Here is a 144,179-nt window from a genome sequence, read left to right on the forward strand (position 1 = left end):
TGGCGATGTGACATTGAGCATTTATTGGAACATGGATGTGATTATAATCCAACATGAAACATATCTCTAAAGCAGGGGTCACCAACACGGTGCCCGCGGGCACCAGGTCGCCCCCAAGGACCACATGAGTCGCCAGCAGGCCTGTTCTAAAAATAGCACAACTCACGAGTGAGCTGCATCTAAAATTTAATTTTATTCTGTTGCTATTTTTTTTTAATCACACTTGCATTTATATAGATTTAAAAATGACAATATCTTAAAAATATGTTTACTATCCATGAAGTTGAAAAGTTTAGGTGAACTCTGACCTACTCTAGTTCAAAGGTCAGTATTGTGCACGTGACAAAACAAACTGGTAGCGCTTAGTATGACTCAGTACCCATGAAGTACCTCTCAGTTTCAAAAAGGTTGGTGACCCCTGCTCTAAAGCGTCAGCAAAATCAGACGATGTGAAATGAAATGAAGCCACACTTCCTGTTCCCAGGAGGTGGTGCTATGCCATTGAGCCTTTATTGGGATATGGATGAGATTACATTCCAAAAATGAACATGAGTGAAGTTTCAGCCACATGAGACAATGTAGAATGAAACAAAAATAACTTCTAGCTTGAACATTGTGATAACATGCTACAGTCCTGTATGGAGAGCAGAGATTAATTAATTTCCATAGTTTTTACACGGGGAGGCACAATTTATGCTTGAAAAGTCATTAGGCTATAGATATGCACTCAAAATAAAACCATTACCTTCAAGAAACTGTTCAATTTTATTGTGGCTGCACCGGGGATGGAATCGCTGAATTTGCGTGCCTTAATCCACCGCCCGAACCATTACGCTGCACTGCACGCTGATACACGGGTGCCATCTATTGGCCAAAAGTTGTATGTTTCCTTTTATCTTGGTTAAATAATTTCTCTCCGAAGTGTCGGATAATATTGCATGAAACGTCTAGTTAGCCAGCATCATTCTTTTCCATTTCACCGGTAATTATGCTGCCTGAAACGCATTTGTTCAGCCAAATCTAAAAGAGATGCCAACTCTCTGCCCTCAATACAGTATTTTCATATTAAGTTACCATTCCTAGCGAAATTGTATCTTCTCTTAATTCGTGTTTAATGACAATCTAATAAACTAACATAGCTGGCGATTTAACTGAAAGTTTTATATTCATGTAAACCAACGTAGTTGACCTGTTTTTTGACTCACACAAACAGTGGACAGGTTGGCTGCTGTAACCCCGTGCGTGTCATCTGGCAACGACCTGCATGCGATACCTTTGTTGAACATAACGGTCTCATGTTAACACAGCGTTCGAGCAGAGACACCTCAAAGGCTGACGTTTCTTTTTGACTTCATGTGTTCATGTTTTAAATATATGATACTTTCGTGCCAGTTAAAGCCTGTCTTTAAGTCTTTAAATGTGTTTAATATTTATTTTAGTTATTCAATTCATATAATTAAAATAGATGCAAAGAAACGTCGGGCTGGGTGTTGTCATTACATTTTGTCACGTAGGCTGCAGCTGTAAATCATACATCGTTATGCATACTGGCACACTATAAAAATAAAAAAACCTATCGTTGAAAAATCACTTGAAGGAAGAAAAAAATGAAAGTACCATTTTTTGCCAATGAATGGAATCCCCGTATCAGAAATGGGGGAAGTTACAGCGACGCAGTTAGTCTGTGATTAGAGTAGACCGTGTAGACAACTTCACTGTTTCCAGAAGGGAGCTTAAAATATGCTTTTTAACGGTACTTGGTCAGTGTAATGATATAAATGCTAGCATTCGATTATGGTCAACATTACCGAAAATGCCCGTTGCACCAGCCATCATAACAAAAGTCCCAATATAGGATCGATTTAAACCTCTATATATTTTTATTTCACGTTGACAGTGTAGGCTATTATGTGTATTCCGACGCGAATTACTAATTGGGTTATGGCATTCACTTCAATCGAATGAAGTCAAATAGAAACGGCTCGAATTCCTTAATAAGGCTTCTTGGTTTTCAAACTAACTTTCCGAACAGCCGTTTTGTATTGAGTCCTTAAAATGCTACAATACGATTTTTTAACACCATTTAACGTCAATGCAATATATGCATTATATGTGTTAATCTTTTACATATATGATACTTTCCTGCCAGTAAAAGCCTGTTTTATATTTTAGTTATTCAATCGAGTTAATTAAGGTAGATGAGAAAAAACGTTGCTGTGGGCTGGGTGTTGTCAGTACATTTAGTCACGTAGGCTGCCGCTGTTACTCATACATCGTTATGGTTACTGGCTCGCAAAAATTAATAAAACCTGTCGTTGAGAAATCACTTCATCCCAGAATACGAGAAACAATACCTTTTTTTTGCCAATAGATGGCAGTCGCGTATTAGAAATGGAAGAGTCAGTTGCGACTTGCGTTGAAGTTTTAAGACTGGATATAATGAGTCTCCAGCGAAAATCGTGAACTATTATTGCTTAATGGATGTGATGACACTCCAACAATGAACATATGTGAAAAGCTGTAGCCTCAAAATCAGGCAATGTAGAATTTAATACCTTTTTGAAATGATTTAATACATAATTTTCCTGTTTGGGCAGCATTACAAGTTAATTTTAAGGCTGACCATATGCCCGTTGCACCAGCCATCATAACAAAAGTCCCAATATAGGATCGATTTAAACCTCTATATATTTTTATTTCACGTTGATAGTGTAGGCTATTATGTGTATTCCGACGCGAATTACTAATTGGGTTACGGCATTCACTTCAATCGAATGAAGTCAAATAGAAACGGCTCGAATTCCTTAATAAGGCTTCTTGGTTTTCAAACTAACTTTCCGAACAGCCGTTTTGTATTGAGTCCTTAAAATGCTACAATACGATTCTTTAACACCATTTAACGTCAATGCAATATATGCATTATATGTGTTAATCTTTTACATATATGATACTTTCCTGCCAGAAAAAGCCTGTTTTTTATTTTAGTTATTCAATCGAGTTAATTAAGGTAGATGAGAAAAAACGTTGCTGTGGGCTGGGTGTTGTCAGTACATGTAGTCACGTAGGCTGCCGCTGTTACTCATACATCGTTATGGTTACTGGCTCGCAAAAATTAATAAAACCTGTCGTTGAGAAATCACTTTATCCCAGAATACGAGAAACAATACCTTTTCTTTGCCAATAGATGGCAGTCGCGTATTAGAAATGGGAGAGTCAGTTGCGACTTGCGTTGAAGTTTTAAGACTGGATATAATGAGTCTCCAGCGAAAATCGTGAACTATTATTGCTTAATGGATGTGATGACACTCCAACAATGAACATATGTGAAAAATTGTAGCCTCAAAATCAGGCAATGTAGAATGTAATACCTTTTTGAAATGATTTAATACATAATTTTCCTGTTTGGGCAGCATTACAAGTTAATTTTAAGGCTGACCATAGCCATACCATTCCAAGATATTAAAAATCAGTTCATAGTTGTATGTCAGGGCTATAACATCTTGCTGACCACATTTTGTGTGAATGTGATGAACCCCCTAGGAAGAGTATTTCAAAGTTTGGTACGTGAAAAAACACTTAAAAACACACAAAATCCAAAATAGCTCACTTCCTGTTGGGAAAAGTTAAGGGATGCAAATGAGAAATGTGTGTGTCTTGAGGAGACCCTTATGCCTACCAGACGTGGTGCATTTACGTGAAAGTATATGTCCACAATATTAGAAAAAAGCCATAGGGGGCGCTTTGTAGCCACGCCCAGATGAATGTGGATATGGATGTGATTGCACTCCAAAAGTGAATATATTTGTAAAATATCAGCCCGATCAGATGATGTAGAACGGAATTAAGCCCACTTCCTGTTTTTGGGCGTAACGTGTGTATTATACGCCTCGCCATTGCCAAACCGTTTGAGATATCAAAAATCCTTTCGTCATTTAGGGTCAGGACTATTCTAAGATCATGATGACTACATTTGGTGTGAATGTGATGAATACCTTAGCAGGAACGCATACAAACATGATAAAAACCTCACGTCCGTTGCCAGATGGTGGCGCTATAACATTGATTTCTTCTTGGTATTAGGATGTGATTACACTCTAACAGTGAACATATTTGTAAAATATCAGCCAGATCAGACAATGTAGACCATGAATTTATGGCAACTTCCTGTTGGCGCGGCGTGACATGAAAATTGTACGCCTCGCCATGACCATACCGTTTGAGATATCAAAAATATCCTTTGGAATTAGTATCATGACTATCCTGAGACCACTTTGACCACATTTCGTGTGAATGCAATGAACCCCCTAGGAGGAGTACTTAAAAGTGTAGTACGTGTAAAATGCACAAAATTCCAAATGGCTGACTTCCTGTTTACATTTTTGATTCAATGCGAATGAGAAATGTGTTTGTCCAGAGGAGCCCCACATGCATACCAAATTAGGTGAAGGTAGCTCAAAGTGCCTGTCCACAATAGAAGACAAAGCATTAGGGGGCGCTGTGGAGTCCCTCGGCCACGCCCAGGTCTGAGCATCTGATACATCCTGACAGCCAACACTTCTCATGTGTGTGCAAAATTCTGTGAGTTTTCATCCATGGCAAGCACCTCAAAAATGTAAAATACATTGAAAAAAAAAAGAATAATAATTATAGGGGGCGCTGTCTAGCCACGCCCCGATTGATATGTATATATTTAATATTGTACTCCAACAGTGAACATATTTGTAAAATATCAGCCAGATCGGACGATGTCGGAAAAAAAGTCATTTTTTTGCACGCAATATGTGTACTGTACGACTCGCCATTTCCATACCTTTTGAGATATCAAAAATCCCTTCACAGCTTATGGTCATGACTATCCTAAGATCATGCTGACCACATTTCGTGTGAATGTGATGAATGCCATAGCAGGAAGGCATACAAATATGATAAAGACCTCACTTCCTGTTGCCAGATGGTGGCGCTATAACATTGACCCGTTCTTGGAATATGGATGTGATTATACTCCAACAATAAACGTATTTCTGAAATATCAGCCAGATCAGACGATGTAGACCCTGAAATTACGGCCACTTCCTGTTGGCGTGGCGTGACATAAAAATTGTACTCCTCCCCATGACTGTCCTGTTTGAGCTATCAAAAATATCCTGGCAATTTAGTATCATAACTATCCTGAGACCATTCTGACCACAGTTGGTGTGAATGCGATGAACCCCCTAGGAGGAGTACTTAAAAGTGTAGTACGTGTAAAACGCACAAAATCCAAAATGGCTGACTTCCTGTTTGCATATTTGATTAGATGTGAATTAGAAATGTGTTTGTCCTGAGGAGTGCTATATGCATGCTAAATGAGGTGCAGGTAGCTCAAAGTGCCTGCCCACAATAGAAAACAATGCGATAGGGGGCGCTGTGGAGTCCCTCAGCGACGCCCAGATCTGAGCATCTGAGAGGTCCTGACAGCCATCACTTCTGATGTGTGTGCAAAATTCTGTGAGTTTTCATTCATGGCAAGCACCTCAAAAATGCACAAAACATTGAAAAAAAAAGAATAATAATAATAATAATAATAATAATAATAATAATAATCCTTCCAATAACAATAGGGTCCTTCGCACCCTACGGTGCTTGGGCCCTAAATATAGCTGCAAGCAGCAATGAATGGGCCCAAGCCCCATGGGGGCAACCGCCTTGGTGGCATAGTTCTGCCAATGACATGTTTCACAACATGTACACACTTTGGAAATAATCACCTTCCTGGACAACGTATAGTGTGCACAGGAATTTCCCTTTGATCAATGAAGATGTTGGCGCTGCTATTGGAATGCATCAATGATATAAGCCTCACTTCCTGTTGCCAGATGGTGGCGCTATATTATTGATCCGTGTATGTTTTTTGAATTTGATTACACTCCAGAAATAAACATATTTGTACATTTTCAGCCACATCGGAAGATGTTCAGCGAAATTAAGGTAAATTCCTGTTTCCAGATGATGCTGCTATAACATTGAGTCGTTTTTGGAATATGGATTTGATTACACTCCAACACTGAGCATCTGTGTAAAGTTGCAGTCACATCAGACATTGGAGAATTTAAGTATGACCACTTCCTGTTTGTCTGGCATGATGTGTTTTTTATGTGCCTGACCATAGCTATATCATCCCAGTAAATCAAAAATCTGTTTTGTCAGGACCATCCTAGCATCATGCTGACCACATTTACCGTGAATGTCATGAACCCATTGAAAAATAATGCTTAAGAATGCAATATAAGGCTCACTTCCTGTTGCCAGCAGGTGGCGCTTTGCCATTTAGCCTTTATTGGAAAATGGATGAGATTACACTCCAAAAATGAACGTGTGAAGTTTCAGCCACATCAGACAATGTAGAATGAAATAAAAATAACGTCTTGCTTGCACATTGTGATAACATGCTACAGTCCTGTATGGAGAGCAGAGATTAATTAATTTCCATAGTTTTTACACGGGGAGGCACAATTTATGCTTGAAAAGTCATTAGGCCATAAACATGCACTCAAAATGAAAACAATTGGCTTCAAGAAACTATTCAAATTCATTGTGGCTGCAGCGGGGATCGAACGGCTGAATTTGCGTGCCTTAATCCACCGCCCTAACCATTACGCTATACTGCCCGCTTATACACGGGTGCCATCTATTGGCCAAATGTCTCCTTTTATCTTGGTTTAATAATTTCTCTACGAAGTGTCGGATAATTTTGCACGAAACGTCTAGTTAACCAGCATCATTCTTTTCCATTTCACTGGTAATTATGCTGCCTGAAACGCATTTGTTCAGCCAAATCTAAAAGAGATGCCAACTCTCTGCCCTCAATACAGTATTTTCATATTAATTTACCATTCCTAGCGAAATTGTATGTTCTCTTAATTCGTGTTTAATGACAAGCCTAATAAACTAACATAGCTGGCGATTTAACTGAAAGTTTTCTATTCATGTAAACCAACGTAGCTGACCTGTTTTTTGACTCACACAGACAGTGGACTGGCTGGCTGCTGTTAGCCCGTGCGTGTCATCTCGCAACGACCTGCATGCCATACCTTTGTTGAACAAAACGGTCTCATGTTAACACAGCGTTCGAGCAGAGCCACCTCAGACGCTAAAGTTTCTTTTTGACTTCATGTGTTAATCTTTTAAAAATATGATACTCTCCTGCCAGTTAAAGCCTGTCTTTAAGTCTTTAAATGTCTTTAATATTTATTTTAGTTATTCAATTCATGTAATGAAAATAGATGCAAAGAAACGTCGGGCTGGGTGTTGTCAATACATTTTGTCACGTAGGCTGCAGCTGTAAATCATACATCGTTATGCCTACTGGCTCGCTAGAAAAAAACAAAAACCTATCGTTGAAAAATCACTTGAAGGAAGAAAAAAATGAAAGTACCACTTTCTGCCAATAAATTGAATCGCCGTATCAGAAATGGGGGGAAGTTACAGCGACGCAGTTAGTCTGTGAGTAGAACAGATTGTGTAGACAACTTCACTGTTTCCACAAAGGAACCAAAAATGTGCTTTTTAACAGGACTTGGTCAGTGTAATGATATAAATGCTAGCATTCGATTATGGTCAACGGTACCGAAAATGCCCGTTGCACCAGCCATCATAACAAATGTCCCAATACAGGATCGATTTAAACCTCTATATATTTTTATTTCACGTTGACAGTGTAGGCTATTACGTGTATTCCGACGCGAATTACATTTAATTGGGTTACGGCATTCACTTCAATCGAATGAAGTCAAATAGAAACGGCTCGAATTCCTTAATAAGGTTTCTTGGTTTTCAAGCCAACTTTCCGAACAGCTGTTTTGTATTGAGTCCTTAAAATGCTACAATACGGTTTTTTTTAAATCCAAATAACATTGAACGTCAAAGCAATATATGCATTATATGTGTTAATCTTTTAAATATATGATACTTTCCTGCCAGTAAAAGCCTGTTTTTTATTTTAGTTATTCAATCGAGTTAATTAAGATAGATGAGAAAAAACGTTGCTGTGGGCTGGGTGTTTTCAGTACATTTTGTCATGTAGGCTGCCGCTGTTACTCATACATCGTTATGGTTACTGGCTCGGAAAAAGAAACAAAACTTGTCGTTGAGAAATCACTTTATCCAAGAAAAAGAGAAACAATACCGACAATTAGAAAGAATACTAACCTTTGCCACTAGATGGCAGTCGCGTATTAGAAATGGGAGAGTCAGTTGCGACTTGAGTTGAAGTTTTAAGACTGGAGATATTGAGTCTCCAGCGAAAATAGTAAACTATTATTGCTTAATGGATGTGATGACACTCCAACAATGAACATATGTGAAAAGATGTAGCCTCAAAATCAGGCAATGTAGAATTTAATACCTTTTTGAAATTATTTAATATATAATTTTCCTATTTGGGCAGCATTACAAGTTAATTTTAAGGCTGACCATAGCCATACCATTCCAAGATATTAAAAATTAGTTCATAGTTGTGTGTCAGGGCTATAATATCATGCTGACCACATTTTGTGTGAATGTGATGAACCCCCTAGGAAGAGTATTTCAAAGTTTGGTACGTGAAAAAACACTTAAAAACACACAAAATCCAAAATAGCTCACTTCCTGTTGGGAAAAGTTAAGGGATGCAAATGAGAAATGTGTGTGTCTTGAGGAGACCCTTATGCCTACCAGACGTGGTGCATTTACGTGAAAGTATATGTCCACAATATTAGAAAAAAGCCATAGGGGGCGCTGTGTAGCCACGCCCAGATGAATGCGGATATGGATGTGATTGCACTCCAAAAGTGAATATATTTGTAAAATATCAGCCCGATCAGATGATGTAGAACGGAATTAAGCCCACTTCCTGTTTTTGGGCGTAACGTGTGTATTATACGCCTCGCCATTGCCAAACCGTTTGAGATATCAAAAATCCTTTCGTCATTTAGGGTCAGGACTATTCTAAGATCATGATGACTACATTTGGTGTGAATGTGATGAATACCCTAGCAGTAACGCATACAAACATGATAAAAACCTCACTTCCGTTGCCAGATGGTGGCGCTATAACATTGATTTCTTCTTGGTATTTGGATGTGATTAGACTCTAACAGTGAACATATTTGTAAAATATCAGCCAGATCAGACAATGTAGACCATGAATTTATGGCTACTTCCTGTTGGCGCGGCGTGACATGAAAATTTTACGCCTCGCCATGACCATACCGTTTGATATATCAAAAATATCCTTTGGAATTAGTATCATCACTATCCTGAGACCACTTTGACCATATTTCGTGTTAATGCAATGAACCCCCTAGGAGGAGTACTTAAAAGTGTAGTACGTGTAAAATGCACAAAATTCAAAATGGCTGACTTCCTGTTCACATATTTCATTCGATGCGAATGAAAAATGTGTTTGTCCAGAGGAGTCCCACATGCCTACCAAATTAGGTGAAGGTAGCTCAAAGTGCCTGTCCACAAAAGAAGACAAAGCATTAGGGGGCGCTGTGGAGTCCCTCGGCCACGCCCAGGTCTGAGCATCTGATACATCCTGACAGCCAACACTTCTCATGTGTGTGCAAAGTTCTGTGAGTTTTCATGCATGGCAAGCACCTCAAAAATGCAAAATACATTGAAAAAAAAGAGAATAATAATTATAGGGGGCGCTGTCTAGCCACGCCCCGATTGATATGTATATATTTCATATTGTACTCCAACAGTGAACATATTTCTAAAATATCAGCCAGATCGGACGATGTCAAAAAAAAAGTCATTTTTTTGCACGCAATATGTGTACTGTACGACTCGCCATTTCCATACCGTTTGAGATATCAAAAATCCCTTCACAGCTTATGGTCATGACTATCCTAAGATCATGCGGACCACATTTCGTGTGAATGTGATGAATGCCCTAGCAGGAAGGCATACAAATATGATAAAGACCACACTTCCTGTTGCCAGATGGTGGCGCTATAACATTGACCCATTCTTGCGATATGTATGTGATTATACTCCAACAATAAACGTATTTCTAAAATATCAGCCAGATCAGACAATGTAGACCATGAAATTACGGCCACTTCCTGTTGGCATGGCGTGACATAAAAATTCTACGCCTCCCCAGGACCGTCCCGTTTGAGCTATCAAAAATATCCTGGCAATTTAGCATCATGACTATCCTGAGACCATTCTGACCACAGGTGGTGTGAATGTGATGAACCCCCTAGGAGGAGTACTTAAAAGTGCAGTACGTGTAAAACGCACAAAATCCAAAATGGCTGACTTCCTGTTTGTATATTTGATTAGATGCGAATGAGAAATGTGTTTGGACCGAGGAGTGCTATATGCGTACTAAATTTTGTAAAAGTAGCTCAAAGTGCCTGCCCACAATAGATGACAATGCGATAGGGGGCGCTGTGGAGTCCCTCAGCCACGCCCAGGTCTGAGCATCTGAGACAACCTGACAGCCACCACTTCTGATGTGTGTGCAAAATTCTGTGAGTTTTCATCCATGGCAAGCACCTCAAAAATGCACAAAACATTGAAAAAAAAAGAATAATAATAATAAATATAGCTGCAAGCAGCAATGAACGGGCCCAAGCCCCATGGGGGCAACCGCCTTGGTGGCATAGTTCTGCCAATGACATGTTTCACAACATGTACACACTTTGGAAATAATCACCTTCCTGGACAACGTATAGTGTGCACAGGAATTTCCCTTTGATCAATGAAGATGTTGGCGCTGCTATTGGAATGCATCAATGATATAAGCCTCACTTCCTGTTGCCAGATGGTGGCGCTATATTATTGATCCGTGTATGTTTTTTGAATTTGATTACACTCCAGAAATAAACATATTTGTACATTTTCAGCCACATCGGAAGATGTTCAGCGAAATTAAGGTAAATTCCTGTTTCCAGATGATGCTGCTATAACATTGAGTCGTTTTTGGAATATGGATTTGATTACACTCCAACACTGAGCATCTGTGTAAAGTTGCAGTCACATCAGACATTGGAGAATTTAAGTATGACCACTTCCTGTTTGTCTGGCATGATGTGTTTTTTATGTGCCTGACCATAGCTATATCATCCCAGTAAATCAAAAATCTGTTTTGTCAGGACCATCCTAGCATCATGCTGACCACATTTACCGTGAATGTCATGAACCCATTGAAAAATAATGCTTAAGAATGCAATATAAGGCTCACTTCCTGTTGCCAGCAGGTGGCGCTTTGCCATTTAGCCTTTATTGGAAAATGGATGAGATTACACTCCAAAAATGAACGTGTGAAGTTTCAGCCACATCAGACAATGTAGAATGAAATAAAAATAACGTCTTGCTTGCACATTGTGATAACATGCTACAGTCCTGTATGGAGAGCAGAGATTAATTAATTTCCATAGTTTTTACACGGGGAGGCACAATTTATGCTTGAAAAGTCATTAGGCCATAAACATGCACTCAAAATGAAAACAATTGGCTTCAAGAAACTATTCAAATTCATTGTGGCTGCAGCGGGGATCGAACGGCTGAATTTGCGTGCCTTAATCCACCGCCCTAACCATTACGCTATACTGCCCGCTTATACACGGGTGCCATCTATTGGCCAAATGTCTCCTTTTATCTTGGTTTAATAATTTCTCTACGAAGTGTCGGATAATATTGCACGAAACGTCTAGTTAACCAGCATCATTCTTTTCCATTTCACTGGTAATTATGCTGCCTGAAACGCATTTGTTCAGCCAAATCTAAAAGAGATGCCAACTCTCTGCCCTCAATACAGTATTTTCATATTAATTTACCATTCCTAGCGAAATTGTATGTTCTCTTAATTCGTGTTTAATGACAAGCCTAATAAACTAACATAGCTGGCGATTTAACTGAAAGTTTTCTATTCATGTAAACCAACGTAGCTGACCTGTTTTTTGACTCACACAGACAGTGGACTGGCTGGCTGCTGTTAGCCCGTGCGTGTCATCTCGCAACGACCTGCATGTGATACCTTTGTTGAACAAAACGGTCTCATGTTAACACAGCGTTCGAGCAGAGCCACCTCAGACGCTAAAGTTTCTTTTTGACTTCATGTGTTAATCTTTTAAAAATATGATACTCTCCTGCCAGTTAAAGCCTGTCTTTAAGTCTTTAAATGTCTTTAATATTTATTTCAGATATTCTATTCAAAAATGAAAATAGATGCAAAGAAACGTCGGGCTGGGTGTTGTCAATACATTTTGTCACGTAGGCTGCAGCTGTAAATCATACATCGTTATGCCTACTGGCTCGCTAGAAAAAAAACAAAAAAAAACCTATCGTTGAAAAATCACTTGAAGGAAGAAAAATATAAAAGTTCCACTTTCTGCCAATAAATGGAATCCCCGTATCAGAAATGGGGGGAAGTTACAGCGACGCAGTTAGTCTGTGAGTAGAATAGATTGTGTAGACAACTTCACTGTTTCCACAAAGGAACCAAAAATGTGCTTTTTAACAGGACTTGGTCAGTCTAATGATATAAATGCTAGCATTCGATTATGGTCAACGGTACCGAAAATGCCCGTTGCACCAGCCATCATAACAAATGTCCCAATATAGGATCGATTTAAACCTCTATATATTTTTATTTCACGTTGACAGTGTAGGCTATTATGTGTATTCCGACGCGAATTACATTTAATTGGGTTACGGCATTCACTTCAATCCAATGAAGTCAAATAGAAACGGCTCGAATTCCTTAATAAGGCTTCTTGGTTTTCAAGCTAACTTTCCGAACAGCTGTTTTGTATTGAGTCCTTAAAATGCTACAACACGATTTTTTTAAAACCAAATAACATTGAACGTCATTGCAAGATATGCATTATATGTGTTAATCTTTGAAATATATGCTACTTTCCTGCCAGTAAAAGCCTGTCTTTTATTTTAGTTATTCAATCGAGTTAATTAAGATAGATGAGAAAAAACGTTGCTGTGGGCTGGGTGTTGTCAGTACATTTTGTTACGTAGGCTGCCGCTGTTACTCATACATCGTTATGGTTACTGGCTCGCAAAAAGAAACAAAACTTGTCATTGACGAATTACTTGAGAAACAATACCAACTTTTGCCAGTAGATGGCAGTCGCGTATTAGAAATGGGAGAGCCATTTGCGACTTGCGTTGAAGTTTTAAGACTGGATATAATGAGTCTCCAGCGAAAATAGTGAACTATTATTGCTTAATGGATGTGATGACACTCCAACAATGAACATATGTGAAAAGTGTTAGCCTCAAAATCAGGCAATGTAGAATTGAATACCTTTTTAAAATTATTTAATACATAATTGTATTAAAACATGAACTGTTTTGGCAGCATTACAAGTTAATTTTAAGGCTGACCATAGCCATACCATTCCAAGATTTTAAAAATCAGTTCATAGTTGTGTGTCAGGGCTATAATACCATGCTGACCACATTTTGTGTGAATGTGATGAACCCCCTAGGAAGAGTATTTCAAAGTTTGGTACGTGAAAAAACACTTAAAAACACACAAAATCCAAAATAGCTCACTTCCTGTTGGGAAAAGTTAAGGGATGCAAATGAGAAATGTGTGTGTCTTGAGGAGACCCTTATGCCTACCAGACGTGGTGCATTTACGTGAAAGTATGTGTCCACAATATTAGAAAAAAGCCATAGGGGGCGCTGTGTAGCCACGCCCAGATGAATGTGGATATGGATGTGATTGCACTCCAAAAGTGAATATATTTGCAAAATATCAGCCCGATCAGATGATGTAGAACGGAATTAAGCCCACTTCCTGTTTTCGCTCGTAACGTGTGTATTGTACGCCTCGCCATTGCCAAACCGTTTGAGATATCAAATATGCCTTTGGCTTTTAGCGTCAGGACTATCCTAAGATCATGCTGACTACATTTGGTGTGAATGTGATGAATACCCTAGCAGGAAGGCATACAAATATGATAAAAACCTCACTTCCTGTTGCCAGATGGTGGCGCTATAACATTGACTTCTTCTTGGGACATGGATGTGAGTATACTCACACAATGAACATATTTGTAAAATATCAGCCAGATCAGACGATGTAAACCATGAAATTATGGCCACTTCCTTTTGGCGCGGCGTGACATAAAAATTGTACGCCTCGCCATGACCATATCGTTTGAGATATCAAAAATATCCTGGCAATTTAGAATCATGACTATCTTGAGACCATTCTTACCACATTTGGTGTGAATGCGATGAACCGCCTAGGAGGAGTACTTAAAAGTGTAGTACATGTGAAACGCATAAAATTCAAAATGGCTGACTTCCTGTTTGCATATTTGCATCAATGCGAATGAGAAATGTGTTTCAATTGAGGAGCCACACATGCATACCAAATTAGGTTCATGTAGCTCAAAGTGCCTGCCCACAATAGACAACAATGCAGGGGGGGGGGGGGGGGTCAGCGCAATAGGGGGCGCTGTGGAGTCCCTCGGCCACACCCAGGTCTGAGCATCTGATAGATCCTGACGGCCACCACTTCTGATGTGTCTGCAAAATTTCAAGACTTTTTAGCCATGGCAAGGCCCTCAAAAATGCCCATTTGACGGAAGAGAAAGAATAATAATAATAATAATAATAATAATAATAATAATAATAATAATAATCTTTACAATAACAATAGGGTCCATCGCACCCTACGGTGCTTGGGCCCTAATAATAATCTTTACAGTAACAATAGGGTCCTTCGCACCCTACGGTGCTTGGGCCCTAATAATAATCCTTCCAATAACAATAGGGTCCTTCGCACCCTACGGTGCTTGGGCCCTAATAATAATAATAATAATAATAATAATAATAATAATAATAATAATAATAATCCTTCCAATAACAATAGGGTCCTTCGCACCCTACGGTGCTTGGGCCCTAATAATAATAATAATAATAATAATAATAATAATCTTTACAATAACAATAGGGTCCTTCGCACCCTACCGTGCTTGGGCCCTAATAATAATAATAATAATAATAATAATAATAATAATCCTTCCAATAACAATAGGGTCCTTCGCACCCTACGGTGCTTGGGCCCTAATAATAATAAATATAGCTGCAAGCAGCAATGAACGGGCCCAAGCACCATGGGCGCAACCGCCTTGGTGGCATAGTTGTGCCAATGACATGCTTAACAATATGTACACACTTTGGAAATAATCACCTTCCTTGGCAATGTATAGTGTGCACAGGAATTCCCCTTTTATCAATGAAGATGTTGGTGTTGCTATTGGAATGCATCAATGACATAAGACTCACTTCCTGTTGCCAGATGGTGGCGCTATAATATTGAGCCGTGTATGGTTTTTTAATTTAATTACACTCCAATAATAAATCTATTTCAAAATTTTCAGCCACATCGGAAGATGTTGAGTGAAATTAAGGTCAATTCAATGTTCTAGTTTCCAGATGGTGGCGCTATAACATTGAGTCATTTTTGGAAAATGGATTTAATTACACTCCAACAATATACATATTTCTAAATTTTCGGCCACATCGGAAGATGTCGAGTGAAATTAAAGCCACTTCCTGTTGCCAGATGGTGGCGCTATAACATTGAGTCATTTTTGGGATATGGATTAGATTATACTCCCACAACGAACATATCTGTGTAATATCAACCAGATCAGACCATCTAGAATGAAATTACGAACACTTCCTGTTGCCGCGGCGAGACCTCAAATTGTACGCCTCGCCATAGCCGTACCGTTTGACATATCAGAAATATCCTTTCAATTTAGCATCAGGATTATCCTGAGACCATTCTTACCACATTTGGTGTGAATGTGATGAACTCCCTAGAAGGAGTATTTCAGAGTTTGGTACGTGTAAAAACACTTAAAAACACACAAAATCCAGAATAGCTCACTTCCTGTTTGGAAAAGTTAAGGGATGCAAATGAGAAATGTGTGTGTCTTGAGGAGACCCATATGCATACCATATTCGGTGAATTTACGTGAAAGTATATGTCCACAATATTAGAAAAGAACCATAGGGGGCGCTGCGTAGCCACGCCCAGATGTATGTGGACATGGATGTGATTGCACTCCAACAGTGAATATATCTGTAAAATTTCAGCCCAATCAGACAATGTAGAACGGAATTAAGCCCACTTCCTGTTTTCGCTAGTAACGTGTGTATTGTACGCCTCGCCAATGCCAAACCATTTGAGATATCAAAAATCCGTTTGGCTTTTAGGGTCAGGACTATCCTAAGATCATGCTGACTTCATTTGGTGTGAATGTGATGAATACCCTAGCAGGAACACATACAAATATGATAAAAACCTCACTTCCTGTTGCCAGATGGTGGCGCTATAACATTGACTTCTTCTTGGGACATGGATGTGAGTATACTCACACCATGAACATATTTGTAAAATATCAGCCAGATCAGACAATGTAAACCACAAAATTATGGCCACTTCCTTTTGGCGCGGCGTGACATAAAAATTGTACGCCTCGCCATGACCATACCGTTTGAGATATCAAAAATATCTTGGCAATTTAGAATCATGACTATCTTGAGACCATTCGTACCCCATTTGGTGTGAATGCGATGAACCGCCTAGGAGGAGTACTTAAAAGTGTAGTACATGTGAAAACGCACAAAATTCAAAATGGCTGACTTCCTGTTCGCATATTTGCATCAATGCGAACTAGAAATGTGTTTGGTCCGAGGAGTGCTATATCCGTACTAAATTTGGTGAAGGTAGCTCAAAGTGCCTGCCCACAATAGACAACAATGCAGGGGGGGGGGGGGGGGTCAGCGCAATAGGGGGCGCTGTGGAGTCCCTCGGCCACACCCAGGTCTGAGCATCTGATACATCCTGACGGCCACCACTTCTGATGTGTGTGCAAAATTTCAAGACTTTTTAGCCATGGCAAGGCCCTCAAAAATGCCCATATGACGGAAGAGAAAGAATAATAATAATAATAATAATAATAATAATAATCCTTCCAATAACAATAGGGTCCTTCGCACCGTACGGTGCTTGGGCCCTAATAATCCTTCCAATAACAATAGGGTCCTTCGCACCCTACGGTGCTTGGGCCCTAAATATAGCTGCAAGCAGCAATGAACGGGCCCAAGCACCATGGGCGCAACCGCCTTGGTGGCACAGTTGTGCCAATGACATGTTTCACAATATGTACACACTTTGGAAATAATCACCTTCCTGGACAACGAATAGTGTGCACAGGAATTCCCCTTTGATCAATGAAGATGTTGCTGCTGCTATTGGAATGCATCAATGATATAAGCCTCACTTCCTATTGCCAGATGGTGGCGCTATAATATTGAGCTGTGTATGGTTTATGGATTTGATTTCACTCCAAAAATGAACATATTTGTACATTTTCAGCCAAATTGGAAGATGTCGAGTAAAATTAAAGCCTCTTCCTGTTGCCAGATGGTGGCGCTATAATATTGAGCCGTGTATGGTTTATGGATTTGATTACACTCCAATAATTAACATATTTGTACATTTTCAGCCAAATTGGAAGATGTCAAGTAAAATTAAAGCCACTTCCTGTTGCCAGATGGTGGCGCTATGCCATTGAGCCTTTATTGGTATATGGATGAGATTACACTCCAAAAATGAACATGTGTGACGTTTCTGCCACATCAGACAATGTAGAATGAAACAAAAATTAATTCTTGCTTGCACATTGTAATAATATGCTCCAGTCCTGTATGGAGAGCAGAGATGAATAAATTTCAATAGATTTTACAGCGGGAGGCACAATTTACGCTTGAGAAGTCATTCGGTTATAAATATGCACTCAAAATAAAACCATTGGCGTAAAGAAACTATTCAACTTTATTGTGGCCGCACCGGGGATGGAACCGCGGACCTTGCATGTCTTAATCCACTGTCTGAACCATTACGCTATACTGCCCTCTTATACATGTACGCCATCTATTGGCCAAAAGTTGTATGTTTCCTTTTATCCTGGTTAAATAATTTCTCTCCGAAGTGTCGGATAATATTGCATTAAACGTCGAGTTAGCCAGCATCATTCTTTTCCATTTCACCGGTAATTATGCTGCCTGAAACGCATTTGTTCAGCCAAATCTAAAGGAGATGCCAAGTCTCTGCCCTCAATCCGGTATTTTCATATTAAGTCAAAAATTCCTAGCGAAATTGTATGTTCTCTTAATTCGTGTTTAATGACAAGCAAAATAAACTAACATATCTGGCGATTTAACTGAAAGTTTTCTATTCATGTAAACAAATGTAGCTGACCTGTTTTTTGACTCACACAGACAGTGGACAGGCTGGCTGCTGTTAGCCAATGCGCGTCATCTCGCAACGACCTGCATGCCATACCTTTGTTGAACATAACGGTCTCATGTTAACACAGAGTTCGACCAGAGCCATCTCAAACGTTAACGTTTCTTTTTGACTTTTGACTCTTTTAAATATATGCTACTCTCCTGCCAGTTAAAGACAGTCATTAAATGTCTTTAATATTTATTTTAGATATTCTATTCATATAATGAAAATAGATGCAAAGAAACGTCGGGCTGGGTGTTGTCAATACATTTTGTCACGTAGGCTGCAGCTGTAAATCATACATCGTTATGCCTACTGGCTCGCTAGAAAAAAAACAAAAACCTATCGTTGAAAAATCACTTGAAGGAAGAAAAATATAAAAGTTCCACTTTCTGCCAATGAATGGAATCCCCGAATCAGAAATGGGGGGAAGTTACAGCGACGCAGTTAGTCTGTGAGTAGAATAGATTGTGTAGACAACTTCACTGTTTCCACAAAGGAACCAAAAATGTGCTTTTTAACAGGACTTGGTCAGTGTAATGATATAAATGCTAGCATTCGATTATGGTCAACGGTACTGAAAATGCCCGTTGCACCAGCCATCATAACAAATGTCCCAATATAGGATCGATTTAAACCTCTATATATTTTTATTTCACGTTGACAGTGTAGGCTATTATGTGTATTCTGACGCGAATTACATTTAATTGGGTTACGGCATTCACTTCAATCGAATGAAGTCAAATAGAAACGGCTCGAAATCCTTAATAAGGCTTCTTGGTTTTCAAGCTAACTTTCCGAACAGCTGTTTTGTATTGAGTCCTTAAAATGCTACAACACGGTTTTTTATAAACCAAATAACATTGAACGTCATTGCAAGATATGCATTATATGTGTTAATCTTTGAAATATATGATACTTTCCTGCCAGTAAAAGCCTGTCTTTTATTTTAGTTATTCAATCCATATAATTAAGGTGGATGAGAAAAAACGTTGCTGTGGGCTGGGTGTTGTCAGTACATTTTGTCACGTAGGCTGCCGCTGTTACTCATACATCGTTATGGTTACTGGCTCGCAAAAAGAAACAAAACTTGTCATTGAGAAATCACTTGAGAAACAATACCAACTTTTGCCAGTAGATGGCAGTCGCGTATTAGAAATGGGAGAGTCATTTGCTACTTGCGTTGAAGTTTTAAGACTGGATATAATGAGTCTCCAGCGAAAATAGTGAACTATTATTGCTTAATGGATGTGATGACACTCCAACAATGAGCATATGTGAAAAGTTGTAGCCTCAAAATCAGGCAATGTAGAATTTAATACCTTTTTGAAATTATTTAATACATAATTGTATTAAAACATGAACTGTTTGGGCAGCATTACAAGTTAATTTTAAGGCTGACCATAGCCATACCATTCCAAGATATTAAAAATCAGTTCATAGTTGTGTGTCAGGGCTATAACATCATGCTGACCACATTTTGTGTGAATGTGATGAACCCCCTAGGAAGAGTATTTCAAAGTTTGGTACGTGAAAAAACACTAAAAAACACACAAAATCCAAAATAGCTTACTTCCTGTTGGGAAAAGTTAAGGGATGCAAATGAGAAATGTGTGTGTCTTGAGGAGACCCTTATGCCTACCAGACGTGGTGCATTTACGTGAAAGTATATGTCCACAATATTAGAAAAAAGCCATAGGGGGCGCTTTGTAGCCACGCCCAGATGAATGTGGATATGGATGTGATTGCACTCCAAAAGTGAATATATTGGTAAAATATCAGCCCGATCAGATGATGTAGAACGGAATTAAGCCCACTTCCTGTTTTTGGGCGTAACGTGTGTATTATACACCTCGCCATTGCCAAACCGTTTGAGATATCAAAAATCCTTTCGTCATTTAGGGTCAGGACTATTCTCAGATCATGATGACTACATTTGGTGTGAATGTGATGAATACCCTAGCAGGAACGCATACAAACATGATAAAAACCTCACTTCCGTTGCCAGATGGTGGCGCTATAACATTGATTTCTTCTTGGTATATGGATGTGATTACACTCTAACAGTGAACATATTTGTAAAATATCAGCCAGATCAGACAATGTAGACCATGAATTTATGGCTACTTCCTGTTGGCGCGGCGTGACATGAAAATTGTACGCCTCGCCATGACCATACCGTTTGAGATATCAAAAATATCCTTTGGAATTTGTATCAGGACTATCCTGAGACCAATTTGACCACATTTCGTGTGAATGCAATGAACCCCCTAGGAGGAGTACTTAAAAGTGTAGTACGTGTAAAATGCACAAAATTCAAAATGGATGATTTCCTGTTCACATATTTGATTCGATGCGAATGAGAAATGTGTTTGTCCAGAGGAGCCCCACGTGCTTACCAAATTAGGTGAAGGTAGCTCCAAGTGCCTGTCCACAATAGAAGACAAAGCATTAGGGGGCGCTGTGGAGTCCCTCGGCCACGCCCAGGTCTGAGCATCTGTTATATCCTGACAGCCAACACTTCTCATGTGTGTGCAAAATTCTGTGAGTTTTCATCCATGGCAAGCACCTCAAAAATGCAAAATACATTGAAAAAAAAGAGAATAATAATTATAGGGGGCGCTGTCTAGCCACGCCCCGATTGATATGTATATATCTGATATTGTACTGCAACAGTGAACATATTTGTAAAATATCAGCCAGATCGGACGATGTCGAAAAAAAAGTCATTTTTTTGCACGCAATATGTGTACTGTACGACTCGCCATTTCCATACCGTTTGAGATATCAAAAATCCCTTCACAACTTAGCGTAAGGACTATCTTAAGATCATGCTGACCACATTTGGTGTGAATGTGCTGAATGCCCTAGCAGGAATGCATACAAATATGTTAAAGACCTCACTTCCTATTGCCAGATGGTGGCGCTATAACATTGACCTGTTCTTGGGATATGGCTGTGATTACACTCCAACAATAAACAAATTGCTAAAATATCAGCCAGATCAGACAACGTAGACCATGAAATTATGGCCACTTCCTGTTGGCGCGGCGTGACATAAAAATTGTACTCCTCCCCATGACCGTCCCGTTTGAGCTATCAAAAATATCCTGGCAATTTAGCGTCATGACTATCCTGAGACCATTCTGACCACAGTTGGTGTGAATGCAATGAACCACCTAGGAGGAGTACTTAAAAGTGTAGTACGTGTAAAACGCACAAAATCCAAAATGGCTGACTTCCTGTTTGGATTTTTGATTAGATCCAAATTAGAAATGTGTTTGGACCGAGGAGCGCTATATGGCCACCAAATTAGGTGCAGGTAGCTCAAAGTGCCTGCCCACAATAGAAGACAATGCGATAGGGGGCGCTGTGGAGTCCCTCGGCTACGCCCAGGTCTGAGCATCTGAGAGCTCCTGACTCAACCACTTCTGATGTGTGTGCAAAATGTCAAGACTTTTTACGGATGGCAAGGCCCTCAAAAAAGCCCATTTGCCTGAAGAAAAATAATAATAATAATAATAATAATAATAATAAATATAGCTGCAAGCAGCAATGAACGGGCCCAAGCACGATGGGCGCAACCGCCTTGGTGGCATAGTTGTGCCAATGACATGTTTAACAATATGTACACACTTTGGAAATAATCACCTTCCTTGGCAACGTATACTGTGCACAGGAATTCCCCTTTGATCAATGAAGATGTTGGTGTTGCTATTGGAATGCATCAATGATATAAGACTCACTTCCTGTTGCCAGATGGTGGCGCTATGATATTGAGCCGTGTATGGTTTTTGAGTTTGATTACACTCCAATAAAAAAACCTATTTCAAAATTTTCAGGCACATCGGAAGATGTTGAGTGAAATTAAGGTGAATTCAATGTTCTAGTTTCCAGATGGTGGCGCTATAACATTGAGTCGTTTTTGGAATATGGATTTAATTACACTCCAACAATATACATATTTCTAAATTTTCGGCCACATCGGAAGATGTCGAGTAAAATTAAAGCCACTTCCTGTTTCCAGATGGTGGCGCTATAACATTGAGTCATTTTTGGGATATGGATGTGATTACACTCCCACAACGAACATATCTGTGTAATATCAACCAGATCAGACCTTCTAGAATGAAATTACGACCACTTCCTGTTGCCGCGGCGAGACCTCAAATTGTACGCCTCGCCATAGCCGTACCGTTTCACATATCAGAAATATCCTTTCAATTTAGCATCAGGATTATCCTGAGACCATTCTCACCACATTTGGTGTGAATGTGATGAACTCCCTAGGAGGAGTATTTCAGAGTTTGGTACGTGTAAAAACACTTAAAAACACACAAAATCCAGAATAGCTCACTTCCTGTTTGGAAAAGTTAAGGGATGCAAATGAGAAATGTGTGTGTCTTGAGGAGACCCATATGCATACCATATTCGGTGAATTTACGTGAAAGTATATGTCCACAATATTAGAAAAGAACCATAGGGGGCGCTGCGTAGCCACGCCCAGATGTATGTGGATATGGATGTGATTGCACTCCAACAGTGAATATATCTGTAAAATTTCAGCCCAATCAGACGATGTAGAACGGAATTAAGCCCACTTCCTGTTTTCGCTCGTAACGTGTGTATTGTACGCCTCGCCATTGCCAAACCATTTGAGATATTAAAAATCCGTTTGGCTTTTAGGGTCAGGACTATCCTAAGATCATGCTGACTTAATTTGGTGTGAATGTGATGAATACCCTAGCAGGAACACATACAAATATGATACAAACCTCACTTCCTGTTGCCAGATGGTGGCGCTATAACATTGACTTCTTCTTGGGACATGGATGTGAGTATACTCACACAATGAACATATTTGTAAAATATCAGCCAGATCAGAAGATGTAAACCACAAAATTATGGCCACTTCCTTTTGGCGCGGCGTGACATAAAATTTGTACGCCTCGCCATGACCATATCGTTTCAGATATCAAAAATATCCTGGCAACTTAGAATCATGACTATCTTGAGACCATTCTTACCACATTTGGTGTGAATGCGATGAACTGCCTAGGAGGAGTACTTAAAAGTGTAGTACATGTGAAAACGCATAAAATTCAAAATGGCTGACTTCCTGTTCGCATATTTGCATCAATGCGAATGAGAAATGTGTTTCAACTGAGGAGCCACAGAGGCATACCAAATTAGGTTCATGTAGCTCAAAGTGCCTGTCCACAATAGACAACAATGCGGGGGGGGGGGGGGGGCAGCGCAATAGGGGGCGCTGTGGAGTCCCTCGGCCACACCCAGGTCTGAGCATCTGATAGATCCTGACGGCCACCACTTCTGATGTGTCTGCAAAATTTCAAGACTTTTTAGCCATGGCAAGGCCCTCAAAAATGCCCATTTGACGGAAGAGAAAGAATAATAATAATAATAATAATAATAATAATAATAATAATAATAATCTTTACAATAACAATAGGGTCCTTCGCACCCTACGGTGCTTGGGCCCTAATAATCTTTACAATAACAATAGGGTCCTTCGCACCCTACGGTGCTTGGGCCCTAATAATAATAATCCTTCCAATAACAATAGGGTCCTTCGCACCCTACGGTGCTTGGGCCCTAAATATAGCTGCAAGCAGCAATGAACGGGCCCAAGCACCATGGGCGCAACCGCCTTGGTGGCACAGTTGTGCCAATGACATGTTTAACAATATGTACACACTTTGGAAATAATCACCTTCCTTGGCAACGTATAGTGTGCACAGGAATTCCCCTTTGATCAATGAAGATGTTGGTGTTGCTATTGGAATGCATCAATGATATGAGACTCACTTCCTGTTGCCAGATGGTGGCGCTATATTATTGAGCCGTGTATGGTTTTTGAATTTGATTACACTCCAATAATAAACCTATTTCTAAATTTTCAGCCACATCGGAAGATGTTGAGTGAAATTAAGGTCAATTCAATGTTCTAGTTTCCAGATGGTGGCGCTATAACATTGAGTCGTTTTTGGAATATGGATTTAATTACACTCCAACAATATACATATTTCTAAATTTTCGGCCACATCGGAAGATGTCGAGTAAAATTAAGGCCACTTCCTGTTGCCAGATGGTGGCGCTATAACATTGAGTCATTTTTGGGATATGGATTAGATTATACTCCCACAACGAACATATCTGTGTAATATCAACCAGATCAGACCATCTAGAATGAAATTACGAACACTTCCTGTTGCCGCGGCGAGACCTCAAATTGTACGCCTCGCCATAGCCGTACCGTTTGACATATCAGAAATATCCTTTCAATTTAGCATCAGGATTATCCTGAGACCATTCTCACCACATTTGGTGTGAATGTGATGAACTCCCTAGGAGGAGTATTTCAGAGTTTGGTACGTGTAAAAACACTTAAAAACACACAAAATCCAGAATAGCTCACTTCCTGTTTGGAAAAGTTAAGGGATGAAAATGAGAAATGTGTGTGTCTTGAGGAGACCCATATGCATACCATATTCGGTGAATTTACGTGAAAGTATATGTCCACAATATTAGAAAAGAACCATAGGGGGCGCTGCGTAGCCACGCCCAGATGTATGTGGATATGGATGTGATTGCACTCCAACAGTGAATATATCTGTAAAATTTCAGCCCAATCAGACAATGTAGAACGGAATTAAGCCCACTTCCTGTTTTCGCTCGTAACGTGTGTATTGTACGCCTCGCCATTGCCAAACCATTTGAGATATCAAAAATCCGTTTGGCTTTTAGGGTCAGGACTATCCTAAGATCATGCTGACTTCATTTGGTGTGAATGTGATGAATACCCTAGCAGGAACGCATACAAATATGATAAAAACCTCACTTCCTGTTGCCAGATGGTGGCGCTATAACATTGACTTCTTCTTGGGACATGGATGTGAGTATACTCACACAATGAACATATTTGTAAAATATCAGCCAGATCAGACGATGTAAACCACAAAATTATGGCCACTTCCTTTTGGCGCGGCGTGACATAAAAATTGTACGCCTCGCCATGACCATACCGTTTGAGATATCAAAAATATCCTGGCAATTTAGAATCATGACTATCTTGAGACCATTCTTACCCCATTTGGTGTGAATGCGATGAACCGCCTAGGAGGAGTACTTAAAAGTGTAGTACATGTGAAAACGCACAAAATTCTAAATGGCTGACTTCCTGTTCGCATATTTGCATCAATGCGAATTAGAAATGTGTTTGGTCCGAGGAGTGCTATATGCCTACTAAATTTGGTGAAGGTAGCTTAAAGTGCCTGCCCACAATAGACAACAATGCAGGGGGGGGGGGGGGGGGGGTCAGCGCAATAGGGGGCGCTGTGGAGTCCCTCGGCCAAACCCAGGTCTGAGCATCTGATACATCCTGACGGCCACCACTTCTGATGTGTCTGCAAAATATCAAGACTTTTTAGTTAGGGCAAGGCCCTCAAAAATGCCCATTTGACGGAAGAGAAAGAATAATAATAATAAATATAGCTGCAAGCAGCAATGAACGGGCCCAAGCACCATTGGCGCAACCGCCTTGGTGGCATAGTTGTGCCAATGACATGTTTAACAATATGTACACACTTTGGAAATAATCACCTTCCTTGGCAACCTATAGTGTGCACAGGAATTCCCCTTTTATCAATGAAGATGTTGGTGTTGCTATTGGAATGCATCAATGATATAAGACTCACTTCCTGTTGCCAGATGGTGGCGCTATAATATTGAGCCGTGTATGGTTCTTGAATTTGATTACACTCCAATAATAAACCTATTTAAAAATTTTCAGCCACATCGGAAGATGTTTAGTGAAATGAAGGTCAATTCAATGTTCTAGTTTCCAGATGGTGGTGCTATAACATTGAGTCGTTTTTGGAATATGGATTTAATTACACTCCAACAATATACATATTTCTAAATTTTCGGCCACATCGGAAGCTGTCGAGTAAAATTAAGGCCACTTCCTGTTGCCAGATGGTGGCGCTATAACATTGAGTCATTTTTGGGATATGGATGTGATTACACTCCCATAACGAACATATCTGTGTAATATCAACCAGATCAGACCATCTAGAATGAAATTACGACCACTTCCTGTTGCCGCGGCGAGACCTCAAATTGTACGCCTCGCCATAGCCGTACCGTTTGACATATCAGAAATATCCTTTCAATTTAGCATCAGGATTATCCTGAGACCATTCTCACCACATTTGGTGTGAATGTGATGAACCCCCTAGGAGGAGTATTTCAGAGTTTGGTACGTGTAAAAACACTTAAAAACACACAAAATCCAGAATAGCTCACTTCCTGTTTGGAAAAGTTAAGGGATGCAAATGAGAAATGTGTGTGTCTTGAAGAGACCCATATGCATACCATATTCGGTGAATTTACGTGAAAGTATATGTCCACAATATTAGAAAAGAACCATAGGGGGCGCTGCGTAGCCACGCCCAGATGTAGGTGGATATGGATGTGATTGCACTCCAACAGTGAATATATCTGTAAAATATCAGCCCAATCAGACGATGTAGAACGGAATTAAGCCCACTTCCTGTTTTCGCTCGTAACGTGTGTATTGTACGCCTCGCTATTGCCAAACCGTTTGAGATATCGAAAATCCATTTGGCTTTTAGGGTCAGGATTATCCTAAGATCATGCTCACTACATTTGGTGTGAATGTGATGAATACCCTAGCAGGAACGCATACAAATATGATAAAAACCTCACTTCCTGTTGCCAGATGGTGGCGCTATAACATTGACATCTTCTTGGGACATGGATGTGAGTATACTCACACAATGAACATATTTGTAAAATATCAGCCAGATCAGACGATGTAAACCACAAAATTATGGCCACTTCCTTTTGGCGCGGCGTGACATAAAAATTGTACGCCTCGCCATAACCATACCATTTGAGATATCAAAAATATCCTGGCAATTTGGCATCATGACTATCTTGACACCATTCTTACCACATTTGGTGTGAATGCGATGAACCGCCTAGGAGGAGTACTTAAAAGTGTAGTACATGTGAAAACGCACAAAATTCAAAATGGCTGACTTCCTGTTCGCATATTTGCATCAATGCGAATGAGAAATGTGTTTCAATTGAGGAGCCACACATGCATACCAAATTAAGTTCATGTAGCTCAAAGTGCCTGCCCACAATAGACAACAATGCAATGGGGGGGGGGGTGGCAGCGCAACAGGGGGCGCTGTGGAGTCCCTCGGCCACACCCAGGTCTGACCATCTGATAGATCCTGACGGCCACCACTTGTGATGTGTGTGCAAAATTTTAAGACTTTTTAGCCATGGCAAGGCCCTCAAAAATGCTCATATGACGGAAGAGAAAGAATAAATATAGCTGCAAGCAGCAATGAACGGGCCCAAGCACCATGGGCGCAACCGCCTTGGTGGCATAGTTGTGCCAATGACATGTTTCACAATATGTACACACTTTGGAAATAATCACCTTCCTGGACAACGTATAGTGTGCACAGGAATTCCCCTTTGATCAATGAAGATGTTGGTGTTTCTATTGGAATGCATCAATGATATAAGCCTCACTTCCTATTGCCAGATGGTGGCGGTATAATATTGAGCCGTGTATGGTTCATGGATTTGATTACACTCCAATAATTAACATATTTGTACATTTTCAGCAATATTGGAAGATGTCAAGTAAAATTTAAGCCACTTCCTGTTGCCAGATGGTGGCGCTATAATATTGAGCCGTGTATGCTTTATGGATTTGATTACACTCCAATAATTAACATATTTGTACATTTTCAGCCAAATTGGAAGATGTCAAGTAAAATTAAAGCCACTTCCTGTTGCCAGATGGTGGCGCTATGCCATTGAGCCTTTCTTGGTATATGGATGAGATTACACTCCAAAAATGAATGTGTGAAGTTTCTGCCACATCAGACAATGTAGAATGAAACAAAAATTACTTCTTGCTTGCACATTGTAATAATATGCTCCAGTCCTGTATGGAGAGCAGAGATGAATTAATTTCAATAGATTTTACAGCGGGAGGCACAATTTACGCTTTAGAAGTCATTCGGTTATAAATATGCACTCAAAATAAAACCATTGGCGTCAAGAGACTATTCAACTTTATTGTGGCCGCACCGGGGATGGAACCGCGGACCTTGAATGTCTTAATCCACTGTCTGAACCATTAAGCTATACTGCCCTCTTATACACGGGCGCCATCAATTGGCCAAAAGTTGTACGCTTCCTTTTATCTTGGTTAAATAATTTCTCTCCGAAGTGTCGGATATTATTGCATTAAACGTCTCGTTAGCCAGCATCATTCTTTTCCATTTCACCGGTAATTATGCTGCCTGAAACGCATTTGTTCAGCCAAATCTAAAGGAGATGCCAAGTCTCTGCCCTCAATCCGGTATTTTCATATTAAGTCAAAAATTCCTAGCGAAATTGTATGTTCTCTTAATTCGTGTTTAATGACAAGCAAAATAAACTAACATATCTGGCGATTTAACTGAAAGTTTTCTATTCATGTAAACAAACGTAGCTGACCTGTTTTTTGACTCACACAGACAGTGGACAGGCTGGCTGCTGTTAGCCAATGCGCGTCATCTCGCAACGACCTGCATGCCATACGTTTGTTGAACATAACGGTCTCATGTTAACACAGAGTTCGACCAGAGCCATCTCAAACGTTAACGTTTCTTTTTGACTTTTGACTCTTTTAAATATATGCTACTCTCCTGCCAGTTAAAGACAGTCATTAAATGTCTTTAATATTTATTTCAGATATTCTATTCATATAATGAAAATAGATGCAAAGAAACGTCGGGCTGGGTGTTGTCAATACATTTTGTCACATAGGCTGCAGCTGTAAATCATACATCGTTATGCCTACTGGCTCGCTAGAAAAAAAACAAAAACCTATCATTGAAAAATCACTTGAAGGAAGAAAAATATAAAAGTTCCACTTTCTGCCAATAAATGGAATCCCCGTATCAGAAATGGGGGGAAGTTACAGCGACGCAGTTAGTCTGTGAGTAGAATAGATTGTGTAGACAACTTCACTGTTTCCACAAAGGAACCAAAAATGTGCTTTTTAAACAGGACTTGGTCAGTCTAATGATATAAATGGTAGCATTCGATTATGGTCAACGGTACCGAAAATGCCCGTTGCACCAGCCATCATAACAAATGTCCCAATATAGGATCGATTTAAACCTCTATATATTTTTATTTCACGTTGACAGTGTAGGCTATTATGTGTATTCCGACGCGAATTACATTTAATTGGGTTACGGCATTCACTTCAATCGAATGAAGTCAAATAGAAACGGCTCGAATTCCTTAATAAGGCTTCTTGGTTTTCAAGCTAACTTTCCGAACAGCTGTTTTGTATTGAGTCCTTAAAATGCTACAACACGGTTTTTTTTAAACCAAATAACAACGTCATTGCAAGATATATGCAATACCAACTTTTGCCAGTAGATGGCAGTCGCGTATTAGAAATGGGAGAGTCATTTGCGACTTGCGTTGAAGTTTTAAGACCGGATATAATGAGTCTCCAGCGAAAATAGTGAACTATTATTGCTTAATGGATGTGATGACACTCCAACAATGAACATATGTGAAAAGTTGTAGCCTCAAAATCAGGCAATGTAGAATTTAATGCCTTTTTGAAATTATTTAATACATAATTGTATTAAAACATGAACTGTTTGGGCAGCATTACAAGTTAATTTTAAGGCTGACCATAGCCATACCATTCCAAGATATTAAAAATCAGTTCATAGTTGTGTGTCAGGGCTATAATATCATGCTGACCACATTTTGTGTGAATGTGATGAACCCCCTAGGAAGAATATTTCAAAGTTTGGTACGTGAAAAAACACTTAAAAACACACAAAATCCAAAATAGCTCACTTCCTGTTGGGAAAAGTTAAGGGATGCAAATGAGAAATGTTTGTGTCTTGAGGAGACCCTTATGCCTACCAGACGTGGTGCATTTACGAGAAAGTATATGTCCACAATATTAGAAAAAAGCCATAGGGGGCGCTGTGTAGCCACGCCCAGATGAATGTGGATATGGATGTGATTGCACTCCAAAAGTGAATATATTTGTAAAATATCAGCCCGATCAGATGATGTAGAACGGAATTAAGCCCACTTCCTGTTTTTGGGCGTAACGTGTGTATTATACGCCTCGCCATTGCCAAACCGTTTGAGATATCAAAAATCCTTTCGTCATTTAGGGTCAGGACTATTCTAAGAAAATGATGACTACATTTGGTGTGAATGTGATGAATACCCTAGCAGGAACGCATACAAACATGATAAAAACCTCACTTCCGTTGCCAGATGGTGGCGCTATAACATTGATTTCTTCTTGGTATATGGATGTGATTACACTCTAACAGTGAACATATTTGTAAAATATCAGCCAGATCAGACAATGTAGAGCATGAATTTATGGCTACTTCCTGTTGGCGCGGCGTGACATGAAAATTGTACGCCTCGCCATGACCATACCGTTTGAGATATCAAAAATATCCTTTGGAATTCGTATCATGACTATCCTGAGACCGCTTTCACCACATTTCGTGTGAATGTAATGAACCCCCTAGGAGGAGTACTTAAAAGTGTAGTACATGTAAAATGCACAAAATTCAAAATGGCTGACTTCCTGTTCACATATTTGATTCGATGCGAATGACAAATGTGTTTTTCCAGAGGAGGCCCACATGCATACCAAATTAGGTGAAGGTAGCTCAAAGTGCCTGTCCACAATAGAAGACAAAGCATTAGGGGGCGCTGTGGAGTCCCTCGGCCACGCCCAGGTCTGTGCATCTGATACATCCTGAGAGCCAAAACTTCTCATGTGTGTGCAAAATTCCGTGAGTTTTCATCCATGGCAAGCACCTCAAAAATGCAAAATACATTGAAAAAAAAGAGAATAATAATTATAGGGGGCGCTGTCTAGCCACGCCCCGATTGATATGTATATATTTCATATTGTACTCCAACAGTGAACATATTTATAAAATATCAGCCAGATCGGACGATGTCGAAAAAAAGTCATTTTTTTGCACGCAATATGTGTACTGTACGACTCGCCATTTCCATACCGTTTGAGATATCAAAAATCCCTTCACAGCTTATGGTCATAACTATCCTAAGATCATGCTGACCACATTTCGTGTGAATGTGATGAATGCCCTAGCAGGAAGGCATACAAATATGATAAAGACCTCACTTCCTGTTGCCAGATGGTGGCGCTATAACATTGACTCGTTCTTGGGATATGGATGTAATTATACTCCAACAATAAACGTATTTCTTAAATATTAGCCAGATCAGACAATGTAGACCATGAAATTACGGCCACTTCCTGTTGGCGCGGCGTGACATAAAAATTGTACTCCTCCCCATGGCTGTCCCGTTTGATCTATCAAAAATATCCTGGCAATTTAGCATCATGAATATCCGGAGACCATTCTGACCACAGGTGGTGTGAATGTGATGAACCCCCTAGGAGGAGTACTTAAAAGTGCAGTACGTGTAAAACGCACAAAATCCAAAATGGCTGACTTCCTGTTTGTATATTTGATTAGATGCAAATTAGAAATGTGTTTGGTCCGAGGAGTGCTATATGCGTACTAAATTTGGTGAAGGTAGCTCAAAGTGCCTGCCCACAATAGATGACAATGCGATAGGGGGCGCTGTGGAGTCCCTCGGCCACGCCCAGGTCTGAGCATCTAATCGATTCTGAAGGTCCTCATTTCTGATGTGTTTGCAAAATTCCCAGACTTTTTATGCATGGCAAGCACCTCAAAAAGGCCCATTTGCATATAGAAAAAAGAATAATAATAAATATAGCTGCAAGCAGCAATGAACGGGCCCAAGCACCATGGGCGCAACCGCCTTGGTGGCATAGTTGTGCCAATGACATGTTTCACAATATGTACACACTTTGGAAATAATCACCTTCCTGGACAACGTATAGTGTGCACAGGAATTCCCCTTTGATCAATGAAGATGTTTCTGCTGCTATTGGAATGCATCAATGATATAAGCCTCACTTCCTATTGCCAGATGGTGGCGCTATAATATTGAGCCGTGTATGGTTCATGGATTTGATTTCACTCCAATAATTAACATATTTGTACATTTTCAGCCAAATTGGAAGATGTCACGTAAAATTTAAGCCACTTCCTGTTGCCAGATGGTGACGGTATAATATTGAGCCGTGTATGGTTCATGGATTTGATTACACTCCAATAATTAACATATTTGTCCATTTTCAGCCAAATTGGAAGTTGTCAAGTAAAATTAAAGCCACTTCCTGTAGTCAGATGGTGGCGCTATGCCATTGAGCCTTTCATATGGATGAGATTACACTCCAAAAATGAACATGTGTGAAGTTTCTGCCACATCAGACAATGTAGAATGAAACAAAAATTACTTCTTGCTTGCACAGTGTAATAATATGCTCCAGTCCTGTATGGAGAGCAGAGATGAATTAATTTCAATAGATTTTACAGCGGGAGGCACAATTTACGCTTGAGAAGTCATTCGGTTATAAATATGCACTCAAAATAAAACCATTGGCGTAAAGAAACTATTCAACTTTATTGTGGCCGCACCGGGGATGGAACCGCGGACCTTGCATGTCTTAATCCACTGTCTGAACCATTAAGCTATACTGCCCTCTTATACACGTACGTTATCTATTGGCCAAAAGTTGTATGTTTCCTTTCATCCTGGTTAAATAATTTCTCTCCGAAGTGTCGGATAATATTGCATTAAACGTCGAGTTAGCCAGCATCATTCTTTTCCATTTCACCGGTAATTATGCTGCCTGAAACGCATTTGTTCAGCCAAATCTAAAGGAGATGCCAAGTCTCTGCCCTCAATCCGGTATTTTCATATTAAGTCAAAAATTCCTAGCGAAATTGTATGTTCTCTTAATTCGTGTTTAATGACAAGCAAAATAAACTAACATATCTGGCGATTTAACTGAAAGTTTTCTATTCATGTAAACAAACGTAGCTGACCTGTTTTTTTGACTCACACAGACAGTGGACAGGCTGGCTGCTGTTAGCCAATGCGCGTCATCTCGCAACGACCTGCATGCCATACCTTTGTTGAACATAACGGTCTCATGTTAACACAGAGTTCGACCAGAGCCATCTCAAACGTTAACGTTTCTTTTTGACTTTTGACTCTTTTAAATATATGCTACTCTCCTGCCAGTTAAAGACAGTCATTAAATGTCTTTAATATTTATTTCAGATATTCTATTCAAAAATGAAAATAGATGCAAAGAAACGTCGGGCTGGGTGTTGTCAATACATTTTGTCACGTAGGCTGCAGCTGTAAATCATACATCGTTATGCCTACTGGCTCGCTAGAAAAAAAACAAAAACCTATCGTTGAAAAATCACTTGAAGGAAGAAAAATATAAAAGTTCCACTTTCTGCCAATAAATGGAATCCCCGTATCAGAAATGGGGGGAAGTTACAGCGACGCAGTTAGTCTGTGAGTAGAATAGATTGTGTAGACAACTTCACTGTTTCCACAAAGGTGATGTGCTTTTTAACAGGACTTGGTCAGTGTAATGATATAAATGCTAGCATTCGATTATGGTCAACGGTACCGAAAATGCCCGTTGCACCAGCCATCATAACAAATGTCCCAATATAGGATCGATTTAAACCTCTATATATTTTTATTTCACGTTGACAGTGTAGGCTATTATGTGTATTCCGACGCGAATTACATTTAATTAGGTTACGGCATTCACTTCAACCGAATGAAGTCAAATAGAAACGGCTCGAATTCCTTAATAAGGCTTCTTGATTTTCCGAACAGCTGTTTTGTATTGAGTCCTTAAAATGCTACAACACGGGTTTTTTTAAACCAAATAACATTGAACGTCATTGCAAGATATATGCAATACCAACTTTTGCCAGAAGACGGCAGTCGCGTATTAGAAATGGGAGAGTCATTTGCGACTTGCGTTGAAGTTTTAAGACTGGATATAATGAGTCTCCAGCGAAAATAGTGAACTATTATTGCTTAATGGATGTGATGACACTCCAACAATGAACATATGTGAAAAGTTGTAGCCTCAAAATCAGGCAATGTAGAATTTAAAACCTTTTTGAAATTATTTAATACATAATTGTATTAAAACATGAACTGTTTGGGCAGCATTACAAGTTAATTTTAAGGCTGACCATAGCCATACCATTCCAAGATATTAAAAATCAGTTCATAGTTGTGTGTCAGGGCTATAACATCATGCTGACCACATTTTGTGTGAATGTGATGAACCCCCTAGGAAGAGTATTTCAAAGTTTGGTACGTGAAAAAACACTTAAAAACACACAAAATCCAAAATAGCTCACTTCCTGTTGGGAAAAGTTAAGGGATGCAAATGAGAAATGTGTGTGTCTTGAGGAGACCCTTATGCCTACCAGACGTGGTGCATTTACGTGAAAGTATATGTCCACAATATTTAAAAAAAGCCATAGGGGGCGCTGTGTAGCCACGCCCAGATGAATGTGGATATGGATGTGATTGCACTCCAAAAGTGAATATATTTGTAAAATATCAGCTCGATCAGATGATGTAGAACAGAATTAAGCCCACTTCCTGTTTTTGGGCGTAACGTGTGTATTATACGCCTCGCCATTGCCAAACCGTTTGAGATATCAAAAATCCTTTCGTCATTTAGGGTCAGGACTATTCTAAGATCATGATGACTACATTTGGTGTGAATTTGATGAATACCCTAGCAGGAACGCATACAAACATGATAAAAACCTCACTTCCGTTGCCAGATGGTGGCGCTATAACATTGATTTCTTCTTGGTATATGGATGTGATTACACTCTAACTGTGAACATATTTGTAAAATATCAGCCAGATCAGACAATGTAGAGCATGAATTTATGGCTACTTCCTGTTGGCGCGGCGTGACATGAAAATTGTACGCCTCGCCATGACCATACCGTTTGAGATATCAAAAATATCCTTTGGAATTAGTATCATGACTATCCTGAGACCGCTTTGACCACATTTCGTGTGAATACAATGAACCCCCGAGGAGGAGTACTTAAAAGTGTAGTACGTGTAAAACGCACAAAATTCAAAATGGCTGACTTCCTGTTCACATATTTGATTTGATGCAAAAGAGAAATGTGTTTCTCCAGAGGAGCCCCACATGCATACCAAATTAGGTGAAGGTAGCTCAAAGTGCCTGTCCACAATAGAAGACAAAGCATTAGGGGGCGCTGTGGAGTCCCTTGGCCACGCCCAGGTCTGCGGATCTAATAGTTCCTGAAAGCCGCAACTCCTCATGTGTGTGCAAAATTCTGTGAGTTTTCATCCATGGCAAGCACCTCAAAAATGCAAAATACATTGAAAAAAAAGAGAATAATAATTATAGGGGGCGCTGTCTAGCCACGCCCTGATTGATATGTATATATCTGATATTGTACTGCTACAATGAACATATTTGTAAAATATCAGCCAGATCGGACGATGTCAAAAAAAAAGTCATTTTTTTGCACGCAATATGTGTACTTTACGACTCGCCATTTCCATACCGTTTGAGATATCAAAAATCCCTTCACAATTTAGCGTAAGGACTATCTTAAGATCATGCTGACCACATTTGGTGTGAATGTGCTGAATGCCCTAGCAGGAAGGCATACAAATATGATAAAGACCTCACTTCCTGTTGCCAGATGGTGGCGCTATAACATTGACCCGTTCTTGGGATATGGATGTGATTATACTCCAACAATAAACGTATTTCTAAAATATCAGCCAGATCAGACAATGTCGACCATGAAATTACGGCCACTTCCTGTTGGCGCGGCGTGACATAAAAATTCTACGCCTCCCCAGGACCGTCCCGTTTGAGCTATCAAAAATATCCTGGCAATTTAGCATCATGAATATCCTGAGACCATTCTGACCACAGGTGGTGTGAATGTGATGAACCCCCTAGGAGGAGTACTTAAAAGTGCAGTACATGTAAAACGCACAAAATCCAAAATTGCTGACTTCCTGTTTGTATATTTGATTAGATGCAAATTATAAATGTTTTTGGTCCGAGGAGTGCTATATGCGTACTAAATTTTGTGAAGGTAGCTCAAAGTGCCTGCCCACAATAGATGACAATGCGATAGGGGGCGCTGTGGAGTCTCTCGGCCACGCCCAGGTCTGAGCATCTAATCAATCCTGAAGGTCCTCATTTCTGATGTGTGTGCAAAATTCCCAGACTTTTTATGCATGGCAAGCACCTCAAAAAGGCCCATTTGCATATAGAAAAAAGAATAATAATAATAAATATAGCTGCAAGCAGCAATGAACGGGCCCAAGCACCATGGGCGCAACCGCCTTGGTGGCATAGTTGTGCCAATGACATGTTTCAGAATATGTACACACTTTGGAAATAATCACCTTCCTGGACAACGTATAGTGTGCACAGGAATTTCCCTTTGATCAATGAAGATGTTGCTGCTGCTATTGGAATGCATCAATGATATAAGCCTCACTTCCTATTGCCAGATGGTGGCGCTATAATATTGAGCTGTGTATGGTTTATGGATTTGATTTCACTCCAAAAATTAACATATTTGTACATTTTCAGCCAAATTGGAAGATGTCACGTAAAATTTAAGCCACTTCCTGTTGCCAGATGCTGGCGCTATAATATTGAGCCGTGTATGGTTCATGGATTTGATTACACTCCAATAATTAACATATTTGTACATTTTCAGCCAAATTGGAAGATGTCAAGTAAAATTAAAGCCACTTCCTGTTGCCAGATGGTGGCGCTATGCCATTGAGCCTTTCTTGGTATATGGATGAGATTACACTCCAAAAATTAACATGTGTGAAGTTTCTGCCACATCAGACAATGTAGAATGAAACAAAAATTACTTCTTGCTTGCACAGTGTAATAATATGCTCCAGTCCTGTATGGAGAGCAGAGATTAATTAATTTCAATAGATTTTACAGCGGGAGGCACAATTTACGCTTGAGAAGTCATTCGGTTATAAATATGCACTCAAAATAGAACCATTGGCGTAAAGAAACTATTCATCTTTATTGTGGCCGCACCGGGGATGGAACCGCGGACCTTGCATGTCTTAATCCACTGTCTGAACCATTAAGCTATACTGCCCTCTTATACACGTACGTTATCTATTGGCCAAAAGTTGTATGTTTCCTTTAATCCTGGTTAAATAATTTCTCTCCGAAGTGTCGGATAATATTGCATTAAACGTCGAGTTAGCCAGCATCATTCTTTTCCATTTCACCGGTAATTATGCTGCCTGAAACGCATTTGTTCAGCCAAATCTAAAGGAGATGCCAAGTCTCTGCCCTCAATCCGGTATTTTCATATTAAGTCAAAAATTCCTAGCGAAATTGTATGTTCTCTTAATTCGTGTTTAATGACAAGCAAAATAAACTAACATATCTGGCGATTTAACTGAAAGTTTTCTATTCATGTAAACAAACGTAGCTGACCTGTTTTTTTGACTCACACAGACAGTGGACAGGCTGGCTGCTGTTAGCCAATGCGCGTCATCTCGCAACGACCTGCATGCCATACCTTTGTTGAACATAACGGTCTCATGTTAACACAGAGTTCGACCAGAGCCATCTCAAACGTTAACGTTTCTTTTTGACTTTTGACTCTTTTAAATATATGGTACTCTCCTGCCAGTTAAAGACAGTCATTAAATGTCTTTAATATTTATTTCAGATATTCTATTCAAAAATGAAAATAGATGCAAAGAAACGTCGGGCTGGGTGTTGTCAATACATTTTGTCACGTAGGCTGCAGCTGTAAATCATACATCGTTATGCCTACTGGCTCGCTAAAAAAAAAAAAAAAACCTATCGTTGAAAAATCACTTGAAGGAAGAAAAATATAAAAGTTCCACTTTCTGCCAATAAATGGAATCCCCGTATCAGAAATGGGGGGAAGTTACAGCGACGCAGTTAGTCTGTGAGTAGAATAGATTGTGTAGACAACTTCACTGTTTCCACAAAGGTGATGTGCTTTTTAACAGGACTTGGTCAGTGTAATCATATAAATGCTAGCATTCGATTATGGTCAACGGTACCGAAAATGCCCGTTGCACCAGCCATCATAACAAATGTCCCAATATAGGATCGATTTAAACCTCTATATATTTTTATTTCACGTTGACAGTGTAGGCTATTATGTGTATTCCGACGCGAATTACATTTAATTGGGTTACGGCATTCACTTCAACCGAATGAAGTCAAATAGAAACGGCTCGAATTCCTTAATAAGGCTTCTTGATTTTCAAGCTAACTTTCCGAACAGCTGTTTTGTATTGAGTCCTTAAAATGCTACAACACGGTGTTTTTTAAACCAAATAACATTGAACGTCATTGCAAGATATATGCAATACCAACTTTTGCCAGTAGATGGCAGTCGCGTATTAGAAATGGGAGAGTCATTTGCGACTTGCGTTGAAGTTTTAAGACTGGATATAATGAGTCTCCAGCGAAAATAGTGAACTATTATTGCTTAATGGATGTGATGACACTCCAACAATGAACATATGTGAAAAGATGTAGCCTCAAAATCAGGCAATGTAGAATTTAATACCTTTTTGAAATTATTTAATATATAATTTTCCTATTTGGGCAGCATTACAAGTTAATTTTAAGGCTGACCATAGCCATACCATTCCAAGATATTAAAAATCAGTTCATAGTTGTGTGTCAGGGCTATGATATCATGCTGACCACATTTTGTGTGAATGTGATGAACCCCCTAGGAAGAGTATTTCAAAGTTTGGTACGTGAAAAAACACTTAAAAACACACAAAATCCAAAATAGCTCACTTCCTGTTGGGAAAAGTGAAGGGATGCAAATGAGAAATGTGTGTGTCTTGAGGAGACCCTCATGCCTACCAGACGTGGTGCATTTACGTGAAAGTATATGTCCACAATATTAGAAAAAAGCCATAGGGGGCGCTGTGTAGCCACGCCCAGATGAATGTGGATATGGATGTGATTGCACTCCAAAAGTGAATATATTTGTAAAATATCAGCCCGATCAGATGATGTAGAACGGAATTAAGCCCACTTCCTGTTTTTGGGGCGTAACGTGTGTATTATACGCCTCGTCATTGCCAAACCGTTTGAGATATCAAAAATCCTTTCGTCATTTAAGGTCAGGACTATTCTAAGATCATGATGACTACATTTGGTGTGAATGTGATGAATACCTTAGCAGGAACGCATACAAACATGATAAAAACCTCACGTCCGTTGCCAGATGGTGGCGCTATAACATTGATTTCTTCTTGGTATTTGGATGTGATTACACTCTAACAGTGAACATATTTGTAAAATATCAGCCAGATCAGACAATGTAGACCATGAATTTATGGCAACTTCCTATTGGCGCGGCGTGACATGAAAATTGTACGCCTCGCCATGACCATACCGTTTGAGATATCAAAAATATCCTTTGGAATTAGTATCATGACTATCCTGAGACCACTTTGACCACATTTCGTGTGAATGCAATAAACCCCCTAGGAGGAGTGCTTAAAAGTGTAGTACATGTAAAACGCACAAAATTCAAAATGGCTGACTTCCTGTTCACATATTTGATTCAATGCAAATGAGAAATGTGTTTGTGCAGAGGAGCCCCACAAGCCTACCAAATTAGGTGAAGGTAGCTCAAAGTGCCTGTCCACAATAGAAGACAATGCAATAGGGGGCGCTGTGGAGTCCCTTGGCCACGCCCAGGTCTGAGCATCTGATACTTCCTAAGAGACACCACTTCTCATGTGTGTGCAAAATTCTGTGAGTTTTCATCCATGGCAAGCACCTCAAAAATGCAAAATACATTGAAAAAAAAGAGAATAATAATTATAGGGGGCGCTGTCTAGCCACGCCCCAATTGATATGTATATATTTCATATTGTACTCCAACAGTGAACATATTTGTAAAATATCAGCCAGATCGGACCATGTCAAAAAAAAAGTCATTTTTTTGCACGCAATATGTGTACTGTACGACTCGCCATTTCCATACCGTTTGAGATATCAAAAATCCCTTCACAGCTTATGGTCATGACTATCCTACGATCATGCGGACCACATTTCGTGTGAATGTGATGAATGCCCTAGCAGGAAGGCATACAAATATGATAAAGACCTCACTTCCTGTTGCCAGATGGTGGCGCTATAACATTGACCAGTTCTTGGGATATGGATGTGATTATACTCCAACAGTAAACGTATTTCTAAAATATCAGTCAGATCAGACGATGTAGACCATGAAATTACGGCCACTTCCTGTTGGCGTGGCGTGACATAAAAATTCTACGCCTCCCCAGGACCGTCCCGTTTGAGCTATCAAAAATATCCTGGCAATTTAGCATCATGAATATCCTGAGACCATTCTGACCACAGGTGGTGTGAATGTGATGAACCCCCTAGGAGGAGTACTTAAAAGTGTAGTACGTGTAAAACTCAGAAAATCCAAAATGGCTGACTTCCTGTTTGGATATTTGATTAGATCCGAATGAGAAATGTGTTTGGACCGAGGAGCGCTATATGGCCACCAAATTAGGTGCAGGTAGCTCAAAGTGCCTGCCCACAATAGAAGACAATGCGATAGGGGGCGCTGTGGAGTCCCTCGGCCACGCCCAGGTCTGAGCATCTGAGAGCTCCTGACAGCAACCACTTCTGATGTGTGGGCAAAATGTCAAGACTTTTTACACATGGCAAGGCCCTCAAAAAAGCCCATTTGCCTGAAGAAAAAGAATAATAATAATAATAATAATAATAATAATAATAATAATCCTTCCAATAACAATAGGGTCCTTCGCACCCTACGGTGCTTGGGCCCTAAATATAGCTGCAAGCAGCAATGAACGGGCCCAAGCACCATGGGCGCAACCGCCTTGGTGGCACAGTTGTGCCAATGACATGTTTCACAATATGTACACACTTTGGAAATAATCACCTTCCTGGACAACGTATAGTGTGCACAGGAATTCCCCTTTGATCAATGAAGATGTTGCTGCTTCTATTGGAATGCATCAATGATATAAGCCTCACTTCCTATTGCCAGATGGTGGCGCTATAATATTGAGCCGTGTATGGTTCATGGATTTGATTTCACTCCAAAAATGAACATATTTGTACATTTTCAGCCAAATTGGAAGATGTCGAGTAAAATTAAAGCCACTTCCTGTTGCCAGATGCTGGCGCTATAATATTGAGCCGTGTATGGTTCATGGATTTGATTACACTCCAATAATTAACATATTTGTCCATTTTCAGCCAAATTGGAAGATGTCAAGTAAAATTAAAGCCACTTCCTGTTGCCAGATGGTGGCGCTATGCCATTGAGCCTTTCTTGGTATATGGATGAGATTACACTCCAAAAATGAACATGTGTGAAGTTTCTGCCACATCAGACAATGTAGAATGAAACAAAAATTACTTCTTGCTTGCACAGTGTAATAATATGCTCCAGTCCTGTATGGAGAGCAGAGATGAATTAATTTCAATAGATTTTACAGCGGGAGGCACAATTTACGCTTGAGAAGTCATTCGGTTATAAATATGCACTCAAAATAGAACCATTGGCGTAAAGAAACTATTCATCTTTATTGTGGCCGCACCGGGGATGGAACCGCGGACCTTGCATGTCTTAATCCACTGTCTGAACCATTAAGCTATACTGCCCTCTTATACACGTACGTTATCTATTGGCCAAAAGTTGTATGTTTCCTTTTATCCTGGTTAAATAATTTCTCTCCGAAGTGTCGGATAATATTGCATTAAACGTCGAGTTAGCCAGCATCATTTTTTTCCATTTCACCGGTAATTATGCTGCCTGAAACGCATTTGTTCAGCCAAATCTAAAGGAGATGCCAAGTCTCTGCCCTCAATCCGGTATTTTCATATTAAGTCAAAAATTCCTAGCGAAATTGTATGTTCTCTTAATTCGTGTTTAATGACAAGCAAAATAAACTAACATATCTGGCGATTTAACTGAAAGTTTTCTATTCATGTAAACAAACGTAGCTGACCTGTTTTTTTGACTCACACAGACAGTGGACAGGCTGGCTGCTGTTAGCCAATGCGCGTCATCTCGCAACGACCTGCATGCCATACCTTTGTTGAACATAACGGTCTCATGTTAACACAGAGTTGGACCAGAGCCATCTCAAACGTTAACGTTTCTTTTTGACTTTTGACTCTTTTAAATATATGCTACTCTCCTGCCAGTTAAAGACAGTCATTAAATGTCTTTAATATTTATTTCAGATATTCTATTCAAAAATGAAAATAGATGCAAAGAAACGTCGGGCTGGGTGTTGTCAATACATTTTGTCACGTAGGCTGCAGCTGTAAATCATACATCGTTATGCCTACTGGCTCGCTAGAAAAAAAACAAAAACCTATCGTTGAAAAATCACTTGAAGGAAGAAAAATATAAAAGTTCCACTTTCTGCCAATAAATGGAATCCCCGTATCAGAAATGGGGGGAAGTTACAGCGACGCAGTTAGTCTCTGAGTAGAATAGATTGTGTAGACAACTTCACTGTTTCCACAAAGGTGATGTGCTTTTTAACAGGACTTGGTCAGTATAATGATATAAATGCTAGCATTCGATTATGGTCAACGGTACCGAAAATGCCCGTTGCACCAGCCATCATAACAAATGTCCCAATATAGGATCGATTTAAACCTCTATATATTTTTATTTCACGTTGACAGTGTAGGCTATTATGTGTATTCCGACGCGAATTACATTTAATTGGGTTACGGCATTCACTTCAACCGAATGAAGTCAAATAGAAACGGCTCGAATTCCTTAATAAGGCTTCTTGATTTTCAAGCTAACTTTCCGAACAGCTGTTTTGTATTGAGTCCTTAAAATGCTACAACACGGTTTTTTTTAAACCAAATAACATTGAACGTCATTGCAAGATATATGCAATACCAACTTTTGCCAGTAGATGGCAGTCGCGTATTAGAAATGGGAGAGTCATTTGCGACTTGCGTTGAAGTTTTAAGACTGGATATAATGAGTCTCCAGCGAAAATAGTGAACTATTATTGCTTAATGGACGTGATGACACTCCAACAATGAACATATGTGAAAAGTTGTAGCCTCAAAATCAGGCAATGTAGAATTTAATACCTTTATGAAATTATTTAATACATAATTGTATTAAAACATGAACTGTTTGGGCAGCATTTCAAGTTAATTTTAAGGCTGACCATAGCCATACCATTCCAAGATATTAAAAATCAGTTCATAGTTGTGTGTCAGGGCTATAATATCATGCTGACCACATTTTGTGTGAATGTGATGAACCCCCTAGGAAGAGTATTTCAAAGTTTGGTACGTGAAAAAACACTTAAAAACACACAAAATCCAAAATAGCTCACTTCCTGTTGGGAAAAGTTAAGGGATGCAAATGAGAAATGTGTGTGTCTTGAGGAGACCCTTATGCCTACCAGACGTGGTGCATTTACGTGAAAGTATATGTCCACAATATTAGAAAAAAGCCATAGGGGGCGCTGTGTAGCCACGCCCAGATGAATGTGGATATGGATGTGATTGCACTCCAAAAGTGAATATATTTGTAAAATATCAGCCCGATCAGATGATGTAGAACGGAATTAAGCCCACTTCCTGTTTTTGGGCGTAACGTGTATATTATACGCCTCGCCATTGCCAAACCGTTTGAGATATCAAAAATCCTTTCGTCATTTAGGGTCGGAACTATTCTAAGATCTTGATGACTACATTTGGTGTGAATGTGATGAATACCTTAGCAGGAACGCATACAAACATGATAAAAACCTCACGTCCGTTGCCAGATGGTGGCGCTATAACATTGATTTCTTCTTGGTATTTGGATGTGATTACACTCTAACAGTGAACATATTTGTAAAATATCAGCCAGATCAGACAATGTAGACCATGAATTTATGGCAACTTCCTGTTGGCGCGGCGTGACATGAAAATTGTACGCCTCGCCATGACCATACCGTTTGAGATATCAAAAATATCCTGTGGAATTAGTATCATGACTATCCTGAGACCACTTTGAGCACATTTCGTGTGAATGCAATGAACCCCCTAGGAGGAGTACTTAAAAGTGTAGTACGTGTAAAATGCACAAAATTCAAAATGGCTGACTTCCTGTTTACATATTTGATTCGATGCGAATGAGAAATGTGTTTGTCCAGAGGAACCCCACATGCGTACCAAATTAGGTGAAGGTAACTCAAAGTGCCTGTCCACAATAGAAGACAAAGCATTAGGGGGCGCTGTGGAGTCCCTTGGCCACGCCCAGGTCTGAGCATCTGATACATCCTGACAGCCAACACTTCTCATGTGTGTGCAAAATTCTGTGAGTTTCCATCCATGGCAAGCACCTCAAAAATGCAAAATACATTGAAAAAAAAGAGAATAATAATTATAGGGGGTGCTGTCTAGCCACGCCCCGATTGATATGTATATATCTGATATTGTAGTGCTACAGTGAACATATTTGTAAAATATCAGCCAGATCGGACGATGTCGAAAAAAAAGTCATTTTTTTGCACGCAATATGTGTACTGTACGACTCGCCATTTCCATACCGTTTGAGATATCAAAAATCCCTTCACAACTTAGCGTAAGGACTATCTTAAGATCATGCTGACCGCATTTGGTGTGAATGTGCTGAATGCCCTAGCAGGAATGCATACAAATATGTTAAAGACCACACTTCCTGTTGCCAGATGGTGGCGCTATAACATTGACCTGTTCTTGGGATATGGATGTGATTGTAGTCCAACAATAAACAAAGTTCTAAAATATCAGCCAGATCAGACAATGTACACCATGAAATTATGGCCACTTCCTGTTGGCGCGGCGTGACATAAAAATTGTACTCCTCCCCATGACCGTCCCGTTTGAGCTATCAAAAATATCCTGGCAATTTAGCATCATGACTATCCTGAGACCATTCTGACCACAGGTGGTGTGAATGCGATGAACCCCCTAGGAGGAGTACTTAAAAGTGTAGTACGTGTAAAACTCAGAAAATCCAAAATGGCTGACTTCCTGTTTGGATATTTGATTAGATCCGAATGAGAAATGTGTTTGGACCGAGGAGCGCTATATGGCCACCAAATTAGGTGCAGGTAGCTCAAAGTGCCTGCCCACAATAGAAGACAATGCGATAGGGGGCGCTGTGGAGTCCCTCGGCCACGCCCAGGTCTGAGCATCTGAGAGCTCCTGACAGCAACCACTTCTGATGTGTCTGCAAAATGTCAAGACTTTTTACGCATGGCAAGGCCTTCAAAAAAGCCCATTTGCCTGAAGAAAAAGAATAATAATAATAATAATAATAATAATAATAATAATAATAATAATAATCCTTCCAATAACAATAGGGTCCTTCGCACCCTACGGTGCTTGGGCCCTAAATATAGCTGCAAGCAGCAATGAACGGGCCCAAGCACCATGGGCGCAACCGCCTTGGTGGCACAGTTGTGCCAATGACATGTTTCACAATATGTTCACACTTTGGAAATAATCACCTTCCTGGACAACGAATAGTGTGCACAGGAATTCCCCTTTGATCAATGAAGATGTTGCTGCTGCTATTGGAATGCATTAATGATATAAGCCTCACTTCCTGTTGCCAGATGGTGGCGCTATAATATTGAGCTGTGTATGGTTTATGGATTTGATTACACTCCAATTATTAACATATTTGTACATTTTCAGCCAAATTGGAAGATGTCAATAAAATTAAAGCCACTTCCTTTTGCCAGATGGTGGCGCTATGCCATTGAGCCTTTCTTGGTATATGGATGAGATTACACTCCAAAAATGAACATGTGTGAAGTTTCTGCCACATCAGACAATGTAGAATGAAACAAAAATTACTTCTTGCTTGCACATTGTAATAATATGCTCCAGTCCTGTATGGAGAGCACAGATGAATTAATTTCCATAGATTTTACAGCGGGAGGCAAAATTTACGCTTGAGAAGTCATTCGGTTATAAATATGCACTCAAAATAAAACCATTGGCGTAAAGAAACTATTCAACTTTATTGTAGCCGCACCGGGGATGGAACCGCGGACCTTGCATGTCTTAATCCACTGTCTGAACCATTAAGCTATACTGCCCTCTTATACACGTACGCCATCTATTGGCCAAAAGTTGTATGTTTCCTTTTATCCTGGTTAAATAATTTCTCTCCGAAGTGTCGGATAATATTGCATTAAACGTCGAGTTAGCCAGCATCATTCTTTTCCATTTCACCGGTAATTATGCTGCCTGAAACGCATTTGTTCAGCCAAATCTAAAGGAGGTGCCAAGTCTCTGCCCTCAATCCGGTACTTTCATATTAAGTCAAAAATTCCTAGCGAAATTGTATGTTCTCTTAATTCGTGTTTAATGACAAGCAAAATAAACTAAAATTATCTGGCGATTTAACTGAAAGTTTTCTATTCATGTAAATAAACGTAGCTGACCTGTTTTTTGACTCACACAGACAGTGGACAGGCTGGCTGCTGTTAGCCAATGCGCGTCATCTCGCAACGACCTGCATGCCATACCTTTGTTGAACATAACGGTCTCATGTTAACACAGAGTTCGACCAGAGCCATCTCAAACGTTAACGTTTCTTTTTGACTTTTGACTCTTTTAAATATATGGTACTCTCCTGCCAGTTAAAGACAGTCATTAAATGTCTTTAATATTTATTTCAGATATTCTATTCATATAATGAAAATAGATGCAAAGAAACGTCGGGCTGGGTGTTGTCAATACATTTTGTGACGTAGGCTGCAGCTGTAAATCATACATCGTTATGCCTACTGGCTCGCTAGAAAAAAAAAAAAAACCTATCGTTGAAAAATCACTTGAAGGAAGAAAAATATAAAAGTTCCACTTTCTGCCAATAAATGGAATCCCCGTATCAGAAATGGGGGGAAGTTACAGCGACGCAGTTAGTCTGTGAGTAGAATAGATTGTGTAGACAACTTCACTGTTTCCACAAAGGAACCAAAAATGTGCTTTTTAACAGGACTTGGTCAGTGTAATGATATAAATGCTAGCATTCGATTATGGTCAACGGTACCGAAAATGCCCGTTGCACCAGCCATCATAACAAATGTCCCAATATAGGATCGATTTAAACCTCTATATATTTTTATTTCACGTTGACAGTGTAGGCTATTATGTGTATTCCGACGCGAATTACATTTAATTGGGTTACGGCATTCACTTCAATCGAATTAAGTCAAATAGAAACGGCTCGAAATCCTTAATAAGGCTTCTTGGTTTTCAAGCTAACTTTCCGAACAGCTGTTTTGTATTGAGTCCTTAAAATGCTACAACACGGTTTTTTATAAACCAAATAACATTGAACGTCATTGCAAGATATGCATTATATGTGTTAATCTTTGAAATATATGATACTTTCCTGCCAGTAAAAGCCTGTCTTTTATTTTAGTTATTCAATCCATAAAATTAAGGTGGATGAGAAAAAACGTTGCTGTGGGCTGGGTGTTGTCAGTACATTTTGTCACGTAGGCTGCCGCTGTTACTCATACATCGTTATGGTTACTGGCTCGCAAAAATTAATAAAACCTGTCGTTGAGAAATCACTTTATCCCAGAATACGAGAAACAATACCTTTTTTTTGCCAATAGATGGAAGTCGCGTATTAGAAATGGGAGAGTCAGTTGCGACTTGCGTTGAAGTTTTAAGACTGGATATAATGAGTCTCCAGCGAAAATCGTGAACTATTATTGCTTAATGGATGTGATGACACTCCAACAATGAACAGATGTGAAAATTTGTAGCCTCAAAATCAGGCAATGTAGAATTTAATACCTTTTTGAAATGATTTAATACATAATTTTCCTGTTTGGGCAGCATTACAAGTTAATTTTAAGGCTGACCATATGCCCGTTGCACCAGCCATCATAACAAAAGTCCCAATATAGGATCGATTTAAACCTCTATATATTTTTATTTCACGTTGATAGTGTAGGCTATTATGTGTATTCCGACGCGAATTACTAATTGGGTTACGGCACTCACTTCAATCGAATGAAGTCAAATAGAAACGGCTCGAATTCCTTAATAAGGCTTCTTGGTTTTCAAACTAACTTTCCGAACAGCCGTTTTGTATTGAGTCCTTAAAATGCTACAATACGATTTTTTAACACCATTTAACGTCAATGCAATATATGCATTATATGTGTTAATCTTTTACATATATGATACTTTCCTGCCAGTAAAAGCCTGTTTTTTATTTTAGTTATTCAATCGAGTTAATTAAGGTAGATGAGAAAAAACGTTGCTGTGGGCTGGGTGTTGTCAGTACATTTAGTCACGTAGGCTGCCGCTGTTACTCATACATCGTTATGGTTACTGGCTCGCAAAAATGAATAAAACCTGTCGTTGAGAAATCACTTTATCCCAGAATACGAGAAACAATACCTTTTTTTTGCCAATAGATGGCAGTCGCGTATTAGAAATGGGAGAGTCAGTTGCGACTTGCGTTGAAGTTTTAAGACTGGATATAATGAGTCTCCAGCGAAAATCGTGAACTATTATTGCTTAATGGATGTGATGACACTCCAACAATGAACATATGTGAAAAGTTGTAGCCTCAAAATCAGGCAATGTAGAATTTAATACCTTTTTGAAATTATTTAATACATAATTGTATTAAAACATGAACTGTTTGGGCAGCATTACAAGTTAATTTTAAGGCTGACCATAGCCATACCATTCCAAGATATTAAAAATCAGTTCATAGTTGTGTGTCAGGGCTATAATATCATGCTGACCACATTTTGTGTGAATGTGATGAACCCCCTAGGAAGAGTATTTCAAAGTTTGGTACGTGAAAAAACACTTAAAAACACACAAAATCCAAAATAGCTCACTTCCTGTTGGGAAAAGTTAAGGGATGCAAATGAGAAATGTGTGTGTCTTGAGGAGACCCTTATGCCTTCCAGACGTGGTGCATTTACGTGAAAGTATATGTCCACAATATTAGAAAAAAGCCATAGGGGGCGCTGTGTAGCCACGCCCAGATGAATGTGGATATGGATGTGATTGCACTCCAAAAGTGAATATATTTGTAAAATATCAGCCCGATCAGATGATGTAGAACGGAATTAAGCCCACTTCCTGTTTTTGGGCGTAACGTGTGTATTATACGCCTCGCCATTGCCAAACCGTTTGAGATATCAAAAATCCTTTCGTCATTTAGGGTCAGGCCTATTCTAAGATCATGATGACTACATTTGGTGTGAATGTGATGAATACCTTAGCAGGAACGCATACAAACATGATAAAAACCTCACGTCCCTTGCCAGATGGTGGCGCTATAACATTGATTTCTTCTTGGTATTTGGATGTGATTACACTCTAACAGTGAACATATTTGTAAAATATCAGCCAGATCAGACAATGTAGACCATGAATTTATGGCAACTTCCTGTTGGCGCGGTGTGACATGAAAATTGTACGCCTCGCCATGACCATACCGTTTGAGATATCAAAAATATCCTTTGGAATTAGTCTCATGACTATCCTGAGACCAATTTGACCACATTTCGTGTGAATGCAATGAACCCCCTAGGAGGAGTACTTAAAAGTGTAGTACGTGTAAAATGCACAAAATTCAAAATGGCTGACTTCCTGTTTACATATTTGATTCGATGCAAATGAGAAATGTGTTTGTCCAGAGGAGTCCCACATGCTTACCAATCTAGGTGAAGGTAGCTCAAAGTGCCTGTCCACAATAGAAGACAAAGCATTAGGGGGCGCTGTGGAGTCCCTTGGCCACGCCCAGGTCTGAGCATCTGATACATCCTGACAGCCAACACTTCTCATGTGTGTGCAAAATTCTGTGAGTTTCCATCCATGGCAAGCACCTCAAAAATGCAAAATACATTGAAAAAAAAGAGAATAATAATTATAGGGGGCGCTGTCTAGCCACGCCCCAATTGATATGTATATATCTGATATTGTACTGCTACAATGAACATATTTGTAAAATATCAGCCAGATCGGACGATGTCGAAAAAAAAGTCATTTTTTTGCACGCAATATGTGTACTGTACGACTCGCCATTTCCATACCGTTTGAGATATCAAAAATCCCTTCACAACTTAGCGTAAGGACTATCTTACGATCATGCTGACCGCATTTGGTGTGAATGTGCTGAATGCCCTAGCAGGAAGGCATACAAATATGTTAAAGACCTCACTTCCTATTGCCAGATGGTGGCGCTATAACACTGACCTGTTCTTGGGATATGGATGTGATTACACTCCTACAATAAACAAATTTCTAAAATATCAGCCAGATCAGACAATGTAGACCATGAAATTATGGCCACTTCCTGTTGGCGTGGCGTGACATAAAAATTGTAATCCTCCCCGTGACTGTCCCGTTTGAGCTATCAAAAATATCCTGGCAATTTAGCATCATGACTATCCTGAGACCATTCTGACCACAGTTGGTGTGAATGCGATGAACCCCCTAGGAGGAGTACTTAAAAGTGTAGTACGTGTAAAACTCAGAAAATCCAAAATGGCTGACTTCCTGTTTGGATATTTGATTAGATCCGAATGAGAAATGTGTTTGGACCGAGGAGCGCTATTTGGCCACCAAATTAGGTGCAGGTAGCTCAAAGTGCCTGCCCACAATAGAAGACAATGCGATAGGGGGCGCTGTGGAGTCCCTCGGCCACGCCCAGGTCTGAGCATCTGAGAGCTCCTGACAGCAACCACTTCTGATGTGTGTGCAAAATGTCAAGACTTTTTACGCATGGCAAGGCCCTCAAAAAAGCCCATTTGCCTGATGAAAAAGAATAATAATAATAAATATAGCTGCAAGCAGCAATGAACGGGCCCAAGCACCATGGGCGCAACCGACTTGGTGGCATAGTTGTGCCAATGACATGTTTCACAATATTTACACACTTTGGAAATAATCACCTTCCTGGACAACGTATCGTGTGCACAGGAATTCCCCTTTGATCAATGAAGATGTTGGTGTTGCTATTGGAATGCATCAATGATATAAGACTCACTTCCTGTTGCCAGATGGTGGCGCTATAATATTGAGCCGTGTATGGTTTTTGAATTTGATTACACTCCAATAATAAACCTATTTCAAAATTTTCAGCCACATCGGAAGATGTTGAGTGAAATTAAGGTCACTTCCTGTTGCCAGATGGTGGCGCTATAATATTGAGCCGTGTGTGGTTTATGGATTTGATGACACTCCAATAATTAACATATTTGTACATTTTCAGCCAAATTGGAAGATGTCAAGTAAAATTAAAGCCACTTCCTGTTGCCAGATGGTGGCGCTATGCCATTGAGCCTTTCTTGGTATATGGATGAGATTACACTCCAAAAATGAACATGTGTGAAGTTTCTGCCACATCAGACAATGTAGAATGAAACAAAAATTACTTCTTGCTTGCACATTGTAATAATATGCTCCAGTCCTGTATGGAGAGCAGAGATGAATTCATTTCAATAGATTTTACAGCGGGAGGCACAATTTACGCTTGAGAAGTCATTCGGTTATAAATATGCACTCAAAATAAAACCATTGGCGTAAAGAAACTATTCAACTTTATTGTGGCCGCACCGGGGATGGAACCGCGGACCTTGCATGTCTTAATCCACTGTCTGAACCATTAAGCTATACTGCCCTCTTATACACGTACGCCATCTATTGGCCAAAAGTTGTATGTTTCCTTTTATCCTGGTTAAATAATTTCTCTCCGAAGTGTCAGATAATATTGCATTAAACGTCGAGTTAGCCAGCATCATTCTTTTCCATTTCACCGGTAATTATGCTGCCTGAAACGCATTTGTTCAGCCAAATCTAAAGGAGATGCCAAGTCTCTGCCCTCAATCCGGTATTTTCATATTAAGTCAAAAATTCCTCGCGAAATTGTATGTTCTCTTAATTCGTGTTTAATGACAAGCAAAATAAACTAACATAGCTGGCGATTTAACTGAAAGTTTTCTATTCATGTAAACCAACGTAGCGGACCTGTTTTTTGACTCACACAGACAAGTGGACAGGCTGGCTCCTGTTAGCCAATATCTGTCATCTCGCAACGACCTGCAAGCCATACCTTTGTTGAACATAACGGTTTCATCTTAACACAGTGTTCGAGCACCACCTCGAATGCTAACGTTTTTTTTTTGACTTCATGTGTTACTCTTTTAAATATATGATACTCTCCTGCCATTTAAAGACATTTTGAAGTCATTAAATTTTTTAAATATTTATTTTAGATATTCAATTCATATAATGAAAATAGATGCAAAGAAACGTCGGGCTGGGTGTTGTCAATACATTTTGTCACGTAGGCTGCAGCTGTAAATCATACATCGTTATGCCTACTGGCTCGCTAGAAAAAAACAAAAACCTATCCCCGTATCAGAAATGGGGGGAAGTTACAGCGACGCAGTTAGTCTGTGAGTAGAATAGATTATGTAGACAACTTCACTGTTTCCACAAAGGAACCAAAAATGTGCTTTTTAACAGGACTTGGTCAGTCTAATGATATAAATGGTAGCATTCGATTATGGTCAACGGTACCGAAAATGCCCGTTGCACCAGCCATCATAACAAATGTCCCAATATAGGATCGATTTAAACATCTATATATTTTTATTTCACGTTGACAGTGTAGGCGATTGTGTGTATTCCGACGCGAATTACATTTAATTGGGTTACGGCATTCACTTCAATCGAATGAAGTCAAATAGAAACGGCTCGAATTCCTTAATAAGGCTTCTTGGTTTTCAAGCTAACTTTCCGAACAGCTGTTTTGTATTGAGTCCTTAAAATGCTACAACACGGTTTTTTTTAAACCAAATAACATTGAACGTCATTGCAAGATATATGCAATACCAACTTTTGCCAGTAGATGGCAGTCGCGTATTAGAAATGGGAGAGTCATTTGCGACTTGCGTTGAAGTTTTAAGACCGGATATAATGAGTCTCCAGCGAAAATAGTGAACTATTATTGCTTAATGGATGTGATGACACTCCAACAATGAACATATGTGAAAAGTTGTAGCCTCAAAATCAGGCAATGTAGAATTTAATACCTTTTTGAAATTATTTAATACATAATTGTATTAAAACATGAACTGTTTGGGCAGCATTACAAGTTAATTTTAAGGCTGACCATAGCCATACCATTCCAAGATATTAAAAATCAGTTCATAGTTGTGTGTCAGGGCTATAATATCATGCTGACCACATTTTGTGTGAATGTGATGAACCCCCTAGGAAGAATATTTCAAAGTTTGGTACGTGAAAAAACACTTAAAAACACACAAAATCCAAAATAGCTCACTTCCTGTTGGGAAAAGTTAAGGAATGCAAATGAAAAATGTGTGTGTCTTGAGGAGACCCTTATGCCTACCAGACGTGGTGCATTTACGAGAAAGTATATGTCCACAATATTAGAAAAAAGCCATAGGGGGCGCTGTGTAGCCACGCCCAGATGAATGTGGATATGGATGTGATTGCACTCCAAAAGTGAATATATTTGTAAAATATCAGCCCGATCAGATGATGTAGAACGGAATTAAGCCCACTTCCTGTTTTTGGGCGTAACGTGTGTATTATACGCCTCGCCATTGCCAAACCGTTTGAGATATCAAAAATCCTTTCGTCATTTAGGGTCAGGACTATTCTAAGAAAATGATGACTACATTTGGTGTGAATGTGATGAATACCCTAGCAGGAACGCATACAAACATGATAAAAACCTCACTTCCGTTGCCAGATGGTGGCGCTATAACATTGACTTCTTCTTGGTAAAGCGTTGTGATTACACTCTAACAGTGAACATATTTGTAAAATATCAGCCAGATCAGACAATGTAGACCATGAATTTATGGCTACTTCCTGTTGGCGCGGCGTGACATGAAAATTGTACGCCTCGCCATGACCATACCGTTTGAGATATCAAAAATATCCTTTGGAATTAGTATCATGACTATCCTGAGACCGCTTTCACCACATTTCGTGTGAATGTAATGAACCCCCTAGGAGGAGTACTTAAAAGTGTAGTACATGTAAAATGCACAAAATTCAAAATGGCTGACTTCCTGTTCACATATTTGATTCGATGCGAATGACAAATGTGTTTTTCCAGAGGAGGCCCACATGCATACCAAATTAGGTGAAGGTAGCTCAAAGTGCCTGTCCACAATAGAAGACAAAGCATTAGGGGGCGCTGTGGAGTCCCTCGGCGACGCCCAGGTCTGAGCATCTGATACATCCTGAGAGCCAAAACTTCTCATGTGTGTGCAAAATTCCGTGAGTTTTCATCCATGGCAAGCACCTCAAAAATGCAAAATACATTGAAAAAAAAGAGAATAATAATTATAGGGGGCGCTGTCTAGCCACGCCCCGATTGATATGTATATATTTCATATTGTACTCGAACAGTGAACATATTTATAAAATATCAGCCAGATCGGACGATGTCGAAAAAAAAGTCATTTTTTTGCACGCAATATGTGTACTGTACGACTCGCCATTTCCATACCGTTTGAGATATCAAAAATCCCTTCACAGCTTATGGTCATAACTATCCTAAGATCATGCGGACCACATTTCGTGTGAATGTGATGAATGCCCTAGCAGGAAGGCATACAAATATGATAAAGACCTCACTTCCTGTTGCCAAATGGTGGCGCTATAACATTGACTCGTTCTTGGGATATGGATGTAATTATACTCCAACAATAAACGTATTTCTAAAATATCAGCCAGATCAGACAATGTAGACCATGAAATTACGGCCACTTCCTGTTGGCGCGGCGTGACATAAAAATTGTACTCCTCCCCATGGCTGTCCCGTTTGATCTATCAAAAATATCCTGGCAATTTAGCATCATGAATATCCGGAGACCATTCTGACCACAGGTGGTGTGAATGTGATGAACCCCCTAGGAGGAGTACTTAAAAGTGCAGTACGTGTAAAACGCACAAAATCCAAAATAGCTGACTTCCTGTTTGTATATTTGATTAGATGCAAATTAGAAATGTGTTTGGTCCGAGGAGTGCTATATGCGTACTAAATTTGGTGAAGGTAGCTCAAAGTGCCTGCCCACAATAGATGACAATGCGATAGGGGGCGCTGTGGAGTCCCTCGGCCACGCCCAGGTCTGAGCATCTAATCGATCCTGAAGGTCCTCCTTTCTGATGTGTGTGCAAAATTCCCAGACTTTTTATGCATGGCAAGCACCTCAAAAAGGCCCATTTGCATATAGAAAAAAGAATAATAATAATAATAATAATAAATATAGCTGCAAGCAGCAATGAACGGGCCCAAGCACCATGGGCGCAACCGCCTTGGTGGCACAGTTGTGCCAATGACATTTTTCACAATATGTACACACTTTGGAAATAATCACCTTCCTGGACAACGAATAGTGTGCACAGGAATTCCCCTTTGATCAATGAAGATGTTGCTGCTGCTATTGGAATGCATCAATGATATAAGCCTCACTTCCTATTGCCAGATGGTGGCGCTATAATATTGAGCTGTGTATGGTTTATGGATTTGATTTCACTCCAAAAATGAACATATTTGTACATTTTAAGCCAAATTGGAAGATGTCGAGTAAAATTAAAGCCACTTCCTGTTGCCAGATGCTGGCGCTATAATATTGAGCCGTGTATGGTTTATGGATTTGATCACACTCCAATAATTAACATATTTGTACATTTTCAGCCAAATTGGAAGATGTCAAGTAAAATTAAAGCCACTTCCTGTTGCCAGATGGTGGCGCTATGCCATTGAGCCTGTCTTGGTATATTGATGAGATTACACTCCAAAAATGAACATGTGTGAAGTTTTTGCCACATCAGACAATGTAGAATGAAACAAAAATTACTTCTTGCTTGCACATTGTGATAACATGCTACAGTCCTGTATGGAGAGCAGAGATTAATTAATTTCCATAGTTTTTACACGGGGAGGCACAATTTACGCTTGAGAAGTCATTCGGCCATAAATATGCACTCAAAATGAAAACAATTGGCTTCAAGAACCTATTCAAATTCATTGTGGCTGCAGCGGGGATCGAACGGCTGAATTTGCGTGCCTTAATCCACCGCCCTAACCATTACGCTATACTGCCCGCTTATACACGGGTGCCATCTATTGGCCAAATGTCTCTTTTTATCTTGGTTTAATAATTTCTCTACGAAGTGTCGGATAATATTGCACGAAACGTCTAGTTAACCAGCATCATTCTTTTCCATTTCACTGGTAATTATGCTGCCTGAAACGCATTTGTTCAGCCAAATCTAAAAGAGATGCCAACTCTCTGCCCTCAATCCGGTATTTTCATATTAATTTACCATTCCTAGCGAAATTGTATGTTCTCTTAATTCGTGTTTAATGACAAGCCTAATAAACTAACATAGCTGGCGATTTAACTGAAAGTTTTCTATTCATGTAAACCAACGTAGCTGACCTGTTTTTTGACTCACACAGACAGTGGACTGGCTGGCTGCTGTTAGCCCGTGCGTGTCATCTCGCAACGACCTGCATGTGATACCTTTGTTGAACAAAACGGTCTCTTGTTAACACAGCGTTCGAGCAGAGCCACCTCAGACGCTAAAGTTTCTTTTTAACTTCATGTGTTAATCTTTTAAAAATATGATACTCTCCTGCCAGTTAAAGCCTGTCTTTAAGTCTTTAAATGTCTTTCATATTTCTTTTAGTTATTCAATTCATGTAATGAAAATAGATGCAAAGAAACGTCGGGCTGGGTGTAGTCAATACATTTTGTCACGTAGGCTGCAGCTGTAAATCATACATCGTTATGCCTACTGGCTCGCTAGAAAAAAACAAAAACCTATCGTTGAAAAATCACTTGAAGGAAGAAAAAAATGAAAGTACCACTTTCTGCCAATTAATTGAATCGCCGTATCAGAAATGGGGGGAAGTTACAGCGACGCAGTTAGTCTGTGAGTAGAACAGATTGTGTAGACAACTTCACTGTTTCCACAAAGGAACCAAAAATGTGCTTTTTAACAGGACTTGGTCAGTGTAATGATATAAATGCTAGCATTCGATTATGGTCAACGGTACCGAAAATGCCCGTTGCACCAGCCATCATAACAAATGTCCCAATACAGGATCGATTTAAACCTCTATATATTTTTATTTCACGTTGACAGTGTAGGCTATTATGTGTATTCCGACGCGAATTACATTTAATTGGGTTACGGCATTCACTTCAATCGAATGAAGTCAAATAGAAACGGCTCGAATTCCTTAATAAGGCTTCTTGGTTTTCAAGCCAACTTTCCGAACAGCTGTTTTGTATTGAGTCCTTAAAATGCTACAATACGGTTTTTTAAAAATCCAAATAACATTGAACGTCAAAGCAATATATGCATTATATGTATTAATCTTTTAAATATATGATACTTTCCTGCCAGCAAAAGCCTGTTTTTTATTTTAGTTATTCAATCGAGTTAATTAAGATAGATGAGAAAAAACGTTGCTGTGGGCTGGGTGTTTTCAGTACATTTTGTCATGTAGGCTGCCGCTGTTACTCATACATCGTTATGGTTACTGGCTCGCAAAAAGAAACAAAACTTGTCGTTGAGAAATCACTTCATCCAAGAAAGAGAAACCATACCGAAAATTAGAAAGAATACTAACCTTTGCCACTAGATGGCAGTCGCGTATTAGAAATGGGAGAGTCAGTTGCGACTTGAGTTGAAGTTTTAAGACTGGAGATAATGAGTCTCCAGCGAAAATAGTAAACTATTATTGCTTAATGGATGTGATGACACTCCAACAATGAACATATGTGAAAAGATGTAGCCTCAAAATCAGGCAATGTAGAATTTAATACCTTTTTGAAATTATTTAATATATAATTTTCCTATTTGGGCAGCATTACAAGTTAATTTTAAGGCTGACCATAGCCATACCATTCCAAGATATTAAAAATCAGTTCATAGTTGTGTGTCAGGGCTATAATATCATGCTGACCACATTTTGTGTGAATGTGATGAACCCCCTAGGAAGAGTATTTCAAAGTTTGGTACGTGAAAAAACACTTAAAAACACACAAAATCCAAAATAGCTCACTTCCTGTTGGGAAAAGTTAAGGGATGCAAATGAGAAATGTGTGTGTCTTGAGGAGACCCTTATGCCTACCAGACGTGGTGCATTTACGTGAAAGTATATGTCCACAATATTAGAAAAAAGCCATAGGGGGCGCTGTGTAGCCACGCCCAGATGAATGTGGATATGGATGTGATTGCACTCCAAAAGTGAATATATTTGTAAAATATCAGCCCGATCAGATGATGTAGAACGGAATTAAGCCCACTTCCTGTTTTTGGGCGTAACGTGTGTATTATACGCCTCGCCATTGCCAAACCGTTTGAGATATCAAAAATCCTTTCGTCATTTAGGGTCAGGACTATTCTAAGATCATGATGACTACATTTGGTGTGAATGTGATGAATACCTTAGCAGGAACGCATACAAACATGATAAAAACCTCACGTCCGTTGCCAGATGGTGGCGCTATAACATTGATTTCTTCTTGGTATTTGGATGTGATTACACTCTAACAGTGAACATATTTGTAAAATATCAGCCAGATCAGACAATGTAGACCATGAATTTATGGCAACTTCCTGTTGGCGCGGCGTGACATGAAAATTGTACGCCTCGCCATGACCATACCGTTTGAGATATCAAAAATATCCTTTGGAATTAGTATCATGACTATCCTGAGACCACTTTGACCACATTTCGTGTGAATGCAGTGAACCCCCTAGGAGGAGTACTTAAAAGTGTAGTACGTGTAAAATGCACAAAATTCAAAATGGCTGACTTCCTGTTTACATATTTGATTCGATACGAATGAGAAATGTGTTTGTCCAGAGGAGCCCCACATGCATACCAAATTAGGTGAAGGTAGCTCAAAGTGCCTGTCCACAATAGAAGACAAAGCATTAGGGGGCGCTGTGGAGTCCCTTGGCCACGCCCAGGTCTGAGCATCTGACACATCCTGACAGCCAACACTTCTCATGTGTGTGCAAAATTCTGTGAGTTTCCATCTATGGCAAGAACCTCAAAAATGCAAAATACATTGAAAAAAAAGAGAATAATAATTATAGGGGGCGCTGTCTAGCCACGCCCCGATTGATATGTATATATCTGATATTGTACTGCTACAGTGAACATATTTGTAAAATATCAGCCAGATCGGACGATGTCGAAAAAAAAGTCATTTTTTTGCACGCAATATGTGTACTGTACGACTCGCCATTTCCATACCGTTTGAGATATCAAAAATCCCTTCACAACTTAGCGTAAGGACTATCTTACGATCATGCTGACCGCATTTGGTGTGAATGTGCTGAATGCCCTAGCAGGAATGCATACAAATATGTTAAAGACCTCACTTCCTATTGCCAGATGGTGGCGCTATAACATTGACCTGTTCTTGGGATATGGATGTGATTACACTCCAACAATAAACAAATTTCTAAAATATCAGCCAGATCAGACAATGTAGACCATGAAATTATGGCCACTTCCTGTTGGCGCGGCGTGACATAAAAATTGTACTCCTCCCCATGACCGTCCCGTTTGAACTATCAAAAATATCCTGGCAATTTAGCATCATGACTATCCTGAGACCATTCTGACCACCGTTGCTGTTAATGCGATGAACCCCCTAGGAGGAGTACTTAAAAGTGTAGTACGTGTAAAACTCAGAAAATCCAAAATGGCTGACTTCCTGTTTGGATATTTGATTAGATCCGAATGAGAAATGTGTTTGGACCGAGGAGCGCTATATGGCCACCAAATTAGGTGCAGGTAGCTCAAAGTGCCTGCCCACAATAAAAGACAATGCGATAGGGGGCGCTGTGGAGTCCCTCGGCCACGCCCAGGTCTGAGCATCTGAGAGCTCCTGACAGCAACCACTTCTGATGTGTGTGCAAAATGTCAAGACTTTTTACGCATGGCAAGGCCCTCAAAAATGCCCATTTGCCTGAAGAAAAAGAATAATAATAATAATAATAATAATAATAATAATAATAATAATCCTTCCAATAACAATAGGGTCCTTCGCACCCTACGGTGCTTGGGCCCTAATAATAATAATCTTTACAATAACAATAGGGTCCTTCGCACCCTACGGTGCTTGGGCCCTAATAATAATAATAATAATAATAATAATCCTTCCAATAACAATAGGGTCCTTCGCACCCTACGGTGCTTGGGCCCTAATAATAATAATAATAATAATAATAATAATAATCTTTACAATAACAATAGGGTCCTTCGCACCCTACGGTGCTTGGGCCCTAAATATAGCTGCAAGCAGCAATGAACGGGCCCAAGCACCATGGGCGCAACCGCCTTGGTGGCACAGTTGTGCCAATGACATGTTTCACAATATGTTCACACTTTGGAAATAATCACCTTCCTGGACAACGAATAGTGTGCACAGGAATTCCCCTTTGATCAATGAAGATGTTGCTGCTGCTATTGGAATGCATTAATGATATAAGCCTCACTTCCTATTGCCAGATGGTGGCGCTATAATATTGAGCTGTGTATGGTTTATGGATTTGATTACACTCCAATTATTAACATATTTGTACATTTTCAGCCAAATTGGAAGATGTCAATAAAATTAAAGCCACTTCCTTTTGCCAGATGGTGGCGCTATGCCATTGAGCCTTTCTTGGTATATGGATGAGATTACACTCCAAAAATGAACATGTGTGAAGTTTCTGCCACATCAGACAATGTAGAATGAAACAAAAATTACTTCTTGCTTGCACATTGTAATAATATGCTCCAGTCCTGTATGGAGAGCACAGATGAATTAATTTCCATAGATTTTACAGCGGGAGGCAAAATTTACGCTTGAGAAGTCATTCGGTTATAAATATGCACTCAAAATAAAACCATTGGCGTAAAGAAACTATTCAACTTTATTGTAGCCGCACCGGGGATGGAACCGCGGACCTTGCATGTCTTAATCCACTGTCTGAACCATTAAGCTATACTGCCCTCTTATACACGTACGCCATCTATTGGCCAAAAGTTGTATGTTTCCTTTTATCCTGGTTAAATAATTTCTCTCCGAAGTGTCGGATAATATTGCATTAAACGTCGAGTTAGCCAGCATCATTCTTTTCCATTTCACCGGTAATTATGCTGCCTGAAACGCATTTGTTCAGCCAAATCTAAAGGAGGTGCCAAGTCTCTGCCCTCAATCCGGTACTTTCATATTAAGTCAAAAATTCCTAGCGAAATTGTATGTTCTCTTAATTCGTGTTTAATGACAAGCAAAATAAACTAAAATTATCTGGCGATTTAACTGAAAGTTTTCTATTCATGTAAATAAACGTAGCTGACCTGTTTTTTGACTCACACAGACAGTGGACAGGCTGGCTGCTGTTAGCTAATGCGCGTCATCTCGCAACGACCTGCATGCCATACCTTTGTTGAACATAACGGTCTCATGTTAACACAGAGTTCGACCAGAGCCATCTCAAACGTTAACGTTTCTTTTTGACTTTTGACTCTTTTAAATATATGGTACTCTCCTGCCAGTTAAAGACAGTCATTAAATGTCTTTAATATTTATTTCAGATATTCTATTCATATAATGAAAATAGATGCAAAGAAACGTCGGGCTGGGTGTTGTCAATACATTTTGTCACGTAGGCTGCAGCTGTAAATCATACATCGTTATGCCTACTGGCTCGCTAGAAAAAGAAAAAAAAACCTATCGTTGAAAAATCAGTTGAAGGAAGAAAAATATAAAAGTTCCACTTTCTGCCAATAAATGGAATCCCCGTATCAGAAATGGGGGGAAGTTACAGCGACGCAGTTAGTCTGTGAGTAGAATAGATTGTGTAGACAACTTCACCGTTTCCACAAAGGAACCAAAAATGTGCTTTTTAACAGGACTTGGTCAGTGTAATGATATAAATGCTAGCATTCGATTATGGTCAACGGTACCGAAAATGCCCGTTGCACCAGCCATCATAACAAATGTCCCAATATAGGATCGATTTAAACCTCTATATATTTTTATTTCACGTTGACAGTGTAGGCTATTATGTGTATTCCGACGCGAATTACATTTAATTGGGTTACGGCATTCACTTCAATCGAATGAAGTCAAATAGAAACGGCTCGAAATCCTTAATAAGGCTTCTTGGTTTTCAAGCTAACTTTCCGAACAGCTGTTTTGTATTGAGTCCTTAAAATGCTACAACACGGTTTTTTATAAACCAAATAACATTGAACGTCATTGCAAGATATGCATTATATGTGTTAATCTTTGAAATATATGATACTTTCCTGCCAGTAAAAGCCTGTCTTTTATTTTAGTTATTCAATCCATAAAATTAAGGTGTATGAGAAAAAACGTTGCTGTGGGCTGGGTGTTGTCAGTACATTTTGTCACGTAGGCTGCCGCTGTTACTCATACATCGTTATGGTTACTGGCTCGCAAAAAGAAACAAAACTTGTATTTGAGAAATCACTTGAGAAACAATACCAAGTTTTGCCAGTAGATGGCAGTCGCGTATTAGAAATGGGAGAGTCATTTGCGACTTGCCTTGAAGTTTTAAGACTGGATATAATGAGTCTCCAGCGAAAATAGTGAACTATTATTGCTTAATGGATGTGATGACACTCCAACAATGAACATATATGAAAAGTTGTAGCCTCAAAATCAGGCAATGTAGAATTTAATACCTTTTTGAAATTATTTAATACATAATTGTATTAAAACATGAACTGTTTGGGCAGCATTACAAGTTAATTTTAAGGCTGACCATAGCCATACCATTCCAAGATATTAAAAATCAGTTCATAGTTGTGTGTCAGGGCTATAATATCATGCTGACCACATTTTGTGTGAATGTGATGAACCCCCTAGGAAGAGTATTTCAAAGTTTGGTACGTGAAAAAACACTTAAAAACACACAAAATCCAAAATAGCTCACTTCCTGTTGGGAAAAGTTAAGGGATGCAAATGAGAAATGTGTGTGTCTTGAGGAGACCCTTATGCCTTCCAGACGTGGTGCATTTACGTGAAAGTATATGTCCACAATATTAGAAAAAAGCCATAGGGGGCGCTGTGTAGCCACGCCCAGATGAATGTGGATATGGATGTGATTGCACTCCAAAAGTGAATATATTTGTAAAATATCAGCCCGATCAGATGATGTAGAACGGAATTAAGCCCACTTCCTGTTTTTGGGCGTAACGTGTGTATTATACGCCTCGCCATTGCCAAACCGTTTGAGATATCAAAAATCCTTTCGTCATTTAGGGTCAGGACTATTCTACGATCATGATCTCTACATTTGGTGTGAATGTAATGAATACCTTAGCAGGAACGCATACAAACATGATAAAAACCTCACGTCCGTTGCCAGATGGTGGCGCTATAACATTGATTTCTTCTTGGTATTTGGATGTGATTACACTCTAACATTGAACATATTTGTAAAATATCAGCCAGATCAGACAATGTAGACCATGAATTTATGGCAACTTCCTGTTGGCGCGGTGTGACATGAAAATTGTACGCCTCGCCATGACCATACCGTTTGAGATATCAAAAATATCCTTTGGAATTAGTCTCATGACTATCCTGAGACCAATTTGACCACATTTCGTGTGAATGCAATGAACCCCCTAGGAGGAGTACTTAAAAGTGTAGTACGTGTAAAATGCTCAAAATTCAAAATGGCTGACTTCCTGTTTACATATTTGATTCGATGCAAATGAGAAATGTGTTTGTCCAGAGGAGTCCCACATGCATACCAATCTAGGTGAAGGTAGCTCAAAGTGCCTGTCCACAATAGAAGACAAAGCATTAGGGGGCGCTGTGGAGTCCCTTGGCCACGCCCAGGTCTGAGCATCTGATACATCCTGACAGCCAACACTTCTCATGTGTGTACAAAATTCTGTGAGTTTCCATCCATGGCAAGCACCTCAAAAATGCAAAATACATTGAAAAAAAAGAGAATAATAATTATAGGGGGCGCTGTCTAGCCACGCCCCGATTGATATGTATATATCTGATATTGTACTGCTACAATGAACATATTTGTAAAATATCAGCCAGATCGGACGATGTCGAAAAAAAAGTCATTTTTTTGCACGCAATATGTGTACTGTACGACTCGCCATTTCCATACCGTTTGAGATATCAAAAATCCCTTCACAACTTAGCGTAAGGACTATCTTACGATCATGCTGACTGCATTTGGTGTGAATGTGCTGAATGCCCTAGCAGGAAGGCATACAAATATGTTAAAGACCTCACTTCCTATTGCCAGATGGTGGCGCTATAACACTGACCTGTTCTTGGGATATGGATGTGATTACACTCCTACAATAAACAAATTTCTAAAATATCAGCCAGATCAGACAATGTAGACCATGAAATTATGGCCACTTCCTGTTGGCGTGGCGTGACATAAAAATTGTAATCCTCCCCGTGACTGTCCCGTTTGAGCGATCAAAAATATCCTGGCAATTTAGCATCATGACTATCCTGAGACCATTCTGACCACAGTTGGTGTGAATGCGATGAACCCCCTAGGAGGAGTACTTAAAAGTGTAGTACGTGTAAAACTCAGAAAATCCAAAATGGCTGACTTCCTGTTTGGATATTTGATTAGATCCGAATGAGAAATGTGTTTGGACCGAGGAGCGCTATTTGGCCACCAAATTAGGTGCAGGTAGCTCAAAGTGCCTGCCCACAATAGAAGACAATGCGATAGGGGGCGCTGTGGAGTCCCTCGGCCACGCCCAGGTCTGAGCATCTGAGAGCTCCTGACAGCAACCACTTCTGATGTGTGTGCAAAATGTCAAGACTTTTTACGCATGGCAAGGCCCTCAAAAAAGCCCATTTGCCTGATGAAAAAGAATAATAATAATAAATATAGCTGCAAGCAGCAATGAACGGGCCCAAGCACCATGGGCGCAACCGCCTTGGTGGCATAGTTGTGCCAATGACATGTTTCACAATATGTACACACTTTGGAAATAATCAGCTTCCTGGACAACGTATAGTGTGCACAGGAATTCCACTTTGATCAATGAAGATGTTGCTGCTGCTATTGGAATGCATCAATGATATAAGCCTCACTTCCAATTCCCAGTTGGTGGCGCTGTAATATTGAGCCGTGTATGGTTCATGGATTTGATTACACTCCAATAATTAACATATTTGTACATTTTCAGCCAAATTGGAAGATGTCGAGTAAATTTAAAGTCACTTCCTGTTGCCAGATGGTAGCACTATAACATTGAGCAATTTTTGGTATATGGATTTAATTACACTCCAATAATAAAAATATTTCTATATTTTCAGCCACATCGGAAGTTGTCCAGTGAAATTAAGGCCACTTCCTGTTGCCAGATGGTGGCGCTATGCCATTGAGCCTTTATTGGTATATGGATGAGATTACACTCCAAAAATGAACATGTGTGAAGTTTCAGCCTCATCAGACAATGTAGAATGAAATAAAAACAACTTCTTGCTTGCACATTGTGATAACGTGCTACAGTCCTGTCTGGAGAGCAGAGATGAATTAATTTCCATAGATTTTACAGCGGGAGGCACAATTTATGCTTGAGAAGTCATTTGGTTATAAATATGCACTCAAAATAAAACCATTGGCTTAAAGAAACTATTCAACTTTATTGTGCTTTATTGTGTTTAATCCACTGCCTGAACTATTAAACTATACTGCCCTCTTATACACGTAGGCCATCTATTGGCCAAAAGTTGTATGTTTCTTTTTATCTTGGTTAAATAATTTCTCTCCTAAGTGTCGGATAATATTGCATTAAACGTCTAGTTAGCCAGCATCATTCTTTTCCATTTCACCGGTAATTATGCTGCCTGAAACGCATTTGTTCAGCCAAATCTAAAAGAGATGCCAAGTCTCTGCCCTCAATCCGGTATTTTCATATTAAGTCAAAAATTCCTAGCGACATTGTATGTTCTCTTAATTCGTGTTTAATGACAAGCAAAATAAACTAACATATCTGGCGATTTAACTGAAAGTTTTCTATTCATGTAAACAAACGTAGCTGACCTGTTTTTTGACTCACACAGACAGTGGACAGGCTGGCTGCTGTTAGCCAATGCGCGTCATCTCGCAACGACCTGCATGCGATAACTTTGTTGAACATAACGGTCTCTTGTTAACACAGCGTTCGAGCAGAGCCACCTCAAACGCTACCGTTTCTTTTTGACTTCATGTGTTACTCTTTTAAATATATGACACTCTCCTGCCAGTTAAAGACAGTCATTAAATGTCTTTAATATTTATTTTAGATATTCAATTAAAATAATGAAAATAGATGCAAAGAAACGTCGGGCTGGGTGTTGTCAATACATTTTGTCACGTAGGCTGCCGCTGTAAATCATACACCGTTATGCCTACTGGCTCGCTAGAAAAAAACAAAAACCTATCGTTGAAAAATCACTTGAAGGAAAAAAAAAATAAAAGTACCAATTTCTGTCAATAAATGGAATCCCCGTATCAGAAATGGGGGGAAGTTACAGCGACGCAGTTAGTCTGTGAGTAGAATAGATTATGTAGACAACTTCACTGTTTCCACAAAGGAACCAAAAATGTGCTTTTTAACAGGACTTGGTCAGTGTAATGATATAATTGCTAGCATTCGCTTATGGTCAACGGTACCGAAAATGCCCGTTGCACCAGCCATCATAACTAATGTCCCAATATAGGATCGATTTAAACCTCTATATATTTTTATTTCACGTTGACAGTGTAGGCGATTGTGTGTATTGCGACGCGAATTACATTTAATTGGGTTACGGCATTCACTTCAATCGAATGAAGTCAAATAGAAACGGCTCGAATTCCTTAATAAGGCTTCTTGGTTTTCAACCCAACTTTCCGAACAGCTGTTTTGTGTTGAGTCCTTAAAATGCTACACTACGTTTTTTTTTAACGTAGTAATAACATTGAACTTCAATGCAAGATCTGCATTATATGTGTTAATCTTTTAAATATATGATACTTTCCTGCCAGTAAAAGCCTGTCTTTTATTTTAGTTATTCAATCCATATAATTAAGGTAGATGAAAAAAACGTTGCTATGGGCTGGGTGTTGTCAGTACATTTTCTCACGTAGGCTGCCGCTGTTACTCATACATCGTTATGGTTACTGGCTCGCAAAAAGACACAAAACTTGTCATTGAGAAATCACTTTATCCAAGAAAATTAGAAAGAATACTAACCTTTGCCACTAGATGGCAGTCGCGTATTAGAAATGGGAGAGTCAGTTGCGACTTGCGTTGAAGTTTTAAGACTGGATATAATGAGTCTCCAGCGAAAATAGTGAACTATTATTGCTTAATGGATGTGATGACACTCCAACAATGAACATATGTGAAAAGTTGTAGCCTCAAAATCAAAATTTAATACCTTTTTGAAATGATTTAATACATAATTTTCCTGTTTGGGCAGCATTACAAGTTAATTTTAAGGCTGACCATAGCCATTCCATTCCAAGTTATTAAAAATCAGTTCACAGTTGTGTGTCAGGGCTATAATATCATGCTGACCACATTTTGTGTGAATGTGATGAACCCCCTAGGAAGAGTATTTCAAAGTTTCGTACGTGAAAAAACACTTAAAAACACACAAAATCCAAAATAGCTCACTTCCTGTTGGGAAAAGTTAAGGGATGCAAATGAGAAATGTGTGTGTCTTGAGGAGACCCTTATGCCTACCAGACGTGGTGCATTTACGTGAAAGTATATGTCCACAATATTAGAAAAGAGCCATAGGGGGCGCTGTGTAGCCACGCCCAGATGAATGTGGATATGGATGTGATTGCACTCCAAAAGTGAATATATTTGTAAAATATCAGCCCGATCAGATGATGTAGAACGGAATTAAGCCCACTTCCTGTTTTTGGGCGTAACGTGTGTATTATACGCCTCGCCATTGCCAAACCGTTTGAGATATCAAAAATCCTTTTGTCATTTAGGGTCAGGACTATTCTCAGATCATGATGACTCCATTTGGTGTGAATGTGATGAATACCCTAGCAGGAAGGCATACAAATATGATAAAAACCTCACTTCCTGTTGCCAGATGGTGGCGCTATAACATTGACTTCTTCTTGGTATATGGATGTGATTACACTCTAACAGTGAACATATTTGTAAAATATCAGCCAGATCAGACAATGTAGACCATGAATTTATGGCTACTTCCTGTTGGCGCGGCGTGACATGAAAATTGTACTCCTCGCCATGACCATACCGTTTGAGATATCAAAAATATCCTTCGGAATTAGTATCATAACTATCCTCAGACCACTTTGACCACATGTGGTGTGAATGCGATGAACCCCCTAGGAGGAGTACTTAAAAGTGTAGTACGTGTAAAACGCACAAAATTCAAAATGGCTGACTTCCTGTTCACATATTTGATTCGATGCGAATGAGAATTGTGTTTGGGCAGAGGAGCCCCACAACCCTACAAAATTAGGTGAAGGTAGCTCAAAGTGCCTGTCCACAATAGAAGACAAAGCAATAGGGGGCGCTGTGGAGTCCCTTGGCCACGCCCAGGTCTGAGCATCTGACAGTTCCTGACAGACACCACTTCTCATGTTTGTGCAAAATTCCGTGAGTTTTCATCCATGGCAAGCACCTCAAAAATGCACAAAACATAGAAAAAAAAGATTATAATAATTATAGGGGGCGCTGTCTAACCACGCCCCGATTGATATGTATATATTTGATATTGTATTCCAAGAGTGAACATATTTCTAAAATATCAGCCTGATCGGACGATATCGAAAAAAAAGTCATTTTTTTGCACGCACTATGTCTACTCTATGACTCGCCATTTCCATACCATTTGAGATATCAAAAATCCCTTCGCAATTTAGTGTAAAGACTATCTTAAGATCATGCTGACCACATTTGGTGTGAATGTGATCAATGCCCTAGCAGGAAGGCATACAAATATGATGAAGACCACACTTCCTGTTGCCAGATGGTGGCGCTATAACATTGACCCGTTCTTGGGATATGGATGTGTTTATACTCCAACAATAAACGTATTTCTAAAATATCAGCCAGATCAGACGATGTCGACCATGAAATTACGGCCACTTCCTGTTGGCGTGGCGTGACATAAAAATTGTAATCCTCCCCGTGACTGTCCCGTTTGAGCTATCAAAAATATCCTGGCAATTTAGTATCATGACTATCCTGAGACCATTCTGACCACAGTTGGTGTGAATGCGATGAACCCCCTAGGAGGAGTACTTAAAAGTGTAGAACGTGTAAAACGCACAAAATCCAAAATGGCTGACTTCCTGTTCGCATATTTGATTAGATGCGAATTTGAAATGTGTTTGGCCTGAGGAGTGCTATATGCCTACTAAATATGGTGCAGGTAGCTCAAAGTGCCTGCCCACAATAGAAGACAATGCGATAGGGGGCGCTGTGGAGTCCCTCAGCGACGCCCAGGTCTGAGCATCTGAGAGATCCTGACAGCCACCACTTCTGATGTGTGTGCAAAATTCCGTGAGTTTTCATTCATGGCAAGCACCTCAAAAATGCACAAAACATTGAAAAAAAAAGAATAATAATAATAATAATAATCTTTACAATAACAATAGGGTCCTTCGCACCCTACGGTGCTTGGGCCCTAATAATAATAATAATAATAATAATAATAATAATAATCCTTCCAATAACAATAGGGTCCTTCGCACCCTACGGTGCTTGGGCCCTAAATATAGCTGCAAGCAGCAATGAACGGGCCCAAGCACCATGGGCGCAACCGCCTTGGTGGCATAGTTGTGCCAATGACATGTTTCACAATATGTACACACTTTGGAAATAATCACCTTCCTGGACAACGTATAGTGTGCACAGGAATTCCCCTTTGATCAATGAAGATGTTTCTGCTGCTATTGGAATGCATCAATGATATAAGCCTCACTTCCTATTGCCAGATGGTGGCGCTATAATATTGAGCCGTGTATGGTTTATGGATTTGATTTCACTCCAATAATTAACATATTTGTACATTTTCAGCCAAATTGGAAGATGTCAAGTAAAATTTAAGCCACTTCCTGTTGCCAGATGGTGGCGGTATAATACTGAGCCGTGTATGGTTCATGGATTTGATTACACTCCAATAATTAACATATTTGTCCATTTTCAGCCAAATTGGAAGATGTCAAGTAAAATTAAAGCCACTTCCTGTTGCCAGATGGTGGCGCTATGCCATTGAGCCTTTCTTGGTATATGGATGAGATTACACTCCAAAAATGAACATGTGTGAAGTTTCTGCCACATCAGACAATGTAGAATGAAACAAAAATTACTTCTTGCTTGCACAGTGTAATAATATGCTCCAGTCCTGTATGGAGAGCAGAGATTAATTAATTTCAATAGATTTTACAGCGGGAGGCACAATTTACGCTTGAGAAGTCATTCGGTTATAAATATGCACTCAAAATAAAACCATTGGCGTAAAGAAACTATTCAACTTTATTGAGGCCGCACCGGGGATGGAACCGCGGACCTTGCATGTCTTAATCCACTGTCTGAACCATTAAGCTATACTGCCCTCTTATACACGTACGTTATCTATTGGCCAAAAGTTGTATGTTTCCTTTCATCCTGGTTAAATAATTTATCTCCGAAGTGTCGGATAATATTGCATTAAACATCGAGTTAGCCAGCATCATTCTTTTCCATTTCACCGGTAATTATGCTGCCTGAAACGCATTTGTTCAGCCAAATCTAAAGGAGATGCCAAGTCTCTGCCCTCAATCCGGTATTTTCATATTAAGTCAAAAATTCCTAGCGAAATTGTATGTTCTCTTAATTCGTGTTTAATGACAAGCAAAATAAACTAACATATCTGGCGATTTAACTGAAAGTTTTCTATTCATGTAAACAAACGTAGCTGACCTGTTTTTTTGACTCACACAGACAAGTGGACAGGCTGGCTGCTGTTAGCCAATGCGCGTCATCTCGCAACGACCTGCATGCCATACCTTTGTTGAACATAACGGTCTCATGTTAACACAGAGTTCGACCAGAGCCATCTCAAACGTTAACGTTTCTTTTTGACTTCTGACTCTTTTAAATATATGCTACTCTCCTGCCAGTTAAAGACAGTCATTAAATGTCTTTAATATTTACTTCAGATATTCTATTCAAAAATGAAAATAGATGCAAAGAAACGTCGGGCTGGGTGTTGTCAATACATTTTGTCACGTAGGCTGCAGCTGTAAATCATACATCGTTATGCCTACTGGCTCGCTAGAAAAAAAACAAAAACCTATCGTTGAAAAATCACTTGAAGGAAGAAAAATATAAAAGTTCCACTTTCTGCCAATAAATGGAATCCCCGTATCAGAAATGGGGGGAAGTTACAGCGACGCAGTTAGTCTGTGAGTAGAATAGATTGTGTAGACAACTTCACTGTTTCCACAAAGGTGATGTGCTTTTTAACAGGACTTGGTCAGTGTAATGATATAAATGCTAGCATTCGATTATGGTCAACGGTACCGAAAATGCCCGTTGCACCAGCCATCATAACAAATGTCCCAATATAGGATCGATTTAAACCTCTATATATTTTTATTTCACGTTGACAGTGTAGGCTATTATGTGTATTCCGACGCGAATTACATTTAATTGGGTTACGGCATTCACTTCAACCGAATGAAGTCAAATAGAAACGGCTCGAATTCCTTAATAAGGCTTCTTGATTTTCAAGCTAACTTTCCGAACAGCTGTTTTGTATTGAGTCCTTAAAATGCTACAACACGGTTTTTTTTAAACCAAATAACATTGAACGTCATTGCAAGATATATGCAATACCAACTTTTGCCAGTAGATGGAAGTCGCGTATTAGAAATGGGAGAGTCATTTGCGACTTGCGTTGAAGTTTTAAGACTGGATATAATGAGTCTCCAGCGAAAATAGTGAACTATTATTGCTTAATGGATGTGATGACACTCCAACAATGAACATATGTGAAAAGTTGTAGCCTCAAAATCAGGCAATGTAGAATTTAATACCTTTATGAAATTATTTAATACATAATTGTATTAAAACATGAACTGTTTGGGCAGCATTTCAAGTTAATTTTAAGGCTGACCATAGCCATACCATTCCAAGATATTAAAAATCAGTTCATAGTTGTGTGTCAGGGCTATAATATCATGCTGACCACATTTTGTGTGAATGTGATGAACCCCCTAAGAAGAGAATTTCAAAGTTTGGTACGTGAAAAAACACTTAAAAACACACAAAATCCAAAATAGCTCACTTCCTGTTGGGAAAAGTTAAGGGATGCAAATGAGAAATGTGTGTGTCTTGAGGAGACCCTTATGCCTACCAGACGTGGTGCATTTACGTGAAAGTATATGTCCACAATATTAGAAAAAAGCCATAGGGGGCGCTGTGTAGCCACGCCCAGATGAATGTGGATATGGATGTGATTGCACTCCAAAAGTGAATATATTTGTAAAATATCAGCCCGATCAGATGATGTAGAACGGAATTAAGCCCACTTCCTGTTTTTGGGCGTAACGTGTGTATTATACGCCTCGCCATTGCCAAACCGTTTGAGATATCAAAAATCCTTTCATCATTTAGGGTCGGAACTATTCTAAGATCATGACGACTACATTTGGTGTGAATGTGATGAATACCTTAGCAGGAACGCATACAAACATGATAAAAACCTCACGTCCGTTGCCAGATGGTGGCGCTATAACATTGATTTCTTCTTGGTATTTGGATGTGATTACACTCTAACAGTGAACATATTTGTAAAATATCAGCCAGATCAGACAATGTAGACCATGAATTTATGGCAACTTCCTGTTGGCGCGGCGTGACATGAAAATTGTACGCCTCGCCATGACCATACCGTTTGAGATATCAAAAATATTCTGTGGAATTAGTATCATGACTATCCTGAGACCACTTTGACCACATTTCGTGTGAATGCAATGAACCCCCTAGGAGGAGTACTTAAAAGTGTAGTACGTGTAAAATGCACAAAATTCAAAATGGCTGACTTCCTGTTTACATATTTGATTCGATGCGAATGAGAAATGTGTTTGTTCAGAGGAGCACCACATGCATACCAAATTAGGTGAAGGTAGCTCAAAGTGCCTGTCCACAATAGAAGACAAAGCATTAGGGGGCGCTGTGGAGTCCCTTGGCCACGCCCAGGTATGAGCATCTGCCACATCCTGACAGCCAACACTTCTCATGTGTGTGCAAAATTCTGTGAGTTTCCATCCATGGTAAGCACCTGAAAAATGCAAAATACATTGAAAAAAAAGAGAATAATAATTATAGGGGGCGCTGTCTAGCCACGCCCCGATTGATATGTATATATCTGATATTGTACTGCTACAGTGAACATATTTGTAAAATATCAGCCAGATCGGACGATGTCGAAAAAAAAGTCATTTTTTTGCACGCAATATGTGTACTGTACGACTCGCCATTTCCATACCGTTTGAGAAATCAAAAATCCCTTCACAACTTAGCGTAAGGACTATCTTAAGATCATGCTGACCGCATTTGGTGTGAATGTGCTGAATGCCCTAGCAGGAATGCATACAAATATGTTAAAGACCTCACTTCCTGTTGCCAGATGGTGGCGCTATAACATTGACCTGTTCTTGGGATATGGATGTGATTATAGTCCAACAATAAACGTATTTCTAAAATATCAGCCAGATCAGACGATGTAGACCATGAAATTATGGCCACTTCCTGTTGGCGCGGCGTGACATAAAAATTGTACTCCTCCCCATGACCGTCCCGTTTGAGCTATCAAAAATATCCTGGCAATTTAGCATCATGACTATCCTGAGACCATTCTGACCCCAGGTGGTGTGAATGCGATGAACCCCCTAGGAGGAGTACTTAAAAGTGTAGTACGTGTAAAACTCAGAAAATCCAAAATGGCTGACTTCCTGTTTGGATATTTGATTAGATCCGAATGAGAAATGTGTTTGGACCGAGGAGCGCTATATGGCCACCAAATTAGGTGCAGGTAGCTCAAAGTGCCTGCCCACAATAGAAGACAATGCGATAGGGGGCGCTGTGGAGTCCCTCGGCCACGCCCAGGTCTGAGCATCTGAGAGCTCCTGACAGCAACCACTTCTGATGTGTGGGCAAAATGTCAAGACTTTTTACGCATGGCAAGGCCCTCAAAAAAGCCCATTTGCCTGAAGAAAAAGAATAATAATAATAAATATAGCTGCAAGCAGCAATGAACGGGCCCAAGCACCATGGGCGCAACCGCCTTGGTGGCATAGTTGTGCCAATGACATGTTTAACAATATGTACCCACTTTGGAAATAATCACCTTCCTTGGCAATGTATAGTGTGCACAGGAATTCCCCTTTTATCAATGAAGATGTTGGTGTTGCTATTGGAATGCATCAATGATATAAGACTCACTTCCTGTTGCCAGATGGTGGCGCTATAATATTGAGCCGTGTATTATTTGATTACACTCCAATAATAAATCTATTTCAAAATTTTCAGCCACATCGGAAGATGTTGAGTGAAATTAAGGTCAATTCAATGTTCTAGTTTCCAGATGGTGGCGCTATAACATTGAGTCGTTTTTGGAATATGGATTTAATTACACTCCAACAATATACATATTTCTAAATTTTCGGCCACATCGGAAGATGTCGAGTGAAATTAAAGCCACTTCCTGTTGCCAGATGGTGGCGCTATAACATTGAGTCATTTTTGGGATATGGATTAGATTATACTCCCACAACGAACATATCTGTGTAATTTCAACCTGATCAGACCATCTAGAATGAAATTACGAACACTTCCTGTTGCCGCGGCGAGACCTCAAATTGTACGCCTCGCCATAGCCGTACCGTTTGACATATCAGAAATATCCTTTCAATTTAGCATCAGGATTATCCTGAGACCATTCTCACCACATTTGGTGTGAATGTGATGAACTCCCTAGGAGGAGTATTTCAGAGTTTGGTACGTGTAAAAACACTTAAAAACACACAAAATCCAGAATAGCTCACTTCCTGTTTAGAAACGTTAAGGGATGCAAATGAGAAATGTGTGTGTCTTGAGGAGACCCATATGCATACCATATTCGGTGAATTTACGTGAAAGTATATGTCCACAATATTAGAAAAGAACCATAGGGGGCGCTGCGTAGCCACGCCCAGATGTATGTGGATATGGATGTGATTGCACTCCAACAGTGAATATATCTGTAAAATTTCAGCCCAATCAGACAATGTAGAACGGAATTAAGCCCACTTCCTGTTTTCGCTCGTAACGTGTGTATTGTACGCCTCGCCATTGCCAAACCATTGGAGATATCAAAAATCCGTTTGGCTTTTAGGGTCAAGACTATCCTAAGATCATGCTGACTTCATTTGGTGTGAATGTGATGAATACCCTAGCAGGAACACATACAAATATGATAAAAACCTCACTTCCTGTTGCCAGATGGTGGCGCTATAACTTTGACTTCTTCTTGGGAGGTGGATGTGAGTATACTCACACAATGAACATATTTGTAAAATATCAGCCAGATCAGACGATGTAAACCACAAAATTATGGCCACTTCCTTTTGGCGCGGCGTGACATAAAAATTGTACGCCTCGCCATGACCATACCGTTTGAGATATCAAAAATATCCTGGCAATTTAGAATCATGACTATCTTGAGACCATTCGTACCACATTTGGTGTGAATGCGATGAACCGCCTAGGAGGAGTACTTAAAAGTGTAGTACATGTGAAAACGCACAAAATTCAAAATGGCTGACTTCCTGTTCACATATTTGCATCAATGCGAATGAGAAATGTGTTTCAATTGAGGAGCCACACATGCAGACCAAATTAGGTTCATGTAGCTCAAAATGCCTGCCCACAATAGACAACAATGCAGGGGGGGGGGGGGGGGGTCAGCGCAATAGGGGGCGCTGTGGAGTCCCTCGGCCACACCCAGCTCTGAGCATCTGATAGATCCTGACGGCCACCACTTCTGATGTGTCTGCAAAATTTCAAGTCTTTTTAGCCAGGGCAAGGCCCTCAAAAATGCCCATTTGACGGAAGAGAAAGAATAATAATAATAAATATAGCTGCAGGCAGCAATGAACGGGCCCAAGCACCATGGGCGCCACCGCCTTGGTGGCATAGTTGTGCCAATGACATGTTTCACAATATGCACACACTTTGGAAATAATCAGCTTCCTGGACAACGTATAGTGTGCACAGGAATTGCCCTTTGCTCAATGAAGATGTTGCTGCTGCTATTGGAATGCATCAATGATATAAGCCTCACTTCCAATTGCCAGTTGGTGGCGCTATAATATTGAGCCGTGTATGGTTCATGGATTTGATTACACTCCAATAATTAACATATTTGTACATTTTCAGCCAAATTGGAAGATGTCAAGTAAAATTAAAGCCACTTCCTGTTGCCAGATGGTGGCGCTATGCCATTGAGCCTTTCTTGGTATATGGATGAGATTACACTCCAAAAATGAACATGTGTGAAGTTTCTGCCACATCAGACAATGTAGAATGAAACAAAAATAACTTCTTGCTTGCACATTGTGATAACATGCTCCAGTCCTGTATGGAGAGCAGAGATTAATTAATTTCCATAGATTTTACAGCGGGAGGCACAATTTATGCTTGAGAAGTCATTCGGTTATAAATATGCGCTCAAAATAAAACCATTGGCTTAAAGAAACTATTCAACTTTATTGTGGCCGCACCGGGGATGGAACCGCGGACCGTGCATGTCTTACTCCACTGCGTGAACCATTAAGCTATACTGCCCTCTTATACACGTACGCCGTCTATTGGCCAAAAGTTGTATGTTTCCTTTTATCTTGGTTAAATAATTTCTCTATGAAGTGTCTGATAATATTGCATTAAACGTCGCGTTAGCCAGCATCATTCTTTTCCATTTCACCGGTAATTATGCTGCCTGAAACGCATTTGTTCAGCCAAATCTAAAGGAGATGCCAAGTCTCTGCCCTCAATCCGGTATTTTCATATTAAGTCAAAAATTCCTAGCGAAATTGTATGTTCTCTTAATTCGTGTTTAATGACAAGCAAAATAAACTAACATAGCTGGCGATTTAACTGAAAGTTTTCTATTCCTGTAAACCAACGTAGCTGACCTGTTTTTTGACTCACACAGACAGTGGACAGGCTGGCTGCTGTTAGCCCATGCCTCTCATCTCGCAACGACCTGCATGAGATACCTTTGTTGAACATAACGGTCTCATGTTAACACAGAGTTCGACCAGAGCCACCTCAAACGCTCACGTTTCTTTTTGACTTCATGTCTTACTCTTTTAAATATATGATACTCTCCTGCCAGTTAAAGACAGTCATTAAATGTCTTTAATATTTATTTCAGATATTCTATTCATATAATGAAAATAGATGCAAAGAAACGTCGGGCTGGGTGTTGTCAATACATTTTGTCACGTAGGCTGCAGCTGTAAATCATACATCGTTATGCCTACTGCTGCTAGAAAAAAAACAAAAACCTATCGTTGAAAAATCACTTGAAGGAAGAAAAAAATAAAAGTTCCACTTTCTGCCAATAAATGGAATCCCCGTATCAGAAATGGGGGGAAGTTACAGCGACGCAGTTAGTCTGTGAGTAGAATAGATTGTGTAGACAACTTCACTGTTTCCACAAAGGAACCAAAAATGTGCTTTTTAACAGGACTTGGTCAGTGTAATGATATAAATGCTAGCATTCGATTATGGTCAACGGTACCGAAAATGCCCGTTGCACCAGCCATCATAACAAATGTCCCAATATAGGATCGATTTAAACCTCTATATATTTTTATTTCACGTTGACAGTGTAGGCAATTATGTGTATTCCGACGCGAATTACATTTAATTGGGTTACGGCATTCACTTCAATCGAATGAAGTCAAATAGAAACGGCTCGAATTCCTTAATAAGGCTTCTTGGTTTTCAAGCTAACTTTCCGATCAGCTGTTTTGTATTGAGTCCTTAAAATGCGACAACACGGTTTTTTTAAACCAAATAACACTGAACGTCATTGCAAGATATATACAATACCAACTTTTGCCAGTAGATGGCAGTCGCGTATTAGAAATGGGAGAGTCATTTGCGACTTGCGTTGAAGTTTTAAGACTGGATATAATGAGTCTCCAGCGAAAATAGTGAACTATTATTGCTTAATGGATGTGATGACACTCCAACAATGAACATATGTGAAAAGTTGTTGCCTCAAAATCCGGCAATGTAGAATTTAATACCTTTTTGAAATTATTTAATATATAATTTTCCTATTTGGGCAGCATTACAAGTTAATTTTAAGGCTGACCATAGCCATACCATTCCAAGATATTAAAAATCAGTTCATAGTTGTGTGTCAGGGCTATAATATCATGCTGACCACATTTTGTGTGAATGTGATGAACCCCCTAGGAAGAGTATTTCAAAGTTTGGTACAGGAAAAAAAACACTTTAAAACACACAAAATCCAAAATAGCTCACTTCCTGTTGGGAAAAGTTAAGGGATGCAAATGAGAAATGTGTGTGTCTTGAGGAGACCCTTATGCCTACCAGACGTGGTGCATTTACGTGAAAGTATGTGTCCACAATATTAGAAAAAAGCCATAGGGGGCGCTGTGTAGCCACGCCCAGATGAATGTGGATATGGATGTGATTGCACTCCAAAAGTGAATATATTTGCAAAATATCAGCCCGATCAGATGATGTAGAACGGAATTAAACCCACTTCCTGTTTTTGGGTCTAACTTGTGTATTATACGCCTCGCCATTGCCAAACCGTTTGAGATATCAAAAATCCTTTTGTCATTTAGGGTCAGGACTATTCTAAGATCATGCTGACTACATTTGGTGTGAATGTGATGAATACCCTAGCAGGAACAAATACAAACATGATAAAAACCTCACTTCCTGTTGCCAGATGGTGGCGCTATAACATTGACTTCTTCTTGGTATATGGATGTGATTACACTCTAACAGTGAACATATTTGTAAAATATCAGCCAGATCAGACAATGTAGACCATGAATTTATGGCTACTTCCTGTTGGCGCGGCGTGACATGAAAATTGTACGCCTCGCCATGACCATACCGTTTGAGATATCAAAAATATCCTTTGGAATTAGTATCATGACTATCCTGAGACCGCTTTCACCACATTTCGTGTGAATGCAATGAACCCCCTCGGAGGAGTACTTAAAAGTGTAGTACGTGTAAAATGCACAAAATTCAAAATGGCTGACTTCCTGTTCACATATTTGATTGGATGCGAAAGAGAAATGTGTTTGTCCAGAGGAGCCCCACATGCATACCAAATTAGGTGAAGGTTGCTCTAAGTGCCTGTCCACAATAGAAGAAAAAGCATTAGGGGGCGCTGTGGAGTCCCTCGGCCACGCCCAGGTCTGAGCATCTGATACATTCTGACAGCCAACACTTCTCATGTGTGTGCAAAATTCTGTGCATTTTCATCCATGGCAAGCACCTCAAAAATGCAAAATACATTGAAAAAAAAGAGAATAATAATTATAGGGGGCGCTGTCTAGCCACGCCCCGATTGATATGTATATATTCCATATTGTACTCCAACAGTGAACATATTTGTAAAATATCAGCCAGATCGGACGATGTCAAAAAAAAAGTCATTTTTTTGCACGCAATATGTGTACTGTACGACTCGCCATTTCCATACCGTTTGAGATATCAAAAATCCCTTCACAGCTTATGGTCCTGACTATCCTAAGATCATGCTGACCACATTTCGTGTGAATGTGATCAAAGCCCTAGCAGGAAGGCATACAAATATGATAAAGACCTCACTTCCTGTTGCCAGATGGTGGCGCTATAACATTGACCCGTTCTTGGGATATGGATGTGATTATACTCCAACACTAAACATATTTCTAAAATATCAGCCAGATCAGACGATGTAGACCATGAAATTACGGCCACTTCCTGTTGGCGTGGCGTGACATAAAAATTATACGCCTCCCCAGGACCGTCCCGTTTGAGCTATCAAAAATATCCTGGCAATTTAGCATCATGAATATCCTGAGACCATTCTGACCACAGGTGGTGTGAATGTGATGAACCCCCTAGGAGGAGTACTTAAAAGTGCAGTACGTGTAAAACGCACAAAATCCAAAATGGCTGACTTCCTGTTTGTATATTTGATTAGATGCGAATGAGAAATGTGTTTGGACCGAGGAGTGCTATAAGCGTACTAAATTTTGTGAAGGTAGCTCAAAGTGCCTGCCCACAATAGATGACAATGCGATAGGGGGCGCTGTGGAGTCTCTCGGCCACGCCCAGGTCTGAGCATCTAATCGATCCTGAAGGTCCTCATTTCTGATGTGTGTGCAAAATTCCCAGACTTTTTATGCATGGCAAGCACCTCAAAAAGGCCCATTTGCATATAGAAAAAAGAATAATAATAATAATAATAATAATAATAATAATCTTTACAATAACAATAGGGTCCTTCGCACCCTACGGTGCTTGGGCCCTAATAATAATAATAATAATAATAATAATAATAATCTTTACAATAACAATAGGGTCCTTCGCACCCTACGGTGCTTGGGCCCTAATAATAATAATAATAATAATAATAATAATAATAATAATAATAATAATCCTTCCAATAACAATAGGGTCCTTCGCACCCTACGGTGCTTGGGCCCTAATAATAATAATAATAATAATAATAATAATAAATATAGCTGCAAGCAGCAATGAACGGGCCCAAGCACCATGGGCGCAACCGCCTTGGTGGCACAGTTGTGCCAATGACATGTTTCACAATATGTTCACACTTTGGAAATAATCACCTTCCTGGACAACGAATAGTGTGCACAGGAATTCCCCTTTGATCAATGAAGATGTTGCTGCTGCTATTGGAATGCACTAATGATATAAGCCTCACTTCCTATTGCCAGATGGTGGCGCTATAATATTGAGCTGGGTATGGTTTATGGATTTGATTACACTCCAATAATTAACATATTCGTACATTTTCAGCCAAATTGGAAGATGTCAAGTAAAATTAAAGCCACTTCCTGTTGCCAGATGGTGGCGCTATGCCATTGAGCCTTTATTGGTATATGGATGAGATTACACTCCAAAAATGAACATGTGTGAAGTTTCTGCCACATCAGACAATGTAGAATGAAACAAAAATTACTTCTTGCTTGCACATTGTAATAATATGCTCCAGTCCTGTATGGAGAGCAGAGATGAATTAATTTCCATAGATTTTACAGCGGGAGGCACAATTTACGCTTGAAAAGTCATTCGGTTATAAATATGCACTCAAAATAAAACCATTGGCGTAAAGAAACTATTCAACTTTATTGTAGCCGCACCGGGGATGGAACCGCGGACCTTGCATGTCTTAATCCACTGCCTGAACCGTTAAACTATACTGCCCTCTTATACACGTACGCCATCTATTGGCCAAAAGTTGTATGTTTCCTTTTATCTTGGTTAAATAATTTCTCTATGAAGTGTCTGATAATATTGCATTAAACGTCTCGTTAGCCAGCATCATTCTTTTCCATTTCACCGGTAATTATGCTGCCTGAAACGCATTTGTTCAGCCAAATCTAAAGGAGATGCCAAGTCTCTGCCCTCAATCCGGTATTTTCATATTAAGTCAAAAATTCCTCGCGAAATTGTATGTTCTCTTAATTCGTGTTTAATGACAAGCAAAATAAACTAACATAGCTGGCGATTTAACTGAAAGTTTTCTATTCTTGTAAACCAACGTAGCTGACCTGTTTTTTGACTCACACAGACAGTGGGCAGGCTGGCTGCTGTTAGCCCATGCCTGTCATCTCGCAAGGACCTGCATGCGATACCTTTGTTGAACATAACGGTCTCATGTTAACACAGAGTTCGACCAGAGCCACCTCAAATGCTCACGTTTCTTTTTGACTTCATGTGTTACTCTTTTAAATATATGATACTCTCCTGCCAGTTAAAGACAGTCATTAAATGTCTTTAATATTTATTTCAGATATTCAATTCATATAATGAAAATAGATGCAAAGAAACGTCGGGCTGGGTGTTGTCAATACATTTTGTCACGTAGGCTGCAGCTGTAAATCATACATCGTTATGCCTACTGCTGCTAGAAAAAAACAAAAACCTATCGTTGAAAAATCACTTGAAGGAAGAAAAAAATAAAAGTACCACTTTCTGCCAATAAATCGAATCCCCGTATCAGAAATGGGGGGAAGTTACAGCGACGCAGTTAGTCTGTGAGTAGAATAGATTGTGTTGACAACTTCACTGTTTCCACAAAGGAACCAAAAATGTGCTTTTTAACAGGGCTTGGTCAGTGTAATGATATAAATGCTAGCATTCGATTATGGTCAACGGTACCGAAAATGCCCATTGCACCAGCCATCATAACAAATGTCCCAATATAGGATCGATTTAAACCTCTATATATTTTTATTTCACGTTGACAGTGTAGGCAATTATGTGTATTCCGACGCGAATTACATTTAATTGGGTTACGGCATTCACTTCAATCGAATGAAGTCAAATAGAAACGGCTCAAATTCCTTAATAAGGCTTCTTGGTTTTCAAGCTAACTTTCCGATCAGCTGTTTTGTATTGAGTCCTTAAAATGCGACAACACGGTTTTTTTAAACCAAATAACATTGAACGTCATTGCAAGATATATACAATACCAACTTTTGCCAGTAGATGGCAGTCGCGTATTAGAAATGGGAGAGTCATTTGCGACTTGCGTTGAAGTTTTAAGACTGGATATAATGAGTCTCCAGCGAAAATAGTGAACTATTATTGCTTAATGGATGTGATGACACTCCAACAATGAACATATGTGAAAAGTTGTTGCCTCAAAATCAGGCAATGTAGAATTTAATACCTTTTTGAAATTATTTAATACATAATTGTATTAAAACATGAACTGTTTGGGCAGCATTACAAGTTAATTTTAAGGCTGACCATAGCCATACCATTCCAAGATATTAAAAATCAGTTCATAGTTGTGTGTCAGGGCTATAATATCATGCTGACCACATTTTGTGTGAATGTGATGAACCCCCTAGGAAGAGTATTTCAAAGTTTGGTACGTGAAAAAAAACACTTAAAAACACACAAAATCCAAAATAGCTCACTTCCTGTTGAGAAAAGTTAAGGGATGCAAATGAGAAATGTGTGTGTCTTGAGGAGACCCGTATGCCTACCAGACGTGGTGCATTTACGAGAAAGTTTGTGTCCACAATATTAGAAAAAAGCCATAGGGGGCGCTGTGTAGCCACGCCCAGATGAATGTGGATATGGATGTGATTGCACTCCAAAAGAATATATATATATTTGCAAAATATCAGCCCGATCAGATGATGTAGAACGGAATTAAGCCCACTTCCTGTTTTTGGGTGTAACGGGTGTATTATACGCCTCGCCATTGCCAAACCGTTTGAGATATCAAAAATCCTTTCGTCATTTAGGGTCAGGACTATTCTAAGATCATGATGACTACATTTGGTGTGAATGTGATGAATACCCTAGCAGGAACGAATACAAACATGATAAAAACCTCACTTCCGTTGCCAGATAGTGGCGCTATAACATTGACTTCTTCTTGGTATATGGATGTGATTACACTCTAACAGTGAACATATTTGTAAAATATCAGCCAGATCAGACAATGTAGACCATGAATTTATGACTACTTCCTGTTGGCGCGGCGTGACATGAAAATTGTACGCCTCGCCATGACCATACCGTTTGAGATATCAAAAATATCCTTTGGAATTAGTATCATGACTATCCTGAGACCGGTTTGACCACATTTCGTGTGAATGCAATGAACCCCCTAGGAGGAGTACTTAAAAGTGTAGTACGTGTAAAATGCACAAAATTCAAAATGGCTGACTTCCTCTTCACATATTTGATTGGATGCGAAAGAGAAATGTGTTTGTCCAGAGGAGCCCCACATGCATACCAAATTAGGTGAAGGTTGCTCCAAGTGCCTGTCCACAATAGAAGACAAAGCATTAGGGGGCGCTGTGGAGTCCCTCGGCCACGCCCAGGTCTGAGCATCTGATACATCCTGACAGCCAACACTTCTCATGTGTGTGCAAAATTCTGTGAGTTTTCATCCATGGCAAGCACCTCAAAAATGCAAAATACATTGAAAAAAAAGAGAATAATAGTTATAGGGGGCGCTGTCTTGCCACGCCCCGATTGATATGTATATATTTCATATTGTACTCCAACAGTGAACATATTTGTAAAATATCAGCCAGATCGGACGATGTCGAAAAAAAAGTCATTTTTTTGCACGCAATATGTGTACTGTACGACTCGCCATTTCCATACCGTTTGAGATATCAAAAATCCCTTCACAGCTTATGGTCATGACTATCCTAAGATCATGCTGACCACATTTCGTGTGAATGTGATGAATGCCCTAGCAGAAAGGCATACAAATATGATAAAGACCTCACTTCCTGTTGCCAGATGGTGGCGCTATAACATTGACCCGTTCTTGGGATATGGATGTGATTATACTCCAACAATAAACATATTTCTAAAATATCAGCCAGATCAGACGATGTAGACCATGAAATTACGGCCACTTCCTGTTGGCGTGGCGTGACATAAAAATTATACGCCTCCCCAGGACCGTCCCGTTTGAGCTATCAAAAATATCCTGGCAATTTAGCATCATGAATATCCTGAGACCATTCTGACCACAGGTGGTGTGAATGTGATGAACCCCCTAGGAGGAGTACTTAAAAGTGTAGTACGTGTAAAACACACAAAATCCAAAATAGCTCACTTCCTGTTCGCATATTTGCATCAATGCGAATGAGAAATGTGTTTGAATTGAGGCGCCACACATGTTTACCAAATTAGTTTCATGTAGTTCAAAGTGCCTGCCCACAATAGACAACAATGCAATGGGGGGGGGGGGTCAGCGCAATAGGGGGCGCTGTGGAGTCCCTCGGCGACACCCAGGTCTGAGCATCTGAAAGATCCTGACGGCCACCACTTCTGATGTGCCTGCAAAATTTCAAGACTTTTTAGCCATGGCAAGGCCCTCAAAAATGCCCATTTGACGGAAGAGAAAGAATAATAATAATAAATATAGCTGCAAGCAGCAATGAACGGGCCCAAGCACCATGGGGGCAACCGCCTTGGTGGCATAGTTCTGCCAATGACATGTTTCACAACATGTACACACTTAAATAATCACCTTCCTGGACAACGTATAGTGTGCACAGGAATTCCCTTTTTATCAATGAAGATGTTGGCGCTGCTATTGGAACGCATCAATGATATAAGCCTCACTTCCTATTGCCAGATGGTGGCGCTATATTATTGAGCCATGTATGGTTTTTGAATTTGATTACACTCCAGAAATAAAACATATTTGTACATTTTCAGCCACATCGGAAGACGTTGAGCGAAATTAAGGTCAATTCCTGTTTCCAGATGATGCTGCTTTAACATTGAGTCGTTTTTGGAATATGGATTTGATTACACTCCAACACTGAGCATCTGTGTAAAGTTGCAGTCACATCAGACATTGGAGAATTTAAGTATGACCACTTCCTGTTTGTCTGGCATGATGTGTTTTTTATGTGCCTGACCATAGCTATATCATCCCAGTAAATCAAAAATCTGTTTTGTCAGGACCATCCTAGCATCATGCTGACCACATTTACCGTGAATGTCATGAACCCATTGAAAAATAATGCTTAAGAATGCAATATAAGGCTCACTTCCTGTTGCCAGCGGGTGGCGCTTTGCCATTGAGCCTTTATTGGAAAATGGATGAGATTACACTCCAAAAATGAACATGTGTGAAGTTTCTGCCACATCAGACAATGTAGAATGAAACAAAAATTACTTCTTGCTTGCACATTGTAATAATATGCACCAGTCCTGTATGGAGAGCAGAGATGAATTAATTTCAATAGATTTTACAGCGGGAGGCACAATTTACGCTTGAGAAGTCATTCGGTTATAAAAATGCACTCAACATGAAACCATTGGCGTAAAGAAACTATTCAACTTTATAGTGGCCGCACCGGGGATGGAACCGAGGACCTTGCATGTCTTAATCCACTGTCTGAACCATTAAGCTATACTGCCCTCTTATACACGTACGCCATCTATTGGCCAAAAGTTGTATGTTTCCTTTTATCTTGGTTAAATAATTTCTCTCCTAAGTGTCGGATAATATTGCAATAAACGTCTAGTTAGCCAGCATCATTCTTTTCCATTTCACCGGTAATTATGCTGCCTGAAACGCATTTGTTCAGCCAAATCTAAAGGAGATGCCAAGTCTCTGCCCTCAATCCGGTATTTTCATATTAAGTCAAAAATTCCTAGCCAAATTGTATGTTCTCTTAATTCGTGTTTAATGACAAGCAAAATAAACTAACATATCTGGCGATTTAACTGAAAGTTTTCTATTCATGTAAACAAACGTAGCTGACCTGTTTTTTGACTCACACAGACAGTGGACAGGTTGGCTGCTGTTAGCCAACGACCTGCATGCCATACCTTTTTTGAAAATAACGGTCTCATGTTAACACAGAGTTCGACCAGAGCCATCTCAAACGTTAACGTTTCTTTTTGACTTTTGACTCTTTTAAATATATGCTACTCTCCTGCCAGTTAAAGACAGTCATTAAATGTCTTTAATATTTATTTCAGATATTCAATTCATAGAATGAAAATAGATGCAAAGAAACGTCGGGCTGGGTGTTGTCAATACATTTTGTCACGTAGGCTGCAGCTGTAAATCATACATCGTTATGCCTACTGCTGCTAGAAAAAAACAAAAACCTATCGTTGAAAAATCACTTGAAGGAAGAAAAAAAAAAAAGTACCACTTTCAGCAAATAAATGGAATCCCCGTATAAGAAATGGGGGGAAGTTACAGCAACGCAGTTAGTCTGTGAGTAGAATAGATTATGTAGACAACTTCACTGTTTCCACAAAGGAACCAAAAATGTGCTTTTTAACAGGACTTGGTCAGTGTAATGATATAAATGCTAGCATTCGATTATGGTCAACGGTACCGAAAATGCCCGTTGCACCAGCTATCATAACAAATGTCCCAATATAGGATCGATTTAAACCTCTATATATTTTTATTTCACGTTCACAGTGTAGGCGATTGTGTGTATTCCGACGCGAATTACATTTAATTGGGTTACGGCATTCACTTCAATCGAATGAAGTCAAAGAGAAACGGCTCAAATTCTTTAATAACGCTTCTTGGTTTTCAAGCCAACTTTCCGAACAGCTGTTTTGTATTGAGTCCTTAAAATGCTACAACACGGTTTTTTATAAACCAAATAACATTGAACGTCATTGCAAGATATATACAATACCAACTTTTGCCAGTAGATGGCAGTCGCGTATTAGAAATGGGAGAGTCATTTGCGACTTGCGTTGAAGTTTTAAGACTGGATATAATGAGTCTCCAGCGAAAATAGTGAACTATTATTGCTTAATGGATGTGATGACACTCCAACAATGAACATATGTGAAAAGTTGTAGCCTCAAAATCAGGCAATGTAGAATTTAATACCTTTTTGAAATTATTTAATACATAATTGTATTAAAACATGAACTGTTTGGGCAGCATTACAAGTTAATTTTAAGGCTGACCATAGCCATACCATTCCAAGATATTAAAAATCAGTTCATAGTTGTGTGTCAGGGCTATAATATCATGCTGACCACATTTTGTGTGAATGTGATGAACCCCCTAGGAAGAGTATTTCAGACTTTGGTACGTGAAAAAACACTTAAAAACACACAAAATCCAAAATAGCTCACTTCCTGTTGGGAAAAGTTAAGGGATGCAAATGAGAAATGTGTGTGTCTTGAGGAGACCCTTATGTCTACCAGACGTGGTGCATTTACGTGAAAGTATATGTCCACAATATTAGAAAAAAGCCATAGGGGGCGCTGTGTAGCCACGCCCAGATGAATGTGGATATGGATGTGATTGTACTCCAAAAGTGAATATATTTGTAAAATATCAGCCCGATCAGATGATGTAGAACGGAATTAAGCCCACTTCCTGTTTTTGGGCGTAACGTGTGTATTATACGCCTCGCCATTGCCAAACCGTTTGAGATATCAAAAATCCTTTCGTCATTTAGGGTCAGGACTATTCTAAGATCATGATGACTACATTTGGTGTGAATGTGATGAATACCCTAGCAGGAACGCATACAAACATGATAAAAACCTCACTTCCGTTGCCAGATGGTGGCGCTATAACATTGATTTCTTCTTGGTATTTGGATGTGATTACACTCTAACAGTGAACATATTTGTAAAATATCAGCCAGATCAGACAATGTAGAGCATGAATTTATGGCTACTTCCTGTTGGCGCGGCGTGACATGAAAATTGTACGCCTCGCCATGACCATACCGTTTGAGATATCAAAAATATCCTTTGGAATTAGTATCATGACTATCCTGAGACCACTTTGACCACATTTCGTGTGAATGCAATGAACCCCCTAGGAGGAGTACTTAAAAGTGTAGTACGTGTAAAATGCACAAAATTCAAAATGGCTGACTTCCTGTTCACATATTTATTCGATGCGAAAAAGAAATGTGTTTGTCCAGAGGAGCCCCACATGCATACCAAATTAGGTGAAGGTAGCTCAAAGTGCCTGTCCACAATAGAAGACAAAGCATTAGGGGGCGCTGTGGAGTCCCTCGGCCACGCCCAGGTCTGAGCATCTGATACATCCTGACAGCCAACACTTCTCATGTGTGTGCTAAATTCCGTGAGTTTCCATCCATGGCAAGCACCTCAAAAATGCTAAATACATTGAAAAAAAAGAGAATAATAAATATAGGGGGCGCTGTCTAGCCACGCCCCGATTGATATGTATATATTTCATATTGTACTCCAACAGTGAACATATTTGTAAAATATCAGCCAGATCGGACGATGTCGAAAAAAAAGTCATTTTTTTGCACGAAATATGTGTACTGTACGACTCGCCATTTCCATACCGTTTGAGATATCAAAAATCCCTTCTCAGCTTATGGTCATGACTATCCTAAGATCATGCTGACCACATTTCGTGTGAATGTGATGAATGCCCTAGCAGGAAGGCATACAAATATGATAAAGACCTCACTTCCTGTTGCCAGATGGTGGCGCTATAACATTGACCCGTTCTTGGGATATGGATGTGATTATACTCCAACACTAAACATATTTCTAAAATATCAGCCAGATCAGACGATGTAGACCATGAAATTCTGACCACTTCCTGTTGGCGCGGCGTGACATAAAAATTGCACGCCTCGCCATGACCATCCCGTTTGAGCTATCAAAAATATCCTGGCAATTTAGCATCATGAATATCCTGAGACCATTCTGACCACAGTTGGTGTGAATGCGATAAACCCCCTAGGAGGAGTACGTAAAAGTGTAGTACGTGTAAAACACACAAAATCCAAAATAGCTCACTTCCTGTTCGCATATTTGCATCAATGCGAATGAGAAATGTGTTTGAATTGAGGAGCCACACATGGTTACCAAATTAGTTTCATGTAGTTCAAAGTGCCTGCCCACAATAGACAACAATGCAATGGGAAGGGGGGGGTCAGCGCAATAGGGGGCGCTGTGGAGTTCCTCGGCCACACCCAGGTCTGAGCATCTGATAGATCCTGACGGCCACCACTTCTGATGTGTCTGCAAAATTTCAAGACTTTTTAGCCATGGCAAGGCCCTCAAAAATGCCTATTTGACGGAAGAGAAAGAATAATAATAATAATAATAATAATAATAATAATAATAATAATAATAATCCTTCCAATAACAATAGGGTCCTTCGCACCCTACGGTGCTTGGGCCCTAATAATAATAATAATAATAATAATAAATATAGCTGCAAGCAGCAATGAACGGGCCCAAGCACCATGGGCGCAACCGCCTTGGTGGCATAGTTGTGCCAATGACATGTTTAACAATATGTACACACTTTGGAAATAATCACCTTCCTTGGCAATGTATAGTATGCACAGGAATTCCCCTTTGATCAATGAAGATGGTGGTGTTGCTATTGGAATGCATCAATGATATGAGACTCACTTCCTGTTGTCAGATGGTGGCGCTATGATATTGAGCCGTGTATGGTTTTTGAATTTGATTACACTCCAATAATAAACCTATTTCTAAATTTTCAGCCACATCGGAAGATGTTGAGTGAAATTAAGGTCAATTCAATGTTCTAGTTTCCAGATGGTGGCGCTATAACATTGAGTCGTTTTTGGAATATGGATTTAATTACACTCCAACAATATACATATTTCTAAATTTTCGGCCACATCGGAAGATGTCAAGTAAAATTAAAGCCACTTCCTGTTGCCAGATGGTGGCGCTAAAACATTGAGTCATTTTTGGGATATGGATGTGATTACACTCCCACAACGAACATATCTGTGTAATATCAACCAGATCAGACCATCTAGAATGAAATTACGACCACTTCCTGTTGCCGCGGCGAGACCTCAAATTGTACGCCTCGCCATAGCCGTACCGTTTCACACATCAGAAATATCCTTTCAATTTAGCATCAGGATTATCCTGAGACCATTCGCACCACATTTGGTGTGAATGTGATGAACTCCCTAGGAGGAGTATTTCAGAGTTTGGTACGTGTAAAAACACTTAAAAACACACAAAATCCAGAATAGCTCACTTCCTGTTTGGAAAAGTTAAGGGATGCAAATGAGAAATGTGTGTGTCTTGAGGAGACCCATATGCATACCATATTCGGTGAATTTACGTGAAAGTATATGTCCACAATATTAGAAAAGAACCATAGGGGGCGCTGCGTAGCCACGCCCAGATGAATGTGGATATGGATGTGATTGCACTCCAACAGTGAATATATCTGTAAAATTTCAGCCCAATCAGACGATGTAGAACGGAATTAAGCCCACTTCCTGTTTTCGCTCGTAACGTGTGTATTGTACGCCTCGCCATTGCCAAACCATTTGAGATATTAAAAATCCGTTTGGATTTTAGGGTCAGGACTATCCTAAGATCATGCTGACTTCATTTGGTGTGAATGTGATGAATACCCTAGCAGGAACACATACAAATATGATAAAAACCTCACTTCCTGTTGCCAGATGGTGGCGCTATAACATTGACTTCTTCTTGGGACATGGATGTGAGTATACTCACACAATGAACATATTTGTGAAATATCAGCCAGATCAGACGATGTAAACCACAAAATTATGGCCACTTCCTTTTGGCGCGGCGTGACATAAAAATTGTACGCCTCGCCATGACCATACCGTTTGAGATATCAAAAATATCCTGGCAATTTAGAATCATGACTATCTTGAGACCATTCTTACCATATTTGGTGTGAATGCGATGAACCGCCTAGGAGGAGTACTTAAAAGTGTAGTACATGTGAAAACGCACAAAATTCAAAATGGCTGACTTCCTGTTCGCATATTTGCATCAATGCGAATGACAAATGTGTTTCAACTGAGGAGCCACACATGCCTACCAAATTATGTTCATGTAGCTCAAAGTGCCTGCCCACAATAGACAACAATGCGGGGGGGGGGGGGGGACAGCGCAATAGGGGGCGCTGTGGAGTCCCTCGGCCACACCCAGGTCTGAGCATCTGATAGATCCTGACGGCCACCACTTCTGATGTGTCTGCAAAATTCCAAGACTTTTTAGCCAGGGCAAGGCCCTCAAAAATGCCCATTTGACGGAAGAGAAAGAATAATAATAATAATAATAATAATAATAATAATAATAATAATAATAATCTTTACAATAACAATAGGGTCCTTCGCACCCTACGGTGCTTGGGCCCTAATAATCCTTCCAATAACAATAGGGTCCTTCGCACCCTACGGTGCTTGGGCCCTAAATATAGCTGCAAGCAGCAATGAACGGGCCCAAGCACCATGGGCGCAACCGCCTTGGTGGCATAGTTGTGCCAATGACATGTTTCACAATATGTACACACTTTGGAAATAATCACCTTCCTGGACAACGTATAGTGTGCACAGGAATTCCCCTTTGATCAATGAAGATGTTTCTGCTGCTATTGGAATGCATCAATGATATAAGCCTCACTTCCTATTGCCAGATGGTGGCGCTATAATATTGAGCCGTGTATGGTTTATGGATTTGATTTCACTCCAATAATTAACATATTTGTACATTTTCAGCCAAATTGGAAGATGTCAAGTAAAATTTAAGCCACTTCCTGTTGCCAGATGGTGGCGGTATAATACTGAGCCGTGTATGGTTCATGGATTTGATTACACTCCAATAATTAACATATTTGTCCATTTTCAGCCAAATTGGAAGATGTCAAGTAAAATTAAAGCCACTTCCTGTTGCCAGATGGTGGCGCTATGCCATTGAGCCTTTCTTGGTATATGGATGAGATTACACTCCAAAAATGAACATGTGTGAAGTTTCTGCCACATCAGACAATGTAGAATGAAACAAAAATTACTTCTTGCTTGCACAGTGTAATAATATGCTCCAGTCCTGTATGGAGAGCAGAGATGAATTAATTTCAATAGATTTTACAGCGGGAGGCACAATTTACGCTTGAGAAGTCATTCGGTTATAAATATGCACTCAAAATAAAACCATTGGCGTAAAGAAACTATTCAACTTTATTGTGGCCGCACCGGGGATGGAACCGCGGACCTTGCATGTCTTAATCCACTGTCTGAACCATTAAGCTATACTGCCCTCTTATACACGTACGTTATCTATTGGCCAAAAGTTGTATGTTTCCTTTCATCCTGGTTAAATAATTTCTCTCCGAAGTGTCGGATAATATTGCATTAAACGTCGAGTTAGCCAGCATCATTCTTTTCCATTTCACCGGTAATTATGCTGCCTGAAACGCATTTGTTCAGCCAAATCTAAAGGAGATGCCAAGTCTCTGCCCTCAATCCGGTATTTTCATATTAAGTCAAAAATTCCTAGCGAAATTGTATGTTCTCTTAATTCGTGTTTAATGACAAGCAAAATAAACTAACATATCTGGCGATTTAACTGAAAGTTTTCTATTCATGTAAACAAACGTAGCTGACCTGTTTTTTTGACTCACACAGACAGTGGACAGGCTGGCTGCTGTTAGCCAATGCGCGTCATCTCGCAACGACCTGCATGCCATACCTTTGTTGAACATAACGGTCTCATGTTAACACAGAGTTCGACCAGAGCCATCTCAAACGTTAACGTTTCTTTTTGACTTCTGACTCTTTTAAATATATGCTACTCTCCTGCCAGTTAAAGACAGTCATTAAATGTCTTTAATATTTACTTCAGATATTCTATTCAAAAATGAAAATAGATGCAAAGAAACGTCGGGCTGGGTGTTGTCAATACATTTTGTCACGTAGGCTGCAGCTGTAAATCATACATCGTTATGCCTACTGGCTCGCTAGAAAAAAAACAAAAACCTATCGTTGAAAAATCACTTGAAGGAAGAAAAATATAAAAGTTCCACTTTCTGCCAATAAATGGAATCCCCGTATCAGAAATGGGGGGAAGTTACAGCGACGCAGTTAGTCTGTGAGTAGAATAGATTGTGTAGACAACTTCACTGTTTCCACAAAGGTGATGTGCTTTTTAACAGGACTTGGTCAGTGTAATGATATAAATGCTAGCATTCGATTATGGTCAACGGTACCGAAAATGCCCGTTGCACCAGCCATCATAACAAATGTCCCAATATAGGATCGATTTAAACCTCTATATATTTTTATTTCACGTTGACAGTGTAGGCTATTATGTGTATTCCGACGCGAATTACATTTAATTGGGTTACGGCATTCACTTCAACCGAATGAAGTCAAATAGAAACGGCTCGAATTCCTTAATAAGGCTTCTTGATTTTCAAGCTAACTTTCCGAACAGCTGTTTTGTATTGAGTCCTTAAAATGCTACAACACGGTTTTTTTTAAACCAAATAACATTGAACGTCATTGCAAGATATATGCAATACCAACTTTTGCCAGTAGATGGCAGTCGCGTATTAGAAATGGGAGAGTCATTTGCGACTTGCGTTGAAGTTTTAAGACTGGATATAATGAGTCTCCAGCGAAAATAGTGAACTATTATTGCTTAATGGATGTGATGACACTCCAACAATGAACATATGTGAAAAGTTGTAGCCTCAAAATCAGGCAATGTAGAATTTAATACCTTTATGAAATTATTTAATACATAATTGTATTAAAACATGAACTGTTTGGGCAGCATTTCAAGTTAATTTTAAGGCTGACCATAGCCATACCATTCCAAGATATTAAAAATCAGTTCATAGTTGTGTGTCAGGGCTATAATATCATGCTGACCACATTTTGTGTGAATGTGATGAACCCCCTAAGAAGAGAATTTCAAAGTTTGGTACGTGAAAAAACACTTAAAAACACACAAAATCCAAAATAGCTCACTTCCTGTTGGGAAAAGTTAAGGGATGCAAATGAGAAATGTGTGTGTCTTGAGGAGACCCTTATGCCTACCAGACGTGGTGCATTTACGTGAAAGTATATGTCCACAATATTAGAAAAAAGCCATAGGGGGCGCTGTGTAGCCACGCCCAGATGAATGTGGATATGGATGTGATTGAACTCCAAAAGTGAATATATTTGTAAAATATCAGCCCGATCAGATGATGTAGAACGGAATTAAGCCCACTTCCTGTTTTTGGGCGTAACGTGTGTATTATACGCCTCGCCATTGCCAAACCGTTTGAGATATCAAAAATCCTTTCGTCATTTAGGGTCGGAACTATTCTAAGATCATGACGACTACATTTGGTGTGAATGTGATGAATACCTTAGCAGGAACGCATACAAACATGATAAAAACTTCACGTCCGTTGCCAGATGGTGGCGCTATAACATTGATTTCTTCTTGGTATTTGGATGTGATTACACTCTAACATTGAACATATTTGTAAAATATCAGCCAGATCAGACAATGTAGACCATGAATTTATGGCAACTTCCTGTTGGCGCGGCGTGACATGAAAATTGTACGCCTCGCCATGACCATACCGTTTGAGATATCAAAAATATCCTGTGGAATTAGTATCATGACTATCCTGAGACCACTTTGACCACATTTCGTGTGAATGCAATGAACCCCCTAGGAGGAGTACTTAAAAGTGTAGTACGTGTAAAATGCACAAAATTCAAAATGGCTGACTTCCTGTTTACATATTTGATTCGATGCGAATGAGAAATGTGTTTGTTCCGAGGAGCACCACATGCATACCAAATTAGGTGAAGGTAGCTCAAAGTGCCTGTCCACAATAGAAGACAAAGCATTAGGGGGCGCTGTGGAGTCCCTTGGCCACGCCCAGGTCTGAGCATCTGACACATCCTGACAGCCAACACTTCTCATGTGTGTGCAAAATTCTGTGAGTTTCCATCCATGGTAAGCACCTGAAAAATGCAAAATACATTGAAAAAAAAGAGAATAATAATTATAGGGGGCGCTGTCTAGCCACGCCCCGATTGATATGTATATATCTGATATTGTACTGCTACAGTGAACATATTTGTAAAATATCAGCCAGATCGGACGATGTCGAAAAAAAAGTCATTTTTTTGCACGCAATATGTGTACTGTACGACTCGCCATTTCCATACCGTTTGAGAAATCAAAAATCCCTTCACAACTTAGCGTAAGGACTATCTTAAGATCATGCTGACCGCATTTGGTGTGAATGTGCTGAATGCCCTAGCAGGAATGCATACAAATATGTTAAAGACCTCACTTCCTGTTGCCAGATGGTGGCGCTATAACATTGACCTGTTCTTGGGATATGGATGTGATTATAGTCCAACAATAAACGTATTTCTAAAATATCAGCCAGATCAGACGATGTAGACCATGAAATTATGGCCACTTCCTGTTGGCGCGGCGTGACATAAAAATTGTACTCCTCCCCATGACCGTCCCGTTTGAGCTATCAAAAATATCCTGGCAATTTAGCATCATGACTATCCTGAGACCATTCTGACCCCAGGTGGTGTGAATGCGATGAACCCCCTAGGAGGAGTACTTAAAAGTGTAGTACGTGTAAAACTCAGAAAATCCAAAATGGCTGACTTCCTGTTTGGATATTTGATTAGATCCGAATGAGAAATGTGTTTGGACCGAGGAGCGCTATATGGCCACCAAATTAGGTGCAGGTAGCTCAAAGTGCCTGCCCACAAAAGAAGACAATGCGATAGGGGGCGCTGTGGAGTCCCTCGGCCACGCCCAGGTCTGAGCATCTGAGAGCTCCTGACAGCAACCACTTCTGATGTGTGGGCAAAATGTCAAGACTTTTTACGCATGGCAAGGCCCTCAAAAAAGCCCATTTGCCTGAAGAAAAAGAATAATAATAATAAATATAGCTGCAAGCAGCAATGAACGGGCCCAAGCACCATGGGCGCAACCGCCTTGGTGGCATAGTTGTGCCAATGACATGTTTCACAATATGTACACACTTTGGAAATAATCACCTTCCTGGACAACGTATAGTGTGCACAGGAATTCCCCTTTGATCAATGAAGATGTTGCTGCTGCTATTGGAATGCATCAATGATATAAGCCTCACTTCCTATTGCCAGATGGTGGCGCTATAATATTGAGCCGTGTATGGTTTATGTATTTGATTACACTCCAATACTTAACATATTTGTACATTTTCAGCCAAATTGGAAGATGTCAAGTAAAATTAAAGTCACTTCCTGTTGCCAGATGGTGGCGCTATGCCATTGAGCCTTTCTTGGTATATGGATGAGATTACACTCCAAAAATGAACATGTGTGAAGTTTCTGCCACATCAGACAATGTAGAATGAAACAAAAATTACTTCTTGCTTGCACAGTGTAATAATATGCTCCAGTCCTGTATGGAGAGCAGAGATGAATTAATTTCAATAGATTTTACAGCGGGAGGCACAATTTACGCTTGAGAAGTCATTCGGTTATAAATATGCACTCAAAATAAAACCATTGGCTTAAAGAAACTATTCAACTTTATTGTGGCCGCACCAGCGATGGAGCCGCGGACCTTGCATGTCTTAATCCACTGTCTGAACCATTAAGCTATACTGCCCTCTTATACACGTACGCCATCTATTGGCCAAAAGTTGTATGTTTCCTTTTATCCTGGTTAAATAATTTCTCTCCGAAGTGTCGGATAATATTGCATTAAACGTCGAGTTAGCCAGCATCATTCTTTTCCATTTCACCGGTAATTATTCTGCCTGAAATGCATTTGTTCAGCCAAATCTAAAGGAGATGCCAAGTCTCTGCCCTCAATCCGGTATTTTCATATTAAGTAAAAAATTCCTAGCGAAATTGTATGTTCTCTTAATTCGTGTTTAATGACAAGCAAAATAAACTTACATAGCTGGCGATTGAACTGAAAGTTTTCTATTCATGTAAACAAACGTAGCTGACCTGTTTTTTGACTCACACAGACAGTGGACAGGCTGGCTGCTGTTAGCCAATGCGCGTCATCTCGCAACGACCTGCATGCCATACCTTTGTTGAACATAACGGTCTCATGTTAACACAGAGTTCGACCAGAGCCATCTCAAACGTTAACGTTTCTTTTTGACTTTTGACTCTTTTAAATATATGCTACTCTCCTGCCAGTTAAAGACAGTCATTAAATGTCTTTAATATTTATTTCAGATATTCTATTCAAAAATGAAAATAGATTCAAAGAAACGTCGGGCTGGGTGTTGTCAATACATTTTGTCACGTAGGCTGCAGCTGTAAATCATACATCGTTATGCCTACTGGCTCGCTAGAAAAAAAACAAAAACCTATCGTTGAAAAATCACTTGAAGGAAGAAAAATATAAAAGTTCCACTTTCTGCCAATAAATGGAATCCCCGTATCAGAAATGGGGGGAAGTTACAGCGACGCAGTTAGTCTGTGACTAGAATAGATTGTGTAGACAACTTCACTGTTTCCACAAAGGTGATGTGCTTTTTAACAGGACTTGGTCAGTGTAATGATATAAATGCTAGCATTCGATTATGGTCAACGGTACCGAAAATGCCCGTTGCACCAGCCATCATAACAAATGTCCCAATATAGGATCGATTTAAAACTCTATATATTTTTATTTCACGTTGACAGTGTAGGCTATTATGTGTATTCCGACGCGAATTACATTTAATTGGGTTACGGCATTCACTTCAATCGAATGAAGTCAAATAGAAACGGCTCGAATTCCTTAATAACGCCTCTTGGTTTTCAAGCTAACTTTTCGAACAGCTGTTTTGTATTGAGTCCTTAAAATGCTACAACACGGTTTTTTTTAAACCAAATAACATTGAACGTCATTGCAAGATATATGCAATACCAACTTTTGCCAGTAGATGGCAGTCGCGTATTAGAAATGGGAGAGTCATTTGCGACTTGCGTTGAAGTTTTAAGACTGGATATAATGAGTCTCCAGCGAAAATAGTGAACTATTATTGCTTAATGGATGTGATGACACTCCAACAATGAACATATGTGAAAAGTTGTAGCCTCAAAATCAGGCAATGTAGAATTTAATACCTTTTTGAAATTATTTAATACATAATTGTATTAAAACATGAACTGTTTGGGCAGCATTACAAGTTAATTTTAAGGCTGACCAGAGCCATACCATTCCAAGATATTAAAAATCAGTTCATAGTTGTGTGTCAGGGCTATAATATCATGCTGACCACATTTTGTGTGAATGTGATGAACCCCCTAGGAAGAGTATTTCAAAGTTTGGTACGTGAAAAAACACTTAAAAACACACAAAATCCAAAATAGCTCACTTCCTGTTGGGAAAAGTTAAGGGATGCAAATGAGAAATGTGTGTGTCTTGAGGAGACCCTTATGGCTACCAGACGTGGTGCATTTACGTGAAAGTATATGTCCACAATATTAGAAAAAAGCCATAGGGGGCGCTGTGTAGCCACGCCCAGATGAATGTGGATATGGATGTGATTGCACTCCAAAAGTGAATATATTTGTAAAATATCAGCCTGATCAGATGATGTAGAACGGAATTAAGCCCACTTATTGTTTTTGGGCGTAACGTGTGTATTATACGCCTCGCCATTGCCAAACCGTTTGAGATATCAAAAATCCTTTCGTCATTTAGGGTCAGGACTATTCTAAGATCATGATGACTACATTTGGTGTGAATGTGATGAATACCCTAGCAGGAACGCATACAAACATGATAAAAACCTCACGTCCGTTGCCAGATGGTGGCGCTATAACATTGATTTCTTCTTGGTATTTGGATGTGATTACACTCTAACAGTGAACATATTTGTAAAATATCAGCCAGATCAGACAATGGAGACCATGAATTTATGGCTACTTCCTGTTGGCGTGGCGTGACATGAAAATTGTACGCCTCGCCATGACCATACCGTTTGAGATATCAAAAATATCCTTTGGAATTAGTATCATGACTATCCTGAGACCACTTTGACCACATTTCGTGTGAATGCAATGAACCCCCTAGGAGGAGTACTTAAAAGTGTAGTACGTGTAAAATGCACAAAATTCAAAATGGCTGACTTCCTGTTCACATATTTGATTCGATGCGAATGAGAAATGTGTTTGTCCAGAGGAGGCCCACATGCATACCAAATTAGGTGAAGGTAGCTCAAAGTGCCTGTCCACAATAGAAGACAAAGCATTAGGGGGCGCTGTGGAGTCCCTCGGCCACGCCCAGGTCTGAGCATCTGATACATCCTGACAGCCAACACTTTTCATGTGTGTGCAAAATTCCATGAGTTTCCATCCATGGAAAGCACCTCAAAAATGCAAAATACATTGAAAAAAAAGAGAATAATAATTATAGGGGGCGCTGTCTAGCCACGCCCCAATTGATATGTATATATTTAATATTGTACTCCAACAGTGAACATATTTATAAAATATCAGCCAGATCGGACGATGTCGAAAAAAAAATCATTTTTTTGCACGCAATATGTGTACTGTACGACTCGCCATTTCCATACCGTTTGAGATATCAAAAATCCCTTCACAGCTTATGGTCATGACTATCCTAAGATCATGCTGACCACATTTCGTGTGAATGTGATGAATGCCCTAGCAGGAAGGCATACAAATATGATAAAGACCTCACTTCCTGTTGCCAGATGGTGGCGCTATAACATTGACCCGTTCTTGGGATATGGATGTGATTATACTCCAACAATAAACGTATTTCTAAAATATCAGCCAGATCAGACAATGTAGACCATGAAATTACGGCCACTTCCTGTTGGCGCCGCGTGACATAAAAATTCTACGCCTCCCTAGGACCGTCCCGTTTGAGCTATCAAAAATATCCTGGCAATTTAGCATCATGAATATCCTGAGACCATTCTGACCACAGGTGGTGTGAATGTGATGAACCCCCTAGGAGGAGTACTTAAAAGTGCAGTACGTGTAAAACGCACAAAATCCAAAATGGCTGACTTCCTGTTTGTATATTTGATTAGATGCGAATTAGAAATGTGTTTAGACCGAGAAGTGCTATATGCGTACTCAATTTTGTGAAGGTAGCTCAAAGTGCCTGCCCACAATAGATGACAATGCGATAGGGGGCGCTGTGGAGTTCCTCAGCGACGCCCAGGTCTGAGCATCTGAGCTGTCCTGACAGCCACCACTTCTGATGTGTGTGCAAAATTCCGTGAGTTTTCATGCATGGCAAGCACCTCAAAAATGCACAAAACATTGAAAAAAAAAGAATAATAATAATAATAATAATAATCCTTCCAATAACAATAGGGTCCTTCGCACCCTACGGTGCTTGGGCCCTAATAATAATAATAATAATAATAATAATAATAATCCTTCCAATAACAATAGGGTCCTTCGCACCCTACGGTGCTTGGGCCCTAAATATAGCTGCAAGCAGCAATGAACGGGCCCAAGCACCATGGGCGCAACCGCCTTGGTGGCATAGTTGTGCCAATGACATGTTTCACAATATGTACACACTTTGGAAATAATCACCTTCCTGGACAACGTATAGTGTGCACAGGAATTCCCCTTTGATCAATGAAGATGTTTCTGCTGCTATTGGAATGCATCAATGATATAAGCCTCACTTCCTATTGCCAGATGGTGGCGCTATAATATTGAGCCGTGTATGGTTTATGGATTTGATTTCACTCCAATAATTAACATATTTGTACATTTTCAGCCAAATTGGAAGATGTCAAGTAAAATTTAAGCCACTTCCTGTTGCCAGATGGTGGCGGTATAATATTGAGCCGTGTATGGTTCATGGATTTGATTACACTCCAATAATTAACATATTTGTCCATTTTCAGCAAAATTGGAAGATGTCAAGTAAAATTAAAGCCACTTCCTGTTGCCAGATGGTGGCGCTATGCCATTGAGCCTTTCTTGGTATATGGATGAGATTACACTCCAAAAATGAACATGTGTGAAGTTTCTGCCACATCAGACAATGTAGAATGAAACAAAAATTACTTCTTGCTTGCACAGTGTAATAATATGCTCCAGTCCTGTCTGGAGAGCAGAGATGAATTAATTTCAATAGATTTTACAGCGGGAGGCACAATTTACGCTTGAGAAGTCATTCGGTTATAAATATGCACTCAAAATAAAACCATTGGCGTAAAGAAACTATTCAACTTTATTGTGGCCGCACCGGGGATGGAACCGCGGACCTTGCATGTCTTAATCCACTGTCTGAACCATTAAGCTATACTGCCCTCTTATACACGTACGTTATCTATTGGCCAAAAGTTGTATGTTTCCTTTCATCCTGGTTAAATAATTTCTCTCCGAAGTGTCGGATAATATTGCATTAAACGTCGAGTTAGCCAGCATCATTCTTTTCCATTTCACCGGTAATTATGCTGCCTGAAACGCATTTGTTCAGCCAAATCTAAAGGAGATGCCAAGTCTCTGCCCTCAATCCGGTATTTTCATATTAAGTCAAAAATTCCTAGCGAAATTGTATGTTCTCTTAATTCGTGTTTAATGACAAGCAAAATAAACTAACATATCTGGCGATTTAACTGAAAGTTTTCTATTCATGTAAACAAACGTAGCTGACCTGTTTTTTTGACTCACACAGACAGTGGACAGGCTGGCTGCTGTTAGCCAATGCGCGTCATCTCGCAACGACCTGCATGCCATACCTTTGTTGAACATAACGGTCTCATGTTAACACAGAGTTCGACCAGAGCCATCTCAAACGTTAACGTTTCTTTTTGACTTTTGACTCTTTTAAATATATGCTACTCTCCTGCCAGTTAAAGACAGTCATTAAATGTCTTTAATATTTACTTCAGATATTCTATTCAAAAATGAAAATAGATGCAAAGAAACGTCGGGCTGGGTGTTGTCAATACATTTTGTCACGTAGGCTGCAGCTGTAAATCATACATCGTTATGCCTACTGGCTCGCTAGAAAAAAAAAAAAACCTATCGTTGAAAAATCACTTGAAGGAAGAAAAATATAAAAGTTCCACTTTCTGCCAATAAATGGAATCCCCGTATCAGAAATGGGGGGAAGTTACAGCGACGCAGTTAGTCTGTGAGTAGAATAGATTGTGTAGACAACTTCACTGTTTCCACAAAGGTGATGTGCTTTTTAACAGGACTTGGTCAGTGTAATGATATAAATGCTAGCATTCGATTATGGTCAACGGTACCGAAAATGCCCGTTGCACCAGCCATCATAACAAATGTCCCAATATAGGATCGATTTAAACCTCTATATATTTTTATTTCACGTTGACAGTGTAGGCTATTATGTGTATTCCGACGCGAATTACATTTAATTGGGTTACGGCATTCACTTCAACCGAATGAAGTCAAATAGAAACGGCTCGAATTCCTTAATAAGGCTTCTTGATTTTCAAGCTAACTTTCCGAACAGCTGTTTTGTATTGAGTCCTTAAAATGCTACAACACGGTTTTTTTTAAACCAAATAACATTGAACGTCATTGCAAGATATATGCAATACTAACTTTTGCCAGTAGATGGCAGTCGCGTATTAGAAATGGGAGAGTCATTTGCGACTTGCGTTGAAGTTTTAAGACTGGATATAATGAGTCTCCAGCGAAAATAGTGAACTATTATTGCTTAATGGATGTGATGACACTCCAACAATGAACATATGTGAAAAGTTGTAGCCTCAAAATCAGGCAATGTAGAATTTAATACCTTTATGAAATTATTTAATACATAATTGTATTAAAACATGAACTGTTTGGGCAGCATTTCAAGTTAATTTTAAGGCTGACCATAGCCATACCATTCCAAGATATTAAAAATCAGTTCATAGTTGTGTGTCAGGGCTATAATATCATGCTGACCACATTCATGTGATGAACCCCCTAAGAAGAGTATTTCAAAGTTTGGTACGTGAAAAAACACTTAAAAACACACAAAATCCAAAATAGCTCACTTCCTGTTGGGAAAAGTTAAGGGATGCAAATGAGAAATGTGTGTGTCTTGAGGAGACCCTTATACCTACCAGACGTGGTGCATTTACGTGAAAGTATATGTCCACAATATTAGAAAAAAGCCATAGGGGGCGCTGTGTAGCCACGCCCAGATGAATGTGGATATGGATGTGATTGCACTCCAAAAGTGAATATATTTGTAAAATATCAGCCCGATCAGATGATGTAGAACGGAATTAAGCCCACTTCCTGTTTTTGGGCGTAACGTGTGTATTATACGCCTCGCCATTGCCAAACCGTTTGAGATATCAAAAATCCTTTCGTCATTTAGGGTCGGAACTATTCTAAGATCATGACGACTACATTTGGTGTGAATGTGATGAATACCTTAGCAGGAACGCATACAAACATGATAAAAACTTCACGTCCGTTGCCAGATGGTGGCGCTATAACATTGATTTCTTCTTGGTATTTGGATGTGATTACACTCTAACAGTGAACATATTTGTAAAATATCAGCCAGATCAGACAATGTAGACCATGAATTTATGGCAACTTCCTGTTGGCGCGGCGTGACATGAAAATTGTACGCCTCGCCATGACCATACCGTTTGAGATATCAAAAATATCCTTTGGAATTAGTATCATGACTATCCTGAGACCACTTTGACCACATTTCGTGTGAATGCAATGAACCCCCTAGGAGGAGTACTTAAAAGTGTAGTACGTGTAAAATGCACAAAATTCAAAATGGCTGACTTCCTGTTTACATATTTGATTCGATGCGAATGAGAAATGTGTTTGTTCAGAGGAGCCCCACATGCCGACCAAATTAGGTGAAGGTAGCTCAAAGTGCCTGTCCACAATAGAAGACAAAGCATTAGGGGGCGCTGTGGAGTCCCTTGGCCACGCCCAGATCTGAGCATCTGATACATCCTGACAGCCAACACTTCTCATGTGTGTGCAAAATTCTGTGAGTTTCCATCCATGGTAAGCACCTGAAAAATGCAAAATACATTGAAAAAAAAGAGAATAATAATTATAGGGGGCGCTGTCTAGCCACGCCCCGATTGATATGTATATATCTGATATTGTACTGCTACAGTGAACATATTTGTAAAATATCAGCCAGATCGGACGATGTCGAAAAAAAAGTCATTTTTTTGCACGCAATATGTGTACTGTACGACTCGCCATTTCCATACCGTTTGAGAAATCAAAAATCCCTTCACAACTTAGCGTAAGGACTATCTTAAGATCATGCTGACCGCATTTGGTGTGAATGTGCTGAATGCCCTAGCAGGAATGCATACAAATATGTTAAAGACCTCACTTCCTGTTGCCAGATGGTGGCGCTATAACATTGACCTGTTCTTGGGATATGGATGTGATTATAGTCCAACAATAAACAAAGTTCTAAAATATCAGCCAGATCAGACAATGTAGACCATGAAATTATGGCCACTTCCTGTTGGCGCGGCGTGACATAAAAATTGTACTCCTCCCCATGACCGTCCCGTTTGAGCTATCAAAAATATCCTGGCAATTTAGCATCATGACTATCCTGAGACCATTCTGACCACAGGTGGTGTGAATGTGATGAACCCCCTAGGAGGAGTACTTAAAAGTGTAGTACGTGTAAAACTCAGAAAATCCAAAATGGCTGACTTCCTGTTTGGATATTTGATTAGATCCGAATGAGAAATGTGTTTGGACCGAGGAGCGCTATATGGCCACCAAATTAGGTGCAGGTAGCTCAAAGTGCCTGCCCACAATAGAAGACAATGCGATAGGGGGCGCTGTGGAGTCCCTCGGCCACGCCCAGGTCTGAGCATCTGAGAGCTCCTGACAGCAACCACTTCTGATGTGTGGGCAAAATGTCAAGACTTTTTACGCATGGCAAGGCCCTCAAAAAAGCCCATTTGCCTGAAGAAAAAGAATAATAATAATAAATATAGCTGCAAGCAGCAATGAACGGGCCCAAGCACCATGGGCGCAACCGCCTTGGTGGCACAGTTGTGCCAATGACATGTTTCACAATATATACACACTTTGGAAATAATCACCTTCCTCGACAACGAATAGTGTGCACAGGAATTCCCCTTTTATCAATGAAGATGTTGCTGCTGCTATTGGAATGCATCAATGATATCAGCCTCACTTCCTATTGCCAGATGGTGGCGCTATAATATTGAGCTGTGTATGGTTTATGGATTTGATTTCACTCCAAAAATGAACATATTTGTACATTTTCAGCCAAATTGGAAGATGTCGAGTAAAATTAAAGCCACTTCCTGTTGCCAGATGGTGGCGCTATAATATTGAGCCGTGTATGGTTTATGGATTTGATTACACTCCAATAATTAACATATTTGTACATTTTCAGCCAAATTGGAAGATGTCAAGGTAAATTAAAGCCACTTCCTGTTGCCAGATGGTGGCGCTATGCCATTGAGCCTTTCTTGGTATATGGATGAGATTACACTCCAAAAATGAACATGTGTGAAGTTTCTGCCACATCAGACAATGTAGAATGAAACAAAAATTACTTCTTGCTTGCACATTGTAATAATATGCTCCAGTCCTGTATGGAGAGCAGAGATGAATTAATTTCCATAGATTTTACAGCGGGAGGCACAATTTACGCTTGAGAAGTCATTCGGTTATAAATATGCACTCAAAATAAAACCATTGGCGTGAAGAAACTATTCAACTTTATTGTAGCCGCACCGGGGATGGAACCGCGGACCTTGCATGTCTTAATCCACTGTCTGAACCATTAAGCTATACTGCCCTCTTATACACGTACGACATCTATTGGCCAAAGGTTGTATGTTTCCTTTTATCCTGGTTAAATAATTTCTCTCCGAAGTGTCGGATAATATTGCATTAAACGTCGAGTTAGCCAGCATCATTCTTTTCCATTTCACCGGTAATTATGCTGCCTGAAACGCATTTGTTCAGCCAAATCTAAAGGAGATGCCAAGTCTCTGCCCTCAATCCGGTATTTTCATATTAAGTCAAAAATTCCTAGCGAAATTGTATGTTCTCTTAATTCGTGTTTAATGACAAGCAAAATAAACTAACATATCTGGCGATTTAACTGAAAGTTTTCTATTCAGGTAAACAAACGTAGCTGACCTGTTTTTTGACTCACACAGACAGTGGACAGGCTGGCTGCTGTTAGCCAATGCGCGTCATCTCGCAACGACCTGCATGCCATACCTTTGTTGAACATAACGGTCTCATGTTAACACAGAGTTCGACCAGAGCCATCTCAAACGTTAACGTTTCTTTTTGACTTTTGACTCTTTTAAATATATGCTACTCTCCTGCCAGTTAAAGACAGTCATTAAATGTCTTTAATATTTATTTCAGATATTCTATTCATATAATGAAAATAGATGCAAAGAAACGTCGGGCTGGGTGTTGTCAATACATTTTGTCACGTAGGCTGCAGCTGTAAATCATACATCGTTATGCATACTGTCTCGCTAGAAAAAAAACAAAAACATATCGTTGAAAAATCACTTAATAAAAATAAAAGTTCCACTTTCTGCCAATAAATGGAATCCCCGTATCAGAAATGGGGGGAAGTTACAGCGACGCAGTTAGTCTGTGAGTAGAATAGATTGTGTAGACAACTTCACTGTTTCCACAAAGGAACCAAAAATGTGCTTTTTAACAGGACTTGGTCAGTGTAATGATATAAATGCTAGCATTCGATTAGGGTTAACGGTACCGAAAATGCCCGTTGCACCAGCCATCATAACAAATGTCCCAATATAGGATCGATTTAAACCTCTATATATTTTTATTTCATGTTGACAGTGTAGGCTATTATGTGTATTCCGACGCGAATTACATTTAATTGGGTTACGGCATTCACTTCAATCGAATGAAGTCAAATACAAACGGCTCGAATTCCTGAAAAAGGCTTCTTGGTTTTCAAGCCAACTTTCCGAACAGCTGTTTTGTATTGAGAACTTAAAATGCTACAATACGTTTTTTTTAAAACCTAATAACATTGAACGTCAATGCAAGATATGCATTATATGTGTTAATCTTTTAAATATATGATACTTTCCTGCCAGTTAAAGCCTGTCTTTAAGTCTTTAAATGTCTTTAATATTTATTTTAGTTATCCAATTCATATAATGAAAATAGATGCAAAGAAACGTCGGGCTGGGTGTTGTCAATACATTTTGTCACGTAGGCTGCAGCTGTAAATCATACATCGTTATGCCTACTGGCTCGCTAGAAAAAAAACAAAAACCTATCGTTGAAAAATCACTTGAAGGAAGAAAAAAATAAAAGTTCCACTTTCTGCCAATAAATGGAATCCCCGTATCAGAAATGGGGGGAAGTTACAGCGACGCAGTTAGTCTGTGAGTAGAATAGATTGTGTAGACAACTTCACTGTTTCCACAAAGGTGATGTGCTTTTTAACAGGACTTGGTCAGTGTAATGATATAAATGCTAGCATTCGATTATGGTCAACGGTACCGAAAATGCCCGTTGCACCAGCCATCATAACAAATGTCCCAATATAGGATCGATTTAAACCTCTATATATTTTTATTTCACGTTGACAGTGTAGGCTATTATGTGTATTCCGGCATTCGGCATTACGGCATTCACTTCAACCGAATGAAGTCAAATAGAAACGGCTCGAATTCCTTAATAAGGCTTCTTGGTTTTCAAGCTAACTTTTCGAACAGCTGTTTTGTATTGAGTCCTTAAAATGCTACAACACGGTTTTTTTTAAACCAAATAACATTGAACGTCATTGCAAGATATATGCAATACCAACTTTTGCCAGTAGATGGCAGTCGCGTATTAGAAATGGGAGAGTCATTTGCGACTTGCGTTGAAGTTTTAAGACTGGATATAATGAGTCTCCAGCGAAAATAGTGAACTATTATTGCTTAATGGATGTGATGACACTCCAACAATGAACATATGTGAAAAGTTGTAGCCTCAAATGTAGAATTTAATACCTTTTTGAAATTATTTAATACATAATTGTATTAAAACATGAACTGTTTGGGCAGCATTACAAGTTAATTTTAAGGCTGACCATAGCCATATCATTCCAAGATATTAAAAATCAGTTCATAGTTGTGTGTCAGGGCTATAATATCATGCTGACCACATTTTGTGTGAATGTGATGAACCCCCTAGGAAGAATATTTCAAAGTTTGGTACGTGAAAAAACACTTAAAAACACACAAAATCCAAAATAGCTCACTTCCTGTTGGGAAAAGTTAAGGGATGCAAATGAGAAATGTGTGTGTCTTGAGGAGACCCTTATGCCTACCAGACGTGGTGCATTTACGTGAAAGTATATGTCCACAATATTAGAAAAAAGCCATAGGGGGCGCTGTGTAGCCACGCCCAGATGAATGTGGATATGGATGTGATTGCACTCCAAAAGTGAATATATTTGTAAAATATCAGCCGGATCAGATGATGTAGAACGGAATTAAGCCCACTTCCTGTTTTTGGGCGTAACGTGTGTATTATACGCCTCGCCATTGCCAAACCGTTTGAGATATCAAAAATCCTTTCGTCATTTAGGGTCAGGACTATTCTAAGATCATGATGACTACATTTGGTGTGAATGTGATGAATACCCTAGCAGGAACGCATACAAACATGATAAAAACCTCACTTCCTGTTGCCAGATGGTGGCGCTATAACATTGATTTCTTCTTGGTATATGGATGTGATTACACTCTAACAGTGAACATATTTGTAAAATATCAGCCAGATCAGACAATGTAGACCATGAATTTATGGCTACTTCCTGTTGGCGCGGCGTGACATGAAAATTGTACGCCTCGCCATGACCATACCGTGTGAGATATCAAAAATATCCTTTGGAATTAGTATCATGACTATCCTGAGACCACTTTGACCACATTTCGTGTGAATGCAATGAACTCCCTAGGAGGAGTACTTAAAAGTGTAGTACGTGTAAAATGCACAAAATTCAAAATGGCTGACTTCCTGTTCACATATATGATTCGATGCGAATGAGCAATGTGTTTGTTCAGAGGAGGCCCACAGGCATACCAAATTAGGTGAAGGTAGCTCAAAGTGCCTGTCCAAAATAGAAGACAAAGCATTAGGGGGCGCTGTGGAGTCCCTCGGCCACGCCCAGGTCTGAGCATCTGATACATCCTGACAGCCAACACTTCTCATGTGTGTGCAAAATTCCGTGAGTTTTCATCCATGGCAAGCACCTCAAAAATGCAAAATACATTGAAAAAAAAGAGAATAATAATTATAGGGGGCGCTGTCTAGCCACGCCCCGATTGATATGTATATATTTCATATTGTACTCCAACAGTGAACATATTTGTAAAATATCAGCCAGATCGGACGATGTCGAAAAAAAAGTCATTTTTTTGCACGCAATATGTGTACTGTACGACTCGCCATTTCCATACCGTTTGAGATATCAAAAATCCCTTCGCAATTTAGTGTAAGGACTATCTTCAGATCATGGTGACCACATTTGGTGTGAATGTGATGAATGCCCTAGCAGGAAGGCATACAAATATGATAAAGACCTCACTTCCTGTTGCCAAATGGTGGCGCTATAACATTGAGCCGTTCTTGGGATATGGATGTAATTATACTCCAACAATAAATGTATTTCTAAAATATCAGCCAGATCAGACAATGTAGACCATGAAATTACGGCCACTTCCTGTCGGCGCGGCGTGACATAAAAATTCTACGCCTCCCAAGGACCGTCCCGTTTGAGCTATCAAAAATATCCTGGCAATTTAGCATCATGAATATCCTATGACCATTCTGACCACAGGTGGTCTGAATGTGATGAACCCCCTAGGAGGAGTACTTAAAAGTGCAGTACGTGTAAAACGCACAAAATCCAAAATGGCTGACTTCCTGTTTGTATATTTGATTAGATGTGAATTAGAAATGTGTTTGGTCCGAGGAGTGCTATATACGTACTAAATTTGGTTAAGGTAGCTCAAAGTGCCTGCCAACAATAGAAGACAATGCGATAGGGGGCGCTGTGGAGTCCCTCGGCCACGCCCAGGTCTGAGCATCTAAGCGATCCTGAAGGTCCTCATTTCTGATGTGTCTGCAAAATTCCCAGACTTTTTATGCATGGCAAGCACCTCAAAAAGGCCCATTTGCATATAGAAAAAAGAATAATAATAATAATAATAATAATCTTTACAATAACAATAGGGTCCTTCGCACCCTACGGTGCTTGGGCCCTAATAAATATAGCTGCAAGCAGCAATGAACGGGCCCAAGCCCCATGGGGGCAACCGCCTTGGTGGCATAGTTCTGGCAATGACATGTTTCACAACATGTACACACTTTGGAAATAATCACCTTCCTGGACAACGTATAGTGTGCACAGGAATTTCCCTTTGATCAATGAAGATGTTGGCGCTGCTATTGGAATGCATCAATGATATAAGCCTCACTTCCTGTTGCCAGATGGTGGCGCTATATTATTGATCCGTGTATGTTTTTTGAATTTGATTACACTCCAGAAATAAACATATTTGTACATTTTCAGCCACATCCGAAGATGTTCAGCGAAATTAAGGTCAATTCCTGTTTCCAGATGATGCTGCTATAACATTGAGTCGTTTTTGAAATATGGATTTGATTACACTCCAACACTGAGCATCTGTGTAAAGTTGCAGTCACATCAGACATTGGAGAATTTAAGTATGACCACTTCCTGTTTGTCTGGCATGATGTGTTTTTTATGTGCCTGACCATAGCTATATCATCCCAGTAAATCAAAAATCTGTTTTGTCAGGACCATCCTAGCATCATGCTGACCACATTTACCGTGAATGTCATGAACCCATTGAAAAATAATGCTTAAGAATGCAATATAAGGCTCACTTCCTGTTGCCAGCGGGTGGCGCTTTGCCATTTAGCCTTTATTGGAAAATGGATGAGATTACACTCCAAAAATGAACGTGTGAAGTTTCAGCCACATCAGACAATGTAGAATGAAATAAAAATAACGTCTTGCTTGTACATTGTGATAACATGCTACAGTCCTGTATGGAGAGCAGAGATTAATTAATTTCCATAGTTTTTACACGGGGAGGCACAATTTATGCTTGAAAAGTCATTAGGCCATAAACATGCACTCAAAATGAAAACAATTGGCTTCAAGAAACTATTCAAATTCATTGTGGCTGCAGCGGGGATCGAACGGCTGAATTTGCGTGCCTTAATCCACCGCCCTAACCATTACGCTATACTGTCCGCTTATACACGGGTGCCATCTATTGGCCAAATGTCTCCTTTTATCTTGGTTTAATAATTTCTCTACGAAGTGTCGGATAATATTGCACGAAACGTCTAGTTAACCAGCATCATTCTTTTCCATTTCACTGGTAAATATGCTGCCTGAAACGCATTTGTTCAGCCAAATCTAAAAGAGATGCCAACTCAATACAGTATTTTCATATTAATTTACCATTCCTAGCGAAATTGTATGTTCTCTTAATTCGTGTTTAATGACAAGCCGAATAAACTAACATAGCTGGCGATTTAACTGAAAGTTTTCTATTCATGTAAACCAACGTAGCTGACCTGTTTTTTGACTCACACAGACAGTGGACTGGCTGGCTGCTGTTAGCCCGTGCGTGTCATCTCGCAACGACCTGCATGTGATACCTTTGTTGAACAAAACGGTCTCATGTTAACACAGCGTTCGAGCAGAGCCACCTCAGACGCTAAAGTTTCTTTTTGACTTCATGTGTTAATCTTTTAAAAATATGATACTCTCCTGCCAGTTAAAGGCTGTCTTTAAGTCTTTAAATGTCTTTAATATTTATTTTAGTTATTCAATTCATGTAATGAAAATAGATGCAAAGAAACGTCGGGCTGGGTGTTGTCAATACATTTTGTCACGTAGGCTGCAGCTGTAAATCATACATCGTTATGCCTACAGGCTCGCTAGAAAAAAACAAAAACCTATCGTTGAAAAATCACTTGAAGGAAGAAAAAAATGAAAGTACCACTTTCTGCCAATAAATTTAATCGCCGTATCAGAAATGGGGGGAAGTTACAGCGACGCAGTTAGTCTGTGAGTAGAACAGATTGTGTAGACAACTTCACTGTTTCCACAAAGGAACCAAAAATGTGCCTGCTTTTTAACAGGACTTGGTCAGTGTAATGATATAAATGCTAGCATTCGATTATGGTCAACGGTACCGAAAATGCCCGTTGCACCAGCCATCATAACAAATGTCCCAATACAGGATCGATTTAAACCTCTATATATTTTTATTTCACGTTGACAGTGTAGGCTATTATGTGTATTCCGACGCGAATTACATTTAATTGGGTTACGGCATTCACTTCAATCGAATGAAGTCAAATAGAAACGGCTCGAATTCCTTAATAAGGCTTCTTGGTTTTCAAGCCAACTTTCCGAACAGCTGTTTTGTATTGAGTCCTTAAAATGCTACAATACGGTTTTTTTAAAGTTCAAATAACATTGAACGTCAAAGCAATATATGCATTATATGTGTTAATCTTTTAAATATATGATACTTTCCTGCCAGTAAAAGCCTGTTTTTTATTTTAGTTATTCAATCGAGTTAATTAAGATAGATGAGAAAAAACCTTGCTGTGGGCTAGGTGTTTTCAGTAGATTTTGTCATGTAGGCTGCCGCTGTTACTCATACATCGTTATGGTTACTGGCTCGCAAAAAGAAAAAAAACTTGTCGTTGAGAAATCACTTTATCCAAGAAAAAGAGAAACAATACCGAAAATTAGAAAGAATACTAACCTTTGCCACTAGATGGCAGTCGCGTATTAGAAATGGGAGAGTCAGTTGCGACTTGAGTTGAAGTTTTAAGACTGGAGATAATGAGTCTCCAGCGAAAATAGTAAACTATTATTACTTAATGGATGTGATGACACTCCAACAATGAACATATGTGAAAAGATGTAGCCTCAAAATCAGGCAATGTAGAATTTAATACCTTTTTGAAATTATTTAATATATAATTTTCCTATTTGGGCAGCATTACAAGTTAATTTTAAGGCTGACCATAGCCATACCATTCCAAGATATTAAAAATCAGTTCATAGTTGTGTGTCAGGGCTATAATATCATGCTGACCACATTTTGTGTGAATGTGATGAACCCCCTAGGAAGAGTATTTCAAAGTTTGGTACGTGAAAAAACACTTAAAAACACACAAAATCCAAAATAGCTCACTTCCTGTTGGGAAAAGTTAAGGGCAAATGAGAAATGTGTGTGTCTTGAGGAGACCCTTATGCCTACCAGTCGTGGTGCATTTACGTGAAAGTATATGTCCACAATATTAGAAAAAAGCCATAGGGGGCGCTGTGTAGCCACGCCCAGATGAATGTGGATATGGATGTGATTGCACTCCAAAAGTGAATATATTTGTAAAATATCAGCCCGATCAGATGATGTAGAACGGAATTAAGCCCACTTCCTGTTTTTGGACGTAACGTGTGTATTATACGCCTCGCCATTGCCAAACCGTTTGAGATATCAAAAATCCTTTCGTCATTTAGGGTCAGGACTATTCTAAGATCATGATGACTACATTTGGTGTGAATGTGATGAATACCTTAGCAGGAACGCATACAAACATGATAAAAACCTCACGTCCGTTGCCAGATGGTGGCGCTATAACATTGATTTCTTCTTGGTATTTGGATGTGATTAATCTCTAACAGTGAACATATTTGTAAAATATCAGCCAGATCAGACAATGTAGACCATGAATTTATGGCAACTTCCTGTTGGCGCGGCGTGACATGAAAATTGTACGCCTTGCCATGACCATACCGTTTGAGATATCAAAAATATCCTTTGGAATTAGGATCATGAATATCCTGAGACCACTTTGACCACATTTCGTGTGAATGCAATGAACCCCCTAGGAGGACTACTTAAAAGTGTAGTACGTGTAAAATGCACAAAATTCAAAATGGCTGACTTCCTATTCACATATTTGATTCGATGCGAATGACAAATGTGTTTTTCCAGAGGAGGCCCACATGCAAACCAAATTAGGTGAAGGTTGCTCAAAGTGCCTGTCCACAATAGAAGACAAAGCAATAGGGGGCGCTGTGGAGTCCCTCGGCCATGTCCAGGTCTGAGCATCTGATACATCCTGAGAGCCAAAACTTCGCATGTGTGTGCAAAATTCCGTGAGTTTTCATCCATGGCAAGCACCTCAAAAATGCAAAATACATTGAAAAAAAAGAGAATAATAATTATAGGGGGCGCTGTCTAGCCACGCCCCGATTGATATGTATATATTTCATATTGTACTCCAACAGTGAACATATTTGTAAAATATCAGCCAGATCGGACGATGTCGAAAAAAAAGTCATTTTTTTGCACGCAATATGTGTACTGTACGACTCGCCATTTCCATACCGTTTGAGATATCAAAAATCCCTTCACAGCTTATGGTCATAACTATCCTAAGATCATGCTGACCACATTTCGTGTGAATCTGATGAATGCCCTAGCAGGAAGGCATACAAATATGATAAAGACCTCACTTCCTGTTGCCAGATGGTGGCGCTATAACATTGACTCGTTCTTGGGATATGGATGTGATTATACTTCAACAATAAACGTATTTCTAAAATATCAGCCAGATCAGACAATGTAGACCATGAAATTATGGCCACTTCCTGTTGGCGCGGCGTGACATAAAAATTGTACTCCTCCCCATGACTGTCCCGTTTGAGCTATCAAAAATATCCTGGCAATTTAGCATCATGAATATCCGGAGACCATTCTGACCACAGGTGGTGTGAAAGTGATGAACCCCCTAGGAGGAGTACTTAAAAGTGCAGTACGTGTAAAACGCACAAAATCCAAAATGGCTGACTTCCTGTTTGTATATTTGATTAGATGCAAATTAGAAATGTGTTTGGTCCGAGGAGTGCTATATGCGTACTAAATTTGGTGAAGGTAGCTCAAAGTGCCTGCCCACAATAGATGACAATGCGATAGGGGGCGCTGTGGAGTCCCTCGGCCACGCCCAGGTCTGAGCATCTAATCGATCCTGAAGGTCCTCATTTCTGATGTGTGTGCAAAATTCCCAGACTTTTTATGCATGGCAAGCACCTCAAAAAGGCCCATTTGCATATAGAAAAAAGAATAATAATAATAAATATAGCTGCAAGCAGCAATGAACGGGCCCAAGCCCCATGGGGGCAACCGCCTTGGTGGCATAGTTGTGCCAATGACATGTTTCACAACATGTACACACTTTGGAAATAATCACCTTCCTGGACAACGTATAGTGTGCACAGGAATTTCCCTTTGATCAATGAAGATGTTGGCGCTGCTATTGGAATGCATCAATGATATAAGCCTCACTTTCTGTTGCCAGATGGTGGCGCTATATTATTGATCCGTGTATGTTTTTTGAATTTGATTACACTCCAGAAATAAACATATTTGTACATTTTCAGCCACATCGGAAGATGTTCAGCGAAATTAAGGTCAATTCCTGTTTCCAGATGATGCTGCTATAACATTGAGTCGTTTTTGGAATATGGATTTGATTACACTCCAACACTGAGCATCTGTGTAAAGTTGCAGTCACATCAGACATTGGAGAATTTAAGTATGACCACTTCCTGTTTGTCTGGCATGATGTGTTTTTTATGTGCCTGACCATAGCTATATCATCCCAGTAAATCAAAAATCTGTTTTGTCAGGACCATCCTAGCATCATGCTGACCACATTTACCGTGAATGTCATGAACCCATTGAAAAATCATGCTTAAGAATGCAATATAAGGCTCACTTCCTGTTGCCAGCGGGTGGCGCTTTGCCATTTAGCCTTTATTGGAAAATGGATGAGATTACACTCCAAAAATGAACGTGTGAAGTTTCAGCCACATCAGACAATGTAGAATGAAATAAAAATAACGTCTTGCTTGCACATTGTGATAACATGCTACAGTCCTGTATGGAGAGCAGAGATTAATTAATTTCCATAGTTTTTACACGGGGAGGCACAATTTATGCTTGAAAAGTCATTAGGCCATAAACATGCACTCAAAATGAAAACAATTGGCTTCAAGAAACTATTCAAATTCATTGTGGCTGCAGCGGGGATCGAACGGCTGAATTTGCGTGCCTTAATCCACCGCCCTAACCTGTTTGTTTGTTCAAAAAAAAAAAAAAAAAAAAAAAAAAAAAAATGGCCCTTGTCCTTATCTTTGTTGTACAGGTAGCAGTTGAAATTGTACTTACCTCTAGGGTCTTTCAGCGAACTTATCCCTGGTTATGGGTATGCACTTTGTTGTACGTCGCTCTGGATAAGAGCGTCTGCCAAATGCCAATAATGTAATGTAATGTAATGTAAAAATTACGCTATACTGCCCGCTTATACACGGGTGCCATCTATTGGCCAAATGTCTCCTTTTATCTTGGTTTAATAATTTCTCTACGAAGTGTCGGATAATATTGCACGAAACGTCTAGTTAACCTGCATCATTCTTTTCCATTTCACTGGTAATTATGCTGCCTGAAACGCATTTGTTCAGCCAAATCTAAAAGAGATGCCAACTCTCTGCCCTCAATACAGTATTTTCATATTAATTTACCATTCCTAGCGAAATTGTATGTTCTCTTAATTCGTGTTTAATGACAAGCCTAATAAACTAACATAGCTGGCGATTTAACTGAAAGTTTTCTATTCATGTAAACCAACGTAGCTGACCTGTTTTTTGACTCACACAGACAGTGGACTGGCTGGCTGCTGTTAGCCCGTGCGTGTCATCTCGCAACGACCTGCATGTGATACCTTTGTTGAACAAAACGGTCTCATGTTAACACAGCGTTCGAGCAGAACCACCTCAGACGCTAAAGTTTCTTTTTGACTTCATGTGTTAATCTTTTAAAAATATGATACTCTCCTGCCAGTTAAAGCCTGTCTTTAAGTCTTTAAATGTCTTTAATATTTATTTTAGTTATTCACTTCAGGTAATGAAAATAGATGCAAAGAAACGTCGGGCTGGGTGTTGTCAATACATTTTGTCACGTAGGCTGCAGCTGTAAATCATACATCGTTATGCCTACTGGCTCGCTAGAAAAAAACAAAAACCTATCGTTGAAAAATCACTTGAAGGAAGAAAAAAATGAAAGTACCACTTTCAGCCAATAAATTGAATCGCCGTATCAGAAATGGGGGGAAGTTACAGCGACGCAGTTAGTCTGTGAGTAGAACAGATTGTGTAGACAACTTCACTGTTTCCACAAAGGAACCAAAAATGTGCTTTTTAACAGGACTTGGTCAGTGTAATGATATAAATGCTAGCATTCGATTATGGTCAACGGTACCGAAAATGCCCGTTGCACCAGCCATCATAACAAATGTCCCAATACAGGATCGATTTAAACCTCTATATATTTTTATTTCACGTTGACAGTGTAGGCTATTATGTGTATTCCGACGCGAATTACATTTAATTGGGTTACGGCATTCACTTCAATCGAATGAAGTCAAATAGAAACGGCTCGAATTCCTTAATAAGGCTTCTTGGTTTTCAAGCCAACTTTCCGAACAGCTGTTTTGTATTGAGTCCTTAAAATGCTACAATACGGTTTTTTTTAAATCCAAATAACATTGAATGTCAAAGCAATATATGCATTATATGTGTTAATCTTTTAAATATATGATACTTTCCTGCCAGTAAAAGCCTGTTTTTTATTTTAGTTATTCAATTGAGTTAATTAAGATAGATGAGAAAAAACGTTGCTGTGGGCTGGGTGTTTTCAGTACAATTTGTCACGTAGGCTGCCGCTGTTACTCATACATCGTTATGGTTACTGGCTCGCAAAAAGAAACAAAACTTGTCGTTGAGAAATCACTTTATCCAAGAAAAAGAGAAACAATACCGAAACTTAGAAAGAATACTAACCTTTGCCACTAGATGGCAGTCGCGTATTAGAAATGGGAGAGTCAGTTGCGACTTGCGTTGAAGTTTTAAGACTGGAGATAATGAGTCTCGAGCGAAAATAGTAAACTATTATTGCTTAATGGATGTGATGACACTCCAACAATGAACATATGTGAAAAGATGTAGCCTCAAAATCAGGCAATGTAGAATTTAATACCTTTTTGAAATTATTTAATATATATTTTTCCTATTTGGGCAGCATTACAAGTTAATTTTAAGGCTGACCATAGCCATACCATTCCAAGATATTAAAAATCAGTTCATAGTTGTGTGTCAGGGCTATAATATCATGCTGACCACATTTTGTGTGAATGTGATGAACCCCCTAGGAAGAGTATTTCAAAGTTTGGTACGTGAAAAAACACTTAAAAACACACAAAATCCAAAATAGCTCACTTCCTGTTGGGAAAAGTTAAGGGATGCAAATGAGAAATGTGTGTGTCTTGAGGAGACCCTTATGCCTACCAGACGTGGTGCATTTACGTGAAAGTATATGTCCACAATATTAGAAAAAAGCCATAGGGGGTGCTGTGTAGCCACGCCCAGATGAATGTGGATATGGATGTGATTGCACTCCAAAAGTGAATATATTTGTAAAATATCAGCCCGATCAGATGATGTAGAACGGAATTAAGCCCACTTCCTGTTTTTGGGCGTAACGTGTGTATTATACGCCTCGCCATTGCCAAACCGTTTGAGATATCAAAAATCCTTTCGTCATTTAGGGTCAGGACTATTCTAAGATCATGATGACTACATTTGGTGTGAATGTGATGAATACCTTAGCAGGAACGCATACAAAAATGATAAAAACCTCACGTCCGTTGCCAGATGGTGGCGCTATAACATTGATTTCTTCTTGGTATTTGGATGTGATTACACTCTAACAGTGAACATATTTGTAAAATATCAGCCAGATCAGACAATGTAGACCATGAATTTATGGCAACTTCCTGTTGGCGCGGCGTGACATGAAAATTGTACGCCTCGCCATGACCATACCGTTTGAGATATCAAAAATATCCTTTGGAATTAGTATCATGACTATCCTGAGACCAATTTTACCACATTTCGTGTGAATGCAATGAACCCCCTAGGAGGAGTACTTAAAAGTGTAGTACGTGTAAAATGCACAAAATTCAAAATGGCTGACTTCCTGTTTACATATTTGATTTGATGCGAATGAGAAATGTGTTTGTCCAGAGGAGTCCCACATGCATACCAAATTAGGTGAAGGTAGCTCAAAGTGCCTGTCCACAATAGAAGACAAAGCATTAGGGGGCGCTGTGGAGTCCCTCGGCGACTCCCAGGTCTGAGCATCTGATACATCCTGAAAGCCAACACTTCTCATGTGTGTGCAAAATTCCGTGAGTTTTCATCCATGGCAAGCACCTCAAAAATGCAAAATACATTGAAAAAAAAGAGAATAATAATTATAGGGGGCGCTGTCTAGCCACGCTCCGATTGATATGTATATATTTCATATTGTACTCCAACAGTGAACATATTTGTAAAATATCAGCCAGATCGGACGATGTCGAAAAAAAAGTCATTTTTTTGCACGCAATATGTGTACTGTACGACTCGCCATTTCCATACCGTTTGAGATATCAAAAATCCCTTCACAGTTTATGGTCATGACTTTTCTAAGATCATGCTGACCACATTTCGTGTGAATGTGATGAATGCCCTAGCAGGAAGGCATACAAATATGATAAAGACCTCACTTCCTGTTGCCAGATGGTGGCGCTAAAACATTGACCCGTTCTTGGGATATGGATGTGATTATACTCCAACAGTAAACGTATTTCTAAAATATCAGCCAGATCAGACAATGTAGACCATGAAATTACGGCCACTTCCTGTTGGCGCGGCGTGACATAAAAATTCTACGCCTCCCCAGGACCGTCCCGTTTGAGCAATCAAAAATATCCTGGCAATTTAGCATCATGAATATCCTGAGACCATTCTGACCACAGGTGGTGTGAATGTGATGAACCCCCTAGGAGGAGTACTTAAAAGTGCAGTACATGTAAAACGCACAAAATCCAAAATGGCTGACTTCCTGTTTGTATATTTGATTAGATGCAAATTATAAATGTTTTTGGTCCGAGGAGTGCTATATGCGGACAAAATTTTGTGACGGTAGCTCAAAGTGCCTGCCCACAATAGAAGACAATGCGATAGGGGGCGCTGTGGAGTCTCTCGGCCACGCCCAGGTCTGAGCATCTAATCGATCCTGAAGGTCCTCATTTCTGATGTGTGTGCAAAATTCCCAGACTTTTTATGCATGGCAAGCACCTCAAAAAGGCCCATTTGCATATAGAAAAAAGAATAATAATAATAATAATAATAATAATAATAATCTTTACAATAACAATAGGGTCCTTCGCACCCTACGGTGCTTGGGCCCTAATAATAATAATAATAATAATAATAATAATAATAATCTTTACAATAACAATAGGGTCCTTCGCACCCTACGGTGCTTGGGCCCTAAATATAGCTGCAAGCAGCAATGAACGGGCCCAAGCACCATGGGCGCAACCGCCTTGGTGGCATAGTTGTGCCAATGACATGTTTCACAACATGTACACACTTTGGAAATAATCACCTTCCTGGACAACGTATAGTGTGCACAGGAATTCCCCTTTGATCAATGAAGATGTTTCTGCTGCTATTGGAATGCATCAATGATATAAGCCTGACTTCCTATTGCCAGATGGTGGCGCTATAATATTGAGCCGTGTATGGTTTATGGATTTGATTTCACTCCAATAATTAACATATTTGTACATTTTCAGCCAAATTGGAAGATGTCACGTAAAATTTAAGCCACTTCCTGTTGCCAGATGGTGGCGGTATAATATTGAGCCGTGTATGGTTCATGGATTTGATTACACTCCAATAATTAACATATTTGTCCATTTTCAGCCAAATTGGAAGATGTCAAGTAAAATTAAAGCCACTTCCTGTTGCCAGATGGTGGCGCTATGCCATTGAGCCTTTCTTGGTATATGGATGAGATTACACTCCAAAAATGAACATGTGTGAAGTTTCTGCCACATCAGACAATGTAGAATGAAAAAAAAATTACTTCTTGCTTGCACAGTGTAATAATTTGCTCCAGTCCTGTATGGAGAGCAGAGATGAATTAATTTCAATAGATTTTACAGCGGGAGGCACAATTTACGCTTGAGAAGTCATTCGGTTATAAATATGCACTCAAAATAGAACCATTGGCGTAAAGAAACTATTCATCTTTATTGTGGCCGCACCGGGGATGGAACCGCGGACATTGCATGTCTTAATCCACTGTCTGAACCATTAAGCTATACTGCCCTCTTATACACGTACGCCATCTATTGGCCAAAAGTTGTATGTTTCCTTTAATCCTGGTTAAATAATTTCTCTCCGAAGTGTCGGATAATATTGCATTAAACGTCGAGTTAGCCAGCATCATTCTTTTCCATTTCACCGGTAATTATGCTGCCTGAAACGCATTTGTTCAGCCAAATCTAAAGGAGATGCCAAGTCTCTGCCCTCAATCCGGTATTTTCATATTAAGTCAAAAATTCCTAGCGAAATTGTATGTTCTCTTAATTCGTGTTTAATGACAAGCAAAATAAACTAACATATCTGGCGATTTAACTGAAAGTTTTCTATTCATGTAAACAAACGTAGCTGACCTGTTTTTTTGACTCACACAGACAGTGGACAGGCTGGCTGCTGTTAGCCAATGCGCGTCATCTCGCAACGACCTGCATGCCATACCTTTGTTGAACATAACGGTCTCATGTTAACACAGAGTTCGACCACAGCCATCTCAAACGTTAACGTTTCTTTTTGACTTTTGACTCTTTTAAATATATGCTACTCTCCTGCCAGTTAAAGACAGTCATTAAATGTCTTTAATATTTATTTCAGATATTCTATTCAAAAATGAAAATAGATGCAAAGAAACGTCGGGCTGGGTGTTGTCAATACATTTTGTCACGTAGGCTGCAGCTGTAAATCATACATCGTTATGCCTACTGGCTCGCTAGAAAAAAAAAAAAAACCTATCGTTGAAAAATCACTTGAAGGAAGAAAAATATAAAAGTTCCACTTTCTGCCAATAAATGGAATCCCCGTATCAGAAATGGGGGGAAGTTACAGCGACGCAGTTAGTCTGTGAGTAGAATAGATTGTGTAGACAACTTCACTGTTTCCACAAAGGTGATGTGCTTTTTAACAGGACTTGGTCAGTGTAATGATATAAATGCTAGCATTCGATTATGGTCAACGGTACCGAAAATGCCCGTTGCACCAGCCATCATAACAAATGTCCCAATATAGGATCGATTTAAACCTCTATATATTTTTATTTCACGTTGACAGTGTAGGCTATTATGTGTATTCCGACGCGAATTACATTTAATTGGGTTACGGCATTCACTTCAACCGAATGAAGTCAAATAGAAACGGCTCGAATTCCTTAATGAGGCTTCTTGATTTTCAAGCTAACTTTCCGAACAGCTGTTTTGTATTGAGTCCTTAAAATGCTACAACACGGTTTTTTTTAAACCAAATAACATTGAACGTCATTGCAAGATATATGCAATACCAACTTTTGCCAGTAGATGGCAGTCGCGTATTAGAAATGGGAGAGTCATTTGCGACTTGCGTTGAAGTTTTAAGACTGGATATAATGAGTCTCCAGCGAAAATAGTGAACTATTATTGCTTAATGGATGTGATGACACTCCAACAATGAACATATGTGAAAAGTTGTAGCCTCAAAATCAGGCAATGTAGAATTTAATACCTTTATGAAATTATTTAATACATAATTGTATTAAAACATGAACTGTTTGGGCAGCATTTCAAGTTAATTTTAAGGCTGACCATAGCCATACCATTCCAAGATATTAAAAATCAGTTAATAGTTGTGTGTCAGGGCTATAATATCATGCTGACCACATTTTGTGTGAATGTGATGAACCCCCTAGGAAGAGTATTTCAAAGTTTGGTACGTGAAAAAACACTTAAAAACACACAAAATCCAAAATAGCTCACTTCCTGTAGGGAAAACTTAAGGGATGCAAATGAGAAATGTGTGTGTCTTGAGGAGACCCTTATGCCTACCAGACGTGGTGCATTTACGTGAAAGTATATGTCCACAATATTAGAAAAAAGCCATAGGGGGCGCTGTGTAGCCACGCCCAGATGAATGTGGATATGGATGTGATTGCACTCCAAAAGTGAATATATTTGTAAAATATCAGCCCGATCAGATGATGTAGAACGGAATTAAGCCCACTTCCTGTTTTTGGGCGTAACGTGTGTATTATACGCCTCGCCATTGCCAAACCGTTTGAGATATCAAAAATCATTTCGTCATTTAGGGTCAGGACTATTCTAAGATCATGATGACTACATTTGGTGTGAATGTGATGAATACCCTAGCAGGAACGCATACAAACATGATAAAAACCTCACTTCCGTTGCCAGATGGTGGCGCTATAACATTGATTTATTCTTGGTATATGGATGTGATTACACTCTAACAGTGAACATATTTGTAAAATATCAGCCAGATCAGACAATGTAGACCATGAATTTATGGCTACTTCCTGTTGGCGCGGCGTGACATGAAAATTGTACGCCTCGCCATGACCATACCGTTTGAGATATCAAAAATTTCCTTCAGAATTAGTATCATGACTATCCTGAGACCAATTTGACCACATTTCGTGTGAATGCAATGAACCCCCTAGGAGGAGTACTTAAAAGTGTAGTACGTGTAAAATGCACAAAATTCAAAATGGCTGACTTCCTGTTCACATATTTGATTCGATGCGAATGAGAAATGTGTTTGTCCAGAGGAGCCCCACATGCACACCAAATTAGGTGAAGGTAGCTCAAAGTGCCTGTCCACAATAGAAGACAAAGCATTAGGGGGCGCTGTGGAGTCCCTCGGCCACGCCCAGGTCTGAGCATCTGATACATCCTGACAGCCAACACTTCTCATGTGTGTGCAAAATTCCGTGAGTTTTCATCCATGGCAAGCACCTCAAAAATGCAAAATTCATTGAAAAAAAAGAGAATAATAATTATAGGGGGCGCTGTCTAGCCACGCCCCGATTGATATGTATATATTTCATATTGTACTCCAACAGTGAACATATTTGTAAAATATCAGCCAGATCGGACGATGTCAAAAAAAAAGTCATTTTTTTGCACGCAATATGTGTACTGTACGACTCGCCATTTCCATACCGTTTGAGATATCAAAAATCCCTTCACAGCTTATGGTCATGACTATCCTAAGATCATGCGGACCACATTTCGTGTGAATGTGATGAATGCCCTAGCAGGAAGGCATACAAATATAATAAAGACCTCACTTCCTGTTGCCAGATGGTGGCGCTATAACATTAACCCGTTCTTGGGTTATGGATGTGATTATACTCCAACACTAAACGTATTTCTAAAATATCAGCCAGATCAGACGATGGAGACCATGAAATTACGGCCACTTCCTGTTGGCGTGGCGTGACATAAAAATTCTACGCCTCCCCAGGACCGTCCCGTTTGAGCTATCAAAAATATCCTGGCAATTTAGCATCATGAATATCTTCAGACCATTCTGACCACAGGTGGTGTGAATGTGATGAACCCCCTAGGAGGAGTACTTAAAAGTGCAGTACGTGTAAAACGCACAAAATCCAAAATGGCTGACTTCCTGTTTGTATATTTGATTAGATGCGAATGAGAAATGTGTTTGGACCGAGGAGTGCTATATGCGTACTAAATTTTGTCAAGGTAGCTCAAAGTGCCTGCCCACAATAGATGACAATGCGATAGGGGGCGCTGTGGAGTCCCTCAGCCACGCCCAGGTCTGCGCATCTGAGACAACCTGACAGCCACCACTTCTGATGTGTGTGCAAAATTCTGTGAGTTTTCATCCATGGCAAGCACCTCAAAAATGCACAAAACATTGAAAAAAAAAGAATAATAATAATAAATATAGCTGCAAGCAGCAATGAACGGGCCCAAGCACCATGGGCGCAACCGCCTTGGTGGCATAGTTGTGCCAATGACATGTTTAACAATATGTACACACTTTAGAAATAATCACCTTCCGGGACAACGAATAGTGTGCACAGGAATTCCCCTTTGATCAATGAAGATGTTGGTGTTGCTATTGGAATGCATCAATGATATAAGCCTCACTTCCTATTGCCAGATGGTGGCGCTATAATATTGAGCTGTGTATGGTTTATGGATTAGATTTCACTCCAAAAATGAACATATTTCTACATTTTCAGCCAAATTGGAAGATGTCGAGTAAAATTAAAGCCACTTCCTGTTGCCAGATGGTGGCGCTATAATATTGAGCCGTGTATGGTTTATGGATTTGATTACACTCCAATAATTAACATATTTGTACATTTTCAGCCAAATTGGAAGATGTCAAGTAAAATTAAAGCCACTTCCTGTTGCCAGATGGTGGCGCTATGCCATTGAGCCTTTCTTGGTATATGGATGAGATTACACTCCAAAAATGAACATGTGTGAAGTTTCTGCCACATCAGATAATGTAGAATGAAACAAAAATTACTTCTTGCTTGCACATTGTAATAATATGCTCCAGTCCTGTATGGAGAGCAGAGATGAATTAATTTCCATAGATTTTACAGCGGGAGGCACAATTTACGCTTGAGAAGTCATTCGGTTATAAATATGCACTCAAAATAAAACCATTGGCGTAAAGAAACTATTCAACTTTATTGTAGCCGCACCGGGCATGGAACCGCGGACCTTGCATGTCTTAATCCACTGTCTGAACCATTAAGCTATACTGCCCTCTTATACACGTACGCCATCTATTGGCCAAAAGTTGTATGTTTCCTTTTATCCTGGTTAAATAATTTCTCTCCTAAGTGTCGGATAATATTGCATTAAACGTCTCGTTAGCCAGCATCATTCTTTTCCATTTCACCGGTAATTATGCTGCCTGAAACGCATTTGTTCAGCCAAATCTAAAGGAGATGCCAAGTCTCTGCCCTCAATCCGGTATTTTCATATTAAGTCAAAAATTCCTAGCGAAATTGTATGTTCTCTTAATTCGTGTTTAATGACAAGCCTAATAAACTAACATATCTGGCGATTTAACTGAAAGTTTTCTATTCATGTAAACAAACGTAGCTGACCTGTTTTTTGACTCACACAGACAGTGGACAGGCTGGCTGCTGTTAGCCAATGCGCGTCATCTCGCAACGACATGCATGCCATACCTTTGTTGAACATAACGGTCTCATGTTAACACAGAGTTCGACCAGAGCCATCTCAAACGTTAACGTTTCTTTTTGACTTTTGACTCTTTTAAATATATGCTACTCTCCTGCCAGTTAAAGACAGTCATTAAATGTCTTTAATATTTATTTCAGATATTCTATTCATATAATGAAAATAGATGCAAAGAAACGTCGGGCTGGGTGTTGTCAATACATTTTGTCACGTAGGCTGCAGCTGTAAATCATACATCGTTATGCCTACTGGCTCGCTAGAAAAAAAAAAAAAAACCTATCGTTGAAAAATCAGTTGAAGGAAGAAATATATAAAAGTTCCACTTTCTGCCAATAAATGGAATCCCCGTATCAGAAATGGGGGGAAGTTACAGCGACGCAGTTAGTCTGTGAGTAGAATAGATTGTGTAGACAACTTCACTGTTTCCACAAAGGAACCAAAAATGTGCTTTTTAACAGGACTTGGTCAGTGTAATGATATAAATGCTAGCATTCGATTATGGTCAACGGTACCGAAAATGCCCGTTGCACCAGCCATCATAACAAATGTCCCAATATAGGATCGATTTAAACCTCTATATATTTTTATTTCACGTTGGCAGTGTAGGCTATTATGTGTATTCCGACGCGAATTACATTTAATTGGGTTACGGCATTCACTTCAATCGAATGAAGTCAAATAGAAACGGCTCGAAATCCATAATAAGGCTTCTTGGTTTTCAAGCTAAGTTTCCGAACAGCTGTTTTGTATTGAGTCCTTAAAATGCTACAACACGGTTTTTTATGAACCAAATAACATTGAACGTCATTGCAAGATATGCATTATATGTGTTAATCTTTGAAATATATGATACTTTCCTGCCAGTAAAAGCCTGTCTTTTATTTTAGTTATTCAATCCATATAATTAAGGTGCATGAGAAAAAACGTTGCTGTGGGCTGGGTGTTGTCAGTACATTTTGTCACGTAGGCTGCCGCTGTTACTCATACATCGTTATGGTTACTGGCTCGCAAAAAGAAACAAAACTTGTCATTGAGAAATCACTTGAGAAACAATACCAACTTTTGCCACTAGATGGCAGTCGCGTATTAGAAATGGGAGAGTCATTTGCGACTTGCGTTGAAGTTTTAAGACTGGATATAATGAGTCTCCAGCGAAAATAGTGAACTATTATTGCTTAATGGATGTGATGACACTCCAACAATGAACATATGTGAAAAGTTGTAGCCTCAAAATCAGGCAATGTAGAATTTAATACCTTTTTGAAATTATTTAATACATAATTGTATTAAAACATGAACTGTTTGGGCAGCATTACAAGTTAATTTTAAGGCTGACCATAGCCATACCATTCCAAGATATTAAAAATCAGTTTATAGTTGTGTGTCAGGGCTATAATATCATGCTGACCACATTTTGTGTGAATGTGATGATCCCCCTAGGAAGAGTATTTCAAAGTTTGGTACGTGAAAAAACACTTAAAAACACACAAAATCCAAAATAGCTCACTTCCTGTTGGGAAAAGTTAAGGGATGCAAATGAGAAATGTGTGTTTCTTGAGGAGACCCTTATGCCTACCATACGTGGTGCATTTACGTGAAAGTATGTGTCCACAATATTAGAAAAAAGCCATAGGGGGCGCTGTGTAGCCACGCCCAGATGAATGTGGATATGGATGTGATTGCACTCCAAAAGTGAATATATTTGCAAAATATCAGCCCGATCAGATGATGTAGAACGGAATTAAGCCCACTTCCTGTTTTTGGGTGTAACGTGTGTATTATACGCCTGGCCATTGCCAAACCGTTTGAGATATCAAAAATCCTTTCGTCATTTAGGGTCAGGACTATTCTACGATCATGATGACTACATTTAGTGTGATTGTGATGAATACTCTAGCAGGAACGCATACAAACATGATAAAAACCTCACGTCCGTTGCCAGATGGTGGCGCTATAACATTGATTTCTTCTTGGTATTTGGATGTGATTACACTCTAACAGTGAACATATTTGTAAAATATCAGCCAGATCAGACAATGTAGACCATGAATTTATGGCTACTTCCTGTTGGCGCGGCGTGACATGAAATTTGTACGCCTCGCCATGACCATACCGTTTGAGATATCAAAAATATCCTTTGGAATTAGTATCATGACTATCCTGAGACCGCTGAGACCACATTTCGTGTGAATGCAATGAACCCCCTAGGAGGAGTACTTAAAAGTGTAGTACGTGTAAAATGCACAAAATTCAAAATGGCTGACTTCCTGTTCACATATTTGCTTGGATGCGAAAGAGAAATGTGTTTGTCCAGAGGAGCCCCACATGCATACCAAATTAGGTGAAGGTAGCTCCAAGTGCCTGTCCACAATAGAAGACAAAGCATTAGGGGGCGCTGTGGAGTCCCTCGGCCACGCCCAGGTCTGAGCATCTGATACATCCTGACAGCCAACACTTCTCATGTGTGTGCAAAATTCTGTGAGTTTTCATCCATGGCAAGCACCTCAAAAATGCAAAATACATTGAAAAAAAAGAGAATAATAATTATAGGGGGCGCTGTCTAGCCACGCCCCGATTGATATGTACATATTTCATATTGTACTCCAACAGTCAACATATATGTAAAATATCAGCCAGATCGGACGATGTCGAAAAAAAAGTCATTTTTTTGCACGCAATATGTGTACTTTACGACTCGCCATTTCCATACCGTTTGAGATATCAAAAATCCCTTCACAGCTTATGGTTATGACTATCCTAAGATCATGCTGACCACATTTCGTGTGAATGTGATGAATGCCCTAGCAGGAAGGCATTCAAATATGATGAAGACCTCACTTCCTGTTGCCAGATGGTGGCGCTATAACATTGACCCGTTCTTGGGATATGGATGTGATTAGCCTCCAACAATAAACGTATTTCTAAAATATCAGCCAGATCAGACGATGTAGACCATGAAATTACGGCCACTTCCTGTTGGCGTGGCGTGACATAAAAATTATACGCCTCCCCAGGACCGTCCCGTTTGAGCTATCAAAAATATCCTGCCAATTTAGCATCATGAATATCCTGAGACCATTCTGACCACAGGTGGTGTGAATGTGATGAACCCCCTAGGAGGAGTACTTAAAAGTGCAGTACGTGTAAAACGCACAAAATCCAAAATGGCTGACTTCCTGTTTGTATATTTGATTAGATGCGAATGAGAAATGTGTTTGGACCGAGGAGTGCTATATGCCTACTAAATTTTGTGAAGGTAGCTCAAAGTGCCTGCCCACAATAGATGACAATGCGATAGGGGGCGCTGTGGAGTCCCTCAGCCACGCCCAGGTCTGAGCATCTGAGACAACCTGACAGCCACCACTTCTGATGTGTGTGCAAAATTCTGTGAGTTTTCATCCATGGCAAGCACCTCAAAAATGCACAAAACATTGAAAAAAAAAGAATAATAATAATAATAATAATAATAATAATAATCCTTCCAATAACAATAGGGTCCTTCGCACCCTACGGTGCTTGGGCCCTAAATATAGCTGCAAGCAGCAATGAACGGGCCCAAGCACCATGGGCGCAACCGCCTTGGTGGCACAGTTGTGCCAATGACATTTTTCACAATATGTACACACTTTGGAAATAATCACCTTCCTGGACAACGAATAGTGTGCACAAGAATTCCCCTTTGATCAATGAAGATGTTGCTGCTGCTATTGGAATGCATCAATGATATAAGCCTCACTTCCTATTGCCAGATGGTGGCGCTATAATATTGAGCTGTGTATGGTTCATGGACTTGATTTCACTCCAAAAATGAACATATTTGTACATTTTCAGCCAAATTGGAAGATGTCGAGTAAAATTAAAGCCACTTCCTGTTGCCAGATGCTGGCGCTATAATATTGAGCCGTGTATGGTTTATGGATTTGATTACACTCCGATAATTAACATATTTGTACATTTTTAGCCAAATTGGAAGATGTCAAGTAAAATTAAAGCCACTTCCTGTTGCCAGATGGTGGCGCTATGCCATTGAGCCTGTCTTGGTATATTGATGAGATTACACTCCAAAAATGAACATGTGTGAAGTTTTTGCCACATCAGACAATGTAGAATGAAACAAAAATTACTTCTTGCTTGCACATTGTGATAACATGCTACAGTCCTGTATGGAGAGCAGAGATTAATTAATTTCCATAGTTTTTACACGGGGAGGCACAATTTACGCTTGAGAAGTCATTAGGCCATAAATATGCACTCAAAATGAAAACAATTGGCTTCAAGAACCTATTCAAATTCATTGTGGCTGCAGCGGGGATCGAACGGCTGAATTTGCGTGCCTTAATCCACCGCCCTAACCATTACGCTATACTGCCCGCTTATACACGGGTGCCATCTATTGGCCAAATGTCTCCTTTTATCTTGGTTTAATAATTTCTCTACGAAGTGTCGGATAATATTGCACGAAACGTCTAGTTAACCTGCATCATTCTTTTCCATTTCACTGGTAATTATGCTGCCTGAAACGCATTTGTTCAGCCAAATCTAAAAGAGATGCCAACTCTCTGCCCTCAATACAGTATTTTCATATTAATTTACCATTCCTAGCGAAATTGTATGTTCTCTTAATTCGTGTTTAATGACAAGCCTAATAAACTAACATAGCTGGCGATTTAACTGAAAGTTTTCTATTCATGTAAACCAACGTAGCTGACCTGTTTTTTGACTCACACAGACAGTGGACTGGCTGGCTGCTGTTAGCCCGTGCGTGTCATCTCGCAACGACCTGCATGTGATACCTTTGTTGAACAAAACGGTCTCATGTTAACACAGCGTTCGAGCAGAGCCACCTCAGACGCTAAAGTTTCTTTTTGACTTCATGTGTTAATCTTTTAAAAATATGATACTCTCCTGCCTGTCTTTAAGTCTTTAAATGTCTTTCATATTTCTTTTAGTTATTCAATTCATGTAATGAAAATAGATGCAAAGAAACGTCGGGCTGGGTGTTGTCAATACATTTTGTCACGTAGGCTGCAGCTGTAAATCATACATCGTTATGCCTACTGGCTCGCTAGAAAAAAACAAAAACCTATCGTTGAAAAATCACTTGAAGGAAGAAAAAAATGAAAGTACCACTTTCTGCCAATAAATTGAATCGCCGTATCAGAAATGGGGGGAAGTTACAGCGACGCAGTTAGTCTGTGAGTAGAACAGATTGTGTAGACAACTTCACTGTTTCCACAAAGGAACCAAAAATGTGCTTTTTAACAGGACTTGGTCAGTGTAATGATATAAATGCTAGCATTCGATTATGGTCAACGGTACCGAAAATGCCCGTTGCACCAGCCATCATAACAAATGTCCCAATACAGGATCGATTTAAACCTCTATATATTTTTATTTCACGTTGACAGTGTAGGCTATTATGTGTATTCCGACGCGAATTACATTTAATTGGGTTACGGCATTCACTTCAATCGAATGAAGTCAAATAGAAACGGCTCGAATTCCTTAATAAGGCTTCTTGGTTTTCAAGCCAACTTTCCGAACAGCTGTTTTGTATTGAGTCCTTAAAATTCTACAATACGGTTTTTTAAAAATCCAAATAACATTGAACGTCAAAGCAATATATGCATTATATGTATGAATCTTTTAAATATATGATACTTTCCTGCCAGTAAAAGCCTGTTTTTTATTTTAGTTATTCAATCGAGTTAATTAAGATAGATGAGAAAAAACGTTGCTGTGGGCTGGGTGTTTTCAGTACATTTTGTCATGTAGGCTGCCGCTGTTACTCATACATCGTTATGGTTACTGGCTCGCAAAAAGAAACAAAACTTGTCGTTGAGAAATCACTTCATCCAAGAAAGAGAAACCATACCGAAAATTAGAAAGAATACTAACCTTTGCCACTAGATGGCAGTCGCGTATTAGAAATGGGAGAGTCAGTTGCGACTTGAGTTGAAGTTTTAAGACTGGAGATAATGAGTCTCCAGCGAAAATAGTAAACTATTATTGCTTAATGGATGTGATGACACTCCAACAATGAACATATGTGAAAAGATGTAGCCTCAAAATCAGGCAATGTAGAATTTAATACCTTTTTGAAATTATTTAATATATAATTTTCCTATTTGGGCAGCATTACAAGTTAATTTTAAGGCTGACCATAGCCATACCATTCCAAGATATTAAAAATCAGTTCATAGTTGTGTGTCAGGGCTATAATATCATGCTTACCACATTTTGTGTGAATGTGATGAACCCCCTAGGAAGAGTATTTCAAAGTTTGGTACGTGAAAAAACACTTAAAAACACACAAAATCCAAAATAGCTCACTTCCTGTTGGGAAAAGTTAAGGGATGCAAATGAGAAATGTGTGTGTCTTGAGGAGACCCTTATGCCTACCAGACGTGGTGCATTTACGTGAAAGTATATGTCCACAATATTAGAAAAAAGCCATAGGGGGCGCTGTGTAGCCACGCCCAGATGAATGTGGATATGGATGTGATTGCACTCCAAAAATTAATATATTTGTAAAATATCAGCCCGATCAGATGATGTAGAACGGAATTAAGCCCACTTCCTGTTTTTGGGCGAAACGTGTGTATTATACGCCTCGCCATTGCCAAACAGTTTGAGATATCAAAAATCCTTTCGTCATTTACGGTCAGGACTATTCTAAGATCATGATGACTACATTTGGTGTGAATGTGATGAATACCTTAGCAGGAACGCATACAAACATGATAAAAACCTCACGTCCGTTGCCAGATGGTGGCGCTATAACATTGATTTCTTCTTGGTATTTGGATGTGATTACACTCTAACAGTGAACATATTTGTAAAATATCAGCCAGATCAGACAATGTAGACCATGAATTTATGGCTACTTCCTGTTGGCGCGGCGTGACATGAAAATTGTATGCCTCGCCATGACCATACCGTTTAAGATATCAAAAATATCCTTTGGAATTAGTATCATGACTATCCTGAGACCACTTTGACCACATTTCGTGTGAATGCAATGAACCCCCTAGGAGGAGTACTTAAAAGTGTAGTACGAGTAAAATGCACAAAATTCAAAATGGCTGACTTCCTGTTTACATATTTGATTCGATGCGAATGAGAAATGTGTTTGTCCAGAGGAGCCCCACATGCATACCAAATTAGGTGAAGGTAGCTCAAAGTGCCTGTCCACAATAGAAGACAAAGCATTAGGGGGCGCTGTGGAGTCCCTTGGCCACGCCCAGGTCTGAGCATCTGATACATCCTGACAGCCAACACTTCTCATGTGTGTGCAAAATTCTGTGAGTTTCCATCCATGGCAAGAACCTCAAAAATGCAAAATACATTGAAAAAAAAGAGAATAATAATTATAGGGGGCGCTGTCTAGCCACGCCCCGATTGATATGTATATATCTGATATTGTACTGCTACAGTGAACATATTTGTAAAATATCAGCCAGATCGGACGATGTCGAAAAAAAAGTCATTTTTTTGCACGCAATATGTGTACTGTACGACTCGCCATTTCCATACCGTTTGAGATATCAAAAATCCCTTCACAACTTAGCTTAAGGACTATGTTAAGATCATGCTGACCGCATTTGGTGTGAATGTGCTGAATGCCCTAGCAGGAATGCATACAAATATGTTAAAGACCTCACTTCCTGTTGCCAGATGGTGGCGCTATAACATTGACCTGTTCTTGGGATATGGATGTGATTACACTCCAACAATAAACAAATTTCTAAAATATCAGCCAGATCAGACAATGTAGACCATGAAATTATGGCCACTTCCTGTTGGCGCGGCGTGACATAAAAATTGTACTCCTCCCCATGACCGTCCCGTTTGAGCTATCAAAAATATCCTGGCAATTTAGCATCATGACTATCCTGAGACCATTCTGACCACCGTTGGTGTGAATGCGATGAACCCCCTAGGAGGAGTACTTAAAAGTGTAGTATGTGTAAAACTCAGAAAAACCAAAATGGCTGACTTCCTGTTTGGATATTTGATTAGATCCGAATGAGAAATGTGTTTGGACCGAGGAGCGCTATATGGCCACCAAATTAGGTGCAGGTAGCTCAAAGTGCCTGCCCACAAAAGAAGACAATGCAATAGGGGGCGCTGTGGAGTCCCTCGGCCACGCCCAGGTCTGAGCATCTGAGAGCTCCTGACAGCAACCACTTCTGATGTGTGTGCAAAATGTCAAGACTTTTTACGCATGGCAAGGCCCTCAAAAAAGCCCATTTGCCTGAAGAAAAAGAATAATAATAATAAATATAGCTGCAAGCAGCAATGAACGGGCCCAAGCACCATGGGGGCAACCGCCTTGGTGGCATAGTTCTGCCAATGACATGTTTCACAACATGTACACACTTTGGAAATAATCACCTTCCTGGACAACGTATAGTGTGCACAGGAATTCCCTTTTTATCAATGAAGATGTTGGCGCTGCTATTGGAACGCATCAATGATAAAAGCCTCACTTCCTATTGCCAGATGGTGGCGCTATATTATTGAGCCATGTATGGTTTTTGAATTTGATTACACTCCAGAAATAAACATATTTGTACATTTTCAGCCACATCGGAAGACGTTGAGCGAAATTAAGGTCAATTCCTGTTTCCAGATGATGCTGCTTTAACATTGAGTCGTTTTTGGAATATGGATTTGATTCCACTCCAACACTGAGCATCTGTGTAAAGTTGCAGTCACATCAGACATTGGAGAATTTAAGTATGACCACTTCCTGTTTGTCTGGCATGATGTGTTTTTTATGTGCCTGACCATAGCTATATCATCCCAGTAAATCAAAAATCTGTTTTGTCAGGACCATCCTAGCATCATGCTGACCACATTTACCGTGAATGTCATGAACCCATTGAAAAATAATGCTTAAGAATGCAATATAAGGCTCACTTCCTGTTGCCAGCGGGTGGCGCTTTGCCATTGAGCCTTTATTGGAAAATGGATGAGATTACACTCCAAAAATGAACATGTGTGAAGTTTCTGCCACATCAGACAATGTAGAATGAAACAAAAATTACTTCTTGCTTGCACATTGTAATAATATGCACCAGTCCTGTATGGAGAGCAGAGATGAATTAATTTCAATAGATTTTACAGCGGGAGGCACAATTTACGCTTGAGAAGTCATTCGGTTATAAATATGCACTCAAAATAAAACCATTGGCGTAAAGAAACTATTCAACTTTATTGTGGCCGCACCGGGGATGGAACCGAGGACCTTGCATGTCTTAATCCACTGTCTGAACCATTAAGCTATACTGCCCTCTTATACACGTACGCCATCTATTGGCCAAAAGTTGTATGTTTCCTTTCATCTTGGTTAAATAATTTCTCTCCTAAGTGTCGGATAATATTGCATTAAACGTCGAGTTAGCCAGCATCATTCTTTTCCATTTCACCGGTAATTATGCTGCCTGAAACGCATTTGTTCAGCCAAATCTAAAGGAGATGCCAAGTCTCTGCCCTCAATCCGGTATTTTCATATTAAGTCAAAAATTCCTAGCGAAATTGTATGTTCTCTTAATTCGTGTTTAATGACAAGCAAAATAAACTAACATATCTGGCGATTTAACTGAAAGTTTTCTATTCATGTAAACAAACGTAGCTGACCTGTTTTTTGACTCACACAGACAGTGGACAGGCTGGCTGCTGTTAGCCAACGACCTGCATGCCATACCTTTTTTGAACATAACGGTCTCATGTTAACACAGAGTTCGACCAGAGCCATCTCAAACGTTAACGTTTCTTTTTGACTTTTGACTCTTTTAAATATATGCTACTCTCCTGCCAGTTAAAGACAGTCATTAAATGTCTTTAATATTTATTTCAGATATTCTATTCATATAATGAAAATAGATGCAAAGAAACGTCGGGCTGGGTGTTGTCAATACATTTTGTCACGTAGGCTGCAGCTGTAAATCATACATCGTTATGCCTACTGCTGCTAGAAAAAAACAAAAACCTATCGTTGAAAAATCACTTGAAGGAAGAAAAAAAAAAAAGTACCACTTTCAGCAAATAAACGGAATCCCCGTATCAGAAATGGGGGGAAGTTACAGCGACGCAGTTAGTCTGTGAGTAGAATAGATTATGTAGACAACTTCACTGTTTCCACAAAGGAACCAAAAATGTGCTTTTTAACAGGACTTGGTCAGTGTAATGATATAAATGCTAGCATTCGATTATGGTCAACGGTACCGAAAATGCCCGTTGCACCAGCCATCATAACAAATGTCCCAATATAGGATCGATTTAAACCTCTATATATTTTTATTTCACGTTCACAGTGTAGGCGATTGTGTGTATTCCGACGCGAATTACATTTAATTGGGTTACGGCATTCACTTCAATCGAATGAAGTCAAATAGAAACGGCTCGAATTCTTTAATAACGCTTCTTGGTTTTCAAGCCAACTTTCCGAACAGCTGTTTTGTATTGAGTCCTTAAAATGCTACAACACGGTTTTTTATAAACCAAATAACATTGAACGTCATTGCAAGATATATACAATACCAACTTTTGCCAGTAGATGGCAGTCGCGTATTAGAAATGGGAGAGTCATTTGCGACTTGCGTTGAAGTTTTAAGACTGGATATAATGAGTCTCCAGCGAAAATAGTGAACTATTATTGCTTAATGGATGTGATGACACTCCAACAATGAACATATGTGAAAAGTTGTAGCCTCAAAATCAGGCAATGTAGAGTTTAATACCTTTTTGAAATTATTTAATACATAATTGTATTAAAACATGAACTGTTTGGGCAGCATTACAAGTTAATTTTAAGGCTGACCATAGCCATACCATTCCAAGATATTAAAAATCAGTTCATAGTTGTGTGTCAGGGCTATAATATCAGGCTGACCACATTTTGTGTGAATGTGATGAACCCCCTAGGAAGAGTATTTCAAACTTTGGTACGTGAAAAAACACTTAAAAACACACAAAATCCAAAATAGCTCACTTCCTGTTGGGAAAAGTTAAGGGATGCAAATGAGAAATGTGTGTGTCTTGAGGAGACCCTTATGTCTACCAGACGTGGTGCATTTACGTGAAAGTATATGTCCACAATATTAGAAAAAAGCCATAGGGGGCGCTGTGTAGCCACGCCCAGATGAATGTGGATATGGATGTGATTGCACTCCAAAAGTGAATATATTTGTAAAATATCAGCCCGATCAGATGATGTAGAACGGATTTAAGCCCACTTCCTGTTTTTGGGCGTAACGTGTGTATTATACGCCTCGCCATTGCCAAACCGTTTGAGATATCAAAAATCCTTTCGTCATTTAGGGTCAGGACTATTCTAAGATCATGATGACTACATTTGGTGTGAATGTGATGAATACCCTAGCAGGAACGCATACAAACATGATAAAAACCTCACTTCCGTTGCCAGATGGTGGCGCTATAACATTGATTTCTTCTTGGTATTTGGATGTGATTACACTCTAACAGTGAACATATTTGTAAAATATCAGCCAGATCAGACAATGTAGAGCATGAATTTATGGCTACTTCCTGTTGGCGCGGCGTGACATGAAAATTGTACGCCTCGCCATGACCATACCGTTTGAGATATCAAAAATATCCTTTGGAATTAGTATCATGACTATCCTGAGACCACTTTGACCACATTTCGTGTGAATGCAATGAACCCCCTAGGAGGAGTATTTAAAAGTGTAGTACGTGTAAAATGCACAAAATTCAAAATGGCTGACTTCCTGTTCACATATTTGATTCGATGCGAAAGAGAAATGTGTTTGTCCAGAGGAGCCCCACATGCATACCAAATTAGGTGAAGGTAGCTCAAAGTGCCTGTCCACAATAGAAGACAAAGCATTAGGGGGCGCTGTGGAGTCCCTCGGCCACGCCCAGGTCTGAGCATCTGATACATCCTGACAGCCAACACTTCTCATGTGTGTGCAAAATTCCGTGAGTTTCCATCCATGGCAAGCACCTCAAAAATGCTAAATACATTGAAAAAAAAGAGAATAATAATTATAGGGGGCGCTGTCTAGCCACGCCCCGATTGATATGTATATATTTCATATTGTACTCCAACAGTGAACATATTTGTAAAATATCAGCCAGATCGGACGATGTCGAAAAAAAAGTCATTTTTTTGCACGAAATATGTGTACTGTACGACTCGCCATTTCCATACCGTTTGAGATATCAAAAATCCCTTCACAGCTTATGGTCATGACTATCCTAAGATCATGCTGACCACATTCCGTGTGAATGTGATGAATGCCCTAGCAGGAAGGCATACAAATATGATAAAAACCTCACTTCCTGTTGCCAGATGGTGGCGCTATAACATTGACCCGTTCTTGGGATATGGATGTGATTATACTCCAACACTAAACATATTTCTAAAATATCAGCCAGATCAGACGATGTAGACCATGAAATTATGACCACTTCCTGTTGGCGCGGCGTGACATAAAAATTGCACGCCTCGCCATGACCATCCCGTTTGAGCTATCAAAAATATCCTGGCAATTTAGCATCATGAATATCCTGAGACCATTCTGACCACAGTTGGTGTGAATGCGATGAACCCCCTAGGAGGAGTACGTAAAAGTGTAGTACGTGTGAAACACACAAAATCCAAAATAGCTCACTTCCTGTTCACATATTTGCATCAATGCGAATGAGAAATGTGTTTGAATTGAGGAGCCACACATGGTTACCAAATTAGTTTCATGTAGTTCAAAGTGCCTGCCCACAATAGACAACAATGCAATGGGGGGGGGGGGGGTCAGCGCAATAGGGGGCGCTGTGGAGTCCCTCGGCCACACCCAGGTCTGAGCATCTGATAGATCCTGACGGCCACCACTTCTGATGTGTCTGCAAAATTTCAAGACTTTTTAGCCATGGCAAAGCCCTCAAAAATGCCCATTTGACGGAAGAGAAAGAATAATAATAATAATAATAATAATAATAATAATAATAATCCTTCCAATAACAATAGGGTCCTTCGCACCCTACGGTGCTTGGGCCCTAAATATAGCTGCAAGCAGCAATGAACGGGCCCAAGCCCCATGGGGGCAACCGCCTTGGTGGCATAGTTCTGCCAATGACATGTTTCACAACATGTACACACTTTGGAAATAATCACCTTCCTGGACAACGTATAGTGTGCACAGGAATTTCCCTTTGATCAATGAAGATGTTGGCGCTGCTATTGGAATGCATCAATGATATAAGCCTCACTTCCTGTTGCCAGATGGTGGCGCTATATTTTTGATCCATGTATGTTTTTTGAATTTGATTACACTCCAGAAATAAACATATTTGTACATTTTCAGCCACTTCGGAAGATGTTCAGCGAAATTAAGGTCAATTCCTGTTTCCAGATGATGCTGCTATAACATTGAGTCGTTTTTGGAATATGGATTTGATTACACTCCAACACTGAGCATCTGTGTAAAGTTGCAGTCACATCAGACATTGGAGAATTTAAGTATGACCACTTCCTGTTTGTCTGGCATGATGTGTTTATCTGCCTGACCATAGCTATATCATCCCAGTAAATCAAAAATCTGTTTTGTCAGGACCATCCTAGCATCATGCTGACCACATTTACCGTGAATGTCATGAACCCATTGAAAAATAATGCTTAAGAATGCAATATAAGGCTCACTTCCTGTTGCCAGCGGGTGGCGCTTTGCCATTTAGCCTTTATTGGAAAATGGATGAGATTACACTCCAAAAATGAACGTGTGAAGTTTCAGCCACATCAGACAATGTAGAATGAAATTAAAATAACGTCTTGCTTGCACATTGTGATAACATGCTACAGTCCTGTACGGAGAGCAGAGATTAATTAATTTCCATAGTTTTTACACGGGGAGGCACAATTTATGCTTGAAAAGTCATTAGGCCATAAACATGCACTCAAAATGAAAACAATTGGCTTCAAGAAACTATTCAAATTCATTGTGGCTGCAGCGGGGATCGAACGGCTGAATTTGCGTGCCTTAATCCACCGCCCTAACCATTACGCTATACTGCCCGCTTATACACGGGTGCCATCTATTGGCCAAATGTCTCCTTTTATCTTGGTTTAATAATTTCTCTACGAAGTGTCGGATAATATTGCACGAAACGTCTAGTTAACCAGCATCATTCTTTTCCATTTCACTGGTAATTATGCTGCCTGAAACGCATTTGTTCAGCCAAATCTAAAAGAGATGCCAACTGTCTGCCCTCAGTACAGTATTTTCATATTAATTTACCATTCCTAGCGAAATTGTATGTTCTCTTAATTCGTGTTTAATGACAAGCCTAATAAACTAACATAGCTGGCGATTTAACTGAAAGTTTTCTATTCATGTAAACCAACGTAGCTGACCTGTTTTTTGACTCACACAGACAGTGGACTGGCTGGCTGCTGTTAGCCCGTGCGTGTCATCTCGCAACGACCTGCATGTGATACCTTTGTTGAACAAAACGGTCTCATGTTAACACAGCGTTCGAGCAGAGCCACCTCAGACGCTAAAGTTTCTTTTTGACTTCATGTGTTAATCTTTTAAAAATATGATACTCTCCTGCCAGTTAAAGCCTGTCTTTAAGTCTTTAAATGTCTTTAATATTTATTTTAGTTATTCAATTCATGTAATGAAAATAGATGCAAAGAAACGTCGGGCTGGGTGTTGTCAATACATTTTGTCACGTAGGCTGCAGCTGTAAATCATACATCGTTATGCCTACTGGCTCGCTAGAAAAAAACAAAAACCTATCGTTGAAAAATTACTTGAAGGAAGAAAAAAATGAAAGTACCACTTTCTGCCAATAAATTGAATCGCAGTATCAGAAATGGGGGGAAGTTACAGCGACGCAGTTAGTCTGTGAGTAGAACAGATTGTGTAGACAACTTCACTGTTTCCACAAAGGAACCAAAAATGAGCTTTTTAACAGGACTTGGTCAGTGTAATGATATAAATGCTAGCATTCGATTATGGTCAACGGTACCGAAAATGCCCGTTGCACCAGCCATCATAACAAATGTCCCAATACAGGATCGATTTAAACCTCTATATATTTTTATTTCACGTTGACAGTGTAGGCTATTATGTGTATTCCGACGCGAATTACATTTAATTGGGTTACGGCATTCACTTCAATCGAATGAAGTCAAATAGAAACGGCTCGAATTCCTTAATAAGGCTTCTTGGTTTTCAAGCCAACTTTCCGAACAGCTGTTTTGTATTGAGTCCTTAAAATGCTACAATACGGTTTTTTTTTTCAAATAACATTGAACGTCAAAGCAATATATGCATTACATGTGTTAATCTTTTAAATATATGATACTTTCCTGCCAGTAAAAGCCTGTTTTTTATTTTAGTTATTCAATCGAGTTAATTAAGATAGATGAGAAAAAACGTTGCTGTGGGCTGGGTGTTGTCAGTACATTTTGTCATGTAGGCTGCCGCTGTTACTCATACATCGTTATGGTTACTGGCTCGCAAAAAGAAACAAAACTTGTCGTTGAGAAATCACTATATCCAAGAAAAAGAGAAACAATACCGAAAATTAGAAAGAATACTAACCGTTGCCACTAGATGGCAGTCGCGTATTAGAAATGGGAGAGTCATTTGCGACTTGCGTTGAAGTTTTAAGACTGGATATAATGAGTCTCCAGCGAAAATAGTGAACTATTATTGCTTAATGGATGTGATGACACTCCAACAATGAACATATGTGAAAAGTTGTAGCCTCAAAATCAGGCAATGTAGAATTTAATACCTTTTTGAAATTATTTAATACATAATTGTATTAAAACATGAACTGTTTGGGCAGCATTACAAGTTAATTTTAAGGCTGACCATAGCCATACCATTCCAAGATATTAAAAATCAGTTCATAGTTGTGTGTCAGGGCTATAATATCATGCTGACCACATTTTGTGTGAATGTGATGAACCCCCTAGGAAGAGTATTTCAAAGTTTGGTACGTGAAAAAACACTTAAAAACACACAAAATCCAAAATAGCTCACTTCCTGTTGGGAAAAGTTAAGGGATGCAAAAGAGAAATGTGTGTGTCTTGAGGAGACCCTTATGCCTACCAGACGTGGTGCATTTACGTGAAAGTATATGTCCACAATATTAGAAAAAAGCCATAGGGGGCGCTGTGTAGCCACGCCCAGATGAATGTGGATATGGATGTGATTGCACTCCAAAAGTGAATATATTTGTAAAATATCAGCCCGATCAGATGATGTAGAACGGAATTAAGCCCACTTCCTGTTTTTGGGCGTAACGTGTGTATTATACGTCTCGCCATTGCCAAACCGTTTGAGATATCAAAAATCCTTTCGTCATTTAGGGTCAGGACTATTCTAAGATCATGATGACTACATTTGGTGTGAATGTGATGAATACCCTAGCAGGAACGCATACAAACATGATAAAAACGTCACATCCGTTGCCAGATGGTGGCGCTATAACATTGATTTCTTCTTGGTATTTGGATGTGATTACACTCTAACACTGAACATATTTGTAAAATATCAGCCAGATCAGACAATGTAGAGCATGAATTTATGGCTACTTCCTGTTGGCGCGGCGTGACATGAAAATTGTACGCCTCGCCATGACCATACCGTTTGAGATAGCAAAAATATCCTTTGGAATTAGTATCATGACTATCCTGAGACCGCTTTGACCACATTTTGTGTGAATGCAATGAACCCCCTAGGAGGAGTACTT

The sequence above is a fragment of the Conger conger genome, chromosome 1, assembly GCF_963514075.1.
Source record: "Conger conger chromosome 1, fConCon1.1, whole genome shotgun sequence".
In the NCBI taxonomy this organism is placed as follows: Eukaryota; Metazoa; Chordata; class Actinopteri; order Anguilliformes; family Congridae; genus Conger; species Conger conger.